Raw genomic sequence first — 144179 nt, 5'->3', positions numbered from 1 at the left:
CACAATAGGCAGAGCTGATGCTAGCACTAGATTGGAGGCGCAGCTGGATGAGATAGTCCCTAGTGGCTGGATCAAACAGAGCATATTCGTACTCAATGTGTACAGCCCTCCGACAGATCAGAGGCAGAGTTTTCGCGGACTCCTAGGCAGAGCAGTCGCCATAGCGGGTGACAGCCCTCTGATAGTGGCAGGGGACTTCAATGCCCCGCACATGGCTTGGGGTTATAGTAGACAAATGGCGAAGGGAGTGAAGTTAGTGAGCACGGCAGAAGACTGCGCGTTCACCCTAGTGGCAGACCTCCGCTTTCCCACGAGGATAGGCACATCGGTCTCGAGGGACATGATGCCAGATCTGGCTTTTGTTAGAAGCACTGACGCAGCCTGGACTAACTAGCAAGAAAATTTAGGGGCGACCATCACATTGCAGCGTTATCAACCAGGATCAGAGCGGCCGTGCTTAGGATATTTAAGTACGTTGATTGGTATCTCTTCCGAAAGATACGGGACGAGGTTGAGTCGGAGTACGGTGCACTGGAGGATCCACTCGCGCAGGTCAAGAGAGACGTTGAAAGAGCCAACAAGGAAATATCCACGGATCTTAAGACCCCCAGGATGGACGAGCGCCTGGCGCATCTCGCTGATGCCAAGAGGTCTGAACTGGAGACGTGGAAAACCCGAAGGCTAAACCGCAGGCTGAGAAAGAAGATCGCGGAGCCTAATCGCAGCATAGAGGCACACTGTCTGGAGCGCAACAAACAACAATGGAACGAAGCCTGCTCGGCAGCAGACGGGCGAATGTGCACGGGGGAAAATGGAACCTTCTTAAGCACCTGCTCGATGATAAACAGACCAAGGGTAATCAGAGACTTGCTGTAGATAGACTTGTGCATAAGCAAAAACAGGGGAGTCATTGCGATACGTCCCTTCTCCGAGACCCCGCAAGGAAGTATCTTTCGGTAGGGAAGGATGAACTACGGGAAGGCCCTCAATACGTGCGGCAGAACGCCCCAAAGCTCGATGATCCGTTTTCTGAGGCAGATATCAGGGAGGTGCTCCACAATCTCAATGGCGGGTCAGCCCCTGGGCTGGATGGCATAACCAACCGGGTTTGGAGGAACCTGGACGACCGGTCCATTAGCACAATTGCAAAAAGAAATCAACAAGGTATGGGAGGAAGGTAGTGTTCCGCACTCGTGGAAGCAGGCGACGGTGGCACTGATTCCTCAGCCTGGAAAGCCCCCAAACCTGGACAACCTCCGGCCCATTTCACTCACGTCATGTTTAGGTAAGTTTGCCGAGCACGTTATACAAAACAGGATCTGAAAACACATAGAGCACGTGGGGTTGTTCTCGTACAATATGGTAGTGTTTAGACCATCTCTTTCCACGCAGGGCGTCATGCTACTGCTAAAAAGACAAGTTATTGACAACAGGACTAGATACTTCAGGAGCATCCTTACACTAGACTTGTCGAAGGCCTTCGACACCGTGTCGGACGACTTCATCTTAAATGAGATTTCGGCATTGAACTTGGGAGGTAGATTTTTCGCGTTCGTGGAGTCCTTCCTAAGAGGCAGGACGGGGGTCGTCAAGGTGGGGCAGACCAAATCAGAACCATTCTCGCTGGGAAAGAGAGGCACGCCACAAGGGGCGGTGATCTCACCCCTCCTGTTTAACATTGCAATGCACGACTCTCGAAGCGGCTGGCCACCGTACCAAACGTGGCACACGCGGTGTACGCCGACGACATTACGATCTGGTGTCCGGGAGGCTCGGAGGCGGCTGTGGAACAGGCGCTCCAGAAGGCCTTGGATGGGACCCAGTCCTTCCTGGAGGGCACCGCTCTCCAACTCTCCACGATCAAGTCAGAACTCATGTTATACAGACCGGCAAGGAAGGGGGTTCAGGGGCTCGTGCCACTCGAGCAGATTCCCATAGATGTATACACGCGGGACGGCCAGATCCTCACGGTGAATTGGAATAAAGTTCTGGGATTGTTGCTCGATGCCAAGGGCTGTAATGCCAAAAACACTGCGCATCTGACCGCCAAAGCCGAGAATTTTCTCAGATTATTCATGAGAGTCTCCCATTAGAAGGGGGGCCTAGTTGAGGCCAACCTACTTAGGTTGCATCACGCTTTTCTTATGAGCTACATCAACTATGTGGTCTCGGCCCTGCACTGGACTAAGACTGAAAGGGACAAGCTTGACACGTTGATGCGGAAAAGCGTCAAGAACGTACTGGGTATTCCGATTACGGCGAGCACGGACAGGCTAATCCAGCTCAGCGTTAATAACACCACCCTCGAACTCATATAGGCGCAACGAGCGGCGCAGATCATGAGGCTTTCGGGCTCGAGCGCCGGTAGGCGCCTCGTGGAGGCGGCGGGCTTGCAGCCGCGTTACAGTCACATCGAGGCGGTTCAGCTGGACGAGAACTACAGAGGGACCTACTTCGTCGGTCCCTTCCCTAGAAACGTTCACTCACAGCATAATGCGGGCAGGCGAGCAGCTCGTGCCAGGGCGATATTGAAGAAAACGGTCGGCATGGAAGCCTTCGTGGACGCAGCTCAATATGGGCGCTCCGGTAAATTCACGGTCACGGCGGTCAGCGAAGACGGCGAGCTCCTATCTGCGGCCTCGGTAGGCGCTGTGAGGACCGACGTTGCAGAACAGGTGGCGGTTGCGCTGGCGATGCAGGATTCAAAAAGGCCGTATACCTACACTGACTCAGGCGCGGCCGTCAGGGCTTTCGCTTCGGGAATGGTTGCGAGACAGGTGGAGGCGATTCGGAAAAGCATGTCCACAACTAATTGTGACCCCGTGAACTATAGTATACGGTTCCCCGCTCACATGGGCGTAATGGTGCTGCCGGGCCGCCCGAACCCCAATGAGATTGCTCACCGCCGTGCGCGAGAATTAACGCGCCGCGACGGCGGTGGGGCTGCATTGGATCCGGAGGAGCTCAGCCACAGCAACCCCTTATTAACCTTTCATGAGATCGTCTCCCACTATAAAGAGGAACGCAGGCGCTTCCCACCTCCACACCCGAATCTATGCAGATCTCAATCGCTCACGCTCAGGATGCTTCAGACGAGGTTTCTTAAGCAGGATTTACCCAGAAATTGGCCCACAGTGCCCGGATTGTGGGGAGGAGGTTAGCACTCTGTCTCGTATGCTGTGGCAGTGTCCTGCGTTACGGTATACGTCCTTCACCAGTGAACGGGACTGGGACGAGGCCACATCTAGTACGGAACTCAAGCTCCAGTCCATGGCCGTCCAGAGGGCCCGCGAAAGAGCGGAGAGCCTTGGTCTCCTGATTCCGACATGGGAGCAGCCAGCGGCGAGCCGGGGGCCCCAACGGGTCTCCGCGTGCTAGTCCCTCAGGACCTCAATAAAAGTTCATTGTCTGTCTGTCGTCATGCCTGATACTTGTAGCGTTCCTAACTAGAACGGCAACAGAAATGACATAATCTAAGTGAGACGGGTGTCGTCCGCCATTTTATTCCAACTTCTTCCTTCTCACTTCTCCCCTAGCACCTTCCTTCGTCTTCTTTCATGCGTCCAGCGTAGACCGGTTCACTCTTCCTGATTTCTTTTAATTACACCTCCTGGGGTAATACTTGAATACGTTTCCAATAGCGGCGCACTCCGTTTGGCCCGAGGCTCCGGCGTACCAGACATTCTTCAATATTCCATGCTGGCATGCAGTCTTAATAACTTGAAATGGTCCGCAATATTTTGAATTTGAGGGCACAGCTCCTTTCCTTACAAGGACATAGTCTCCAGGCTGTATGTCCGGTATCTCGCTACTGTGCCTTTTATCAAAGTTTCGCTTCATGCGGCGCTTGTAGATCTCCTGTTCTTTGACAGTTTTTCTTACTTCCGCAAGTTCGAGGTTCTCTAGGATACCTAGCTCACGATCTGCAGGAAGTATGGGCGCTGTACCTGAAGTTACAAAATGAGGGCTGCAGCCTAAACTCGTGGTGTATGATCTGTTGTGATGCTTCACAGCGGCCTCGAGACAGCACTTCCAGCCACCGGCAAAGTCTGGATACATCTTCAGATACTGTTTGATGTCTCGTATGGCACGTTCCGCTAGGCCGTTTGCTGCCGGGTGGTATGGAGAAGAATACTTTATCATGATGCCGTGCTCCTGGGCCCACTCTGATAATTTGGCACTCCGAAAAGCCGGCCCGTTGTCGCAGACGAGTGTCTTTGTGTGTTTAAAACACTCAGCTTTGAGGAGGTCTATTACGCTGTTTGCGTCTTCTTTGCCAGCTTTAGCCGCAATCGTCCGTGTGCACTCATCTATGGAGAGCAAGAAAGCTTGCGTTCGCTTGACTCCTTCCCCCTTCTTTTTGAGCTCCGCGAAGTCCAAATGAATTACTTCGAACGGGATGCTTGAATATTCAGGGTTTGTCTTAACGTCTGTCGATAGCTTGAATTTAACTTTGTTCACCTGGCAGAGGTGGCATGTGCGGATGTAATGGCTGATGTCGTTTTTCATGCCCGGCCATGTGAATCTCATGAGCAATTTCTTATAAGTGCGCCAGAAGCCATCATGTCCACCCGATTCAGGGGTGTCGTGGTATAGATGAAGAATCCTTGGAATCATAGTTGGTGGTACGTGATACCTTCCATTGATAAACTGGAGCTCTTCTGTACCTTCCCATAGCTTAATATGATTGATTGTATCTGGATTATTGCTTGATTCCTGTACAAGTAATCTTGATAGTGCGTCAGCGTCAGTGAGGAGTGGGCCAGGACGGTGTGAAATTACGAAATCAAATTGTTGCAGATAGTTCACCCATCTAGCAATGCGGCCTCTTGGCTGGGCCATGCTCAGAAGTTGAGTCAATGCTTGATGGTCCGTGAAAAGTATGAATTTGGCACCTTCCAGGTAAGTACGAAAGTACTGCACAGCTTTTAAGACGGCCAGAGCTTCCTTTTCTGTGGTACAGTAATTGATTTCGGCGGGTTTCAGAGTATAGCTGTAGTACCCCACGACGTAGTGTTTGGTTTGATCAGCTTGTTTGGATGGCTTCTGGTATAGAACTGCACCGGTAGCATAATGTGATGCGTCCGTGTTCAGCACGAAAGGCAAGGAAAAATCCGGTATTCGCAAGATGGGGTCCGACGATATTAGTTTTACAAGCTCACGATAGACAGCTTCGCACTTCTCGTCCCAATGAAAAGGCACGTCTTTCTGAGTTAAACGTGTGAGGCACCTTGTTCTCAGTGCGTAGTCTTTGATAAACGCCCGGAAGTGTCCTGCAAGGCCAAGAAAAACGCGCAGGGAGTGCACATCATAAGGCTTTACCAGCTTGGAGATTCTCTCTACCGATTCTTGCTTGGTGCTTTTAGTCTGTCCATCAAACACCCTGCCAAGAAATACTACGGTATCTTGAAAGAACGCACTTTTCTTGAAGTTGACTTTGAGTTGGGCAAGACTGAGGGCATGAAGAACTTTTGAAAGATGACTACGGTGTTCGTCCTTTGTCTTTGAGTAGATGATGATGTCGTCGATGTACACATTGCAAAATGTGCCCAGGTAAGGTTTCAGAATGTCCGTCATAATCTTCTGAAACCACGCAGGGGAGTTTTTCCAACCAAATGGTAGGCGGTTGTACTCAAACAAGTCAAATGGGGTTATGAACGCGGTGTACTTCTTCGTTTCTTCACTTAGTGGAATCTGCCAAAAGCCCTTGCAGAGATCTATTCGTGAAAACCAATGGCAACCACCGGTTTCGTCAATGATGTCGTCGATTCTCGGCATTGGATAAGGTATCAATTCAGTTTGACGATTGAGAGCCCGGTAGTCTGTGCAGAGGCGGAATGTCCCGTCTTCTTTAGGTGCAATAGTGATAGGAGAAGCAAATGGGGATACAGAAGGCCGGATGATACCTGCGTCTAACATTTCTTGCAACTCCTTTTTCAGCCACACCTTTTTATCTCTGGACATATTATAGGGGGTTCTACGAACCACTGTTTTATCTGCGAGCTCGAAAGAAACGACATGGGATTTCATTGCTGGAGGATAGCTTCCTATGCATATAAGCTCTGGGTACTTAGTCTTTTATTTAAGTCTTGATGTCTTCGTGGTGAAAAATTAGCCTTGATACACTAGGTTCTTCAACAGGGTCTTCTGTTCTTATCGTGTCTTCGGCCATTACCTTGTCATCCCAATAGAGGTTCATCTTAAGTTTTTTCATGTCTGGACGGGACAAAAGAAAATCGTAGGTGACATTGGGAATGGCCAATACGTCACTGGTAATAGCATTTCCTTGAAATTCAATAGCCAGGGTTACCCATTCGCTATGCATGGTCACTGACCCATCGTAGGCTTGGACACGCAATGTTCTACCAGCGTGCAGACGACTGGCATCCACTCGAGTCTTGTTGATAATAGATACCGAAGCTCCACTGTCAACGAGAGCCTTCACTTCAATGCCATCTACCTTAATGGGGGCGTACAATAAGCTTGACGACACCAAATATACTGTCTCACTGAAGCTCTTTTTCTGGGGCTTGTGATGCACGGTAGACAGATTATGTGGAAGTAGGTTGCCGTGAACTGCGGTAATTGGTTCTTCACCATCCTCACAGTCATGATTTACGCTTCCCAGAGATTTGTTTATGAAGCTGTGTTCACATTCAGTTGACGGCAATGACTCTAGATTGGAATCAACTTGCTCTGTTCTACCATCTGGCTGTCTTCTCGATGTAATTCTTGGCACTGAGGTCTGTAGAAAGTTCAGAAGGTCATCAAACGTTCTTGGACCTTTGAGCTGGACATGACTACGGATCTCGATACACAACCCTTGCGTTATCAAAGCTACAACAGCAGAAGACGACAGCTTCGGTTCTGCAGAATACAACAGGCGACGCTTCTCAAGACAGTACTCAAGCAGAGAGCCACCTGTATAACTGAACCGCAGTGCCGCATCCCATCTTTCTACTGCGTTGCCTTCGAAAGCCCCTAAAAAGTTGCTTTTCCACAGTTCCCAACATGTTGTTCCATAATCCATGAGTTGCACGTCATACCATTTTCTGGCTATACCGCCCAAATAGCGGCGCATATGCAAAATCTTTGTGTCGTCGGAGTGCCACAGATTCTTGTCACAGGCGTACTCGAAAAAACACAGCCAGTAGTGTGCATTTTGCGATTTTCTTTCAAAAACATCTGGTTCAACAATACTTCGTGCTGACTGCTCTCGACTAAGCGCTTGGGCGAAAGTTCTCATTATTTCGATCTGTTGTATAATGTTCCTTTGCAGTTCCATAACACTCAAGTCTAGGCTCACCTTCCCGGCAGGCGTTTCCTCTTTGAGGGTGCCACGTCGTATGGGTTCCAGAACGAGTTCGCTCAGTGTCTGCAGTTGTAGATTCACTGTCACCGACCCTGTTTGCACGAGGGCTTGGCGGCTGATTGCAGCTTGTTGCAGCACCACGTTGATCAGCGCGGTAGAACTAACTTCAAGAGGAAGGTCCGTCGCTGGCTCACCGTGCACTTGGTATCGGGTGAACACAACAGACTCTGATGACGCCTGGTCGACGAAAAACGTCACCCGCATCGCTGGTCTTCGAAAACTGTCGGCTGCGCCAAAATGTAGCGTTCCTAAGTAGAACGGCAACAGAAATGACATAATCTAAGTGAGACGGGTGTCGTCCGCCATTTTATTCCAACTTCTTCCTTCTCACTTCTCCCCTAGCACCTTCCTTCGTCTTCTTTCATGCGTCCAGCGCAGACCGCTTCAATACTAAATGCACTCTCCGCAGCTCTAGGCTATACAGCTGCCCTGGTTTACACAGAACACATTCTTCACCTCGTCATGGCCCAGGGGGCGATTCAGGTTGTGATGAGAAGGTACATGATTGTATGAGAAGGCACATACCGCTTCATTTATTTGCAAAATATTGCATTCCAATTGGGTCATATCAGATAAATTATTTGCAGAGCAAAAATCTTGCCCTAAATGTATTACAACTGTGCATCAGTAAACTGGCAGCAGCTTACAGTAACGGCAGCTTGTGAAAAAAGAATTGTAACTGCCATAATATATGTAACTGCTAGCGCAGAGGCGTCGGCCACAGCAATGGTTAGGGTGCACTTGTTTCTTCCACTCTGGAGTATGCATCATTCACCAGGAAATAAAGTTCTGCCTCCTCCTCCTTTACCAGATTGGAATGTGAAGTGGGGTGTAATTTGTAGGATATACTCTTGCATAGAATTCATAAGCATTCCTCCTTGTCTGCGCCACAGATAATTGTTACTACGACTGTAAAAGCAGGGTGCCTGTTTACAGCACCCATAACGACAGTCTGTGAACCTATAACTAGTGTAGCGAAGAGAGACGGCTAGTGGGTTCAGCGCTACTGGCTCTAAACAGTAGTGGGTCGAGCGCTCCTGCTCAGCAACGGCTCTCGTGCTTGGAAGTTGTGACTGCCCTGCCCGTCGACGTTGCGCTGCTCTGAGCTCTGCCTAATAAACACCTTTAGAATTGGTGGATTGTGCGGGGTACCCTCAGACGATCATCCTGTAACTCCGGTCTCGTACCCTACCATCTACCATGCCCCAGGACGCCTCCCAACAAACGCCTCCTCCTGCACCCACTGCGTGTCCCGGGGTGCCTCGTCATCGCGACCCTCCTATCTACACTGGGGCGGACAACACTGACGTGGACGAATGGCTCACGGCATACGACAGGGTAGGCGACCATAACAAGTCGGACGAAGCGGCCAAACTGAGTCATGTTCTGTTCTACCTCGCTGGAGTTGCCAGCCTGTGGTATAACAACCATCAAGCAGAGTTCCAGACATGGTCGGAATTTAAGACTTCCCTCGCCGATGTATTTGGTCGCGCTGCTGTTCGCAAGCTGCGTGCCGAGCAACGTTTGCGAGAACGAGCTCAACAGCCAGGCGAAACGGTCACGAGCTATATCGAAGATGTACTGGACCTATGCAGGAAAGTCGATTCGACCATGGCGGAGTCTGATCGAATCTGAAACATCCTGAAGGGCATAGAGGACGACGCCTTTAACATGTTGCTGGCCAAAAGTCCACGCTCTGTGGCTGAAATTGTCACACTATGTCAGAGCTATGAAGAACTCCGCAGGCAGCGGTCACTGACCTGTCGATCTCTACCGCGTGACGAACACCTCGCTGGTTTGGCTGCCATGTCCAACCAGGCAGCGTTGCTCGCAGAAATGAAGGCGTTCGTCCGCGAGGCAGTTGCCCGGCAACTCTCGTTGAGGGATTTTGCACAGCCGCAGTCGGTACACGCGCCTACGCCAAGTTTTGCGCCTCCACTTCGCCGTGTCATAGCGCAAGAACTGCACGAGGTCTTGCCTGAGCACCACCAGCGTGTTCCTGTGGCTCCGCCTCACAGCTACGCCGAAGTCATGGCCAGGCCCCAACAGATCCCGACAGCTGTGCCACTCAGCTACGCGGAAGTCGTCACCCAGCCTCAATAACTCCCCCAGCGGGGACATCTCACGTACTCCGAAGTCCTCGCTATGCCCCGACAACAGCCTGCTATGCAATCGATTCACCAGCCGCCACGTCCAACGCGTCCTTCCACATGGATGGGACCTGCCGCAACGACTCGGTGGCGTACAGCGGACAATCGACCGATATGTTGTGCGTGAGGCTACGCAGGCCACGTCGCACGCTACTGTAGTCGCGTGCAGTCGCCTAGCGCTACACCATATGGGCCAAGTTCAATGGTGGGTTCTCCGCGCCCTTATTACGACGACGAACCTCGGGCTGCGTCACCACCATTCCGCCGGTCCGCCAACATCCGCCGCTCAACTTCTCCACGCCGACGCTCCCCATCACCGATGCGGCCTCGGCCCGAAGCTCGGGATGAGGAAAACTAATCGTCGCAGTCCATGAGGCAAGGACTGCGACCACATCGAAACGCGGAAGTCCTCAACGTAGCCCGACCAATGTGATAGACGTGTTAGTTGACGCTGTGCGCACATATGCCCTCGTGGATACCGGAGCCGCTGTATCAGTTATGGACGCAAAGCTTTGTCGCTTCCTTCGAAAGGTTACGACGCCCATTGCTGGACTCGCCCTCCGAACAGCAGGCGCACAGCGTATTCACCCGATTGCGGCGTGCACCGCTCGTGTTCTCATCGAGGACGTTGTATACGCCGTCGAATTTATTGTGATTTCCTCGTGCTCCCACGAAGTTATTCTGGGGTGGGACTTTCTCGCCCGCCACGGCGCCGTCATTCGTTGCGCACGGGCCGAACTATAACTGTCGCCGATCGCAGATATGACGCTTGCCGATAATGCCCCTTTTGCGAACAAACTACTCGTCAGGCACGACACAAACGTTCCTGCCAACTCGTCAGTGATTGTGTCAATGCAGTGCAGCAGCCTCTCTGACGCCATCGCACTACTTTCTCCGTCGGGCCACTTTTATACCCGAAAAGGTCTACTGCTGCCTTTTGCGACTGTGAACGTCAAACAGGGCTCCACAGCTATTTTTGTCTGTAACCCCTTCCCATACCCTGTGATGCTGCTTCAAGGCGAATGTCTTGGCCACGTGGAAGTGATTGACGCCGTACAAATTACGGATGTTCCCGAAGACACGTCCTGCGCCAGTTACAACATGCTCGGTTCTCTCTCGACGTCGGACCCTTTGCCCACAGGTGTGTTCGATTCATCTATTGCCGATGGCCTCACCCCACCTCAGCGTTCACAGCTTCTGCACATCTTAGAAGAATTTCGTTCTTCTTTTGATGTCGGGCAACCTTCCCTTGGCCGGGCGTCTGCTGTCACGCACCATATTGACACTGGCTCCCAACCGCCATTGCGGCAACGACCATACCGCGTCTCTGCCACAGAACGTCGTGTGATTAATGAGCAAGTGGACGATATGCTTCGCCGCGAAGTGATCCGACCCTCGAACAGTCCCTGGGCATCTCCTGTCGTCCTTGCTACGAAAAAAGACGGCTCGGTACGGTTCTGTGTAGACTACCGGCGCCTGAACAAGATCACTCGCAAAGATGTATACCCGCTGCCACGAATCGATGACGCCATCGATAGCCTACAGGGAGCAGAATTCTTTTCATCTCTAGATTTACGCTCCGGCTATTGGCAAGTACCCATGGCTGACGTCGATAGGCCGAAGACAGCCTTTGTCACACCGGACGGCTTATACGAATTTAACGTCATGCCGTTTGGACTTTGTAATGCGCCAGCAACCTTTGAACGCATGATGGACACAGTTCTCCGCGGTTTGAAGTGGCACACGTGCTTATGTTATCTTGACGACGTTGTTGTTTTTGCCTCTGACTTCACCACGCACCTTCAACGCCTACGGCGTGTTTTGACATGCTTAGCAAACGCTGGCCTCCAACTGAGCCTAAAGAAGTGCCGATTTGCAGCGCGGCAGCTCACGATACTAGGTTACGTCGTCTCGAAGGATGGAATCCTCCCCGATCCAGACAAACTTCGTGCCGTAGCTGAATTTCCTAAACCGACGTCCGTCAAAGAACTGCGCAGTTTTGTAGGTTTGTGTTCCTACTTCAGGCGCTTCATTCGCAATTTCGCCGCCGTCATATCGCCCCTGACGAAGCTCCTTGGCAGCAACGGACCTCTCCATTCGTGGTCGTCCGAGTGCGACGAGGCGTTCACTAAGCTCCGTCGTGTGCTGACGTCTCCTCCCATTTTGCGCCACTACGACCCAACGGCACCGATTGAGGTACACACAGATGCCAGCGGTGTTGGCCTCGGCGCTGTCCTAGCGCAGCGCAAAGAAGGGTTTCCCGAATATGTTGTGGCATATGCAAGCCGTATGCTTACTAAAGCCGAGACCAATTACACCGTCACGGAAACAAAATGCCTGGCGATCATCTGGGCGCTTACCAAGTTCCGGCCCTATTTGTATGGTCTACAATTTGATGTCGTCACGGACCACCATGCACTGTGCTGGCTGTCGTCATTGAAGGATCCCTCAGGCCGTCTCGCCCGCTGGGCGCTTCGCTTACAGGATTACGATATCCGCGTACTGTACCGGAACGGACGCCAGCACGCTGATGCTGACGCCCTCTCACGTTCTCCCTTGCCAGTCGACAATCCCTGCTGCGCAATATCCCAGCTTGACGTTTCTTCCGTCGACATTGGGACCATCGCTTCTGAGCAGCGCAAGGACCCCAGGATTGCCTCCATCATAGACTGCCTTGCTGATCCGTCATCGCAGCCAACCACTCGTGCATTGCGCCGTCAAGCTCGCCATTTCACCATTCGAGACGACCTGCTTCACCGGCGCAATTACACATCTGACGGCCGCCAGTGGTTATTAGTTGTACCTCGAAGCCTGCGTTCTGAAATCTGCGCATCGTTCCACTCTGATCCACAGTGTGCTCACTCGGGACTTTTCAAAACCTACCAGCGCCTCCGACGACGCTACTACTGGCGGGGAATGTACAACTACATTCAAAAGTTCGTTCGCTCATGCCCCGACTGCCAGCGCCGAAAATCTTCACCCCACCACTCGCCATCTGGTCTGCAGCCTCTACCCTGCCCTATGCGGCCATTCGGGCGCGTTGGCATCGATTTGTATGGGCCACTTCCCCTGACGTCGTCTGGTAACCGCTGGGCCATTGTGGCAGTAGATCACCTTACACGATACGCCGAAACCGCCGCTCTCCCAGCAGCTACAGCGCGTGATGTTGCATCATTCCTGCTACGCCGATTCATCCTGCGGCATGGTCCACCTCAAGAACTGCTCAGCGATCGCGGACGCGTCTTTCTGTCGGAAGTCGTTGAAGCGATCCTCAAAGAGTGCCACGTTGTTCATCGTACGACTACAGCGTACCACCCTCAAACGAATGGCCTCACAGAACGCTTCAACCGTACGCTCGGCGACATGCTTTCAATGTACGTTGCCTCCGACCACACGAACTGGGACGCCGTTCTGCCATTCGTCACCTACGCGTATAATACCGCTACGCAGAGCACCACTGGATTTTCACCCTATTTCTTGCTGTATGGTCGACACCCTTCGCAAACCATTGACACCATTCTGCCGTACCGGCCGGATGCATCCGAGTGCGTGCCTATTTCTGCCACGGTCAGACATGCAGAAGAGTGCCGCGACCTGGCACGGGCATTTACTTCCGCTGATCAAGAGCGCCAGAGGAGCACTCGCGGTGACGCCACTGCCACGGTCACCTTCGATCCGGGAGCCCTCGTGTGGCTCTCAGTTCCTCTAACTGCCCCTGGCCTCTCATCAAAACTGGTCCCTAAGTATGACGGCCCTTATCGTGTTCTCGAACGTGCATCTCCTGTGAATTATGTCATCGAACCAGTTGAGCCATCTTCAGACATGCGCCGCCGTGGAAGAGACATTGTCCATGTCGACCGTTTAAAGCCTTACTACGACCCGCTCATCGTGACGAGTTGTTAGGTCGCCGGACGGCTCCCTTCTCGCTCTCGGGGGGGTGATTGTAGCGAAGAGAGACGGCTAGTGGGTTCAGCGCTACTGGCTCTAAACAGTAGTGGGTCGAGCGCTCCTGCTCAGCAACGGCTCTCGTGCTTGGAAGTTGTGACTGCCAAGCACGAGCAGTCGCGAGCAGTCGCGAGCACGAGCAGCACGAGCAGCACGAGCAGCGCAACGTCGACTTGCGTCGACGTTGCGCTGCTCCGAGCTCTGCCTAATAAACACCTTCAGACTAGCAGTAAACATTAAAACTCGCATTATTTTTAGTAACTTTCAACAAATTTACCACGCTTTGCCTTACACTGTAGGGTTTTTCAAAGAATAAGGTTGGCACGTTTGCCCAAAGTTTGGCTGTAGGATGTAATTTTGCATGGGAGTACACTTGTGCGCATGACATCTTATTGGCAACATTCTGCTGCAAAGAATTTCATGAGCTCTCGTATGCATTGGTCACCATATCACAAACCGGCTGCATCTTTGTTAGTTGGAATATAGCATTATTGTAAAGCACCTTTGATGTTATAAAGAAAGAAATTGTACCCTCTGATCTCCTAATACTGCTAACTTGATGCCTAGTCTTATATTAGCGTAATCGACACCAGGAAAGTCAGTGTCGTGTATAATTATGTGTTTGGTAGGGGGGGGGGGGGTAGGGGTAGAATAATTTTACGAACTTTTCCGGATTACTTGAGTCAGTATGGTCGAACACTGTTTGTTCCTTTCACTCATCGTCACCAAACTTCACTTTAATTGTGGCAAGCATAATTACACTCCTACTATAATGCGGAAAAGACGATCGACAAAGACTAGACAGGAGATGCGCTTTCAACACAGCGTTTATTGTGGAACAGGAGTATATATACGCAACTGGTTCTGCTGAGGGAAAGAAGGACAAAAAAAGCTGGACACAATCGCCACATACCACCACGCAATGAACTCAATCTCTGTAGTTGATAATGCCAGAGCCGGATAATGCCAATACCTGACGCATAGAGCCCCTGCCCGTGCAATCTCGGATGCTTCCGCGATTTGCCTTGTCAGATCATTGGGGTGCCGGTACAAAACGACCATCTTATAGCTCAAGGGATGGCAAGGTAGTTGTGCAGCACAATTTTTACAATGGGCTGCCAGATGACCGTCTGTGGAAATATTGTCCAATTTTTTACTGTGCTCTTGGAGACCCACATTCAAATATCTGCCGGTTTGGCCAGTGTAGTACCTTCCACACGAGAGTGGAATTTCGTACACGGCACCCTTCCTACAAGGCACGTAGGCATCTCTGTGTTTATTTGTTCGTTGAGGCTTCCGCGTTCGAGTAGGGCAGCTCTTTTTCCAGACACTCAACAGCTTTTTCGCACCGTGAAAACCACTTTCACACCAGAACGTTGCCCCACCTTCCTCAGGTTGTGAGGCACCTTATGCAGGTAAGGTACCACTGCAACTTTTTCATTCTTCCTTTTTTCTTCCATTTTCGTTTTCTTATCCGCTCTCTGCTCGTCATTCATGCATGATGTAATTTTCTTTCTGCGACGCAAACCTTCCGCGACGGAAAGAATGGTATGTTTGGGATAACACGCCTACGTGCCTTGCAGGGCAAAGCCGTCTTTGGCGTTATCAACTACAGAGCTTGAGTTCATCGCATGAAGGCATGTGGGGTTTTGTCAAGCTTTTATGCCCTTTTGTCCCTTAGCAGAAGAAGCTGCGTATATATGCTCCTGTTCCGCAATAAACGCTGTGTTGTAAGTTAGCGATTGTCCTGTATAGTCTGTGTCGATCGTCCTTTCCACGCTAGGCTACCAGTCTAACTATTGACACGTGTACTTATCTTTATCGGGCAACCACGTTTCGCCGCCTAACAAATGTAATCGCACAGCGTGGAACGCCCCTGCATGTATCCGAAGTTTCTGGAAAGTTATCGATACTTCTATCCGATGTCTGTTGTCGCCGAACCTTATGTTATCTGATTTCGTCACCTGACGCGAATGGTGTAGAACTTTGTGGAAAGCACGCGGGTGCGAACGATTAGTCTGGAACATTCGACGACTGCTCCATAAAAGCCGACGCGCTTGACCCGCTGATCAGATTTTCGACGATCGCCGAGCGTGTTCGCCGCTATCGTTATGCTATAAGCGTAGCCTGTTTTGTGGGCACAAGTTCGCCCAATAAAAGTTAGTTTTGTCGTTCACAGTATTGCTACTGTGTTCCTTGACGTCACGACCACGTGACACTATATATTACCAGCCAGCCCAAGCCTCTACTCTTAACAAGTATAATGTAGTTTGCTAGCACTCCTGTCAACGTATATAATGTGTAGGCGTGTGTGTTAAATAAAGGCCAGCTAATGGTTTTCCAGGAGTTAAGGTCCATTTAGACCATTAACTTTTGAACTTACACCTGTGGCTATTGCTTCTTCACAATTGCCTACCCAAGAATGCTGTCAATAGCATCTTCTTCCATGATAACAACGCTGATGCTTTGAACAGCTTTTGAACTTAGATTTGTTTAAAAAATGACATTTCCTTGTTCAAGTGAGACAAACGTTATAAAGGAAGACAGAACCTAATACCATCAACAGCGGCATAAATATAAGCAGCGCTCAACGTTTCGCAATCTTGCACCTGGCAATGACACTTCCCATTGCATTTGATGCTAACAGTCTCTTCCTTACTGTTTTATGATCATACCCAGTTTAATCTTGATGTCCTCATTTTTTAATATTCGGTCAATATATTTTTTCTTCTTCGGCTCTCGACAAAATGTGAAATAATAATATGCTTTCTATTACGATTTACGTTGACCTTAAGCAGATGAATCCGGCGACAAAATTTATTTTCACAATGAGTGGGAGTGGGAGGACAGAATGACAACATATAATGACATTACGAAACATTATAGGTTACTGAGGTCCATATTCCCCCGACCTCACGCAAAGCTGACAAAAAAGCAGTCCGTCGCATGGCGGCAGTTACAGACTAGGACGTATCCGAATCCTGCGCTCTCACACATCATATATCCGAATGTATATCCTAAGGACAAAGGCAAAATATGTGAATCCAGAGCCACTCTGGAGCATATATTATAAGAATATCGAGGGATAAATAACAATAAAGAAAACGCGGCCAGCCGCAGCCTTCGCACGCGCAGGGAAGCCGCGCTGCTCAGCCCCGCCCTCGAGGATCAACTAAGGGCCGTCCAGCGGGCTGAGGGTGCCGCCAGGACCCACGAACTCCTGGCCGTCACCTAGGCGGGGGGGCCTTTGGTCCTCAACACCAACTCGCAGGGCACACAATAAAGCTCCTTCCTCCTCCTAATTCTTCGTTGCTTTTTTCCATATGTGCAAACAGTTTATCTTAATTCCTATTTCGACTTCTTGGAGAACTATGTCTATTGGAATAATGATTGCTTACATGTGTGTACATCGTTTTCTGCTTTGGTCACCCTTACTTTTTGCAAGAACTGACAGCAGTGCAGCTACCCACTCGATCGCGATCTCCACTCCCTGTATTCATTTCAACACTTTGGCTTCTCTTGAAATACTTTATGCACCAGCTTCTCCCCCAATGACTGTAGGGGCCAGTGAGCTATGAGCGAAAAAATAGCTGCCAAGGACAACATTTGCCACCCTGAGGACAAGCACCTTTGTTGAAATTTCGGCTACGGTAACATTTCTTTCCACAGTGTTGCTCTACGTACATGTTTTGCTAACACACAACTTACTGCTTTGTTGTGTTCTGTGATTATCCTTTCTTGCCGCTTTCTTTGGGATGGAAATTCACGTATACTATTTGTTTCTTCTAACAGCAGTAAGTTTATGCTTGCAAGGCGTTTGGGTTCAAAAGCAACCTTCACCAGCAAAAAGAGCAAGACGAGTGATTAAGGAAAATAATGTTGCTTTTGTGATTTAAATAACTTGACTGAAATTTAGCACCTTTTTATATATACCATGCAATGCATTCATAACAGAAAGTACAAAGTGTTTTATCTTTTCAGCTATGTCGGTGTGTTGACAAGACAATTGTTTCACTGGTGACCTGCGGCTTCAGGCATGCGCTGCCTTCATGACATTTCCAATAAAGGAGACGTACTATCGTGGAACAGAGCCCTTGCAGTGCAAGCGTCGACCAAGGGCGCTATAACGTAAATCTATTCCAAACTTTTCTATTCCAATTATGTAATGAGCCCTTCGCGATTGGTCAAAAACTTTTTTGGACCACCCCCACTTCACCTGTCTGTCACGCGACGTCACGAAAACCGCGATAGCTCCCCATCTGATATGACGTGTACACACTAATTATGCATGATTTGACCAAAAAAAAGGTATTTCAACTTTGACGCCTTTTCGCTATTAGCCCTCAGCTATTGGTGAAAAGTTTTCGGGCTGCACTCACTTCTCCTGCTTGTCACGAGACGTCACAAAACCGCAAAAACTCACCGCCTCAAAGTGACGTGTAGGCATTAAAAGTTTATTATTAGGCCGTACAAAACTGCATTTTCTTCAGAATAGCCGCAGGCTGCCCCGTTCCGAAAGCAATAAAGGATGGCTGCCACCGATCGCTCAGGCGCTGGGTACACGCACGTGGCGGAGAGCATGGGCTTATTTGCGTATAATAAAGCTTTTTGGGTGGCCATGTAACGTTTTTGAGCACTTTCGGCACGTTTACGACCTAATTCTCGCACCTCTTCTTTTCTGAGGATCCGTTTTAGCGTCATTCTTAAGCTTCCGTTGCATGCCACCGCCATTTTTGACCAGCCACCACAAGCTAAGTAGGGGAAAGCGGACCAATCGCAGACGCTGGCACCACCTTCTTCATCCGGTTTTCGACGTTCAAAGCAGTGGCTCGGCCTTATCAAATCCCTCTACACTTGACCGTGCTCCTCACCTCTTGTCAGCCAGTTAGATAGGACAAGCTGCTGAGTGTAAGCAATGGTATTCGTTTTTCAAACAAACAAAACTGACCTTCTATCAACGAGCAGGGCGTTTGATTGCTCTGTTCAGACAACCTTGCGGGTTACCGGCTGGTGCTTGCTTCGGCGGTTACGCAAGTTTGACCTCAGGTGATTGGGATAAAAACATATTAGAATAGTTTTACCTTATAGGGCCCCAAATTGCGTCTCTGCGCCTAAGACCTCTGGAAATAGTGGGTCACGTAGGCACATGCCGAACGCAGATATTAGTGCGGCTGATCCCACGAGACAGTGCACCAATAAAATTTGGTCGACACTCGCGCGTCCTGGGTGGTATTGCCCTCGATGGTAAGTTCCCGAAACAATGAATATGCTCTGTAAGATGAAATACGGGAAGCACCTGTACATGAACGGTTGTAGTACAGATTCAGCATACATTCTTCTCTTTTCTAAATACGAAAGTACTCGTATTTTGTATTACAGTGTCTATTTTACGGCTGTCTGTTCTATGGAAATGGCCGTTTTACATTTGCAGAAAAACGATCGGTCAGACATTACCAGCACATTTGCTGTAAGGTAACGCAATTTTTTTTTCAGTGTAGGGAACAAATGATGAATGTCATATATTACTAATTATCAATACAAAACATTAAGCGACGATTACGATACGATTACGATTCAGCGCAGTTGTGTAGGAGTTTTGAATTGACAATATATACCTAAGGCAAACGATTTAAATCTGAACCGCAGCGTCTGAGGTTCTGCTCCAGCAGCTCGTTTAGCAGCATTGACAGAGGAAACGCTTACATTGGTTGCGTTTCAGAAAGAAAGCGTTAACATAGAAATGCGCGGCTCACGTGCAGCGCGTACTCTAGCGGCGGTGTTGCAGTCGAAGTGGCGCATGCGCAGTGAGTCCGAAGCCCAAGCCAGCGCTTTGTTTCCCTACATGCAGGAAGGACACTAAGGAGAGGCCCTACCCCCTCCGCGCGCTAGGAGAAAAGTTTGGATGAAATGACGTAGGAAGTTCTCCTTTGTTTTGCTGTTTTTTTTATTTCTTTGATGTAGTGGCCCCGCCTTTCGGGCCACAATGGCGGCTTTGTTATTGTTCTGTGCGCTCACACGTGTTGCTCCGTAGGTTAAGTACCGTGGCAAAGGCGCCGTGCGGGCGGGTTTGCGTTGGTCTCCGTGTTTTCTTACGCTGCGTTATCTGGGCCGTGCTCTACTGGATGTTGCTGGGCCAGGTGGGACAGGAGGAACTAAAATTCGTGAAATGAACGCAGATGCAATGCTGTACGCAATGTACCGCACCACGGCAATGGCTACGGACGAAGGTATATCCGCGGGAAATGTTACCCTCTTTGGCGGAATCATGCTAACGTGCTAACGATTGTTTAGTATTGCTGCGGAGCGCGCGGGCCCGAGCAGCACGGTTGCGCGCAGCGCGGCGTGGTTTCGCGAGAAATGTAAACAAGAGAGGAGAGCTGGCCCGATAGGCGAAGCAACGCCAACTTCCGGCTTCACTTTCGCTTCACAAAGAGTGACGTCAGGGCCTCTCCTGAGTTTCCTTCCTCAGTGTTTCCCTATATGATTTTGGTGGACGCACTCGCCGCAAGCCTTTGCGATGACGTCTGCGGCGATGAGCTGAGAACTCCTTCTCGCAGTGACTTGCTCCCGGGGAGCACGCATTTTCCTCCTCTCCCCTTCGTTAAACTGCTCTCCTCCGCTTTTATCCTTGTACTCTTTCGCTATCGTCATCTTTCAACCTCCGCTGCACTCCACGTTCGCTTTTTTTGATCCTTCGGAAGGCTCGCTCGTTCTGCCGGATATGCCGAGGCCGAGGCCAGCGCTCAACGCAGGAACGGGTGCATAAGAGCCACGCTCTAAAACTGGTGATTGTGCTGCGAAGCGCGAGGGATTGGCATGAAATTCCCGCCATGGCGGTGGAATTTCGATAGGGACAGAATGTAAAATCTCAAGGCACCCTGCATTGCTTGCACGGCATGTGCACCGAATGCCCCTACTACGGTGTGCCTCCAATACTAGTGTCACGGTGAAACGCGGACAGAACAGAGGGAGACGTTCTTGAAGAACAGGCAACCTTGTCTTGTCTTGTGTCCCAGACAGTGGCGCGTACCCACTATGGGGGATTGGCCAAGAAGGAGGCGGTTTTTCGCATGGTTAGAAGTAGAGAGAAACTAGATTTTTATGTTGGTGCGTGGGATGAGAGTACTGTAATTTAGAAGGGTAATAAATATTGTTAGGAATTATAATAAAATAAGCACACGTAAAGAAATGAAAGATTTTAAATTATGGATAATTTTAGAAATTCCGCGAGGTACTCTTTTTGTGTCTCTAATGAAATTGTAAACTGCCAGAAAAGCATCGCTGTGGCTGGATCCCAGCGAAGTCGCCCCAAAAGAACGAATGCTTCGCGAGGTTAGCGAGAGGTCAAGTTTGGTAAATGAGTATTCTAACAGTTTTCTTTGTCTTAGAAAGGGGCGGCATGAGAGAAAGTAATGTTCGATAGTTTCAGGTTCACTGCAAAAAGAACATAGAGGGAAACTGCGAGACCAGACCTGTGTAAGTAAAAATTTAGAGGAGGTATGCGACCTCTCAATTTTGTAAAACACACTTCCAATTGCCTTGAAAGACACCAATTAGTATTCCATGGGAAGCTAAGATGGTGGAAATCAGAGGACGGTGTTAGTTTTGAGATATAGTGAAATTTCTGTACCTAGCCGCTGTGACATAACCTGATGTTGGCAAAACAGATATGATAAGGCCGTTCAGGGAAGCTCGTGCGAGTGAATCAGCCATTTAATTCAAGTGCAACCCATGATGTCCCGGTACCCAAAGCAAACGTACTTTTCGTGAGTACGGAGGCACCATCGAACGAAATGTTCTTAGAATTGCCGAATTTAAAGATGCAGTTAGTGCTGTGCATACAGGTAGAGAGTCGGTCACAATAACAGCCATATAATGGCGCATTTTGGGGCAGTTTTCGTAATGCTAATATGATCGCTAATAATTCTGCCTGCAATATAGGTGTGAAGTCGGGAAGGCGAAGGGAGTAAGACCACTGAAGAGATTCAGAGAAGATCCCCACTCCTGCCTTCTCATTGCACACAGAAGCGTCCGTAGCTATTACATTGTCAGTGGTTAGCTGGTGTAGGTGGCCGTTTAAGATATTAATTAAATCTCGCCTTGGTAATAGTTTAGCATGATTTGGAAATATGTCATCGAACTGAATTTTGAGGTCGGGAAGGCATTATTTCAATGGTGCACATGGCGTAGGGACAGATCCAATTTTTGTAACTGTTCTTGTATGAATATTACCTGAGGACTGTGGAATCTCGACCACGATACTTGGAAAAACTCAGACGGTTTAAAGATGAATATATATTGCGTACGCCTTTTTAAATAGTCATAAATTTTTTAAAATGTCTTAACCGTAAGTATGCGGAATCTGCAATCTAGGGTGGGTATATTAGCTTCCTGATAAAGAACAACTTTGGCAATAAATCTAGGGTAGTCCAAGGCATGACCGTAAAGTTTCTCTTTCTAAGAGTTTCAGAGGTTTAATTTTGGAGGCGGGACCACCGGAAAATATTACGCAGCCGAATTCTAATATGGACCGAAGATACATTTTATAGATCATCAGTAAGGTATCTCTGCGTAGTCCAGAGCGTCGTTGGCTGAGCCGGCGGAGCATAGCTACGACTCGTTCTGCTTTTGTTTTAATATGGTCAATGTGACTGCGCCAGGTGAGTTTGCATACGTAGATGACACCAAGGTACTTGAATTCGTCAACTTGGGGAATGATTTCCTCTCGGTATTGCAAAGATATATGTACCTGTGCAGTTATTGGGAACACTAATACCGCACTTTTGCTAATATTTAACGACATACATAATCCCTCTAGCCATGTCTCCAGCATTCTTAAGTAATTCTGCAACGACTGTTGTAGTAATTGTATATTATTTGCGGACGTAAAAAATGCGATATCGTCCGCATAAACATAAATACCTACTTCCGGAGTCACAGGAATTGTGCTTAGTAAATCCTAAATAACATAGGGGAAAGTACGGAACCCTGTTGTACACCTCTTGTCTGCTTGTGTTTGGAAGTCGAAATACCATGTTGGTAACAATAAAACTCTCTATCTCTTATAAATTCTTAGATCCACGCGGTTATATATTTAGAGAAATTCGTAGACTGAAGTTTATCGACTAGAATACCATGTTCTACAGAGTCGTATGCTTTTGATACATCTAGCGTCACCAAAGCTGCGTACTTTCGTTTGCGGCGAGCAAGTTTAATGCGGCTCTCTAAATCTACATGGGCGCACCATATGGAGTGCCCGGGACGAAATCCAATCTGGCAAGGACTGAGAAGGGTATCATCCCGCATACAATTTGTTATGTGGCCGTGAAGAACTCTTTCTATTAATTCGACGACATTGGAAGTAAGAGAAATCGGTCTTACGTTGTCTAAGTCAAGTGCAGCTGATTTTTTCTTAAATAATGGAATCATTTTAGTTATTCTCCACTCTCTTGGAGCCCATGCGTTTTTGAGAGAGAAATTTATAATGTTTAGGAGCTCCTCAGGCGCATAATCAAATAAAATTTTTAGCATTCCTGTTGTATTTCCATCTGGACCGGGGGCTGACGTCGGTAATGAACTAATAATGCCTTGAAGCTCTGTCGCTGTTACTGTTTCAAAGCTGTCTCTCACGGGAGGTTTCTGTAGGCCTAACGGAGATTTATATTTGAAACGTTGCGCATGTCTTTGAGCAATTTTTTCAAGTGATTCCGATACTTCTTTTGTTGTTAAAACGACAGAAGCGACATTCACGGGCGCCGGTATAACTTTATGAGATCGAAGAAATTTAAACAGGGCCTTTTTATTGCAAGATTTCGAAAGGTATGTGTAGTGCTTGGAATCATAATCCTTCTTAGCCTTTGAGACTGTTTGTTTAAATGTAGTAGCTATATATGTGTAATGAGCCCAAATAATAGGACTTTGGTTGTATAAAAGCTTTTTCCACGCAGCTTTTCTAAGTCTAAAATGTCGCTCGCAGTCCGAATTCCACCAGGGACAATATGATCCAGGCTTATTAGATTGCACAATAAACTGAGCTTTTTTGATGACTGCTTTAGAATTGAACATAGGCTAATTGCTTTAATATCCATCTCCATGCCCTCCTGAGCGTGTATAGCTGATTTTAACGCATTTAAAAATTTTTCATAATTAACAAAAGTGCGCACATTACTATGTAAACTAGTCAACGGGGCAAGCAGTTCAAAAATTATAAGGAGGTGATCACTGTTAGTTCCGGAGTCTACAGTCTTCCAGGAGATGACAAACATGCTCGAGGTAGCGAAGGTAAGATCTAGGGCAGATCGCGACTGACCCCGTACGAAAGTATGTGCTCTCGAATTTAGGCAAGAGAAATTATTCGTTAAGATCCAGTCCCAGAAGCGTTTTCCACAAGTGTCCGTTCGGACACCCCACGACACCTGATGAGAATTAAAATCTCCCACCAGTATGACGTTCTTCTGACTGCGAGCAACAGAAATATCCAGATAGCGGGTATTTTGCACTCCAGCGGGGAAGTACGTGCTCACTATAGAAAAAGGTGTGCAGCCAGGAAGTATTATATCCAGTGCTTAGATTTCACAGTCTGGAGACATTATCTGGTATGCTATAGTAGCTCTATGACAGATTTTTGATAAGACGAACAAAACTAAACCACCGCCTCGGGATAGGCGATCTAATCGAAAACATCGGAAATTTTTGAGATGAAATGTCTGAACAGCAACAAGCCAAGTTTCCTGTAAAATAATAATATCTGGAGAATATTTAGAAATAAGATATAATAAATTTGTAGCAGCGGAAAGTATGGAACGACAGTTCCACTGAATTACTGTGAAATTCCTATTGTGAATAAATCCGAGCATCAGAAACTGCTTGGTCTAAAACGCTCTCTTTTAAGAAGCCCTTCTTAGTCGGAATCTCTCTAACGTGCTTTTTTGCCTTGGAGTTGGTGGGAGAGCTAGGTTTTTTCCCTGTCGGTGACCTTGTTCGTTTGAAAGATCGGGGGTCGATATCTACATCTTGATTTTCCATCTTATCTGTGTCGGAGAGACAGATTTGGTCGACTCTCTCAGAAGTTGATGGCTTTGATGAATCGGTATTTGTGACTGACTGCGCGGTCGATATTTCAATTGGTGGAGTCCGCGGTAGACCCGACACCAGATCCTCAATATTGGCTTTAATATTTAGTTGAAGCCACGGAGCTAGTTGTGAGGACAGCACCTGAACAAGGGAGTCGGTGAGATTTGTCATAATGCGCTCCATTGCTTTCTCCAGCGCCTTTTCTATGGAAGCTGCTACAGCCTCAGAGATTGAGTTTTCCGTACGCAGCGTTTGACGGGCCGTTACACCAGCATACCCCTGAGTCCTGCTCTGAATTTTCCCAATGGCCTCACGACGAGAACATCGACGTCTATCAATTATTTCAAGGATTTGTATTTCTTTAGACCTTAAAGGGCAGTTAGGTTCATCTCCGGAGTGGGGATCACTGCAAAGGCAGCAGGACTCCTTTCGGCAAGAACAGTCGTTTTAATCATGGCCTTCTCTACACAATCGGCATCGTGTGTTTGACCTGCAGCCTCTTATGGAGTGTCCGAACCGCCAGCACTTTAGACACTGAAGGACACGAGGTGATAGAGGCTCAACTCGGTATATAAGTGGCCATGCCTTAATTTCCGATGGGCGGTTCATTCCAGCAAACGTAGCAATGACTGTTTCTGTGGGTATGCGCTTATTGTCAACGACACGGCTAAAACGATACACAGAAATCACGCCTGCCACTGAAAACATTTCCAAAATTTCTGCCGGACATAGACTTATGTTGACACCGCGAACTAGGCCTTTAGTTCACCGCGAACTAGGAATGAAATGGCTCACCGGACGTGTCGCAAAAACATCGCGCTTCAGTAAGTCTTGAACACAAGCCTGGTCTGACGAGCAGCAAAGAATGCCCCCTCGGCCAAACTGTCGAACCTCGGTGATTTGTTGAAAATTGGCCGATGCCATTCGGAGTTCGGTTTGAATTGCTTTGGGAATCTTCATGCGAATCACTGCGCCATCACTCGGAAGCAAAGCCACTGGAACGCTGCTCATTCCACTGCGTAAGAAAAGCTCCACCGGCAAGTCAGAGTTAGGAACAGAAGCCGACCAGGAGGAAGCCTCCTGGCCTGGCGATGAGAGTGACATTGCAAAGAAACAGGTAATTACTCTGGAAGGTTAGCAGATATTGAAACAAAAGGTCAAAAACAGTTACGTAAGAGAGACAGATTGAAAGAAAACCGCCAGCTACTTGACCAGAACCAGTTCCACGACGTCCCGAACCGCAGACTTCTTCTACGCAGAACGCAGCGAGCCATCTGCTCAACCTGCTCAAAAACCAACAGAGCAGAGACATGCCTTCGTCGTCATCGCTCAATCTCAATGACCCACTAGACGGAACCCGTTAATGCCCCCATCGTCATTGTCGTCTGCATAGAATACACGCGTCATTTCTCCCTCCTTACGAAAATCTCGCCCCGATGCTAGACCCGATATGCCACTTGCGGATGTGGAGGGACGCTGGCATAGTTATTCGCGCTCATACGGCTTCATGCTGACAACGTGCACAAGTTCAGAACGGTGCGTGCGGTGCCGCATGCAGTTAGGACTGCGCGGAACGACCGCGTATATGATATCACTCAGTCGCCGCAATACTCGATAGGGTCCGAAGTATCGCATTAACAGTTTCTCGGAGAGGCCTTGTCTCCATATGGTTTTGCAAACGCACACTCTGTTGCCGACTTCATAGGTCACCATTCTACCATTCTACGGTGAAGCTCATAGCGCCCTGCATTGTAGTATTGCTGCCGGCAGATCCGCAAGCGCTCGAGCCGCCGAGCTTCTTCTGCGCGTTGCGTATACACATCGGCGTCCGTGTCAGTGTCGTCAAAGTCGTGTGGAAGTATTGCATCCAACATCATTTGTGAATCCCGTCAGTGAACAAGTCATCTCTTATTTCATCGTGCTATAGGCAAAGCTGGTATAAGCTAGGATGTCCTCCCAATTTTTATGTTCAACATCCACGTACATTGATAGCATGACTTCAATGCTTTTGTTTAGGCGCTCTATTCATCCATTGGTTTGTCGATGGTAGGTGGTTGACTTCCTATGAGCCAATCCACTTAGTAGCAAGACGTGATCTAAAAGTTCTGCAGGGAATGCGGTTCCTCGGTCTGGGATGACGAGGGTTGGTACGCAGTGTCGCAACACGACATGCTCAATGAAAAAAGCGCGTAACCTCGGCTGTGGTGCTTCTCTAGATTGCCTTTGTTTGAGCGTAGTGTGTGATAGATGGTTGCGACGATAACAAAGCGATTCCCTGGACTATAAGTAGGAAGTGGGCCCTATATATTCATTTCGATTTAATCAAATGGTCTTCGAGGAACCTGGACGGGTTGTTGGAGGCCGGCTTGTTTCGTCGGAGGCGACTTGCGCCTCTGGCAGTCGGGACAAATGCGAATGTGCTGTTTCACGGCGGTGGTAAATCTCGGCCAGGAGTACCTTTGCTCCGCTCTGGCCAATTTTCGCGTGTAGCCTAGGTGACCAGAAGTCGCCTTGTCATGGCAGGCTTGAAATACTTCCGCTGTAGCAGCTCCAGGAATGACGAGCAGATAAGGGGAGCCAGTCGTAGAAAAGTTTGTTTTGTAAAGGACTTTGGCCCGTAAACAAAATAATAACAGCCTTCTTGCGAAAGCTCTAGGCGGTTTCACAGACCCTCCCTCTAAGTACTGGATTAGTTCAAGCTGCTAAGTGTCTTCCCGTTGCTTTTGCGTGATGGCGGATGTGTCCGAAGCACAAAGAAGTGCTGAGCCTTCTTCGAGCGCAGCAGGCGACTCTATCAGTGATCAAGACAGGCAGTAAGCATACATATGTCATTTCCTCACCTTGCGATTGACAGTCATGTCCAACTCTTGCAGACTTAGGCTCCAATGCGCCAGTGGTGCAGAATGAGCTTTCATGTTTCTCAGCCAACATAGTTAATGGTGGAGGCCGATAGCCTTGATGTGGTGGCCATACAAATATTGGCGAAATTTCATACCCTCCCATACAACCGCGAGGCATTCATTTTCAGGTGTGGAGTAATTAGCCTCTGTGTGTGAGAGTGTTCTACTTGCATAGACAAGTACTCTTTCTGTGCCTTCCTGCCGCTGCTAAAGAACAGCTCCCAAGCCAACATTGCTGGCATCAGTGCGGATCAATGCAGGAGTGGTCTCTTAAAGGTGAGCAAACACTGGAGATGTCAGCAGACGCTGCCGCAAGTCGTCGAATGCACCTTGCTCTTCGTCGTGACCGCAGCCAAGTGATCGCTTACGTCAGATGCGATTTCACATAACGTTTACACCCAGGGGCACCTGATGACGACAATCGGTGCGTATGTTTGACTGTAAAAAGCAGGAATGTTTCACTCATGGTGGTCATCATCATCATCAGCCTTGTTACGCCCACTGCAGGGCAAATGCCTCTCCCATGCTTCTCCAACAACTCCGGTCATGTAATAATTGTGGCCATGTCGTCCCTGCAAACTTCTTAATCTCATCCGCCCACCTAACTTTCTGCCGCCCTCTGCTACGCTTCCCTTCCCTTGGCATCCAGTCCGTAACCCTTAATGACCATCGGCTATCTTCCTTCCTCATTACAAGTCCTGCCCATGCCCAATTCTGCTGCTTGACTTCAGCTAAGATGTCATTAACTTGCGTTTGTTCCCTCACCCAATCTGCTCTTTTCTTATCCCTTAACGTTACACCCATCATTCTTCTTTCCATAGCTCGTTGCGTCGTCCTCAATTTCAGCAGAACCCTTTTCGTAAGCCTCCAGGTTTCTGCCCCATATGTGAGTACTGGTAACACACAGCTGGTATACACTTTTCTCTTGAGGGATAGTGACAACCTGCTATTCATGATCTGAGAATGCCTACGAAAAGCACCCAGGCCATTCTTATTCTTCTGATTATTTCTGTCTTATGATCCGGATCTGCCGTCACTACCTGCCCTAAGTAGATGTATTCCCTTGCCACTTCCAGGGCCTTGCTACCTATTGTAAATTGCTGTTCTCTTCCGAGACTGTTCAACATTACATTAGTTTTCTGCAGATTAATTTTTAGACCCACACTTCTGCTTTGCCTCTCCAGGTCAGTGAGCATGCATTGCAATTGGCCCCCTGAGTTACTAAGCAAGACAATATCATCAGCGAATCGCAAGCTACTAAGGTATTCTCCATTACCTTTTATCCCCAATTCTTATCAATCCAGGTCTCTGAATACCTCCAGCAAACACGCTGTGAATGGCATTGGAGCGATCGTAGCTCTCTGCCTGACGCCTTTCTTTATTGGGATTTTGTTGCTTCCTTTATGGAGGACTACGGTGGCTGTTGAGCCCCTATAGATATCTTTCCGTATTTTTACATACGGCTCGTGTACACGCTGATTCCGTAATGCCTCCATGACTGCTGAGGTTTCAACTAAATCAAACGCTTTCTCGTAATCAATGAAAGCTATATATAAGGGTTGGTTATATTCCGCACATTTCTTTATCACCTGATTGATAGTGTGAATATGGTCTATTGTTGAGTAACTCATGGTGGTAGGTGCCTACATTTCACCTTCGAGTCATTTGGCAACGCAAGACTAAGTACAATTTTAACAGCGTCACCTAGACCATGGATTCTTACCGGCGATATCAATGCGCATCACCCGCTTTGGGGAAGCTTGAAGATGAATTGTCAATGAAGACGTACTATCCTTCGCGTCGGACCATGAACTCTGCTGCCTAAATCATGGCAGTCCCACTTTTCTGCTGTGATTGACATATAGGAGCTGCCTGGACTTAACTTTGTGTTTCGAGATGCCTCAGTGCCAGTGCGATATGGTTTCCGGACAACAAAACCCATGGTAGTGACCACGTTCCAACATATGTTAATATCAATGGCATACGCAAGTCAAACTCTACCACACTTCTTCAACGCATCGACTGGTCTAAATACACGTTGCTCAAAGATTGGAATTGTCGAAAGATCCAACACTGCCCACCTGGTGACATCCAGGAGCGCATTATTGACGCAGCTCGAGAAGCCACAATGCTTTTAGGCCTATTCCTAAACTTTCTGAATTATAAGTAGAATTGGAGCGGCTTCGAGCAATTCGCCGTCGCGCGGAACGAAGGTACAGGCGCACCAAGTCCATTTACAACCTAAGGGAGGTGAGACGCATACAGAAGAAAATCTGGCGTAGGATCAACTCCCTGCAGTCTATAAGATGGAAGACTTGTTGTGATTACCTTCATCCACATAAACCCCTATCTCATATATGGACAACGGTGCAGGGTCTTCGAACACCACCACATCAATGCCACCCCTTCAAATGCCTGGCTCTCTGTCAAGGTCGCCGAGATATCGACGTAGCTGAGCAGTTATGTTTAAGGGCTGCTGTTCTACCGTCCTCGTGCCCCGTACATGACCTCCTTGACGTTCCAATCTCGCGGGATTTACGTATGGACAATCTGTTTTCCATCGAGGAGTTACAAGTGGCATTGGCAGCCTGTAGATTTTCCTCATCGCCTGGGCCTGACGGGATGGCATACGTAGCTCATGGCAACCTCGGTCGAACGGCCAGGCATGCTGTTCTAGAGGTGTACAACAATTCATGGTGTGAACGAGTGGTTCCAGCCGCATGGAATTCCCACCGCCTTGTGCTGATCTCAAACCAGGTAAATCCCCCCTAAACGTGGCGTCTTATTGTCCCATTTCTCTGGCCAGCTGTCTAGGAAAGGTGATGGAGAGGATGGTGCTGACACTAGAATGGTATCTAGAACACTGCAACATTACCCTGACGCTATGGCAGGCTTCCGACGTGGACGCTCTTCTGTAGGCGATGTCATATATCTCGTCTCGTCTGTTCAGCACAAAAAAGCCTAAGGAGACTGTCAGCGGCAATGTTACAGGACGTTAGAGGGGCTTATGACAACGTGACACATCGAGCCATCCTCGACGCCTTAGGCGATGTCTGACTTAGGTGGAGTTGTGTTTTGATGGATATTCAGCTGCTTGAAGAACAGGCTATTCTATATCTTAACAGAGTATTGTGCGCCATCACAACACAACACCTACCGTTGAGTACCACAAGGCAGAGACTTGAGCCCCACTCTATTTAACCTCGTGTTCATCGACCTGGTTCATACCCTTCAACAATCCGTCCATGTGTCGGTATATGCAGACGTTATATGCATTTGGTTATCAGGAGCGACTCATCTACAGTGGCGCGCCAGACTCCAAAAAGCGGCCGCACTATCATCAAGCTATCTTCCAGCACGAGGTTTGGCTGGTGTCCTCCGAGAAGTGCTGTATGGTCGCTTTCACGCGGAAGGGAATGAGATCATACGTTAGAATTAATGGGAGCCTATTGCCCGTGAGAAGACGCATCGTTTTGTAGGACTGATAATTGATCGAGACTTCTCCTGGAGTCCTCACGTACGTTACCTAAAAAGGAAACTAGTGATGAAACAGAGGTGCTCAGATTTCTTGCAGGAAAGACATGGGGCGTGTATGTGAGTACAATTCTCCAACTCTATAACGCACTGTTCGGGGGTCTCCTACGCTACAGCTTACCTGAACTAGGTGGTGCGGTAAGACCAACGTCCGAGCCCTCCAGTCTGTACAAGCTCAAGCTCTACGAATTTGCCTAGGCCTTCCCAGGTGTGCATCAACGACAGCAACAATAGCCATCGCGCATGGCCACCCCATGAATGCATATATTCATGTCGACTCTTTAAGGATGCACGTCAGGCACTTTGCCCGACTTCCATCACATCATCTCGCCTTCCTTCCTGCCGCTGGACCACGTTCAGCGTTTAGCAGAATTATTGCCGCCAAACATGCTTCCATGCTTCCATGGTTTACCGCCAAACTTCACATCACCAGCAGGACCATCTCAACCGCTGTGGTGCCTGCATCCAGTCCAGGCCCTTCTTGTCATTCCCGGTATCAATAACAAAACGCAGGTGTCATCTTTCGCCGTCAAACAAACCGTGCTTTCTTTCCTACGTCACAAACACAACGAACGCACCCACATTTAAATGGACGGTTCTATCTCCTCTAAAAGTTCAGCTGGAGCACTGATAATTCCCGCTAAATCAGTCGCCGTCAAATTTAAGACGTGTCACGTTACATCATCGATGACTGCAGAACTCGCAGCTATCCTTGCTGTTCTGGAGTTTATTGGTCCCAAATCACCACATTCATAGTCCATCTCTTGTGATTCAAACGCAGCTCTCCAGTGTCTGCTGTCCCCTTTCAACCACGGTCCTAATGTGCAAGTAGTCGCAGACATTCGACTACTTCATGGTAACGCAATCGACAAGGGACACATCATCTACGAGTGGATACCGGGTCACTGCGGAATTTCGGGAAATCACAGTGCGGATGACGCGGCCCGGTCCGGCCACGATGGTGCCCAGATTATACCCATACCGCTGTCAAGAACAGATGCACACATAAGTCTTCACTCCCTCGCACACGAGCTTACGCAAACTCTGTGGAACAGCAGTGAATTCTCGCACGCACGTCTTCACAGTTTGGATCCAAGTTTGCAACTCCGTGTTCCACCAGGGTTGCCACTAGCACAAGCAACACTTCTGTGCCACCTATGGCTGGGCGTGCCATTCACGAACTCCTATTCCTTCCCCATTAGAATGGCCGACAGCCCTGCTTGCGACACCTGCGGCTGCGAGAAGACGATCGCACACCTCCGACGTTACATTATGCCAAGAAAAGTGTTCCTGACCGCACTCGAAAAACTGGACAATCATCCCTTGATAGAAGAGAAAGTACTAAGACACTTGTCCAGTCGGGTTTCGGCACTCAAGACCTTAAGGGCGCTGCTGAAATTTTTAAGGGCCTGTGAATTGCGCGACCACCTTTGACTACTGCGGCGCGCAACATCTCGTTACTGCGCCAATTTTGCTTTGGTATTTTTCGCTCTTCTTTCTTATTTTATTCCCTCTACCCCTTTCCCCAGCGAAGGGTAGCCAGCTGGTATGTACACTCGCTAACCTCCCTGTCTTTCCTTCCTTTTTCACTCTCTCTTGCTCTTCGTCGCCCCATACAGAAGCGACCTAAAGTCAGGCGAGTTAACGGTGACGCAATGCGAGCAAAGTCTGCAAATCTAAAATTATGAGGTTTTACGTGCCAAAACCACTTTCCGATTATGAGGCACGCCGTAGTGGAGAACTCCGGAAATTTCGACCACCTCGGGTTCTTTAACGTGCACCTAAATCTAAGCGCACGGGTGTTTTCGCATTTTGTCCCCATTGAAATGTGGCTGCTGTGGCCGGGATTCGATCCCGCGACCTTGTGCTCAGCAGCCCAACACCATAGCCACTGAGCAACCACGGCGGGTCAGAGTCTGCAATAGACTGCCCGTAATAGGCAGAGGCGAAGGAAGCGCCAGGCAGCCTTTTTATTGTATGGTACGGGAGACTGTGCGGCGGCAGCAATCCTTTGAGGATGCGGGCGGACACCTGCGTGGCTGACGACGTGACCAAGGAACTATAGTTCCGCAAAGACAAAAATGCACTTCTCCGATTTCAGGGTGAGGCAGGCGGACCATATGGAGTGCAGAATCGCCTTCTTCGTCATGGCCCAACCTCACTCACCCACTAGACGGAATCCGTTAATGGCTCCATCGTGGTTGTCGTTTGCATACCATACACGCGTCTTTATTGTAGTTTGAATGCATAAAATCGAAAGACTTCTTTAAAGGCAAGTCAACTCCAGCTGTCATCGAAGGAATACAAGGTTTTCTTGGGTTCAATAGTGTACCATGTATTTTTCTGTTCAGACGGCACCATGTTCGTGAGCGGCACAAATATTTGTTTGCCTAAAGTCATACTTACGGTTCTGGTTTTAGGCACGCGCAGTGTGAATAGGCGCGCCCGAGTTTTACTTCGGCAGTTTTTGCGCCAATTGCGCATTATTACTACTACCACCTGTTATAGCTTAATGCAACCTAGATATGCATTTTTCCTTTCGAACTTCACTTTGACGCCTCTTTTTCTTGTCCGACGTGTACTAGAACACATCAAATTATGTATTGCGACATTCTTACGTGCGTACGCGGTTTACGCCTCAACAGTACGGGGGAAGGAGGAAGATGACGTGTGGCTGGCTAGGCTACACAAAAGGCCGACGACGTTCCGCGTCGGCGTCCCAGCAAGCGTTCAACGCTCACGGCTCTGGGTGCATCGTTGGAACGAAGCCTCTCGGCAACTCTCGCCGGTTTCGTTTACCTGCAGCGGTGTTTTGGCTGAGTATCGTGTGGTTTCAGGTGTCTCACTTCCGTTATTTATTCCCTGGTTTATTAAAATTTTTTGCGCTAGTGTCTTGGGCTGATGTCGACCAATTCTGGCGAGGCGCAATCTACCTGGTCAGCATCCCTGCCTTCTAATGAATTGCCTCTAGATTTATTTTTTCGCAGTGGCGTGAGCACCATGCTTGTTGCGCTTGTGCCTACCAATGGAGGTTCCATCAGGATCACGAATCCACAAGCCGTCCAGAAGGTCCATGTCCTACCATGTCCTACCACCTCCAGACCATCATGACGTTTGAGCGTTCGGACAGGGACGTATAAGGTGTCGGTCACCCAACCAGACCTGTGTTGTAGACTTCTTGAAATGCAATTCATTCGCTTCCACACCAGTGAGTCCTTTTATCATGCCTCACCTTGCGTGCACCAAGGGTCTCCTACGGTGGGTATAATCCCGATTAGGTCCAACTGAAGCCCTAGATAAGCTCTCTGCAGCAGGCGTCATTGCTATTTACCGTTGCCATCGACTGGTAAATAACGAGAGTGTTCCAACGGAATCAGTAGTTGCAGCGTTGGTGGGCACATCACGTCCGTCAGAAATAAAGGCGTGGCCTTTTGTGTTCCGTGTAGAACCACTTGCGTGACGTCAAATCCAGTGTCACAATTGTTGGAGATTCAGGATCTAAGTCTAGCTTGTGTTGCCGCATCTTTCGAGATGGTCATTCTTCAAGTGAATGCTCTGCAGAATCTAAAAATCCCTCCCTCTCTGGGGTAACACACCCAGCAGATTATTCGAACTACTGAGCTCGCGCTCAAGAAATACAAATCCTTGAAATAATCGACCACCGTCACTGCTCCCGAAGAGATGCAATTGCAGTTATTAAATACAGGGCCTTCGGATACTCTGGGGTTACAGCGCGCAACACCCCAAGCATGGACCTTAATTTCTCGGAAGCAATTGACTCTGCTGTAGAAAATGCAATCGCTAGAGTTATGCGTAAATTGGTGTCCAGTCTATCTGTTTGCTTAGCGCAAATCATTTACAGTTAGATCATGGAAGTAATGCAGACCACTAAGACACCGCTGCAGTCGCCAGTATCAAAAGCTACACCTCCAATGCCTAGCAATGAAGTAGAGACGCCTTCTACGTTTGTAGAGCATTCGACAGACACTACTCCACTAGTCCAACCAGGCGAGGATGAGCCCTCTTATTCAGACACTGTTAGTGTCGCAGATATGGAACTTGACCCTCGAACTCGCAAACGCATGGAATCCGCAATTCCTACAATTATGAAACCAAAGTCAGAGTCAACCATCTCCCATGATTAAATCACACATTCTAAACGCGGCAATTGCCGCTGCTGCGCGTTCAACACTATAAGACAGTTAAAAATACTGCAGTGAAACTATCGCTCCATATTTTCAGCTTTAACAGATCTATGTTGCCTATCTAGTCAACTTAATCCAGATATCATACTTCTTCAACAAACTTGGCTTTCACCAGTAAAAAATTTTCATTTCGAAGGTTTTCGGTCTTTCCGATTACATCGACAGTCACAAGGTGGAGGATTACTGATACTTCTTTCCAGTATAATTTGTCACAAGGCAAAAGTTTCTTTCTAAATTATGCACTCCGATATCGAAATTTTGGCCACATATTTATGTATCCCATGGTATCATCCATATTCAATTATATATTCTTATTTCAGCACATGTGTGCAATATACGCGTCAACTTAGTGCTGTGGCTGCTTGTAGAAAAGAAATTTGTCTGCAGGGGATTATAATTCGCATCACATGTCATGGGGGCTAAAAACATATCTGCGTGCTAAGGGACTATGGGAGTGGACCCTTCATAGTCACCTTTCATGTCAGAACACAGGACAAGTAAGGTTTGCTAGAGGTCCCATTCGGTCGGCGTTAGATTTACCATCTTGTACCGCCTGGCATCAAGGTTTCGACGTGGGTAGCGGTTGACGCAGCAACAACAGTGATCACCTTCCTTTGTCATTCGAAACCGCTTGTCCAGTAACAATATTAAAATACCAGGCACGTACATTTGTGAACCACACGAAATTTAGGACTTCCTTGCATTCAGCCGTTCTGAACCTTGCCAATGCCAATGATATGAAACTCGCTTTAACCATTTGCTCAATTCTAGAGGGTTCCGGGAAGCAAGCTCAATTTCAGTCTGTCTTAAATCTGTCTCGCTAGGGTGTAAGTATTTTGCCATCCGCGCTACCGTGATAAATTGGTTTGCTGTCCAAATGAACACCTATCCCGAGTGTTCATGTCGGTATTTTGCACCTAAGACACAAATTACATGCACACTGAGAAGTTTACAAAGCTAAAGAGAGGTATGTGGAAATTAGCAGTAAGAGCCCTTACAGCGTCTCAGGTCAGGCTTATCTACTTCTGAATTTCTTAACTGAGATAGATATCGTAAAGCAAGATCAATGTTCCAGTACCTTACAGAGCACCTCAGATAATAGCACTGTTTTTCTCTTCTAGAGAAATGAGTCCACAGTTTACATTGCTAAGTGAAAACGCACCTTCACTATCAACGTACAAATGTAAGTGGCAGCATAAAGAGAGATTCTTACTGTTAACAATCGTTAAAATGTATGTGTACAACCGCGATCGGCATTGACCAGTGGTTAGTGAATTCAAGGGGGTTAGGTGGTAAGTGACGTTGGAAGGTTTTTTTATGCTGTTTTGTTTTTCTCCGATTGACACTTTCTTCCTTTATTTTTCACTGGCAAACTTATATTGTCTCATATCTTCACTGTCAACTTTTTCAATCAATAATTATCACGAACTATTGAACGTCAGAATACAGGCGTCAGACAACAGGACGTGTGAGTACAAAGCATCCCAAAATAGTGCAAACGCCAAATAAATTTTCTTTAACTGCATTTGGCAGTGCGAACAATACGCGCTTGAGTCTTAAGCGTTAGGCTACATTTTAGTACGCAACCGCTCCACAGAGTGCCGTTATGTTCGCATTTCGTTCTCTTCAGCATTACTATTCAGCCTAATAAAAGTCTCCATATAAACATACACAGACCTGATCCAACAGGCCTAAGTGCGTGTGAACGCCTCAGTCACTCTCAGAAAAGATGCGAATAGAGAAGCCCGTCCTGTGCTACAGTGAACATAGCGTATAGAAAAACACAGGCTTAGAAAAACAACAGGCCGTAAAAGCTAGCACTAAGCAGAAGAAAATACCACACGAGCCCTGAGGTACTGTGAAATAGAAATAAAGATGCCCTTCCGATAATTTAATAAAACTTACAAAGGGTTCGCGAAACTGACTCGATCAATAAAAAAGCGTGCGCCAAGAGAGGGCGAATGTTTCGCTTGATACGTGCCGAACAGCCATGGATGAGGCTTAGGCTAAGAAGCAGGCCAGAAACCGTAGCCAATGACAACTGCGGGATAGGTGAGCGAGCTCTGTGTGGTTTTTGCCACCTCACAAAGAACAGTGTGCTTCAACGAAAAATGGAGTGGCGCTTTGGCGAACTCACGCCGCGCATATATAATTGCTTCGTGTGCACCAATCTTCGGGCGCCACTCTAAAAGGGCGAGCGATGGCTGACCCCCTCTGGCCGCTCGAGCGGAATCTCTCGGAGCTTGTCACTTTCGATTCTGTGCACTTTGAGATGTCATTGCTGAAATTTGTCTTGCTTCCTGGCTTGCTTTCTTGCTTCCCTATTTAAATTTACTTGCGAAATATTGTTAGGTGTTTTTTTTTCATTTTTAGGGCGTTTTCGTATGAAGCTTACGTGAGCTGCATAAGCTTTTGTGAAATGGATCGCGCGCTGAGCCGATATTTACTTTTATATACTCTTCGCCACCTCTTGCTGCTTTCCAAGTTACTGGTTTACTTTATTTTAGAAAAGAATCGCCTGATTGAATGTATCAAGTCGCTCATATTTTTTGTATTTTTAGCTTCCTTAAGAATGCTGCGTCAGCGACAGGTCTGCTTGGCAAGTAAGATCACATTTCAACATGGAAACCGTAAGATTTGCAGACCGTATTTACACAGGAAGATTAGGAAAGGCCGCTCGATGAGCGATTCTTGTTGATTCAGTGACACCAGTGCAAGTTCACTTTCGCACTGTGCACTTGCTCTTACGTTTTATGTGCGAGAATGATTGTTTGAGATTCACTCTCTTGCTCACTGGTTCGTATAGCCGCACCTGATGGCAGAGACTATTTTCTATAATAAATGACAAAACCAAAGAGTCATTCGAAAATGTTTTCTTCAGGTGCGAAAATCAGAAGAAACATATATTTTCTTCAGCAATCCTGTGCAAGCATTTACGACGATTTTTTTAAAATGAAACTGAACGCGGGAGAGTGTAAGACAGCCGGTAACTTTATTTTATTTGTTCAGATAATAATTTTGTAAGCCCCACTGGCAGATATCACAAGGCAATGTTTATATTCTAAAAGTCTAACGTGTACTTCTGAAGGTCAGTTTCAGTACATTCAACGAAATAACTCGTGTTCAGTTTTAACTACACTTTTATTGGTTCTTGGCTCTCGTGAATAAACCACGATGAAAGAATAAACAGGTCTGGTAACAGTGCCGTCTCTCTGGAAAGTCAGCTGACTACGACTCTGTTTGCGCTTCCTTCCTTCGGCGAGAGGAGTACACAGTGTTGGGGTTATTTTCTGTTGTGTACTGGAGGAATGATGCCATGCGCTTACGTATTTCGCTACAAAATAGCCTTTTACTGCGCGGTGTTAATTAGAATAGCAATTAACACTTGAGGTGATAACAGCGTCGTCCAACGGCGATAACAGCGTCGCTGCGCGCCATAAGATTCATGTGTGAATGAAAGTGCGCGAGGGGAGCCGACGGTTGTGCCTCAACACGCCTGCGTGAAAATTAGGAAAGTGGGGAGGGAGCGCGCCATCTTCTGTCGTGCGGTGGGCCACCCAGCGTTGCGAGGTACCGAGGAGAGTGGAAGTATGGGCGGCGTTCTACTCAGGCTGCAACTGCGTATGCGGTGGCTGCGTGGTCTCGCGGCCGTATCTTGAGTGATCGGTGTTCGGGGCAGGGCCTAGGTGCGCCGACGGCTCGTAGAATTGTGCGTACTGTGTGTTCTCGGCGCCCAGGTTGCGTGCAAGCGAGAGACAGCACGAAGGTCAATTCGCTCGCTGCTGCTTCTATGCTTCCTGACGCTTGCGTTTTGACAGCGTGTCTGTGGTCATTGAGTGCGATGGGTTCATATTTGCTGCCTACGCTGACACTATCCTTGTTAATTTAGTAAGCAAGCGAAAATTTACAAATTGATAAGGCCTATCAAATTACGATCCTTACTTCATATGGCTGTCCGCTAATTTGCTATTGCAAATAATGCTTCTTCTTTCGGGCGAAACTGGGACTGCTTTTTTTATGCGGCAGTAGTAGCTTTTGCCCATTCTCTATTTGCCCATTCTCTTTTGCTAACAAAACATTAAATATGCTACTGGAAACCACCTACCGAACTTGCCCTCGGACCTTGAATTTCAGTGTGATAATGCATCATCGAACAGCGTCTTAGTTGGTGCTTTTCAGCTTTGCTTTTCCAGCAGTTGGTGCTTTTCTAGATGTGCAGGTGCTCTCTGTCTTAGGCGAAAATTGCTCAGCCGTATACGTTAGCGTGCAAGGCGGCGATGGAGATGTACAGAGCGGTCCCCGGTGTTTGAATGTACGAGAACACTCGAATTTTTTAACGTGTGAGCACAGCTGTTTTTTACATATTATTTGGTTACAATTATTCTAGCATTATTCAAGCTATCTCGTGTATCATTGCAGACATAAATATATTTTACGCTCGTAAAGGTCTGCACAGCTGCGTACATGTGTACTCGGGTCTTTCTTTTTTTTTTATTTTGCCTCCATTGTGCCATATTCGCACTCTAAAATACGAGGATAGTAATCGTCGTAAATAAAGAATTTGAATAGAGTAACTATGAAGGTACTTAAATTTGAATAACTAATAGCAAACGTAAATTGCGTGGTCAGAATGTATATTAACCCCGCAGATTGCTGCTTTCCATAAACCACAGTTCCTCTCCTTCTGCTCACAAGTTAAAGAAAAGTACACTTGCTCTTTTATTGCTGCACTCCTTGTATTCCGAAAAATCTGAGCAGTTTACTAGGCCCAAACAATGAAACGTTCCTTTCCTTCGAGCGCTTCCTAACCTTACGTGAGGCCTCCTTACAGCGAAGGAGCAATGGAGGAATCAAGCGTACTCTGAAAGCTCCCTTCGCCCATCCTCAGGTAAGGAGCGGTTGCCGCATGCCTGGGTTCGAGATTATCGCTTAAAAGCTTTACGCTAACACCATTATTCAATAAAGAAATGTTGTATCGTCGCACAATTTTTAAATTGAAGAGCTAATATAGAGATGCGTGGATGCTTTTTTCTAGTTTTGTTCACTAAACGCAAAAATGTACCACATCACCGTGCAAAACTTGATGTGCTCCAGCCACGCTGGCAAGCCGGCGTCGCGCAACGCCTAGCAGCGCTATCATGCTACACGCATAACTGAAACGAAGATGCCTGCCAAGACGTACCGTGCTCGCGCTTCTCCGTAGGTGAGCAACAGCACGCATGCGCAAGTAAGCGTCACGTAGCTAAGCAGTGAGGTGGAGCACTCGTTCAGGGCCAGAAGCAGCGTGAGGACGCATTTCTTGATGTTGTGGCTAATCCTCTGAAGGTACGTGACCACTTGTGCCTTTTTTCGAGCTCTACGCTCGACCTCATTGTCCTCCTTAGGCTTTTTGTTGCCAGTCAGCGGCAACACCCTTCTTCTAGCTAAACGCTGCTTTTCACTCATGACAGGCCGCACTGGCGCATTCTTGAAGAGGTTCGAGGCATTATTGCTGCTGAAGGCGGGCTCCTGGAGCGCATATGCGTACACCTGGACGGCGGTGTCATCCACAAGCCGTCAACCAGCGGCAGGCTGGGGCGCGATCACCTTGACTGATGATCACATGGTGCTTTCCGCCATCTACATAGAGCCCGGCTTTCTCAAAAAACGTTGCAGTCAGCGGGAAACCACTTCTTCAAGCTAAACACTGTTTTTGCTTTTGGCACGTTAGTTTTATGCGAATATGAATCATTCATATTTAGTGCGTTCAGCCGCTGACTGCAACAATGTCTTCTACTTGTTCTGCCTCTAGCTATATTTTGGAGGGAAGGTTTTTGTCTTGCTCTAATTGCGTGGGGAACTATCACCTTAAAAAAAACTGTTTGTCAGTTACTGAGAGCGCATACACCTAGATGTCAGTTGCGAAGCGCGAGACTTGGATTTGCCAACCTTGCAAACGTATCGAAAAGAGTCCGCCACCCAACGGTTCAAATTGTGGGGAAGGTGCCTCCGCCAATCACTCTTATGTAGTGAACGATAAACTCGATCATGATCATGAGCATGATCGAGTTTATCGAGACATCTGATAATGATGATGATCATTATCATCATCATCATTATCAGCCTGGCTCAGCCCTCTGAAGGGAAAGACTTCTGCCATACTGGTCATATTGTGCAAGCAAACTTGTTGATCCCATCAGCCCACCTAACTTTCTGCCACCCCCTGCTACGCTTCCCTCCTCTTGGAATTCAGTCCGCAACCCTTAATGACCATCGGTCATCTTCTTCCTCACTACATGCTCTGCCCAAGCCCATTTCGTCTTCTGGATTTCAACTAAGATGTGAATAACTCGCGTTTGTTCCCGCACCGAATCTGCTCTGTTCTTATCCCTTAACGTTACACCCATCATACTTCTTTCCATAGCTTGTTGTGTCGTCCTCAATTTCAGTAAAACCCTTTCCGTAAGCCTTCAGGTTTCTGTCCCGAGGGTGAGTACTGGTAAGACAGAGCTGTTATACACTTTCCTTTGAGGGATAATGACAACCTGCTGTTCATGAACTGAGAATGCCAAACGCACCCCAGCCCATTCTTATCCTTCTGATTATTTCAATCTCATGACCCGGATTCGCGGTCGCTACCTGCCCTAAGTAGATGAGCACTTCATTAGGGGCGCTACGCCAGACTGGTCTGGCGACCTGTGTACTATGCCACAGCGCCAGAACTGCGGGACGTCGGTGATAATCTGGTGGTGAGGAGTAACAGCGCGCTATTGCCCTTCGATTGCTTTGGGGATATAAAGTCTTATAGAACCATTACCAGAGGGCACCAGCGCGATGGGAATACCGCTCCTGCCGCAGCGGAGAAAAGTTTCCAATGGTAATTCATCCGGTTTGAGAGAAGCTGTCCAGGAGGAGTCCCTTATCACTTCCTGTGCCTCGCTACCTATCGTAAACTGTTGTTCTCGCCCGAGTCTGTCAAACATTACTTTAGTTTTCTGCAGATAAATGTTTAGACCCACCCTTCCGCTTTGCCTGCCTAGGTCAGTAAGCAGGCATTCCAATTGGTCCCCTGAGTTACTGAGCAATGCAATATCATCAGCGAATGGCAAGTTACTAAGGTATTTAGTAAGTACTGGAAATAGTACTGGAAATTTCCCCGAGCGGATGAAGCTCTCTAAAGTAATTGTTATTCACAAAGGAGGGGATAAAAACCAGTTTTCTAACTATCGCCCTATTTCCATTCTTCCAGTGTTCTCAAAAGCACTAGAAAAAATAATACATGGTAGTATCGAAAATTTCGCCTCTAACTTCAACTTAATAACTAACGCTCAATACGGCTTTCGCAAGGGCAGATCAGCAGAACTCGCTTTATTAAACCAAAAGGAAATAATTTTAAAAGCTTTTGAAGAGAAGGAATTTATAGCTGGTATATATATAGATTTTTCAAAGGCCTTCGATCGCCTGAACCACATAACGTTGCTAAAAAAACTCGAGCTGTATGGTATACGAGGCACACCCCTACGACTACTAACCTCTTACCTAAAATTTCGTAAGCAAGCCGTAGTGATAGGTGATTCTCTTTCCTCATTTAAAAATGTGAATGCTGGTGTTCCCCAAGGGAGCATCCTTGGTCCCCTTCTATTTAACTTTTACATTAACGACATAATTAAGATAAGCTCGAAACCGACATTTGTTATTTATGCGGATGACACGACACTACTGTTCCGAAAGTCTAACACTACGACACTTCACCTCGATATAAACGATTGCCTTGACAAATTGAACTCCTGGAGCAAGCTAAATTCATTGGAGATAAACGTTAATAAAACAAAGGCAATCCTGTTTTCACCCAAACAATCACGTGCTGTGCTAGAAGGTAATCTTCTCGGTAATGACATTGTAGAAGTTGTCGACTCTGTTAAGGCACTTGGTGTCCATTTTCATAAAAACATGTCCTGGGATCTGCACATCAATCACGTTATTACCCGTATTGCAAAGTCTGTTGGTATTTTAGCAAAGTTTCGATTCTTTTTACCACAAGAGGTTAAACTAAAAATTTACAATGCTCTGTTCCTTTCTCATCTTAATTACTGTATCCTTGTCTGGGGGAAAACCACAACAACGAACTTAAATCGCATATTCGTACTCCAAAAGAAAGCTCTTCGACATATAGCCAATGCAGATCACCACGCTCATACTAAACCACTTTTTCATCGTTTTAATTTAGTTTCTACTCACAATCTTTACTCGTATCATCTGGCGATAAGATATAAACAAAGCATCAACAATCCTGGAAATTTATTAGCTTCCCTTGCAGACCTGACAATTCGAACGCCGATACATGACACTCGTAGCACGGAACCCTGGCAAATACCATTTGCGAGAACATCCTATGGGGAGCAAATGCTTCGCTGTTCTCTTGCTATGCTAATAAATTATCTACACAAACAGACATTAACGATAAAAAATACTAACAGAACAAGGCTCCGCAACTTTTTTGTGTATGTCGAATAACAACTTTATAAGAAAATGTAAAATCCACTTATATGTTGATCAGATTGTTTTCTTTTCATTTGTACGCCTGTGCTATTGCCTGTGCGCCTGTGCTGTAAACTGGTTATTATCTTATTATGTATAATTGATTATATTGTTTATTTGTCAACTTGTCACCTTCGCTGTGCCTTGTAAAAGGGGGCCCGAACCCCCGTCAAGTGGACTAGCTTCCACTTTTTGTTCGGGCCTCCTTCCAAAGTTCTTTGGAAAAATAAACATGATTTTGATTTTGATTTTGATTTTGCATTAACTCGTGTCTCCAGTTCTTCCCAATCCAGATCTCTGAATACCACCTGCAAACACACTGTGAATAGCATGGAAAAGATCGTATCTCCCTGCCAGACGCGCTTCTTTATTGGGATTCTGTTGCTTTCTTTATGGAGGACTACGGTGACTGTGGAGCCACTATAGACATTTTTCAGTATTTTTACATACGGCTCGTCTCCTCCCTGATTCCGTAATGCCTGCATGACTGCTGAGGTGTCGACTGAATCAAAGCCTTTCTCGTAATCAATGAAGGCTATATATAAGGGTTGGTTATATTCCGCATATTTCCCTATCACCTGATTGATAGTGTGAATATGGCCTATTGTTGAGTAGCCTTTACGGAATCTTGCCTTGTCCTTTGGTTGACAGAAGTCTAAGGTGTTCATAATTCTATTTGCCATCATTGTAGTCAATACTTTGTAGGCAACGAACAGTAAGCTGAACGGTATATAATTTTTCAGGTCTGGCGTCCCCTTTCTTTTGGATTAAGATTATGTTGGCGTTCTTCCAAGTTTCCGGTACGCACGAGGTCATGAGGCATTGCGTATACAGGGTGGCCAGTTTTTCAAGTACAGCCTGACCACCATCCTTCAACAAATCTGCTGTTACCTTATCTTCCCCAGCTGCCTTCCCGCTTTGCAAAGCTCCCAAGGGTTTCTTTACTTCTTCCGGTAGATGCAATTTGAATATTTCTTCAATCTTTTCTTCAATTTAATCTATGTCAAGTAAGTAGGCGACAGTGATTTTCACTATTGAGGGTAACTAAGCGGAGCTGATCCATCTACGCACTGAAGTGGCGTCATTGTACTGAACCGTTGTAGCTCAGAATGAGTTGCTGGACAGAGTAAATCCCGAAGTAAATGATCTAGAACAGTACAGTAGGAAGCCTATTATTGAAGTCCGCGGTCTACCGATCAGGCCTAATGAGAATTTGTGGTCTTTCATTGGAGAGTTGGCTCAGCATTTAAAGTTATCAGATCTTTTGAACCCAGTGTGATTACTACTATGCATCGCCTGCCCAGCAGGACTAATTCCATACCGCCCATACTGGTTCAGACTTACGTTGTTGCAAGAAAACTGGCTTGGCACATGGAGGGGTTTCTCCGGTTTGTACCAAGCAGGGTAATTCCCCTGTTTTTATTTAAATGAAAATTTGAGGCACCACAAGAAGGATCTGTTCAGACTGGCTCGTCTGAGGGTGTGGGAAAAGGGTTTCAAGTTGGTGGGGACAAGGAATGGCAAAATTATCGCCAAGAAATGTGAAGGTGCATCCCTCATCCGTGTAGAAAGGCAGTCGGACTTCAGTAAGATATGCCAAGATGGCCAATGCGAACTCACTGACTTGCACTAATTTTGTCTAGGTTTCGATGTTTTTCAGTACTTACAGAGGTGATAATTTTCGTGCCACACATGTTAACAATCGTAGCCTACGAAAACAATGGGACCAATTTTGTAAAATCACGTCATCTACTTGTTCCGAATACAATGTGTTTGTATTACCAAAATGTCACAGCAGACTGCCTGAGCCATTACTAATTACCATGTTACAGGTTATTTTCTTGCATGCGTAAAGTGAAGCGGAGTGGAGGAGTGGCAGCATTTGTTGGATATAGACTAATCGCAACACGGCTAAGTTTTAGCTTTCACCAGGCTGAAGTTATTGCCCTCACACTAAAGACGCTTACCTTGACGTTGGTTTTGTTTGCTGCTTATCGGCCTCCTTGTTTCAACGGCAGAGTACTCCTAGCCGAACTCGACCATTTAGTCTCGGCTCCGTCACATGAGGATTACGTTTGCTTGCTAGGCGATAATAATCTGGACATCTTGCGTCCAGCCGTTGGTTTAGTTGCAGATTACCTTGATAAGTTGTCGAGTTGGGGTCTGCAGACTACTATTCAAAAAGCAACAAGGAAAGAATACTTATCTGGCCGGCTTACCGCTTGCTGGATTTAGCACATAAATATTCCTGCTCAAATTTCGATCTTGCAAACTTCCGTCGTGGAAACGACTTTCTGATCATTACTTTGTTCTTCGCTTGTTCACTCGACAATCTAGCACATCTGTCCCCTAGGTGGCGTCCAATTAGAAACAAGTTTCTATCTGGGAATCGAAAACCTCTTACACGGTAGTATAGAGCTATGAATGGAACGCTTTCTTAACAAATGTCGCACCCACCGACAGGCTTGTTGGTGTATTACCCGAGCTTATGAAGGCGGCCACACGCACCGCACTCGTCAAACAGCATAACAAGGGCAACAAATGAATGACATCAGAAATTCTGGCTGCTATAAAAGAAAAGGACCTTCCTTGGGAACAAATTAAACGTTATCAGGCTTCTGAGACGACGCGTTCTCGATTCCAAGAAGCGAGAAATAAGGCGAATGCGGTGATTCGTCGCGCTAAGCGAATGTATTTGCGGTATGAATTTCAACCCGCTAGGGCAGATACTTGGAAAATATGGTCTTTAATTATTAACCTCCGAGGCACTGGCAAGCATGGTAATCGCGACCGTCATTTCACTACTTTTCGTACAAATGATCATGCTCTTGCTAACGATTTTAATAGTTTATTTTCTCGAGTGTCGGATAATGCATCGCCACTTCCATCATCGTGTACTTTGCATAACTGTACGTTAGAAACTGCGCATCTGCCTCTGCAGGCCGAAGATTAACTTAGGTGACTTATCTTTAGTCTAAAGTGTAACAAATCACCAGGTATTGATGGTATGTATATAAATGACATGGTGTCATTTTTGGTGTCATGAAAAATGTGTTGCTATCGCTCTTCAATAATATTATTTCCAGTGGTACACTCCCTTTAAATATGAAAACTGCTTTACTAATAATAAATTTCAACATTGCCATTTGTTGGGCGTGTTAGTAAATTGAAAGCATATTTAGCGCCAGCAAACAAGGACGGAAGGGAGACGACGCATTGTGGCGTCGCCTCCCTTCCGTCCTTGTTTGCTGGCGCTAAATATGCTTTGCTAATTCCGCTTTTTAAGGGAGGAACCCATAATAGAACAGAAGACTGCCGTCTAATTTCTGTGTTGCCCTCCTTATCCCAAGTATTGGAAAAGCATTTCTTGCTGAAAATTACAAGCTTATTGGGTAAACGCAGAATTCTATCCCTTTCCCAGTATGCTTTCATTCCAGGTATAGGTACGCAAGCGCTCCTGGACGATATGTCTGTCGTGTTAAACTTGTCTTTCGAACGTAATCAGATTGTTTGCGTAATCTTTGTTGACGTCAGCAAGGCATTCGATAGCGTGCGTCATGGCATCTTGTTAACCAAGCTTCTATGTTAACTTATCGTGCCACATTCTTGACGCTCCTGAAAATCCTTCTGCATCACAGGCGCCAGCAGCTTTTACTCGGACAGGCGAAGAGTGATTTCTTAATAAATCCGGCGTCCCATAAAGCAGTATACTAAGTCTAGTGTTATATAATATTTATGTGAATGACCTTGCTAGTGTTGTCCCTGTTGTACTCTATCAGTACGCTAATGATACTCTCATTATAACTCAGCCAGTACACTATATGTATGCTATTACTTCCTTGCAAGCAGTGGCGATGAAGGCTATGGACTGCTTCTCTGCTAATTTAATCAATATTATTGCGCCTAGGGCAAAACTTATTTGTCATCACAGTTGTCTGAAAACGCGAAACATCTATTGTCCCTTTGTGCTACACAATTCAAAGTATTCACCATGTCTGTGGAAACCTTTAACTTCTGTGATTGGTGTCAAACTTCTGTTAGGCTTTATGATTCAGAAATCAGATTGATAAGCATATAAAATGGATAGCAATGCCTTCGGTTGGCGGACGTCCTTTGCTTGTTTTATTCGTTCCCGCATGTAAATTTTTCTGTATCTATGGTATTCTCTGTTTTTCGTAATAAAGAGTTGTAAGTGTAGCGCTCGTGTCTCGTTTCCTTTAGCCTTTCACTGTTTGTTTTTGTGTTTTGGGTGCTAAAACACCTACTCGCGCAACAAGAAGTTATTCTCAATGTCGCAAAGCTTTTTGGGCAGTAAGCGTTCGCGACCGGACCGATAGAGCAGCGAGAGGTAGTACAGCCGATCGAGCACCGAAACAAAGTTTTTCTCTTTCGTAGTCGTTCACTCTCGCCTAGCCACAGCCCCACTGCTCCTTATATTACAGTACAGCTATCTTCCCCGCGGAAAAGGAAGCCGTCCCGGCGACTTACGGGTAGGACAACACTGGCGGATCATAGTACGACCTGAGACGCTGGACATGCACACTTTCACGTCCTCGACGGCGATGATCCAAAAATAGCTCGAGGTATTCCAAGGTATAGTTGACTGGAGAGGTTTGGTTGATCACGCAATATGGGCCCTAGTAGTTCTACGCGAGTTTCGGTGACAGTCCAGGGGTAGGGGCTAGAACCCAAAGCCACGCTTGTCAGCCAGGAGGAGAGGATACAGGAATATGGGAAGTTTCTCTATGGTTCGTCTCGCGTTGCTGGTTTTCTGACGTAAATATACGGGATAGCTTGCGACACTCTACTGCGTGTGCAGCAGCTTCGGATAAGGTAGGGGTTTCCGCGGTGTCAGGGCTGTACGGAGGAGTGTTATCCATTGTAGAAATAGGTGCGCGTCCACACAGGAGAAAGAAGGGCGAAAATCCCGTGCTAGCCTGCGTGATGGTATTGTAGGCGGAGGTAAGGAATGGTATAACATGTTGCCATTTTCTTTGGTCAAATGCAGCGTACATGGCCAGCATGTCACCAAGAGTGTGGTTAAAGCGCTCGGTCATGCCACTAGCTTGCGGATGATATGCAGTAGTGGTGCTATGAACTCTGCGGCATTCTTTGAGAAGATACTCGATGACGGCGGAGAGGAAGATGTGGCCTCTGTCACTGTGTAATTCCCTGGGAGCTCCGGGGCGAAGGACGATGTGGCGCAGGATAAACCGGGCTGGGTGACATGCAGAAGCCCTCGACAAAGGGGAAGTTTCGGCATAGCGCGTAATATTGCCAACTGCCACGATTACTCAGCGATTGCCGTCCATGTGGTTGGTAGAGGTCCATAAATGTCGATGCCTACTCGATCAAAAGCACGTGCTGGGCAAGGCAAAGGCTGTAATGGAGCGGTTGAACGACGAGGGGGATCTTTGCGGCTTTGGTAAACGAGACAGGAGTGGACATATTGACGGATGAATCGATACAACCCCCGCCGGTATTAACGAAGGCGTAGACGCGCGTATGCCTTCAGTACATCTGCATGCGCGCGCGCGAGGTCGTCGTGGAACCCTGCGCAAATATCGGAAGGCAGATCCCGAGGGATGACAAGCAACCATTTCAGGCCGTCCGGGAGGTAGTTACGACCGTACAAGAGCCCGTCACATATGGACAAGTGATGTGCTTGGCGACGTAATGTGCGTTTAGTCGTAGGTGTCGATGGGGTAGACAAGAAACTCAGCATGGGTCCAAGTCATGGGTATTTCTTCTGCTCAAGAAGAATGACCGTGGCAGCCGGGAAAGACTCGGATAATGAGGCCTTCGGGGAGGTAACCTCGTCTGTTAGTGGCGAACGAGTAAAGGCATCCACATCCGAGTGTTTTCGACCAGAACGGTACAACACTCGAATGTCGCACTTCTGCAGTCGAAAGGCCCATCGAGCAAGACGACCGGATGTTTCTTTTATCGACGACAGGTGGCACAGCGAAGGGTTATTACTTATCACGTCAAATGGGCGGCCGTAGAAATACGGACGGAATTTGGTCATGGCGCAAATTATAACCAGCGTTCTTTGCCTGTTACAGAATAGTTCGGTTGAGGTTTAGTGAGCACACAACTGGCGGAGCGATGATGTACACATCGAAGCCAGCCTTTCTCTGCGCGAGAACGGCACCGAGGCCGCCGCCACTGGCTACGTGTGTATTTTAGTATGAGCGTTTGGGTTGAAATGGCGTAGCATTGGTGGTGACGTTAAGAGACGACGAAGTTTTGTGAATTCGGCATCGCACTCGGGTGACCAGGTCGAAAGGTTGTGGCCACCCCGAAGAGGCTGCGTTAAGGGTGCTACTATAGCGGGGAAATTGTGGATGAAACGGCGGAAGTATCACGATAAGGAAATGAAGCTGCGCAGTTCTTTCAAGGCTGTTGATCGCGGAAAGTGTGCAACAGCTTGTACTTTCGCCGGATGAGGGAGTAGACCTTCTTTCGACATGCCATGGCCGAGGATGACCAGCTTCGGGGCTGCAAAGAGACATTTGAGCGGGAGGCCAGGATCACCGATGCACTGGAGGACGCGTTCAAGTCGAAGTAAGTGTGAATGAAAGTCCGGTGAAAAGATAACGATGTCTTCCAGATAACACAGGCATATCTGCCATATGAACCCACGCAAGATGTTGTCCATCATTCTTTAAAATGTGGCAGGCGCGTTACACAATTCCAATGACGTCATGGTGAATTCAATTAAACCATCAGGTCTGATGAAGGCCGTTTTTGGACGGTTTGACTCCACCACTGGCAGTTACCAGTAGTCGGATCGTAAGTCAAAAGATGGGGAGAATTCGGCGCCTTGGAGGCAGTCTAGCGCGTCGCAATACGGGGTAGTGGATAAACGTGTTTGTGGATGGTATTATTGAGTCGCCGGTAGTCCACGCAAAAGCGAATTGTGCCAATTTTACTTTCGACCAGCACTACTGGAGAAGCCCAGGAACTGTGCGAAAGTTGCATGACACCGCGTTGGAGCATGCGTTCAAATTGCTCAGCGATGATGCCACGCTCCGTGGTGGTTACGCGATACGGCCTGTGGCGTAAAGGCGCATGGTTACCGGAGTCGATGCGATGCACAAAGTGGAAGTACGACTTAAGCGAGATTGTTGTAGGTCGAATGACGTGCGAACGTGGTCAAGGAGATCGACGATCTGGGCGTGCTGACCTGGAGTGAGGTTGAGATCAATACATTGGGAAAATGTTTGCTCACACGGCGGCGTGGGAGGAGAAGCTTTAAGGGCTATAGCATCAACCGGAGGAGGAGCTGGGTCGTCAGGCACATCGTAAAGGAAGTTTGGTTCAATTTCGTCAACATAACCAAGACACTCATCGTGGATCAGGCTATCAGGGCAATGAAACAGGTTTGATACATCAAGTGCGCTGGAATCTTGTCGAATGGCAAGAAAGGCAAAATGAAGCAAGAGCGGATGACGGCGAGCAACAAGCTTAGACGGCGTGAAAAGAACTGTGGAGTCGGAAAACCAAGCGCAGGAAACGGGTACAAGTGCGGCAGAGTATAAAGGAATCTCGGTGTCGGCGGTGACGAACACACGTCGGTAGCTTCAAAAACGTTATTGTCGATTGGCAACAGCGCGTATTCAGCACGGACACAATCTATAACTGCATGATGAGAGGATAGAAAGTCCCATCCTAAAATCATGGCATGGGAGCAGCCCGCCAGAACAACGAACTCAAAATGGTATAGAGTGCCGCTTATAAAAACACGCACGGTACACTTACCTCAGGGTTCATTGGGCGCAGCGCTTGCTTTCCTAAGGTTTAGACGAAGCTGGTCAGAAATTACTAATATTGCTGCTCCCGTATCTACAAACGCATGGACGGCAATGTCTTAAGCATAAATTTCAAGGACGTTCACAGTAAATAAATGAGATCTTGATGAGTTCATTGAGATCACAGTTCTTGCCTTCAGAACTGCTGTCCTTAGTTTTCCTCTTGGATATCTTCAGGGCGACAGATAAGCGGCGACAGAGAACGCCGATGGTGAGACGGAGACCGACAGATAATGAAGGTTCGAGAAGCGCGGAGACGAGCCTTCGAAGTGCTGAGTAGCAGTAGCGGAAGGGGAAGGAGATTTGAAACCGTTGCTTTGTACCCCCTGAGAATCTGACGGATACCATCAACGCCGGCAGCAGAGCCGTGCTACATGCCAAGGTAGGCCGCACGAACAACAGATAGGACGGTTGTCATGGTTGCGCCATGGATTGAGCACAGCGGGCGGAGACGGATGGAAATATTGGCGAGGTGGGCGCACGGGCTGTTGTGATGGCCAGTAGGTGCATATGTGGCAGCTGCTTGAGGAGGTGAGGGAGCGGCAGCGTACGTAAGTCGAACAGGCCGTAGGAGGCGGTTGATGAGCAAGTGATACGGCATAAGCAGCTTGTTCTTGTATCACCTGACGGAGATCGGGAGACAAGGGTGACTATGACGCTGGACTGACTAGCAGAAGAGAGAGTTGGCGTGCCACTTCTTCTTGTACAAATTGCTTGATTAGGAGTAGCACTTACACCATCACTCAGAGCTGAAAGCGCAACCTCCCGAGCGGGAGTTTGGCGCGTAGAAAGCCGTTGTTTGCGTAGCTCCTCATAGCTCAGGGAAAGTAGTATAGGGTCGTTGACCATCTGAGGATTCTTTGCCGAGAGCATTTGGAAGGCGTCATCTTCTATGCCTTTCAAGATGTTCTTGACCTTGTCATCTTCGGTCATATTCCGGTTGATACGCCGGCAAACCTCAACTACATCTTCAAGGTAGCTGGTAAAGGTTTCGCCCTTTTGTTGAGCACGACAGGGAAACTGTTGTTCAGCCCGAAGTTTCCGCTCAGCAGGGTGACCAAATACTTCTTCAAATGTCGTTCGGAACGCTGCCCAAGTAGAAAAGTAAGCCTCATGGTTTCGCAACCAAAGATGGGCGACCCCGGAAAAGTAGATGGTGCGTAACCAAGCTTGTCAGCTTCAGTAAATTTGTTGTGGGCACTCGCTCGGTAGTACGATGATAGCTAGTCCTCTACGTCATGACCGTCAGTGCAATTGAATATGGGAGGATCCCGTTGGCGTGGCGCAGCAGGACAGACGACCGGAGATGGTGCCTGGGGTGGATCGGTAGGACTAGTCTCCTCAGGCATGGGAGATGTGACAGGGATCGTTCGGCTTCGGAGTTCCAAGTTTGCAAAAGGTCCAGCACCTTCCACCAAATGTCGCCAAGCACATTGGGCAGTAAGCGTTGGCGACTAGCACGATAGAGCGACGAGTGGTACTACAGCCGATCGAACACAGAAACTAGCTTTTTCTCTCTCGTCTTCGTTCTTTTTCTCTTAGCCGCAGCCCCACTGCTCCTTATTGTACAGTACATCAAGTAGATTTCGTATACTGTGGGCCTCCCTTTTCTATACTCTAAGTCTATTCGCTATCCTAATGCGCAAACGCTTTTCACGCTCATTGTGGCGTCAGCTTGCCGCTCAAAACTATGAGCTTCTGCGTTCGCAAAGGCTTATCACCTTAGCACGTCCTCAACTTTTTCGTACCGGTACAACCTTCGTGGCAACACATCAAATGGGTGAGCAAAATCATTCGTTTGGCACTCTAGTGAAAGATTCAACTTTACCAAGATTGGCTACGGATATTGTGCTTGAGGCAAGAACCAGAGTGGCTGGCTGCTAAAAAGTTGAAACACATTCGACGCCTCATCAACCAAAATGTAGAAGTGACGTGGAAAAGCATCCATGCGTGACTCCTAGGACTGCTCAGTAATACCAAAGTGGAAAATTAGCAAGAAATCAGGCTATACGCAGTTTATGACGCCGACATCCTGTTAGAACATTGACAGTGCGCTTAGAAAAGGTTCCCAATATGGACTCAAACCGAAAACAACAGCACATGAATTAGCTGCAGTGAATAGAAGTATGGCGGCAATAGCGGAAGTGGAACAGCGTGAAAATGTTTATTTACTTGAGGGTGCCGCTTTTTTCTAGAAAGGTACTGCGGATCGCAATTGTGGGGATCAAATTGCTCAATTCAGCGTATTGTAACCTACTTCAAGCAGAAAGACATGTGCCTGTTGCAAGCATAAAAAGATGGTGGCTTCCTTGTTTTGTCTAAAGGTACTATAAAGAAAAGGCGGTCGTTGCCATTAACAAGAATTTTGTAGTATAGTGTCGCCCCCTGTCAGATATCTGTGTCATCGCACATGTATGTTTTGTAGTTGTTTAGCTAGATGCCGCACCCCCCCTTCTGTCATGTGGTGAGCATTGGACCAATCGGGAGGTGTCATCTGGCGTGTGAAGCCTTTATTCGCAATAAACGGCCGAGGGTGGCCGAGTCTTAGTTCCGGTTTTCATCGGGAGCAGTTCGCTCCGAGTCTCCTTCACTGCGCCGGCGCTAGCCGCGCGTTCGCTGGTTGGTGACCCTCGCTTGTCTGCCACTGCCGACACAACATCTTTTGGCGACGAAGATGGGATTCCCGCTGCGGTTCCGACAGAAGCCCCGGTAAACAAACGAGCTTCGTACGTGAAGCGTCCCTTCCGTGTCTGCACGGCCGGCAAACGCCGCCGACGCACTTGGCGCCGTGAGGCTTCCGAGCCTAGGCCTACTCGCCCCCTTGTTCTTCCGTGCCCCATTTCTGCGGTGAGCTCCGGCTTGCCTCCTGCACTGGCTCCTGCACGCTACCCGGCATGGCTTTTACGGCGAACCTTCCCGTTTTTCTTGAAGTGCCCGGCCCACCGCTAATTCCCTGGTATCGCTGGAAAAAAATTTTTCAGGCCCACCTCGAAGCGGCCGGTGGTGGCGACTGGACGGACGCGCGACGAGCGTCCCCGCTCGTCAGCGCTCTCGGGCGTGAGGGACAAGCGAAGCACTTTGCAGCCGAGGAGCAGGAAGAAGCAAGGCAGTTAACCAGCGCAGCGTCAGCTTCAAGCGAAGCAGCAAGGCAGCCGACCGGCGCAGCGTCAACATCAAGTGATGCGGTCCCGCCAGCGTCAGAGTTTCCGAGACTCTTGCAGCGGCTTGACCGGCTGTTCGCCACGTCAACAAATGTCCTGGCGGAACGGACATTGCCCCCGGAGAAGAGGGCACCATCCTTGCCTCTCAAGGGTAGGACCGGACGACTGGGTCGTGCTAAGGCTTGAGCAGCTGCACGTGCACCGTCTCACATCCACGGCGCCTTATGTCAGCGGACACAGGCTCGACGAGGTAATTCACAGGAGACATCTGTTTGACGACGCGGTAGGGACCGTAGTACTTGGCTAGGAGTTTAGAGCAAAGCTTGGGGATGGGGGAGAGTATCCAGAGCCAGACTAAAGAGTCCGGCTGATATGCGCTGGTCTATCGGTCGTCATCGCAGCGGAACTTTTGCTGCCATTGGTCTTCATTCGCAAAAGAGCGGGCTAGGTGGCGGGATTTCTTGGCGTATCTGGAAACTTCAGACAGTCGTGTGCACTTCGATGAGTCAGGTCGGTAGGGGATGAGGGTGGCGAAGGTGCAGGAATGTTCACGGCCATATAGTAGAAATAATGGGGAAAAGCCTGTCGTGACCTGTGACGCGGTGTTGTATGCGTAGGCCACATATGGTAAGACGAGATCCCACATGATGTGGTCTGACGCAATGTACTTGGATAGCACATCGTCCAAAGTGCGATTGAATTTTTCAGTCTTGCCGTTAGTGTGCTAGTTAGAGGTAGTAGTGGTGCGATGTACGGTACGGCATGCATTAAGGAGCGCGTTAACTACCTCGGACACGTCCTCTGTCACAGAAATTCCCGGGGCGCACCATGGTGAAGTACGAAGTGTTGCAAGAGGAAGGAAGCAACGTTGCTGGCAGTGGCGGCTATGTAGGGCAGCTGTTTTTGCATAACGCGTAAAGTGAGATACGGCAACAAAAATTCGGCGATTCTAAGCAGGTGTGTAGGGTAAAGAGCTGTAGAGGTCGATGCCGACGCGTTCGAATGGTCGGGAGGGGCACGGGATTGGCTGCAAGGGGCCACAAGGACTGCGAGCAACAGTCTTGCGGCGTTGGCATTCTGAACATGAGCGGATGTATTTCTGCAGAAAACTGTACATCGCACGCCAATACAAGCTCAAGTGGCGCATGGTATACGTTTTGCAGAGGCCAGCATGGGCGCATGGTGGATCTGCATGGAAACTGGAGCACTCATCTCCACGGAGGTGGCCACGGATGACGAACAACCACTTGCGACCATTCGAAGCATAGTTGCAGAGAAGGGTTTCTTGTGGGGAAGGACGAAAGAAAAACTAGCGCTATCTTCTGCAACCCATGCGGGAACACGGCTCAGTGCCAGCAGGGTCGCGAAGATGGGACTAAACGAGAGAGGGAGAAAGTTAGAGGGTCGTTCCAGCAGCATCAGGCTGTCGTGGGTTCGACCGGAGGAATAGGCTGGAGGTAGACCATATACGAGGTGGTGTGATGGCCCATTAGGAAATTTCCTATAGTCTCATATAGTCATATAGTCAGTAGAAATTTCCTATAGTCTCACCGAGAGCCCCGGCGAGTCGAGGTACTCGACGACACTTAGGAATGCTGGTAGCTGATTATCCTTGTATCATCGTTGTGTATCCCAAGGATGATACATCACGTCAGAGAGCCCTTCCCGTGCTCTCTGACGTGATGCTTCTCACTTTAGGGTACGGGATGAACGGCTCTACTGCCGCAACTGCTCTGCTCACCTGCAGCACCACGGCCGACTTCTGCAGGAGTTTCACCACCTGGGACTCCCTTGTTTACATCAGGAAGATATCCTCTTTCCCTGAGTTGCCAGAGAGTCAGATAAGCAATCCAAAAGAGCTGCAATGCATCGATGAGGGCGCATCGAAGATGGTCGTAGAGTCGATGCGCTCAAGACGTCCAAGGCACTCACCGCGACGCAATGTGAGGGCCGAGGCATAATCATTGAAGGCAAGCACATGACTGAGGCTTCCGTTTACAGTGTGGACAGCGAAGGTAAGAGAACATCGTCGATGAATAAATATATGCGTTGATGTAAAAAGAGCAGTGGTATCTGTAAAACCATTGCAGCTGGCAGTTGCAATCACGGATGATTGCGGATGTATCGTAGTGTCGTGAGAACGAGTAACTTGGCGTGGGAATGTCAGCATCATCAAGTTGGGCGTCAGAAGCGGCGAAAACTCGACTTAGGCGTGAGAGCAGTCAATGACGGTGTTGTGAACTGGAAGTCCCACCCACAGAAGATGTCGTATGAGCATGAAGAAAGAAAAACAAATTCGACTGTGCACGTATGTCCTTCAATGGTGATTCCGGTAGTGCATGCAGCAGGAGGGATACTTTGCTGTGCGCTTGCTGTACGGGGCGACAAGGCAGGCAAGGGTATTATTATTTTCTGAGCGAGCGCCGAAGTAATTGGTAATTACAGAAATGGCGGCTCCTCTGTCGACTAGCGCAAGTGCAACGATTCCACCTGGAGACACTTCAATAACGTTCGTCGGAGAATAGCGAGGCCTTGAGCTGTTCTACACCGACGCAGTTCTTGCCTCGGGAACTGCGGCGACTAGTTTCCCAGTTCGGTAGGAGTCGGACGATGACGCAATGGCCCAGCGAAATGCTGCGAGAAGGTGGCAAGCGGTGCTCGTGGGCAGGGCTGGCGGTGCGTTCACAAATCGGACGTGGTTGACGAGGCGACGAGAAGAACGGAACTGGTGGGGCGTATGATGGCGCAGGTTGGTCAGATCGGGGAAGCCATGCGCGATGGCCACAGCACCGTGTTGCATGATCAGGGATGCCGCAGTAGAAGCATATTGGGTGGTTGTCAGACGTGCGCCATGTTCTAGTGTTGGCTGCTATCCTGGTGGGAAAAGCAGGTGAACGTGATAGTACAGCGTGCTTTGGCGGCCACAACGTCGGTGGCACTGTGCGCAGAACTTCAGCCTATGTTATAGGCGCCAGCGGCGATGCCCACGGGGATGGAATAGCCTCGGACACTTGTTCCTGCATCATTTGTCGCAGGTTTGGAGCCAAAGATGGTGCTGACCTTGAAACGGCTGTGAGTAGAGAAAGCTGCGGAGTGACGCCAGCATGGATGAACTCTTTGATCTCATAGAGCAGGGGGCCGTGGTCGGGAACTTCAGATAAGCTCGAAAAAGGGACATACTGCGTGGGAGAACTCCGGGTGAGGACATGTCGTCTGTGGAGTTCATCATACCTCTGACAAACATCAGCGACTTCGACGATGGTGTGCGAGTTTTTCGAAAGGAGAATTTGAAAGGCGTCGTGTTCAATGCCCTTCAAAATTTGACGCATCTTAACGGATTCAGTCATTGATGCATTGGCGTGCTTGCAAAGGTCGATGCCATCTTCTGTGTAGTTAGTCGTGCCACTCCATTGCGGACCGTTCGCAACGTCCGTGAGGTAGAAGACCGCGTTGTTCAACTTGTGAGCATCGTCCCATTTGTTCTGGCCACTCACGCATTCAGAGGATGAGAGCCAGTCTTCGACGTCATTTTCTTCGGAACCCTGAAGATGGCTGGATCCCGTTTACGCAGCGAGCCGGAACAGAGAAGGTTGGACGAGGCTTATGGGGGTGCTTGGCTTGCGTCTGCTAGCCTCCAGATGAGAGCTGTAAGCAGGAGTGGGTGACATGAAAAAAAGATAACAAAGTGTTCATGCATGAAAGAAATCAATAGACAGCAAGCGTGTTACACAAAACAACAATAAGTTAAGAAACGCACTCATGTAAACATCTGCTACACCGTTTTGTCGAAAAATAAAAACAATCAACAAAAAAAAGAACAACTCAAGCACACGCGCAGCGCTTACCGCACTGGCGACTGCAACTGATAGTAAAAAAAATGTTTACAACAGAAGGGCTTATAGGCACGTATATGTAGTTGGGCATTCCAAAATTCTGGCTGGTAGTTGGTTCCATTGACGAATGTCTTGGCAAAGAAAGAATTTGCGAATGACTTAGTAAAGCCAAAATATTCCTTTATTTTTATTATGATGGGACTGGGTGGGTCGTCGGGACACTGGCTCTATGCAGTCGTGTTTGTCTATAGCAGGTGTATCGTGAATAGCAAGTGCATATACTTTAATCGGTCACATTGATGCCAGTTTTGAAAACGATCTAGACCTGGTATTTTTTTTTTTTGGCCAGACCACTCGCAGAAGTACGCCAAAGATTTCAATGGTAAACAAACCTAATCGCTTTCTTTCGGACCGATTCCAGCTTGTCTATGTTGCCTCAAGCGTACGGGTAGCAAACAGTTCATCCATATGGTATTGCAGCGTGAACTAAAGTTTAATATGCTCACAATTTAACCTCATGTGTGCACTATCCAGCGTTCTTGTTAAGTAACCAAGTTTCCGCATAGTTCGCTTCACAACCTCCGATATGTGCTCATTCCACCTTAGATTCGATGTTGTAGTTACAGCCAGATATTTATAGCTGTTTACTAGTGCGAGAGGGTTGCTACCTATGCGGTATAAGAAACTAAACGGTTCTGGCGTCCGTGTTATGGCCATCGCAACTGATTTTTTTTATGTTCATCATTTGGCAATCTGGGCAGCATGTTGCAATTTTCTCTGAAGCATTATTAATTAAATGATGCAATGGCAAGCTTATGGCACAATTGCCATAATACACGCGAAATAATTGAGACCTCACATATCAAAACATTAGCAGAGACTTCTGTTCACCAGGTATCAATATCACTGTTAGGCAGTGAATTACGATACCTTTTCAGCATGCGCATCCTACACAAGTAGTGTCTTTCTTGTTTATTTTTTATGGCTTTTCTTGTTACGGAAATGTTTATCTGTTTACTGATATTATTTAGACTATGTGATGTTTCTTTGCTTAGCATTTTTGCAATCACCTATGCAAGTAGATCGTTTCAATAAAGATTTAGTTGAGAGTTAGCGCTCATCCTGTATTCTTCTAATCTTCGTCTGCGTCCCTTTCGAGCTATAAACTAAAGGTAGATTATATTAAATTGCCATACAGTTTTATTTATACTTTATGTCACTAAAGGGAACTCAAGCCTGCTCTGCTATTAGAGATTACCCGAGAAAACTGTAGTTTTGTAAGCATCGAGCTGCGTAAGACGAAAAGCGAAAGAACGGCAACACAGCGCTTGTGTTGTCGTTCTTTCACTTGTCTTCGTCTGACGCGCTGTTTACCCCATCTTAATATGCAACACCAACTAGCCCAACGTCCATCCCTCATACTGAGCTTAGAATTTTTAAGCGCGAGTTCCCATCACACTTTCCCGATGAGTCCGTACACGAAAACGGACTTATTTACAAATCAAAAGTAATCAAGCTTACTAAGCGCTGCATACCACTATACAGAATAGAAAAAAACAATCACGCACCATGATTTACACCATCGTGGAAAGGCTTGCGCAATAAACAAAGCGTCGCTATAAAAAGACCACGTTATCACTTGCCCCACTACAGGGGGCAGTATTTTACGCTGATGCAAGTGAGCACGCACCTGCTCCGTTACCTGCTGATCATACACTCTAAGAACAGTTTACACCCTTTGGCATGCCCCTTCTGCCACACAAAAATAATCGTCATCTGCCTTGATGCGTTCCCTTTCTTTATCGCTGCAAGCCCGGAACTTTCCAGTGACGAACGGCACGCGCGTTATCAGAAGAAGCACTCCAAAGGGTGTAAACTGTTCTATGCTGATAACGCGCGTGCCGTTCGTTACTGGAAAGTTCCGGGCTCGCAGCGATAAAGAAAGGAAACGCATCAAGGCAGATGACGATTATTTTTGTGTCGCAGAAGGGGCAAGCCAAAGGGTGTAAACTGTTCTTAGAGTGTAACAATTTTCAAACAGTGCTTCCGCTTCTGTTTTTATTACACGCGCAAAAATGTTGGCACGTGGCAAACAGTGATACTAAAAAAGCTGTTGAAGGAACCACTGCCAACGGTGTTCTTCCTAGAGATGTGTGTTGCCCTGTACTCAGCGCTGTATTTTCGCTGTCCTTTGTTAATACTCCAGTAGTTTCCTAAAGTTGCTACATATGATTTTTCATGTAGTAACAAGCCAACAAACACTGACGCCGAGGACAACATAGGTGAAATCGCTTGTGCTTAATAAATGAAATGAAGAAACGATAAATTAATGGAAATGAAAGTGGATGAAAAAACAACTTACCGCAGGTGGGGAACGATCCCACAACCTTCGCATTTCGCGTGCGATGCTCTACCAATTGAGCTACCGCGTCGCCGTTTCCCCATCCACTTTCTTGGGTATTTATGTGTCCTAGTAGAACCCTGAGAGTGCTAGCCAGCGCCACCACCCACAGACCTCAGCGGCGGACGTGGAACGTCCTTTCTGCCCCAGGCTTCACGAGAACGCGATCTTTTTGGGTGAAGGCAACTGGTCAGCATACGTCAGCACATATGTGGTCAGCATATATGAGCATATGTGGAATGACGCAGACTGCAGTGGAAGCATATGGTGTGACAGAGCCATAAATATAAGTTGAACAAATATATTTTCCGGTACTGAATAACTTTCGTAGTGGTAACAAAAACACACAAAAAATGCTGCTGCAGCATAGGTGCCTAGGCGTCGCGCTCCGCTTCGAAGCAGAGCCATCTTTGTGCGGTCGCCGCACGCAAGCAAAAGCTCACGATCTCTCATCGTGACGTCAGCACTGCCATGAATGGCAGGACGGCCGCGGGTGGTGCGGCTTGCGCCAATGGGCGGCTGGGGCATAACGAGGTCTCTACCGTCTTGCCAATGTGTTCACGTCCGCCATGTGCAGAACCCCTACTAGATAGTTATATAGGCGATGCATGCGCTCACGTCCGCATGGAAGGTTGGATCGATATTATGAGCGTCCGCTTGGAACGGCGTGATCGGTTACTCCACCAACCTCTTTCTATTATACGGCCTAAAGTCCTACCTAGGTTAAAAAAGAAAAAAAGAAAAAAAAGAACAATGATGAATTTCCCCAACAATTTTTTCTCACCCCCTATTGCGAACTTTGCTTTAGTGCAGCTCCCTGTTTTGTCGTTTCATTCCCATCGCCTCTTACTGATCTCTATTGCGGACATGTTTACTCTCCCTCTGCTCTCGCTGAGCCGAAGGGCTTCAAGGACGCCATTGTTGCTAAATCGACCGCTGGGCAGATGTCTTCACATTATAATAAAACAGGCTGCATCGTTTCCCTAGCTTTACCGCAGCAAGCACATGCTTCTTCTTCCTTCTTATATATCGGTTTATGAGTTGCGTGTTTTAAGGCACCCTGATCTCGCTTCGAAAAGTAATGAGCTTCTCTTTGAGTCACCATAACTTATTTCTTTCCTTCTTTCGTTTTATACTCTTGAGTAGTTAATCATGCCACGTTTCTTTTTCATTGCCGCCACCCATGAGATTATTTCAGCCTCTCTGACTTTCTGCTTAACGTTTTTTGTTGCTGTATTGCACACCCTACAGGCCGCATACTTGCTGGTAAGCTTCCTAGTTCTTTTACTCTACTGCGAATAAATGTTTTTCCAATACAGATACCTCAACACTCTCCCAGCCCATTTAATTTCTTCCATATTTCTCAGTCATTCTTCAAATTTAATTCTACTGTGAGCTTCCCTCACTTCAAAACTAGTCGAGCCCATATCACCTTGCAGAGCTTCATTTGTGGTATTCCCGTGAGCGCCCAATACGAGGCGTCCCACTGAGCTTTGGTTCCCATCGAGTCCTGATTGTACCCCTGAATTCAAGCAAACAACCGCATTTCCAAAAGTAAGTCCCGGAACCATTACACCTTTCCACATACCTCGGAGCACCTCGTACCTATTGTATCCCCATAGCACTCTGTGGTTCATCATGGCTGCCATTTCTCTTCCCCTTCACTGATATTGTTTTTTCCTATGTTTCCATATGTATGTTGCCTTCGCGTATCCATATAGGGAGGTATTTATATTCTGTTACCGAAGGTATTTCCTGGCCCTCGATCACCACTGTCGGTTCACTGTTTTCAATAAATACCATAACAACTGATATTCTAACACTAAATTGCACACTTAAATTGTTGCCTTCCTGTCCACAGATGGTAGCCAGAGGTTGTAATCACTTTCCTTGTTAGCTGGCAGCACAATGTTGTCCGCATAAAATAAACCTAGAAGCTGCTGCTCTAATACTGTACCCGCCTGCTTGTATGAGAGATTAAACAGATATTACTTCCTTCTAGCGCCCTCTCCATCCTCACCATGCACATCATAAACAGCAGTGGGGATAAAGGGCACCCTTGCCTCTGTCTCTTGTAGTTATGAAGCATAGCTTTTTGGCGTGTTGTTGCATGATATGTACTGCAATGACTTGTCCCGTTGTCTCCGTGCTATTAGTTGCTATTAAAATCTGTGATATCCTGCGTTTGTTTAAAGGTTAGCGCTTTACCGAGCAGATGTATCGCTGTATCGCTTTCCGGCGACGCGGTCGGCAAGCAGTGTGAATGTCATGAATTTCGGCCTATGGAAAATTCTGTTCGCTGTAAACGCCGCATTCCCCAGTGTGAACGCTCCGAAGGAGCTGCGCTCTAAAAAGCACGTGACGTCGCCGGTTGCGCGAGCGCAATCAATACAATTTGATGCGCAACGTAAGAAGAAACCGCACAGGCCCGTGCCTTAAAAGCGACAGGGCAGAGGCGCAAGCGTTTATTGTGCGATTTACGGCCGTGATGTGCTTCCTGCGTGGCGATTCAATATTGTGAAAAGCAGGTCAGGCAACACATCTGGCTAAAGCTACTGTTCATACGCGGCAAGTTTAAGAGCACTGCAATCGCCGTGCTTAAGTGGTCATGTCGCATGCTTTTTATTGCGATATCAATTTTAGGGACACTCCAGCAGGATTTCCGCCATAATCGTAGCCGTCGTTTGGATGTTCTGTATAAAGTCCATGTGCGACAAGATCACGTCCCGTTCGCCGTATGTTGTCAGTGCGAGGGAAAGCGAGACAGAGGGTGAGCCGGTGCTAAGGGGGTGGGTGGAGAGACGAGATAGTGGGGATCACAAGTCCTAGCGCGGTTGTGGCTATGCTTGGAGTGACTGGGCGGGTGCGCCCTGTCCTAGAGGCAATCTGCGGTGGGTACAAATGTTCGCAAGGAATATGGCTTTTGGCAACTGGTGCGCTGGGTTATCGTAGGCCTAGTGTCGGAGGCCCCTTATTCTCAAGTTTCTGAGATGCGTTGAAGCTATAGGCAGCACGAAGTGTTCACTCGCTGCTGCGTCCGCTCTTCATCAGGTTAGATTTCTGACAGCTAGTATCCGCTCCTATCTATTGAGATCAGTTTTTGCTTGCGTCTGCGAGCGTGACGCTGTACTTCTGAATTCGGTTCGTAAGCGAATGTTTACTATAATTTACACGGCTGACAGAAATATGAACTTTACCTCGTATACATGAGCAAAGCTTGTTCTTTCTGCTTAGAGTTGATTAAGTCAGTTAAGGTGAGAATCGGCAGTGATGAAGCAGGAGGCAGGTTGGCGGTAACAAACTTGAAATATATTGCAGCGAAAATACACAGTCAAATGCAGAGTTTGTAGAAGAACACTGATGATAAAGGCACAACAGCGTCCTACTGTTATACTTTTTCCTAAATGAAAGCCTAGGACACCATTGATCAACCGAGCCTCACTGTTCTAGCGCTGCATCGTATCGAGTCGTTTCTGATCTATCATTGAGTGATTACAGCCTAGACCGAAAGCAATGATTTTCAGAGAGTCTTTAAGTACGCTTTAGCAAACAATAAAAACGGAAGGTCGCAACTTCATGCCTGCCTCAATGTTCCCCTAGCCAATGCGGTTTTAAACAGTTTAAAACGCCTATTGGTTTGTGCCTAATCTCAATGTCAGAAATAAGTGTTACTCTTTTGGAAAACGTTTGGCACCCTTTCTCATGATGGCTTTCCCTCTTAATCCCACGCTCTTTGCGGTTCCACGCTGTGTGGGTGCTTCCAATTTTTGTGATCACCATTTTTCGTTATTTATCCAAAAGGTCGCTCTGATGGAATACCAGAAGTGACAGGCGCACCGGCGATTAGCAAGCACTCCGTCCAAAGAGTGTTTTTGTCGAATCCTACGTGGTCCTTACGCTGGCCCCTATGAGCTTCTGACGACTGCGCTGTTCTCCAATTGGGGAATTACTACAACCGTATCCGCGCTCGTCGTAGACCGCGTAATGTGTGCTTTTCATTGTGAATCCTTTGTAGCGGGAATTTAGACCTACAAAGGGCGTCCAATATCATTCCCGTACCTTTAGTGATGGTGCCCACGCTCCCACATTCATGGGTATGGATAAGTAATTACCGCTGCAGGCACGTACTCAGGAGGGGGCTTCGTCCCCGCCTACGCCAGCACTTCTTTCACACATTCCTAAAGCACCACCAAATCAATGTTGAAACTTTACAGCTATTCGGTGGTCAACATTTTGCTGCCTTTTTCACTCCTGTTGGATGGCGGTAGTTATCGGCATCCCCTGGCGTGTGAAGGCCAGTTTCCACATCGTTTCGGTGCCCAGGCGGTTAACTCGATATGCATTCCGTTGTGACTGTCTTTTCGATGGTTGCGCGAATTGCTGCTGCTTCGTTAGTTCAACCTTGTTTGCTTAGGCTTATCCAGGGACCAGGAAAGAGATTGGGTTCGTAGTCAGCTGGTCTGTATGCACCTGGAACGAGTTGCGGCCAGAAAAAACGCCAATTACGTTTACCTTTTCCTGTTGCTTCATTATTTTCTCGAGTTACGGCTCACTGTGATGCTGACGGAGTCTCGGAACCACATACCCGCGATATGGATTAGATAAGGTGGAAAGTAAAATAATACGAGAAAGCGTTCATCATCAAACCTTGCAATATCCCTTAAACTCATAAACCATACGACTGTCACCCGTTAGCTCGTCTGGAGTTTTCTAATTGTAGAGCTCTTTCTGTGCAAAATTGTCGACTGCAAACAGTAGATCGCCCTATTTCTGAAATCCTTGCGATTCCTAAGGGAGACAGGCAAGGCAACAGACAAACAGGAAGGGAAAGCGATAAATTAGCTAATATAACCGTTGTTTATGAAAACATGCATGGATCAACATGTTTTTATTTAAAAAGGAAGTAGAAAAGAAAACGGAAGTGGAGAACAGTTCGATGTGTTCTGAATAACGCTTCTACAATTATCATACGCGCCGCCCAACGTAGTCACTTCTCTGCTGTACTTATGTAGGTGTTTTTCTAACCACCCGCAGTGGGCATAGTACGTCTAGAACCACAGCGTCCTCCCCCTACGCGGTTGTACGGGACTGGCAGCCACGCATCATTATGTAACTTTCCAAATAACAATGCAAGTCGGTTGTGGCACTTCACTTCGTAGAGTATAAATGATGAATCCAAAAGAACTGTGATGGTTCCCCAAATATATATTTCTCTATAATTCTTCCAGAGCTAAATAAAGAAAACGCTACTATAGTCGGATACAATTTAAGTCTGCAGAGTAGCCCCGCCCATGCCCTCGTAACCGCCAGCCACTGTTCCTCCGCGAGGGTGCAAATAATTGCTATTTCAAACTTTTCATGTTACCCAAATAAGGCGGTAACCATCGAGATAAAATTATTAGCGCGTAATTTTATACCGTTTGCCTCGCCTATTATAGTGAAATGGCCAAAGGATAAATCTTAATCGAACTGAAATAATATGCTTGCTTGCTGCAACTATTTATTATCAGGTTTCATTCACTTCAGTTGGCAGTGAAGTTTCATCAGTAAACGGGTTTATTAGTGAAATGAATGGAACCATAAACTTTTGACGAGTGAAATGCTCAGGCTCCGTACACTTTGTCTGCGTGTGTTGCACACCTGATTGCGTCCGCCAATGAAAAGACTCCTCAAGAATAGCAGACACTCCGGAGGTATCAAGTAGAACGCCACATTGAAAAGGCCTCATGAGGACGATTTTGTTTTGTTTGGCTGTCGACGTAACACAACTACGCGTGGTTTATGTGCCTTGCTTGCCAACAGCAGTTTTTTTTTAATTTGCTATTCTACTAATCTTTATTTTACCCTTTCGCTTGTTTACTTGTTCTTGGCAGTGTTGTTCCTGCGATTCTTTCTGCGCAAGTCCATTTGACGTACTTCTTTGTTTGCCAACTAAAGGAAAGGTGTATAGCACGGCGTACCTGTAAAAATACACCTTACTTATTTTCTCTTTTGTGGGTTTCCACGTGTTTATACTGAATGGTGGACGTTATTCACAATTGGACTAGTAAACTACCCCCCCCCCCCTCATTTGCAAAGAAATTACTTTGGGTCCCCCCCCCCCCCCCGAAAACAAATCCTGGGTACGTGCCTGTACGCTGTATTCGAGCGCTTCACGCACAGTCAATTACTCTGCAGGGAGAAAGCAGAAAGATTGCTTGTACACGTATTGCGGCACGCCACCTATCTTCATGTTTGAGAAATTAGCGGCCTAACAAGGGGCCTAATATTTTCCTGTCGCAATCGATGCCTCGCCATTAGGGCGAAACAGACTTTTTTTTAATATTTCGAAAACATTATTCGTAATAATGAACAACCCTACTAGAAAATCCTATTTGTTTTCAAACGGGTTTCATCAAAGAGGGTTATGGAACGGGACCCCGTTTGATCCTGTTCAGTCCTGACCTGTTTAAATCCCGTTTGTTCCTGTTTAAACCTGACCCGTTTAAATCCTGTTTAAACCTGACCCGTTTAAATCCCGTTTAATCCTGACCCGTTTAAATCCTGTTTAATCCTGACCCGTTTAATCCCGTCCTATCTAACCCAGACCTGTTTGCCCCTGTTCAGACCTATTTTTTGCTACATTCATACCAGGTCCTTTCAGAATGGATTGATGTTGCTTAATATAATTTACTCTTTACACATATTTTGTGCACTTGTGTATTTGCGATCAGCATTGAAGAGAAGTAGATCTGCATTAGGTTCGCAACAAGAAGCCACTTTCATATGGAGGTTTGCCTGGTACATTGCTTGATACGAAGATGAACGCAATTTTCGGCATAAATTGATTAGCACTACCAACACTGATGTGATACATTATGAACAAGTTTTGTATGACCCACGAGTACGTTCTCTATGTATGACCTACAAGAAAATGCACCCTGAAGAAGATTGTACCTCCTTTTCATATTTATACTACAAGTATGCAAATGTAATTCTTGCTAGTTTAGTATATGTTCGATTACTTGTACTCGTCTTAATGCAGTGCTTCTTGCTGTAATGGTTTGTACACAAATCCACAGTAAAGTGTAATTTTGGGGTGAAAAATGTCAGGCAAAGTATTGGCATGTACTTGTAAGTGAAAAAGACAAGTATACTTTACGTAGGTATTTCTGTACACCCACTTGAGCTTTCATTAAGCCTGAAGTCCTCCGGCCTAAATAAAAGCATGTCATAAATGTCTCAAGCACTGTTTATTGGACCTTCTAACGGTATTTCGATGCATCCAGTCTGCCGAGAGAAGACCGCTGGAGTGGGTAACTTGGGTGAGAGCAAGCAGGGCACCTGAAAAAGTAAAGCCAATAATTTATCTTGACTCATGCAACAGGTTAGCACATAGGCAAATTTGCCTATGTTCTCACAGATAAGAAACGTTCAGCATTCCGGTCATAGAAGATAACGAATACATCTTACTGAAAAATATGTGGTTTCATGCACTGCCTATGTTTCAAGGGAACATGGATTACTGTGGGAGAATAAGCTGTCATAATTAGCAGGCGATTGAAGCAAGTCTTATAGGAAAAAGATGGACACATCGTTTGATTAACAATAATTACTAGTATTGAAGCAACAGAATACAAACATGAAATACCTTTAAAAACAACACCGACAGGTTGAGATAATAAATTATTCAGAAACTAAACCCGTCTGCCAGCAAAATACCGTAGTGTACTGACCTTGACATTGCGCTGCTCAGGCAGAGGGCATGGGATTGAATCCCAGCCACAATGGATGCATTTAGATGGCAGGGAAATGCCAAAACCCCTATGTAAGGTCTATTGGGTACACGTTAAAGGAGACTAGGGATCCCGCCAACTTGAAGTTATAAAAACCGGGGTAAATTTCGAGATAAGTAAACTCACAAAAGTAGAAGGCCCTGGCCATGCGAAGACCATATAAAGCCTTTTAAGGTAGGTGCCAGCAGCCGCTAAATTTCTTGCAAAAGCGAAATATAGCAGAAGCGGTATTTTTCCGTAGATCACTTTTGCAAGGTATTTTACAATTTGACACCCGACATGTTGGGCATCTACGGGCAACAGCAATTCTGGCAGAGATCATAGCAAACACTGTTGCACCTAGGTATACATAGACACATAGGTATAGGTACAGTCGCCGACTGATTTTCCGGACATGATTACTCGGTCTGCTTCACGGCACCGCCATTCTCCCCATGGACCATAACATATAACAACTTCCGAAAATTCGGACGCCTTGCAACCTCTCGTCTGATTTTTCGGACACTCCTTGAGCCAACTTGATCGAGAGCACCATGCACCGACTCTCACCGTGGCATGGTTCTACTTGCTGAACGCCATTTTTGTTTTGAACGAAGCCTCCTTGGTGCCCCACGAAGTGGCGCTACTACAAATCCCTGCTCATCATCATCGTTTCTGCCTGGTTTGTAGCTACAGCAGTTCCGGTCTCAGCTTAGTATGCGATGCCAAGACAATCCAGCAGCTGATTTGTTTGTTTCTTCGTGCACGACGCTGCAAGTAGGACAGGTTTTTTGTTTGTGCAACTGATGTCGGCGTGACGATGTTTGACGAAGCAAGATGGGCCAATTCATTTCACTAATATTTAGAATAGCTACCTGTAAGCACCACCTACCTTTCAACATTTGCAAAGCAAAAAACCTCATCCTGAAAATCTGCACACGAAGACATCGGTAGCATCATCAGCGTGGGGCCTCAAGATAATTCGGCAAGCCAAGAAATTACTGACAGCACGAGTGCAATCATGGCAACAGGAAATCTGTGGCTGCATAATGCACCTTCTACCACTTGGCAGACAGTGCATTTTCGCAAGGCCCTAACTACGGCAGATCATTGTTAAGGAGTTCCCGAATGCACAACTCTATGCCATTTTCCCGCTGACTCTAGGGAAGCACCTCTGCACAGTTGCAAGAAAAAAAGCTAGATGCCCCAAGAGAAATGAGCCCACTCAAGCCATGGAAGTTATGTTTACCTTGTCTTCCTACAACTACTCTAAACCTAGGACTGCTGTTTTGCACAAGGGAAGAAACGTCAACATTGGTGCCTCGCCCAACACAAGTGGTCTGCGCCGTAGAAGGTGCCATCAGTCAGCCCACAGATGAGGCCCACACCAGTGCTGTCAGTGTGCTGTACAAATTGCAGAAGCACAGCCTACAAGCTTGTGTGCCTTAGTGTGATCGCAATAATGAACGAAAACCAACGAATCAAGTTTGTTTCGTGCTGAGAACAGTTGCCTCATGCTGGATTTTCCTACAATTCTTTCTAAGCACAGATAATGCTTCGTTTGTTGTGTAGGCATGTAAATAATGAAAAGGCCTGCATCACTATCTCTGAAAAAAATAATGTAAGAAAGCACGTACAGTACACAGGTGCAGTGTCTATCACATACCATTTCGTGCAGCAGAGGCTACATCGGATAAACCGGCAAATGTATAAATGACTGGCAGCGTGACCAAGCAAACTTGATGTGTGGGTCAGTTAGCAGTGGTAGTGCACTACTCTCGGTGCACATGCACCTATGTTTAAAAGCTGCTTGATCGTGACAAAATAAAAAGACAAAAGCGCTGGAGAGATATCTGAAACTTTTCTTATATGTATGACGAGGAACCTAGCACTAGCTCCCCATGCAGAGAATTACTAGACAGTGAGACTGCTTCTTATCATTGTAAAACAAATGTCACACTCACCATGTGATGCATCCTTTTCGTTTCTGTGCGAACAATATGTATTCAGATCTATTCTCCCCCTTTCACCTTTTGCACAATATTACTGTGCGAGCTATAATACTGAACTGTTAGTAGCACTCTGTCCTGTTGCCTCCTTTCTTTCCTTGTGAATTGTGTGCTAAATACGGCTTTTTTTGGTGAAAGAGTGCTAGTTTAACGCATAAACTAGCGCCGTGGCACTTTGCAATAAAGGACTGTTATAATTCTCTAAAAATATGTCCATGCAGAACAGTGTCAAAAGAACACCTTAAGAAAGAACATGAGTGTATCTATCATAAAGACCAATCCTTGTCTTTTTTCCTTGACATAATTTTCAATACCGATATTGAAGTACAAGCTCACCATATTATATCACCTTGTCAATGAAGCAAGGCACAATGGCGCCCAACTGTCACGGGACCAACTTGGATGTGGAGATCAGCGCAGATCAGCAACATAGCATGGTCTGCTTACACTTCTTCTCCAGGTCCAGCCATACCTATAGCAGCTATAAAACAAGTGAGCTTAGAATAACAAGCGAAACAATATAAAAAGTGGCAGTGAACAAAGCAACTTTCGGTAGGCATAAATAGGATCGCATTGCTGACATTATGCACATGAGTAACTTCATTTTGAGCAACAAAGCATCCAATTTAAGAAACATTATATGCATGAGCTATCTATGTGAGAAAGATTAATCGAACGCCCTCTATTTGCTACACCCCTCCCCTTATGCATGGATGTCTCCCTGACTGAGTGAGCTGGGCTGATCCCAGGTATAGTGTAAGTAAAGGGTGTCACTTGGTGGGCCAATCTCGATACCATTGCATGACTTGTACAATAATTTTAATGTGTATTGTAATGCTGGCCATCCTGCAGGCACTGCAACATTATAGCACCCATAAGGCTAACGGTATTACCTGATAAGGTTAACTAATAAGTGTCCCCAGAAGCATAACTCGGCATGTATACTCGGAGGCCATTATTGTAAGAGAAGCAATAGCAGAGGCGAAGCTCTATCCTGTGCCATATGCAAAATGGCCGAGCACGCCCAGCTTTTGGTTACATTCTCACTTGTGACCACTGCAACAGGCTGACTGACATGCGTAACCAGCAGTTTGTAGGACCACATTTTCATAACCTGCATTTTTTTTTTACATCTGAAGAGATCAGCCTCAAGCTCCATGCTGTGCTGCACTCGAGAAGCATTATAAACTGGCAACATTTAAATGCTATGCTGCATGGTTTGTTGCATGCTTTAGGAATTTACTTATTTATTGTACACATAGCTCATAGTCTACAGTTGGAGTATTGCATGAGGTGGCAAGAAAACAAATTCTGAACTAACAAGGAGAACATTCAACAAAACAAGTCAGACCAAAGAAAAAAAAAATAACATACTCTCATAATGGGACTATGTATCTGGCAGCTAGCTTATAAAAAAGACAGTTAGGAATGTTTTACTACTGATAGCGCTTTAGGGGATGGAATGTAGAATTCCAAGCATCATACACTTTTAAGCCACCTTTCGTGGTTTTTTATTTTGAAGTCCTATTCTCTGTACTATTATAGAAATGAATAGCCCCTCCAAAATAAAACAAAGAAAACATGTAATGCACAGTAATGTAACACAATAATGTAATGCACAACAGTGAATACTATGTGGGCACAGATGTTAGATGTCTACATGAAAGCATAATAATAAAGGTGGGCAGAGCATTTATGCTATTGTCGGGCAACCTGCTGCAAGACATACAGGTAAAAGGATATGCATGCCTCACAACACAGTCCCTAAAAATATATGTCACAATACAGTGAGTAGGTATATCATGCTTATCTACAATAGCTCCTAATTATATTTATTTCAGAGGGGGCTACCTATGAACCTTGATCAAACTGAAGGTGGGCCACATTCTAAATATACGATTCAAGTAGACAGAAAAGGGACGTTATGAATATGGCATGTAACGCAAAAGTGTTGTACATTATTGTTGTACATTATGTCATACCTGCCAACCTGTGAACATAATATTTTGTAAAAATGCTGCAGACACTAAATTCTTTGTTGGGGACATAACACACACTATTTTTAAGCTTGCTCTCAGCACCCCCATTGTTGCATACACACACACATTATTAATAAAGGGAAAATCGCACATCCACCCACTCGTAGCAATTGCTACAAAAGAAACCCGTACGGATTCCTCGAAAGGAAAGCCTCATAGTTGAAAAAAAGAAACCGTCCAGGTCCGGGACTCAAACCCGGGACCACCGTCTTTCCGGGACAGCCGCTTTACAATCCAAGATAACCAGGCGGCTAGCAGATGGCCGGGCGAATTCGAATTTGTCGACAACATGAAGCAAAGGCAAGGGTGTGACGTAATAGTTCTGCGGAAACGCGCAAGGTGTAGAGAGGTAATTAATAAAGGGGAAAAAAATATTACGTCAAACCCTTGCCTTTGCTTCGTGTTGTCAACTGATTCGACTTCGCCCTGCCATGTGCTAGCCACCTGGTTATCTCAGATGGTACAGTGGCTGCCTCGGAAAGGTGGTAATCCCGGGTTCGAGTCCCGGACCAGGACGAATTTTTCTTCAACTGTGCGGCTTTCCTTTTGAGGAACACATACGGGTTTCCTTTGTAGCAAATGCTACGATGTCTGATTTTCCCTTTAATAATTACTTCTCTCCACCTCGTGTGTTTGCGCAGAACTATTACGTCACACACACATTATCAACCATTATTTAACTTGTCGTGCAGCACAAAAAGCAGCAGCGAACTTGAAACCAGTAACTGACAACTTTGTTTTTTCTTTAGATTACAGAGCTTTTACAGCGTGTTTGCTGCTGCCGCTTTACGCTGCTTCATGAATTTATCTGACCAAACTTCCCTAAAGCAAGTGCCCCTCTGATGTTCTCGTTAGAGATATTGCATCGCTAATAATAAACCATTACAAGTACCATTACAATTAATTTTTACGTGCATTTTAACAATGTCATGCCCTTAATCTCTCAACAGCTTTAAAATATCTTAACCAACACAACTTCATTGTCTTTCTAAAGTGACATCCATAAAATTGTAAAATGAGCCCACATTTGTAAACCCACGGAAAATTCAGGAGAGTTTCCAAACATGGATGATACCAACAAAATCTGCAGCTCGTGTAAGTGGCAGCAACTGCTTTGCACACACCTTGTCACAGCATGCACATCAGGTACTTTGCCGTGCTGTTGAGGCTGCAGAAGTGCCGCAGGTGCATATCTGGAGGTGCCTCTGGTTCACAAAATCTTGCCATCCCTAAACAATAATAAATGCTTAATTTATTGTAATCTCTGCTGAAACTGCAAACTTGTGATATAAAAAGATCACGTCATATTTTGAAAAAAGTCTCATACAACCAGTTACATGAAGCTGCAACTGGTTGTGCAAATATCTGACCGTAACATCACAGGCGGTTAAATAACACGTAAATCGAACTGTAGCAAACATGAATCTACTATGAAAAGGTTCACACAAACGTACAGCTGTATAACGTGAAATGTGAATTGTACTATCAAAAAATTCCTTAGGACATGAAAAGCGTTCCAAACCTAATTTGTTTATGCGGCGCAACAAAGCACTGCTCCCAAAGGACGATGCGCTCAAAATTTCAACAGACCACCTCTTTTTCTGGAGAGACAATAGAGAAAAGAGAAAGATTTTTCGAATAAAAAGAAACATTGCTTTTGTAATTTCGGCTTCTCTGCAAGATCGGAACCCTTTACAAGTACACGAAAACACACAGGACACTAATACACGTCATCTGACGACACTCTATAAACAGACGAATTTCCATACAAGCTGAAAATCTGGCCATGCGTCGACGAAGAAATCGGGTGCTATCTCGCGCAGCTGTTAGCTGTGAAGACGACACATCGACGTACTACTTCTGGAAATGCCTATACCATTTCTCAATGAAAAATTATGTACACAAGCAGTAACTTTCTTTGCTTGAATTTTTGTGCCCATTTAGATCAAAGAACCACCTGCGCTAGCGTGCTTCATAGGTGAAAGTAAATAAACCACAGATAGAGCTGTTGGTAACATGAATACGTTTTAGGGCAATTTCCATGGAACTTTTTGCTAAATGTGCACTGCGACATGAAGAACAACCATTTGAAAAGCACATTTATAATTCTTGCTGCTTTACTCATTCGGATTCGGTTGTTGTACGGATCTTGCGATACGTACAAGAACGCACACTTCACGAACCATAGACAGGAAGAATGCGCGCAAGCGCCGGACTTACCTTTCTAGGCGTACTCGGAAAACGCTCCTTTTAGCGTCACAGGTGCCGCGGCATCGACTGCACCAACGGTCCTTCCGGCGCACACACTGTTGAATTGCGGATCAACTACAGGACGTAAGCGCACAATTTTCACCAAATTCTTCCGTACAGTGTGACACGATGCGAGAGTGCCAGAGGAGGAGATCCTTTTCGTGAGCCCAGAACAAAGAAAGTGGCGAAGGCTCATACCTTCGACATCGGCGCACCGCACGAAGGATACTGCGGGCTACATTACGCGATCCCAGGGGTTTTGTGTATCTCAATGAATACAAAATGCACCACAATTACTCTCGGCACAGCGTACACACGATTAAACAGCTGCATCGGACGGCGTCAATGCAGCGCGCACTCACATGTAGCTAAGGCTGAAGACAGCAAAATAATATCACCTGTAACTTTACCGGCGCTACCTGTGCTGCCATCTGTAGGCCGCCACCGAAAGCGACCGTGCTTTCGGTGATCTCATGGATGGTGACGGCGTTGTATTTCGATGTTATGCGAGTCGTACAGCGTCTTGTACGACGTGTTTCAGCAACGTTGCTGTTAATGAAGAGGACGGCAATGTGCGTATACGCCTTATAGACGTCTCACCCACTTGAATAACACAACAGGAAATTTTCAGTCTGTCGTATTTTGGGACGTTGTGACTGTCGTTCTGTTCTCTGTTGTGTGACGTCTTGTAGTCGAAAATTCTGTAGCTTCTGATCAATATATTTGATTAAAAATTGACAGACACCTCTTTAAGGATAAGAAAAATTATTAATACAAAAAAAAATGAAAGTAGAAAAAAAAAAAGCTTTCGCTCAGGATTTGAACCGCGGACCTCACGATTCCGAGACAAGCATCTTAGCACCGCGATCCAGGATGGCGGCCAGCCACGCAGACATTGATGCCAGGCCCATAAGACAGTATTTTTGTGAATCTGTTAGCAGAGCTATTGAAGGCTACAAGATACAAGACCCAGTGCCTGAGTGGCTTCCAAGAATGGAAGCTTTGCTACACATGCGTGAATTTTAATCTCATCACGTAACCCCAAGTGAGGGTGACGTTTTTTTTTTAACATACGTGTTGTGTTCTTCGCGCGGACTGATTTGTAAACTGACGTGTTGAAGTCGGCAATAAAGAAAAAAAAAAACCCACCGCACCACGCCAAACACGCCCATACCTCGACTAGGCCAGCAATATAAATCTTTCTCTGGGTTGCTGTTTACATTTACATTTTAAAAGTCAAGATGCGCTTTCACTTCACCGCGTCAACTGCCGCATCTCTATATGCGCAAAAGTGTTGTTACCATCGACAGGTACATCGTGGAATGCTAGAACATCAATTTTGCTGTAACGATATCCCTATTTAATAAGAAATTCAAAAATAGACAACGGTGACCGGGGACACTGCAGGTTGTTACTGCTAATTTCGACAGTTGTCTCTTGCTCTTTACAGTTTTGAGCTCGCATATAATTCGTGCGTTCAATGCAAAATAGCTACATAAACACTCGTGGGTGAGTCTTGATCCGGACAGTATACTGGCTTCACACGGCAGCGCTGTACCAGATTAATGAGACCCGAGCGAGAAAGCTTTTCACGCAACTTTGTGGAACAATCCAAAACTTCTTTTCCGCTTCGCATAAGCTTGTGCAATATTTCTGGGAAATTAACTAATGTGTCAGTGTAACCGCACATGTAAGTCCACAGGACTGTGTGCCCCATCTTACCAAATAAAACAAAGCGGATACGCAGCCATTCCCGCAGATGGTATGATTTTGATCAGCGGCCGATTTTGAGGAGGCCGGTAGCGCGTTGCTGGTGCCGCGTCGTCACGGCACAATTACAACAATTGGCCACGTCGACTTTAATACCGGTGTCGATGCTATCAGTATTGCCGGCTTCAGAGAAGCACGATTGAATACCGCGCAAGAGAAAAGTACAGTGTACACCACCGATGCGAAGCTGACATTTTAAAGGGCCGCGACGGAAAGTGCTTCTGTTGCGACTTCAGGACTCTTGGCCGTCGCGACCGAATGTTTCTGTTGCGACGTCAGAAATGTCTGTCGCAGCTACAGAAACGTTAGGAACTTCTGTCGTACAACAGAAATTTCTGTATTTGCAGCAGGAATTCCTGTTGTCTTTTTCAACTGGGCAGGACCGGGAATCGGTTTGAAATTCGCAGCTAGCATATCGCAGTTTGGTCTGTGAATGTTCCGAGGTGTTCACGCAACTTCTGCAGAGCTTGATAATGTGCCAATTTAGCACTAGGGGTTAAATTGTCAGGATGTCGAACAATAAAAAAGCTCCTCCCCAGTTATATTCAAGCATTAAACTGGTATGCATGATGCCATCCAGTATAGTTGCCAGAAAGCTCCAGATTAAACCAGCTTTTGTGACAAACAGGCGACCCTATATGGTGCCACTGCGTCCAGTATAAGCCAGTTTAGTTGCAAACAGGGCCCCTGTTAAGACCCATTTCTGCGTGAACTGGTCATGCCTATACCTGCTTGCATGCCAAACGGGACCCCGTTCAGACCTGTTCGTGTGTGAACTGGTCCTGTTTATACCTCTTTGCATGCCAAACGGGACCCCGTTCAGACCTGTTCGTGTGTAAACTGGTCCAGTTTATACCTGTTTGCATGCCAAACGGGACCCCGTTCAAACCTGTTCATGTGTAAACTGGTCCAGTTTATACCTGTTTGCATGCCGAACGGGACCCCGTTCAAACCTGTTCATGTGTAAACTGGTCCTGTTTATACCTGTTTGTTGCTAAACAGGTCCCTGTTAGAACCAGTTTAAACCTGTATAACCCAGTTTGAATTTAAATAGGATTTTCCAATAGGGAAGTGTTCTGTAACAATTAGGAAGATAAAATCTTGTGAGTTTGATCTTTCCAATCGTGCTCTAGAACTTTATCGAGGAATGTTTTGCCTACACTGAATACTTTAGGCACTCGAGCCCGAATGGCGTGAACTTTTTAAGTCACTAACAGCTTCTTTGCGCAAGCTGCAGGAGGCTGCCAGCCACGGTCGGAAATTTCGATGATAGGGGCCGTTAGACACCAAAAATATGTTCGTGACATAATCGGCCGTCCTTGGCTAACGAGAATGAAACATCCATAGTAGAGAGACAGAATGAATTGGAAAATCGCCGCAAATCCCACGAGTGTTCCATGTGACAAACTAGCCAATTCCCGTCGTGCTAGAAGGATATCGTTGAAGATCTACACTTTAATGGTGGTAACGCATACATAGGGCAAGCGGGCCATTGCCTAGATTAGTGGCTGAGGGAGGACAACAGTTCACTTATAGGAACACTGATACTAATTCTTCCCGCTCATTTCCAAAAGCGTGTCAGCACGCAAAATTTTTAGTCAGAGACGCGTTACAGCCATTGTGATCATCTGGGAAACGAGATTGCAGAAGCCTATTGGATCTCACAAAAGAGAAGGCGTGTACGAAAGCCGTACTTATTCTTTCTAAAGATTGAACTCACTTTCACTGACTGATGGTTCACCAGAAGATAGGTAATATTGCAGAGCTGTAGGCAGCAGATGTAGGGGCATGCCTTTTCAATCGCCCAGTAGGCGTGTGGCTTTCATGTCTTTATTGAGAGAGCGTATATAAGTTAATTTCTGTGAACCAAGAACCATGTAAGCTCATTTGTAATCTCCCTTCAATGCAAGCTGGTCCTTGCGCAACTACCATTTATGAACGCATATAAGCTAGCCAAATTCGTATGATGAAGTTCATCGCTATACGTCAATCATGAAGTCCTAGTCGCATATTACTGCTGTGCTGGGGTATTACTGCCACTGTGTTGCTGCTTGTTCTCTAACAGAGTTCAGTTAGGAAAGAAGACGTAACAGACATGGCATCATCGGAAGAACGCGCAATCACTCCCTAGGTGTGGCTTTGACAGCTTTGTAGGGGGGGAGAGTTTTCGGTGGATTTGCACAGAACACACACTAAACGCTCTCGCAAATGCCAAAAGGTTCACATTTGGAATGAGGGCAGATATGACGGCAGAAGAAGACACGATACTTCCGGGAATCACCTTCCTGGAGGACCGGAAAGCTTCACGACTCAGAGCGCGGCGTCGTCCGCACCGTCCACTAACGCATGGTATGTGAACGGTATTTACGGTGGGCTATGAACGGGAAGATTCCAGATTGCTCGCGTTGTTCATATGGAAGAGCGTGCATTCGTTTAGCGTAACGCGGTATGTGTGCGAGGTATGCGTTGTAGCATGGCTTCCATTGGCGAAACGATAGTGACACTTTATGCGCTGGATTGTCTCAAGAATGCGCTTGTCTTGGCCAGGTCATGAAGCAGCAGAGCGAAAAATATCAGCATTGTGTCTCGAAATAAAGAAACAGCTTCCCTCTACGTGACTTACTTTTAAAAGACAAATACCATTTGTTTTTAAATTAAGTCTCAATATTCATTCAACGCAAGCCTCACGATATTCCCCTCCTTTATGAGCCCACTCCATAATTATGAGTATCTAACCAGGGAAATGTCCAACTACTTCGTTTAGGTTAGTATTTTTGAATGTTATGAAACTATAGTTTTCACGTACAAATCTCGTTACCTACCTTGAAGCTATATCTTTCACGCCCATATTAAGCTTTTATGGCGATGTGATGATGGTAATTTATTGGCATCCCCATTGTAACGGACACGTACCAAGACGTGCCAACTAGCCACGTACTAAGTACGCGTAACTAGCACACGTACTAACCTAGACAAGTACCTACTAGACAAGTACAAACTACACATGTACCAACTATCGCCCCAAGCGGCTGCGACGCGAAGCTAGCGCACTGTCGTTGGAACGAATGGGGTTTTCCCTAATATAGAAACGTAAAAGTCAATTACTTCAAAAATGAGGTCACACAGAAGTTCTAGAAAACAAGCTACACGAGAGAAACCCAGTGATTATGCTTTAAAAAGCTGGAATTTTGTCGCCAGAGAGCTTAAAGATTCAGCAGAAACAAAAGAAACCCCTAAAGAAACAACAAAATGCCAACTCGATTTTTGAATGGAAAATGACCACTGAGTAAAGCTACGGCGGTCATTATTACAGCCGGTACAGTATATGCAGACGGAAGAGTCGGCTTTTGATTGATACCTGTCCACGCTATCCACATATGGTGTAACACTGTTACTAAAAGCGATTTTTGAAATACAGTCGTGCAAATTCTCGTGACATTTTGATAAACCCAAGCGAATCATTGCTCAATCCTCGGAAGCAGTGGCCGAGTGGTTTATTCGAACGCACATGTCACCGTAAGTTATGCTGACGCCGACTGACATTTATTTGGTATTTTTTTGAAACCAGATAGGACTTAGTTCCAGTCTCCCTCGATACAGCAGAAACTGAAAAGTCGAGGTTTGGTTTTGGTTTTGTATTTAGGTAGTGTTCTTCGATAATTATATGTTGTATTTTTTTCTTCCCGAAATGTCGGAATGTGTTGCTCATTTATTAGGTCTTCGCTTTTATAGTAAGGTTTCATTCATTTGATATCTTAAGTACAAGAAGGGGCGTGTCCGTACTACGTAAAAAAAGACAACTTACGTGCCTTATAGCATGGAATACACCTAAAACGCGCAGCTTCGGAAAGTCCCTGTCAGAAACTGTATATAATTTTCATTTTTTTCCTTTTCATTTTATTGCTACTCTTGCCATACAAATTATCAAAACACTGACTGAACCCACAGCCAGAGGCTTGTGTGGGGTTCAGAAAGAAAAATTCACCATAGAAAATGACACAGCACTTGTGTAAAATGAAAAGCCCGAAATCACGGCGAAATACCAAAGTACAGCATACAATGAGGAGGAAATAAAATAATGTGCATTTTGCAGCAGAATGAATAAAGATCTGTCATGAACAACACGGTACAGCAAACACAAACCGAAAATGATCGTCACATAGATCAAATACGGCCCATAAAGTATTTTCCTAATGTTTTAGTTGTACATGGTGATGATCACATGGTGATGATCACGATGATGATGATGATGAAGCCTCAATATATGGCACAAACCCGCTACGGGGGATAGGCCAGGAATGGCCTATCCCCCAGGGATAGGTCAACTAGGCCAGGAATGGCCTAGTTGTTTATCTTTATCGGGTGGCCATGTTTAACCACCTAACAAATGTAATCGCACAGCGTGGGACGCGCCTGTATGTATCCGAAGTTTCTGGAAAGCTATCGATGCTTCTATCCGCTGTCTGTTGTCGCCGAACGTTATGTTATCTGATTTGATCACCTGACGCGAATGGTGTAGAACTTTGTGGAAGGCACGCGGGTCCGAACGATTAGTCTGAACATTCGATGACTGCTCTATAAAGGCCGACACGCTTGACCCGCTGATCAGATTTTCGACGATCGCCGAGCGTGTTCGCCGCTATCGTTGTGCTATAAGTGTAGCCTGTTTTGTGGGCACAGGTTCGCCCAATAAAAGTTAGTTTTCTTGTTCACAGTACTGCTACTGTGTTATTCAATGTCACCACCACGTGACATTTGTGGGACGCCCCCGCGAAGCCGCGATCCAAGCCCGAAGCCCGAAGAAAAAAACGACATGGCCCAAGACCAGCGTGCTAGCCGCAGACTGCAAAGACTGCCCCCAGAGCACGGACTTCTGCCTGAAACGACAAAGAAGATAGTGGTCAAGACAACCCAAATGGCTGCCCCAGTGTCTCCCGTTATCCTACAGCAACCTCGGGACCCACCAACCTTCCATGGAGCAGCAACTGAAGACCCGGAATCCTGGCTGGGGACGTACGAGCGAATCGCGACTTTCAACAACTGGGACTCAGACGACAAGTTGCGGCATGTATACTTCGCCCTAGAAGACGCCACCAGAAGGTGGTTCGAGAACAGGGAGTCGACATTGACAACATGGGACCTGTTCCGTACCGGCTTCCTGCGCACCTTTACAAGGGTCGTGCGCAAGGAAAGGGCCGAAGCTACGCTGGACGCCCGATTACAGCTACCTAACGAGAACGTTGCCATCTTTACGGAAGAAATGAGCTGTCTCTTCCGCCACGCCGAACCGAATATGCCCGAGGAGAAGAAAGTCCGGCTACTTATGCATGGTGTGAAGGAAGAACTTTTCGGCGCAATGATACGAAGCCCACCGACGACCGTAGAATTCCTTCGCGAGGCCACCAGCATCGAGAAGACACTCGAAATGCGGAACCAGCAATTCAACCGCCGCACGAGCTCTACAAACTGCGCAGGAGTTCAGTCACTGGCCGCCAACGACCTGCGCGAGACTATCCGAGCGGTCGTGCGCGAGGAGCTGCAGAAGCTGTTCCCGTCATCACAGCCTCAAGTGACTTTGATTGCCGACGCCGTGCGTGAGTAGCTCCAATACCAACTTGGAGTAGTCCCTGAATCGCCGCAACCGCAGCCGCGAGCGATGACATACGCCGCTGTAGCCCGCCGTCACGTTCCCCCTCCGCGCCCACGGCTGGACCCAGTGACGACACAGTTCCGTCGTCCACCACCACCCCCGCCGCCAGCACGCCATCCCGTCAAGCCACGTGGCATTCCAAGGAAGACTGACGTTTGGCGCGCCCCCGACCACCGCCCGCTCTGCTACCACTGCGGAGAAGCCGGCCACGTGTACCGCCGATGCCCATACCGAGAGATCGGACTGCGAGGTTTCGCCGTTAACGCGCCGCCGCCACAGATGGGTGAACGACCTCGCGATATCGCCGACTACCTCGCCGCCACTCAATGAAGCTCTCGACGACCTTCCCGTTCACCATCACCAGGCCGCTACCTGTCGCCGCAGTGCCGACCATACACTGGCCCAGCCCGGGGCCGGTCCGTCAGCCCATATCCGGAAAGCTAAAAGCAGCAACTGATGGAGGTGCGGTTGCTGTTCGTCGAACTGACGAAGATCCTCCGCCGCCGACGAAGACGCCGAATAGACTACTTCGACAACACAACGACACGCCGCCGTTCCGACGAAATGTGGAAGCAAAGAGTACGACGACGAAAGGCAACTTTCAACACGACGCAGCCGTGATCCGACCAAGACCTAATTGCAATGCCAGAAAAAGAACCACCGACCTCGATGTGCTTCTCGACGGCCACGCAGTCACCGCTTTAGTGGACACAGGAACCGATTACTCCGTCATGAGTTGACCCATCGCCGCTCAGTTGAAGAAAGTTAAAACTTCATGGGAAGGCCCTCAAATTCGGACCGCTGGAGGAAACCTCATCACGCCGACTGGAATCTGCACGGCAAGAATAACCATTCATGACCGGACTTACCCTGCTACCTTCATATTGATACTTTTTGTGCGCAAACAAACAGGGACGAAGAATAGGGGCAACACAAGGACGAGCGCTTTCTAACAACTGGTTTTATTTTTGCAGAACTACTTACTTAAATACCCACAGAACTGCGCGACACATGTGTGTTGGTCGACAGACATGTGTTGGTCAACACATGTGTGTTGGACACACACATGTGTCCTACCGGCACATGTGTGTTGGTCTTTCTCACCCCGAGCTGGAAAACCGCTAACCAACTATGCCTCAAACCATTCCAGGCTTGTGAAGAATGGAATAGTCATTTCGTGTTTCCGGTCAGCGTTGATGAAGTCATGCCACCACACTGTAAGGATTGCATTTTTTGAGCAAGTTGACAGGTTGAGAAAGGCTGGGTACCCGCTCGCTGTGATGCTGGCGACGTGTGCTAGATTAATGAAAGAACTTAACAAGGATAAAGGACAATGCACAAAGAATCAAAGGCAGAAGGATGGAGGTTCCAATGTTTCAGTGATTCCGTATGTGCACGGCCTTTCACACAGACTTAAAAAGGTGGCTGGTAGTTATGAAGTAAAAGTAGTATTTTCGGCAAGAAACAAAATAGGTAGTGTTTCTTCCAAGGTTAAAAAGAAGTTTGAAAGTAAGGGTGATGTACAGAAAGAACGCACTGTCAAACATCCGCGCAAGAACCAATTTGTTGCTTGCGCGAAGAACGTTGTTTACCAGATTCCTATGACGTGTGGTCATGTGTACGTAGGGCAGACTGGGAGATGCATTAAGACTAGCTTAGGGGAGCACTTGTCTAGCCTTAAAGGTCGCCCTAGTACGCATTTGGCAATGCATTGCCAAGAACATGGTTGCTCCCCTTGTCTTACTAGCACAGACATTTTGTACAGGCATAAGAATCAAACCGCTAGGGAAATCGTGGAAACATACTGGATTGAAAAACAAAAAGAAAAATGCATCAGCCATCCTTCTGTTTCATTGTTAGATAAAGAGAATTTGCTTCTATCATCACATCTTTAACGCATTTTATTGTAAGTGGTTGTTTTTAAGCATTTTGCTGTTTTTAGTATGACCGGGTGGCTTTTGTCCACGTCTGTTTTATCACAAGTGTTATATGTAATATTGACGTTGCTCTTTTGACTTGATGGCGCAGATCAGCGGGTATCATATGCGCGGTAGGGTGCTCTGTTCACTAGATCGCGCAGTTCTGTGGGTATTTAAGTAAGTAGTTCTTCAAAAATAAAACCAGTTGTTAGAAAGCGCTCGTCCTTGTGTTGCCCCTATTCTTCGTCCTCGTTTGTTTGCGCACAAAAAGTATCAATATGAATATGTTCCAACTAGGCCGACTCGCAGTTATGCTTCTGCTACCTTCGTTATCCTCCAACAGTGTTCACGAGACGTCGTGCTCGGTACGGACTTTCTGAACCAACACGGCGCAATCATCGACCTGAAGTCGAAGTCAATAACGCTGTCGGAAGATAAAGCGATACCGCCGGGGAACCTTCGTAGTCACCACACCTTGAGTGTGCTCGAAGATCAAGTAAGCATCCCGCCTCGCTCCAGCATTGTTATTTCGGTCGGCACCGAAATACCCGCTGACGTACAAGGTGTCATCGAAGGCGACCAACGTCTACTGGTAGACCGTGAAATTTGCGTCGCAAGAGGGATCGCTCGACTGCATGGAGGGGAAACTGAAGTGTTGCTGAAACACTTCAGCCAGGAGTTCAAGCACATCAACAAGGACATGACGATCGCGTACATCGAGGAAATTCTGAAAACCAGTAATGCGTTTGTCCTCTCGGACTCCGCCGCATCTACCCCGACGATCATGGCTCCCGAACCAGACTACGACATTAATCCAAGTCTCCCCGTGATTAAGCAGCAGCAGCTCAGAAGTCTGCTCCGACGATACAAAGGCTCCTTTTCGACGTCATCGAGGATTCGACAAAGCATCGCATAATCACCGAGGAGGACGCTCGACCACACCGCCAGAGCCCTTACCGAGTTTCTCCGCGAGAACGCGAAGCTATAAGACAACAAGTCGACGAAATGCTGCGCGACGACATCATCCAGCCGTCGAAAAGCCCGTGGGCATCCCCTGTTGTCCTCGTGAAGAAAAAGGATGGAACCCTACGTTTCCGCGTCGATTATCGTCGTCTGAACAAGATCACGAAGAAGGACGTATACCCCCTCCCACGGATAGACGACGCATTGGATCGGCTCTGCAACGCTAAATACTTCTCCTCGAAGGACCTCAAGTCTGGCTATTGGCAAATAGAAGTCGACGAAAGAAACCGCGAAAAGACCGCCTTCATCAACCCAGACGACCTCTACGAGTTAAAGGTTATGCCATTTGGACTGTTCTCGGTGCCTGCAACGTTCCAGCGCGTGATGGATACGGTTTTAGCAGGATTGAAGTGGCAGTCCTGTCTCGTTTACTTGGATGACGTCGTTGTATTCGCCGGAAATTTCGATGACCACCTTCGGCGGCTTGCCACAGTACTAGAGGCTATCAAGTCATCAGGGCTCACTCTGTAGCCAGAAAAGTGCCGCTTCGCTTACGATGAGCTTCTCTTCCAAGGCCACGTCATCAGCAAGTCTGGAGTCCGCCCTGACCCGCAGAAGACAGCTGCCATCGCAAAGTTCCCGCAGCCCACCGACAAGAAGGCAGTGCGTAGGTTTCTTGGCATGTGTGCCTACCACAGGCGATTTCTCAAGGACTTTTCGCGCATCGCTGAGCCGCTGACACAGCTAACTAAATGTGACGTCGAGTTCAAGTGGGAAACGCCGCAGGCCGACGCATTTCAAGAACTAAAACGACGTATGCAGTCGCCGCCCGTTCTAGCACACTTCGACGAGCACGCCGATACCGAAATACACACTGACGCCAGTAGCCCAGGCCTCGGCGCCTTCCTAGTCCAGAGAAAAGATGGACATGAACACGTGATAGCTTACGCTAGCCGGTCGTTGTCAAAAGCGGAAGGCAATTACTCTACAACCGAAAAGGAATGCCTCGCCATCGTTTGGGCTACAGCGAAATTTCGCCCTTACCTATATGGCAGGCCAATCAAAGTGGTCAGCGACCATCACGCGTTGTATTGGCTGGCTAACTTAAAGGGCCCTTCAGGACGGCTGGCACGGTGGAGCCTCAGACTGCAAGAATACGAGATCACTGTAACATACAAGTCTGGACGAAAACACTCAGATGCTGATTGCCTATCGCGCGTCCCCATTGACCCGCCGCCGCAAGATGACGAGGATGACGACGCCTTCCTTGGAATAATAAGCGCGGAAGACTTCGCCGAACAGCAGCGAGGAGAGCCGGAGCTAAAAGCCCTAGTCGAGTATTTGGAAGGGCACACAGACGTTGTCCCTAGGACATTTAAGCGTGGATTTTCTTTGTTCACGCTACAAAACAACCTGCTCGTGAAGAAGAACTTCTCACCAGTCCGCGCCAGCTACCTTCTTATTGTACCGTCAGCGCTGCGTCCAGAAATACTGCACGCCCTACACGACAATCCAACCGCTGGGCACCTCGGATTCTCCCGGACGCTGTCGAGAATACAGGAAAGGTATTACTGGCTGCGTCTGACCGCCGACGTCGCCCATTACGTCAAGACATGCCGAGAGTGTCAGCGACGCAAGACACCACCGACAAGGCCAGCAGGATTATTACAGCCGATCGAACCTCCTCGCCGACCATTCCAGCAGATTCGGATGGATTTGTTGGGGCCGTTTCCGATGTCAACATCCGGGATTAAGTGGATCGTCGTGGCGACGGACTATCTCACCCGCTCTGCTGAAACTAAAGCTCTACCAAAAGGCAGCGCAGCCGAAGTGGCGAAATTTTTCGTCGAGAACATCCTGCTGCGACATGGGGCCCCAGAAGTTCTCATCACCGACAGAGGAACGGCTTTTACAGCAGAGCTCGTCCAAGCCATTCTGCAGTACAGCTAGACAAGCCACAGGAGGAGAACTGCCTACCATCCGCAGACGAATGGTCTCACGGAGCGGCTGAATAAGACCCTCGCCGGCATGCTAGCGATGTACGTGGACGTCGAGCACAAGGCGTGGGATGCGGTCCTGCCGTATTTAACCTTCGCTTACAACACGGCGGTGCAAAAAACAACACGGATCACGCCGTTTAAACTGGTTTACGGCAGGAACCCGACGACGACGCTCGACGCCATTCTGCCCCACGTCACTGACGAAGAGAATGTTGACGTCGCTAGCTATCTCCAGCGCGCCGAAGAAGCCCGACAGCTCGCCCGCCTACGGATAAAGACCGACAGCCGACACTACAACCTCCGACGACGCTTCGTCGAGTACCAGCCCGGCGACCATGTTTGGGTTTGGACACCGATACGCCGACGAGGACTGAGTGAGAAACTATTGCGCCGCTATTTCGGACCCTACAAGGTCATCTGACGTATTGGCGCGCTGGACTATGAGGTCGTGCCAGACGGCATTACGCTATCACAGCGGCGCCGCTCATGACCTGAAATAGTCCACGTTGTGTGACTCAAGCCATACTACCAGCGTTAATGAACTTTGGTGCGTCGCGCAACTGACCTTTGGACTTTGGTTCTCTTCGTTGTTTTGTTAAATATGTTTAATAATTGTCCTTTTGTGTTTCGCTCTTATATTTGTAGCATCGGGACGATGCTTTTTAAGAGGGGGGTATTGACACGTGTACTTATCTTTATCGGGCAACCACGTTTCACAGCCTAACAAATGTAATCGCACAGCGTGGGACGCGCCTGTATGTATCTGAAGTTTCTGGAAAGTTATCGATGCTTCTATCCGCTGTCTGTTGTCGCCGAACGCTATGTTATCTGATTTGATCACCTGACGCGAATGGTGTAGAACTTTCTGGAAGGCACGCGGGTCCGAACGATTAGTCTGGAACATTCGATGACTGCTCTATAAAAGCCGACACGCTTGACCCGCTGATCAGATTTTCGACGATCGCCGAGCGTGTTCGCCATTATCGTTGTGCTATAATTGTAGCCTGTTGTGTGGGCACAGGTTCGCCCAATAAAGGTTAGTTTTCTTTTTCACAGTATTGCTACTGTGTTATTCAACGTCACCACCACGTGACAATATTAATGATTTACCCCAACACGTATCATGTAAGATACGAATTTTCGCTGATGACTGCGTGATTTTCCCTCAAGTTTCTAATGCTACCGACTAAAATACCTTACGACAAATTCTTAACAACGTGCAGACTTGGAGTGAAGAGTTTCTGATGATTCTTAATCCCAACAAATGTAAACATATATATTTTACCCGCCACCGTAACCCTTTCCTATCCTCTTATACAATAGTAAGCGTTCCCTTAGAATCAGTAGAAGCATTTAAGTACTTGGGCGCCACACTTTTTCGTGATCTTAGTTGGGGTACGCATATTTCCAACATAATTTCATCAGCAAACCGAACTTCTGACTTCATGAAACGGCATTTGCGTGACGCCCCGGAGTACGTAAAACTCCTAGCTTTCAAATTCCTTATCAGACCGAAAGTTGAATACGCATCACCCATAAGGAATCCATATCAAGTCTATCTAGTAAACGAGTTCGAGTACTTTTAAAACCGCGTCGTCAGATACATCCACTCATCCTACTCATACGACGTAAGCGTATCATCCTTAAGAGCGAAATCTGAACCACAGCCCCTTGCACGTCACCGCACTACTGCCAACCTTTGCCTCTTTCATAAGTTCTTTTACAGTTCCTTATTTCACGAGCCTTATATCACACCGGAGAAGAAGAAGAAGACGGACGCAAGCGCTAGGGTTCCATCTCGGCTCCTGCTCTCTTGAATGATTTCGACGAGATTTTCGCTTCTAATCTCCATCATGTTGTTACCAACGCACGTCTAAAGGGAAGAGGATCACATCAATATCGGGCATTTTTAGATGGGTGGCCTCTTTTCCATTTTATGAACGTTTTTGTGCTCGGACCACGCCGCCGCCTTTCTGGCCCTAACGACAAGCCTAGCCCGGCGTAGCGCCGATCGGCGCCATCAAGTGTAGCTGGACCAACAATTCTGAGATCTCAGTGACTATGCAGATGACGGTTGAAGGGGAGGATCTTCCTCCTGAAGAATTTTCAGCAGAATTTGGATGGCAGTTGGTAGTGTCGAAGCGTATGTCCGTCAAGGCGGACTCTGCCAAGCGCCCTAGCGGCGGCATATGGGGGAATAAACCTAACACCGGTGCATCATTCAGCACTCAGGAAAATGGAAATGAGCTCAAGAGCACAATTATCAGGGCATCACGGATGCCTCCCATGCCTAAGGAACATGCCAAAATTATCATACGACCCCACGGAGGGCTGAATATTGCCAAGACAGGACCAACCGTGATCGGTAAGGCGATCGTGGAAGCGGCGGGTCTTACCCCTACGCACATAAGCTCGGACATCATTTGTTCTAACATACAACAAAACATTCTGGTGGCCAGCACACCCAACCGAGACAACGTTTTAATATACGCAAGAATCAGAGCAATTCATGTGGCTGGAAGAACGTTTGAAGTCAGTGCATACGAGGCCGCCCCCCACACCACGTGTAAAGGGGTAATCAGACACATCGACCTCAACGACAGTCCATCGGACCTGGAACGTAACATCGTCAACGAGAGAAACCCACTGGCCTTGGCGGTCAAGAGAATTAAGAACACAGGCACAATCATCATTGTTTTCAACGGACTCAAGGTACCGAACATCGTACGCTATGGCCCAGCTATTGTGAAATACTTTCTTTATCGCAAACAAGTCGATATTTGCTACGCGTGCGGCAAACTCGGCCATCGTGCCGGTGTTTGCCTTGCTCCCGAAGAGTCCACCTGCAGAGGATGTGGGGCAGTCAACCCGGACGATCAACACCAGTCCACGCCAAAGTGTGCGTTGTGCGGGGGCCCACACCCTACGGCGGACAAAACGTGCAAGGAGAGATTCCAAATCCCGTACGTCATCAGAAGGAGACGATGGGAGAGTGCGACGGTGGAAGCTTCGACAAATGGGGCTTCGTCAACACTACATAGCAGCGACAGCAAGAAACACTTCAAACAACCTCCACCGCAAGAGCCTAGGGGGCGCTCCCGATCCAGGGGACGCTCTCGCTCCAGAGGGAGCCCCCGTAGTCGCTCTCGATCCAGAGGGCGCTCTTGTTCCAGACCCAGGACCAGATCACGCTCCAGGGGTCGCTCCAGATCCCGGCGCCGAGGCAGACAAGTCCGCTTGAATTCCTGCTCGAGGTCCTGCTCCAGTGATCGCCGACCCGAGTGCTACCCGACCTGGGCCGACCGACTTCGTGGAACGCCGGAAAAGGTAACGCGGTGCTCACCGCCAGAGCATGATAGAGGTAACAGACTAGCACAAGTTGAGCACGAAAACGAGATGATGAAGAACACAAGGGACCCTATGCCCCTGACTCACTAGTCTGGCTTTGGGTTCCCGCTACCAGCCCTGAACTTTCACCCAAGCTTGTGTCCAAGCATCACGGTCCCTACCATGTCGTTACTCAAACGTCTCCTGCAAACTATTTGGTAGAACCCATTGAGCCACCTTCCGATAAGCGCCGTCGAGGGCGCGAAATCGTGCACGTTCAGCGGCTCAAGTCGTACTTTGATCCACCTGTACTATCTTGCCTGTAGGTCGCCGAGACGGCTCGTCTTCTCCGGGGAGGCAATTGTAGTGGAGAAGAACGAGCAGCAGGCACTGCTTCGAGAAAGACGACGACGACGAGTGGTCGGAAGCCTTGTGCCTATGTTGCCGAATCTCTGTGTCCTCTCGCTTCGGCGCTCTGCTATCTGCGCGTTTGATCCATTGAACTATAACGCCTCTTGACAATATATATATATATATATACATATATTCGCGTTTTTCATGTCAACGTATCTTCATTTGGTTGATGAGCACATGTATATTCACTGTAGTGCCACCATGCATTGTATTCTAATGAAGGCCGGACACCAGCCGAAGTGTCAATAAACCGCTTCATACGCGCGTCTACTTCACTGTGAAGATTTACCCGGACCCACAACTGTTTTTTTTTTCTGGTATATATATATATATATATTGTCACGTGGTAGTGACGTTAAAGAACTGAGTAGCAGTACTGTGAAAGACAAAACTATCTTTTATTGGGCGAACCTGTGCCCACAACACAGGCTACACTTAGAGCACAACGATAGCGGCGAATACAGTCGGCGATTGTCGAAAATCAGATCAGCGGGTCAAGCGCGTCGGCTTTTATACAGAAACGTCGAATGTTCCAGACTAATCGTTCGCACCCGCGTGCCTGCCACAAAGTTCTACACCATTCGCGTCAGGCGAATAAATCAGGTAACACAAGGTTCGGCGACAACAGACTGCGGATAGAATCATCGATAACTTTCCAGAAACTTCGGATACATACATATATATATATATATATATATATATATATATATATATATATATATATATATATATATATATGTATATATATATATGTATATATATATATGTATATATATATATATACATGAAAGGCCACATATTATTGCAGTGTGGCAACCCATGCTCACACCAGCATTCGTTGCAGAACTGTGGCGCTCTGGTGTCTGGGTAGCAGCTGTGCGCAGGGTTGTGAGGGTTTGCATGTCAGCCTCGGATGTCCAAGGAAGGCTGCACTCATCCTGTGCCATCTGGGTGCTAGCTGTGCATCGCCGCGGTGCTCCGCTACATGTGCGCGTCTCGCCCTGCAAAGATGTTGACAGCACTATAATCAGTCATTGCATTAAGATATTACGTGACAATTACTGTTTGTGATTCTTCAGGAGCCCTGCTCCATGGTGCAGGCACAGGCTGAAAAGGCAGCAAGTAGAATATAAACGGTGCAAGAAGTGCATTGTTGCTCCACTTAACACTGAACACATTGCTACAGTTGTGGCACAATCCGCCTAGGTGCAATATATATGTAAATATTTTTATTCCCCATATGCCTTCGTGAAAATTCCAATGAACAAGTTGACTTCTTTAATCCCTCATTTCGGTGTGAGTATGCCATTGGTATCTTGCATTCATTGAGGTAACAAAATTTACGGCACTTCAAGTGCAGTGGATGGCGGAACAGTTTAATATTGGTTAAATCGACATATTTCCTGTTGCCTGAATAAATGAAATAAAAAAACTGGGCGCATGACACGGCTAGTAGGGCAGTTGCAAAAGTTATTCGTTTAGCTCATTCGCTAAACATAAGAAATGGGTGGTACTTGAATAACATCGCAGGCCATACAGTTTCATGTTGTGTGAATCCACATATCTTTACTGGTGGCTGAATTAACCAATGAGATAAAAATATATACCGCGCATGAGGCAACCGATACTGCAAAGCATGTGGAACTCGATTAACACATTCACTACTATAGCGGCCAAAAATTTCAAGTTGACCACGAAACTGCAGCCCTTATCACCCTGTTTGGAACGAAGAGCCTTGGTATTGGACCCGGGTGCAGGTCAGGCCTAAGCACAATGCTCATTTCCTGTTGCACCCACGGGTCGTGGATATAATCCTGTGGCCCGAATCGGCTACGACAAACGCGCGCCTACTTGTGTGCGCGCAGACCTTTTTTCGGTGCGTAGCGGTGTATTTCATTGCAAACACGACCGTTAGCGCGCATTGCATTCTATGCGCTTGAGAGCTCAAATTGGCCAGACCTTGTGAGGGGCCCTCTAACGCCTGCTTTAGCTCCGCTGCATGTCGGCCCGATATTGTACTTTTTTTCGGGATCGGCCCACGTATGGGCCGATCCGTGCCGATGAAGCATACGTGGATCGGCCCACGTATGCTTCATGCTTGCTTCACGTCCGCCGCAGATCAGCCGACGTATGGGCAGTGCTTAACGCCTACTTCAGCTGCGCCTCGGATCGGCCTGCCTTTGCGCTTTCTTCGGATTCAGCCCACGTATGGAGAGTGCTCCACGCCTGCTTCGCCTGCTTGACTACTTCACCTGCGCCACGGGGTGGCCTGCCATTGCACTATCTTTGTGATCAGCACACGTATAGGTAGTGCTTAACGCGTGCTTCACCTCTCAGCTATGCTTGCGTTCATAAACCTCTCAGACTCAGCTTCGCCCACGTTCATAAATAGTTTTCCTTGCGGAGCGCTTCCAAGTGCTTTGCCTTGAGGATTTTTTTATTCACATCGCATTTGCACATCTTTATAACCAATAGCCGTTAAGTATTCGAAGGTTGAAGACGTAAATGTAAGGCGCCGGGAACATGTCCCAAGTTGCCCAATACAATCATATTTAAGATGCCGTGTGTATGTTTAAAACACGCACCATTTTTTTGCGCTTTGTTGCTTGGTATATAAGGTTTGCGACTCTTTGTGTGTGGAAGTTGGTGTTTTTTTTTCGCTGTTGTATTTTGGTTTACACGTAACCACTCCTTTACCGTAGCCAGCCACTCGCGCACGACAGTTAGTTTCATTTCCGTTGAGCATGCTCTTTGCGTTCGTTGCGAATATGTGACAATATATACGCGCAATTTTTCTTTTTTGCCTACAAAACTGTGTGCTGACAGGATTAAGCTGGTTTAAAATAACTGCGATGTGAACGTAAGGTATAATTACTGCTGTAGAGAAACATGTAATGTAACTTGTCAATGTCAATCTTGCGTATTACACAAGAAAAACGAAATGGTGCACAATATACATTTACTAATGTCTAGTACAGTCAATCATGAAAGAGATATGTAAATGAACAATCATATACAGAGTGGCAGCTCAAGGTTATGTTGAAAGACGAGATAGAAAAAAAATCGTAAGGTAGGCTCGACGCACAGAATGCGGGATAGGGATAGTTATTTTTATATCCGTTACATTTGGGGAGGCGCATTTCAAGTGAGTACATTAAGCTTATTACAAAAAATATAAATCGAAAACAAGAATACCAAAAAACAAACGCAACCACAGGTAATATTCATCAAGCTATCCAGCCAGAATACACGAGAAACCATCCAATACATTACATCAGCGAAACACATCGACAGCGAGTACAGAACAACTTATTAAATGGCCATTAGAACACTGATGTTAACTAAACTGAACAAATAAACAACCCTGCAACATACGGCATAGGAAAACAAGAAATGAAAATAAGGTAGTCAAATACATTTTGGCAACTTTCTTCACTTCGAAAATAGTCCATGATGATGTAGAGAGAATAAACGGATCCTTTGGCCAGCACCGGACTCAAACATGCTGATGGCGACGATAATGTGTAGTGTGCTGTAACCTGCAAAGCAAGTCACCTTACGGCAAGTTGACACCAGCCACAGTCTTACTGCCATAACCACCGTCAGAGTCATCAGGCTCATTTCGCCAGCTCAGGTAGATACGCAGTCGCATGACGACAAACCGGCACATCAATTTTCGCATTACGCTTGGGTGGTCAGTGCACTCACTAGGTGGTAGAGAAACCGATCGCTCGATAAGGCTCGTAAAGGCCTTGATTGTGCAACTCAAGCGACAAATCTCCTCATCCTCTGAAAATATCTTGAACAGACCTTCGCAGGAAGAAACAAAGTGCAGTACTGTACGGCTCACATATACCAGATTTCTGGAGCCTTGCTTGTACTCCTTCAGTTCTACGTGAGTACGCTCATCAGAAGGCTCGTCAGGGTTTGTATGCCACTTGAGAAGGCGTCGCTTGCAGAGATGAAGGGCCTCTTCAAATAGCCTGCCAAGTGGACAATGATGTCACTTTCTACTGGATACAATGGCTTGGCCTTTGTACAGTAATATGCGCATGAGGGATCTCTGAATGCTACCCTCACTTCCTGTAGCTCTGTGGAAAAGAAGTCCACCAAGTAGTTGCTGCCGTCAGCTTCATAACCTGAGTTTTTACGTACTTTGAGGAACTGGCTAACTGATATGATTCTGAGTGCATTTTTGACATCACATGCACTAGGCACGGGAGAGATCATTCCCATCACGGAAAACAAGTTTGCGAGGCAATCTTGCGTCTACCTTCATGCTAAGAAGAATGTGTAACTACGGTTCTTGAGCAGACAGTCATGCAGTTCAAGCACGACAGCAATGGACATTGGCACCCCTGCCTGTCATGGCTTCCACACCTTTTTGATGCCAGTGCCTAAGCTCTCAACGACTTCAACCGCAAGTTTCACCATTGAAATGGCCTCTTCATATTTAATTTTATTTAACAAACTCCGAGCAACAACATGATGCCGCGTAGTCGTGATTGCGCACCACTTGAAAATTGTTTCAAAAAACCAAGCTACTGTTCCAGCTTCGGGGAGGGAGCTTTTTCCTTTCCGCAGTGTGCCTGATAGCTGCAGGTGCTTCACGGAAGAGCTGAACTGCAACCCCTACTTTACTTTTTGTGAAGTGGCCGTTCGAAACATGCAGGGTACTCAGATCGGGAGCAACTTTTAACTGCTCCGTGTCTAACTTTAGCACTGCTTCGACGTACTCAATCTACACATCTCTGCTTGGTAAATTGTATTCGGCCACTATTTCTTCGCTGACTTGCATCGGATGTTTCCGTACGAGGTGGCCTCTGACATTTTTTTAGAAAGTGTGAATGATCTGGCATAAAGAAAAGCGACATAGCGCTGTCACATGGATTGGGAACAGCACACGTAGTGACAGAATAGCGGGAACGTGACAAATTTAGGCTTCCCTACTTTGCACGGTTGAAACTCTCCATGTCGCATGTCACGCAAAGCACGCATAATGAAATATCTGCACAAAGCCTAACTAATTGGAAAAGTCTCTAAACTTAACTCCATTCACGAAAGCGCCATTCAAGTGATAAGCGATTACCTGCTTCCAGCGCTTGTTTAGACCACCAACCTTGAAGACCAGTACGTGGTTTGCTGCTTGGTGAGTGTCAGGGAGCGTCGCCTTGCCAAGCAAGCCACCACCACTTCGGTCTAGTTCGCCATCCTTATGAATCTCCATTTCGTCCAGGAATAAAACACAATCTTTTTCGTTGTCAGACATCGCAGCCGCTTTTACTTTCATCATGCTTATTACCTCAGTCAAGCCACGAGGCTTAAATAACAGGTGCTGTAATCGTCTGCAAAGCGTTCTGCGTGATGAAAGAGGGCTGCCGTTTTCCAAAAGCAAGTGATGTCCAGCAGAGCCACAGGTAAACTTCAGCTTCAATGCTTTCTTTATAGTTTCGGCGCTCCATTCTTTGCCTTTTCGGCTTTTTCTTTCCAAGGCTGCCTAGTGATCCTCGTTCAAAAACTTTAGGCTTTCGGTCAGCGTAGCAAGACTTTTTTTTAGTCGCTTTGTCTTTCTGGTAGTTGTGTTCAACTTCTTTTTCACTGACAACAAGCTTTCATGCAATTGAATGTTTTTCGTTTTCATGTCTTGCAAAGTATTTCGTAGCTCACGTGTCGAACGCGATATGCCTTCATTGCACTCACACACAGCTGCAGTTTCTTCCAAAGAGGAGACACTATCTCGACTAACTGCTGTGGTGTCGTCAAGGTCAACTTGTGGAGCAATACTTGAGGAAGGGTTGTTTTCCGTACCAGCAAGAACTCATGAGGCAGGCCGCTTCGCAGGAGGTCTTCTTCGCTTAAGCCGAGCTGAAATGAAAATAAAAATAAAACATTCGTTGTGTTGCGTCCACTAAAGATTGCGGATATAATATACCCCAATACAATTATTACTCACGTCGAAAGTGAAACAGCGTAGGCCCGGATGGTGTCTTTACCAGACGGCGCCATCCTGTCGCTTTCTCTCCTACTGCTCCTCTTCAAAATGTTTCTAAGTACAAGTAAAACAACAAAATTGATAATCGACATTTAAATTGATATAAAAACATGCCTTATAAATAAATAGAACACATTGGAGTGCCTAAAAATAAATTTTCGCTGATGTAATGCTGTATTACGTTGCTTCACACGTTTCGAAGAAACGCACAGGCTGCAACAGACACCATGCCCGAAAGCGCCGAAATATTCTGGTCTCATGATGCCCCTTAACTCTACTAAACTGGGGAATACCGTGCACAGGCATTTAAAGACCGTTACAGCACCCACTGCGACCGGGTATGAGCAGGAATGGTCATCGGCTTACAAGCTTCACGCTATAAAAATATACAAGTCTAAAAAATCGGCTATCCGCAAGATATCTGCTGAGAAATCAGAGAAACTCACAATGCTTCGCTTGCCACGTACACAACAGGCGCTCTCCCAAGGTGATGCACTGCGTTCTTTAGTACCAAATAACCATTACCGAATAAAGAAGAAAAAAAACGAGAGACACATGAGATGTGTGCTTCCCGTGAAAAAGTAAAATAGGTTGTCTGCGTTATGATTCGTAGCTAATGTAAGAATATTTCGCGGCTAGGCATCTTCGTCAGTCCTGCGCCGATCAAAACGAAAAAAAGCCTATGTGACGCGCGCTCGCAAACAATACGCTACTCAGACAGCATCGGTGCAGTGCTTACTTCGTGAGCGAACGTAGGCACGTGATCGAGGACCAGAGAATACTTTCTTATTTAATTGAAAAACACGTTGCGGTAGGCTAAACTATCTCGACACTTACCTCGCAAAATCTAAGAGCTACCCATTGCTTTCCAGTGATCCCCTTTACTTGGGCTTCCCATCTCTTCTTACTCTCTGTGTCCCGGAGGAAGCGAAAACAAGAAAACCCTTTACGCGTTTATCCAGCGCACTTGGGAACAGCCCGTAATGTCGATTCGATTCACTTGACAAGCTTCTCAGTCATGCGGCTAAACACTGTCCTGCAAGTACAAGCGTCAGGGAAGCATCCGCGCTCACTGTGCCTCGAACTAAACACTGCCACCAAGCAATCGCAACCGCTCGCCATGATTCAAGATGGCGTCGCAGCGGGAAAGCGGTGGCGTAGGGGCGGTCAATGGATGGCACCACCCTGAACGGCGGCGCTTGCACCGAGGCACTCTAGCGCGCCACTGATATACTTTCGGGATCAGCCTACGCATGGGTAGTGCTTTAACGCCTACTTCACCATCGCCGCGGGTCGACCCACCGCGGGACCCGCCTCCGCCTCGGGTCCACATGGCCTTGCGCTATCTCCGGTATCGGCGCATGTATACACCAGAACACGATAGCCTCGCACCCACACTAACCGAACCCATACTCTCGCACCCGAGTTGCCCGGTCGACCAGCGCCATTTCATACTGGGCTGCCGAAGTATGTTCGTCGGCGACTAGTAAACATAGCAAACGCCAGCTCTAGGACTCCAGAGCGCGAAAATGTGCCCGTTCACGCTGATCCAAAGTGCAAGAAGCCATCTGGGCGGCATTGTGTCGTCTTTGGGTGCCAAAACAACCAGCGGAGAAGGAGCAGGTTACTCACCGCTGTTAGCAAAGAGCACAACACACGTAGGGAATCATGCCGGTGCGGTGTTTTCAGCTTGCACCGTTTTCCATCCACAATTAAGAATGCCAAGCTGCGCCACCGGTGGATAGCTGCAGTGAATAGGAAGAACTACCAACCCAGTAAAAATGCAGAAGCGAGTATCGCAGGTGATGAAGATGAAATGATGATGCAGGTGATGCAGGTGATGCTCGGCAACTGCATGCTTTCAAAACATTTGAACTCAAAGTGGACCATTAAAAATACCTTTGAAAAGTCGCGGAAAGCACAAAACAAAAAGAGCGGCACGAGCCAAGTTACTGTTCCAGGAGAGCAGGCCCTATCTCTACAACGGCCCCTACCGCTCCCCCGGGAAAATCAGTGATGCTATTTTGCAGGTAGAGCGCCGGAAGGCGCGACAATGGTATAATCTGGCATGACTGATACACCACGAGCGCCGCAGGCGCGATAAACTCTGTCTGATGTACCGCGCCCATGCGTGGAAAACAGATGACGCCAACGAGGAATTCGCCGCGTGCTTCTGAGCACTTATGGGAGAAACACCGCTTTCCGCGAAACTCATTGCAAAGCGTACGCCCAGGCAAAATTTTGCCGCGGGATGCATGTTGAAAAGTAGAATTTTCATAAAGCTTTATCGCACAACCTCGAATAATATATGGCACCTTCACAGTTCTGTATATTCCTTCACAAGTTACGTGCCAAAAATAGGGAGATATTACAGCTCACACGTGTTCTAGCATATAGGCCGAGGTTTTTACTAACGAAATAGCGTACTTGCCCGATGTGTTCGCTTGTGCAGTCTGCACAGCAATCAGTCTGGCCATTTCAGACTTGCATGAGGTCTTGAAGTTTGATTGAATTGATACATCGAAAATGACAGGTTAGAAAGAAACGCAAAACTCGCCTTCCGCCCAGCTAAAACGCCCAAGTTCCGCTCTTGCGCAGGGTCGCATCTCCCGGTGTGGCAGCCCAGGCCCGCTACATCGCGGCATTTGGGATAGACAGCGCGACCGGCGCTGACCAATATGGCTGCGCGCTTTGAATTCACGATGTTCTGGTGTATAGGTAAGGCCTAAATTCCCTCACCATGTCTGGCCATGTTGCACTGACAAGTGCACAGCATACAATGCGCGCTAATTATCGTGTTTGCGGAGTATTAAATCGCTACGCGCCGCGGAAAGGTCTGAAGTTTCAATCCTAACGCTGTTTTCCCTTTCCTTCGCGGCGACCACGCTCGAATGCGGATGGTGATGTAGTCGTGTGCCTGCGACTACGTAGTCGTCTCTGCAGTGTGATGTCACTCGTGGTGACACGTGACTTCGAGAATTATTCAAGCCGAGATTGGTTATTTGTTTCATCTATTGCTTGAATTGACGTTTAGAGGAGCGCCAAAACATACAAACGAAATGTATACGTGTTTCTTGTTTTACTTCGCACCAAAGATAGAGAGATATGCTGCCGCATCGTCTGACGCTTCTACGGTCGTGCAGTCACTTTGACAGATACCGAAACTATGCCATTTTCTACCGTGTTCCAGCGCGCGATCAAGCTCTGCGATCGACTTGACTGGCCTCAGTATTCGTGTGGCACTGAATTATACCGATAGTCATGTGTCCTTGTGCATAGCGTGCAAAATCGTGTGCAGCGGGAAGAGAGACATCACAAGAGCTTGCGCGTAACGCCGTCAGCGGTAGCGGGCAACGCCGGAAAGAACAAAAAGCGAGGAGAAAACAATGAATGCAAGACCCGTGACGTACGCGTAACGCGACCTCCGAAGTTCGGCATGGGAGAACGCAGGGAAGGAATTGGGCTTAAGATGCTTGATGGGGCTATTGGCGAGAGTGTCTCGCTATGCAGTGCAGCTCGCCTTCTGATAGCATGGGTTTGCGGCACTGTAATATTTCCATCTCGGCTATTGTTGAGCCGATTTGAAAACGTTTTGCGGCAGAACCCTCCTTAGACTAATAATATGTGTGCACTAATAACTAATAAGTGTGCACTAATAACTAATATGTGTACACATAATACGTGTCCGTGTATATAGCTACACGTACACGTAACTTACAGCGTATACCCAAAATTTACTATTTGGCCTGGTGAGGGGCCCTTTATCGCTTACTTTACCTACGCCACAGGTCGGGTGGATTGCACTACGTTGCGGATGGACCCACCTATCGGTAGTATTTAACGCACCCTTCACTTCCGCCGCTGATCAGCCCTGCATTGCACTTTCTTATGGATCGGCGCACGTACGAGGAGTGAATCATGTCTGCTTCACCACCACAGCCGGGTCGGCCCGATAATTCACTTTCTTCGAGACCTGTCCACATATTGGGAGCCCTTCATGCCTGCTTCACCTCCGCCGTGGGTCGGTCCGGAATTGCACCTTCTTCAGGTCCCGCCAATGTACGCGGGTGTTAACGTTTGCGTCACTTCCGCCGCGCGTCAGCCCGGTATTTCACTACGTTAGGGATAGGCCCACGTATAGGGAGTGCTTAACGCCTGTTTCATTTCCGCCGCGGGTCATCCTGGCATTTCACTATCTTCGGGATTGGCCCACGTATGAGAGCTTGTGTCTACACGGACACAATCATGGGGCAACTAGCCCTCTACAGCTTCGCTGCAATTCGCTGTTAATTTAGTTGCCTTTTGTGTTTCTTAAATAATTAATGATGTCGGCGAATGCGGGTGCAGTGGCACACGCACGTTCGCGCAATAGTGCCGAGGGGCGCCAACGAGCCAGCTGTGTAAGGCCACGACGCTGGAGCCATTACGAATGAGAATAGTGCTGTGTCTACACAGCTTCGCTGTAAGAGGAGATATTTCGAGCACTAATTCGTTCACTTGATTCCACCCCTATCCCTATAGTAATATATATGCCTCCTAAAAACTAATTGCAAAGCGGAGTGAACCGGTAGTGCGCTCCGTCGAAGAGGCTGCCGGTTGCTGTTAAAGCAACGAAATAGCTTTCCATGTAAAATTAACGTTGTTAAGAATGGTAGAGGTTTCAGTCACCTGGTGAAATTAGCAGGCAATGGAGGATTAGGTTGACATAAAGCTGGTGAAAATGAAAATCATAGTACGAGGCTTGCGTGCTGCAATGCCATGAATTGATTGAAATATATAATGATTCTGCGTCCCCTACAAAACAGCACACCAATCTCTATCGTTATCAAAACCGACTATGGTATTCGCACTACCGCAAACATGGCTAGCAAAAGAAAGATGACATAAAGTGAGGAACCTCGTACGTTTCATCTCTCTTGCTGTTATATATATCTATTTCAGGACGCTAGATCAAAGCGGGGTTCAAGAGCTCTTGAAAGAACTCTTTTAGAAACTGCAGTATTTTCGACGAGCACTCTTGCTGCACTCCTCTTATTGATCGTGTCTTACACTCAGGTCACTCTGGTGTAGCAAGCTGCAATAGTTCACAACATCCATAAAATAATCTTCAGTTGGGTTTAGGAAATAGGCATGCCTTTCAGTTGGTTCTTCGGGAGAGCATGGAGGATAAACGCCGTTACATCTTTGCTTTCTCGGCCAGAAATTGTGACCAGCAGAACATTTGTTTGCGCACGTTGTATGGTTGCACTGCCGTAACAAACGAATAATGCGTGACTGTATATACTGTTATTTGGCAGGCTTGTTTCATTATCACCACTGCATGGTTTCACAGCCACTTAAGCAGTACGCGAGAATTTCAAAGTACGGTTTATTATTAGCGTGCCTTGTAGTATCACACCGCTAATAATGAGATGGCGAAGGGCGATTGTTGCAATATGTGCCGATTCTTCCCTGCGTATAGTAGATTGTGGATTTATAACACTCTGAGGTCTTTGTTCTTATAGTTCCCTCGTTATAGTTTTGCGTCGGCAGCATCTATTGAAACTTTCACGCAGAGTTGATAAAGTAAAGATGGAACTACAAACCTGGAACACAAGTGTACATTTTTAGGAACAGATAGACCTTAATTTCGGTAATTTACCTACCACGTCAGGAAACGCTGTAAAACAAAGAGGGACTCTTCCGTTTAGTTCTCCCGCTAAGTCGCAAATGCATTTTCCACAATAGCACAAAAGCAAAAAGCAAAACAACAGAGCTACTGAGATTCTGTGAACAGTCTGCATGAGCGTAAGCACTGTTTGGCTAAGGTCTGACTTTATTTTAGCTTAGTTTTGTTCACTCGCTTTTCCTAGCTTATGCGCGTCTACGTATAGCCTATCCGGTGGCAAAAAAATGACTGTGGCTTAACTCAGTTTTGTCTGGGTGTGCGTAGCGAAAGGTAGGCGTCGCACTTGAACATTCAGCCAGCCGAATCACATGGTCCGTCTCACGGTGACCCTTCACGTCCTCCAACTGCGTTGTATCGGCAGCTAGGCGTTGTTACGACTTTGCACCGCTGCACCACTATTACGACTTTGTGGTCCCGTAGCGTTCGTCACCCATTTTGTGACAGAGCGTTGGTAGCGAAGACTCCGAGCCAGGCGTCGATGAGAATAACGAAATGAATTTTATACATTATATACAGGTCATTGTACAGGACAAGATCGGATCGGCACTGGGGCCGAGAGCTCACACAAACGCGACTGTTCCCGCACGGCGACGTCCGGCGAAAACGCGTGACACATCTCACCCCAGTCGGGAGCGACACTGTCTCCCGGTGGGTCGGCGGATCCTGTTTTTCAGGCAGCGCGTCGCGTATTTTATAATCCCCGAGAACCACTGTCACTCAAACGGCCCAATACAAAGTCAGCACTGGACGGTCGTCCGAGGGGTCCAACCAGCGACCGCGCTGGCCACCCGGTTCAAAGTTCGCGCGCGCGGTGACCTCTATGCAAAAGGAGGTGCGGCGCCGGGCTGTCTGGCACTCGCTGACACGTCTAAAATGCTGCTCGCCGAGGCTTCTCCCGCAGGAGACCGCTGCCCGACGGCTCAGCATCTTGACTTTTCAAGGGAGAATTTGGGCGCTCGCAGGATAAATTCTGCATCTTGCAGATTCGGAATCCGGGCTTGTGGTAATGGCACAACAGCGTGCCGCTCTCCAAGCGGAATCACTCTGCCGACTTAGTTCGATACGCCAAGCACGTTCTCCTTCTGTCCCCGCAGCTCGTTGCCTCCTTCTGGCTTTATTCCGTCGTTGATCCGCGGCCCTGGCACGAGATGCCGAACTAGGTGACGAACCATTCTCATCTGATGAAAAATAACGTACAGCGCGAAGGACAAGGACTGCGAGAGACGACATACACAGCGCTACGACATACACAGTCCCGGTATCCATTGCCGGGACTGCGCTAGCGTGCCCCTCTTTGAAGACACGGAAGTTTTACTGAGACACAGCTCACAGCTCACCCAGTAAATTGTGGAAGCTGATTTCATCAAAAAACTGGGTAGTATGTACGTTAGTGTCGCCTCTATCGCGCTGACTCCTAGTGAAGTCACGTATCTAAGCAGATAGAAATCATAATGTTCATTTTTTTTTTCAAGAAGCCATGTTCGTTGTACATACAATGATGTTGTTAGAACAACCCTTGCGACTGCCTTTTATTTTCTGGGCATGCCCCCTCCTTTATATATACACACGCTCTGGCAACGCAATAAATTATTGTTGGAAGTCAGAGCTGTGTATCCAGTCCCTCGCTGTCCTTGTCCTTTGCCCTGTGCGTTATTTTTGATCATGAATTACCAACTAGCCCAAGCAACCACCCTTATCCTCATCTGAATCTACTCGCATGGCCGCTTCGTACTTACGACGCTTCTCGAGGCGTGCAGCTCGTTCTTCCTCCGTCTCTTCGGCTCGCTGCCACCTCTTGGCTTCGTTCTGACGACGAGGCCTGGCTTCCTTTCAGTCTTTCTGGCTCACTTTTCATATCTGCCTATGTATCTGCCGACGAATCCCAACGAGCCCCTTCTATATATACGACGCAACACCGGCTCCTCCTCTGTTGCATCCAGTCTTCGGTGTCGAGCACTACTCCTCAAGGATGACAGCGAAGACTGGATCCTATACACGGACGCCTCTCCAAATAATCAAGGCTTATGCACAGGGGTGGCGACCGACTCTACACCTTTATCATGGAACCTACACTGCAATATTACATCACAACATCAAGCGGAACTTACAGCTGTCGTGGAAGCCACGACCATGCCAAATCCACTCGAACAAAATCTGCTCATTCGAACAGATAGCCAGGCTGCATGCAGGGCACTCGCAGCCAGAAACGTTTCCGCGGCGCTACACTCAGCATTAACAACGCACCTCAACGCGCACCCTAACATTAGAGTGTGGATTCAGTGGATTCCGAGTCACACAGGGATGAGAGGGAACGAAGTGGCACATGCCATATCCCGCGCAAATCTCCCGGGTCCTCCTCTGTAGTGGTCGGACCCACTGAGTCTGAAAGAGCTATATGCCTTCGCGCGGGCGGAAAGGCGCGAAAAACTTGACGATTTACGGAACCACTCCATAAAGTATCCACAAGCAAACACACACTTGAAGCAAAGAGAGGCGTTGCTATGGAGGCGTGCACAGACGCATTCTCTCTTGTCCCCGCACTTCCAACACTACATACAAGTTTTGCCCGGTAAACCTGCTTGCGTGGCATGTGGCGGCTTCCCGGAAAATGCTCACATTCTGTGGGATTATCCTGGAAGCCGTCTGGTGGGAAAGCGTAACCTGCGATGTTTGCCGTGCTGCTGGTGAGGAGTCATGCGTCTACGCGCTGCTCCCAAGCGAGATAGAGGACGATCTCGTCGAGGCGTCAGCCCCATATCGCTGTCCGCCTTCATGGCGCGTCGCGACCCGGCTGTCCGTGCCGATCACGATGCTTCGCTCGCGTAGATCGTTTCTCCCTCCGATACACCGAGTTCTTTGGTTCGTTCCGCTTGCTCAGGTTCGCGTTTCGTCTTTGTGTGATTCAAGAGCATGCCGAGCGAATGAGTGGGCGGTACGAACGGGGTGCCATAACGCTGTCCCGTTCCACTCTTGAAGGCAAAGCTTAAGCGTCCTCCATGTTTTCGTAGGCAATTGTAAGACTTTCTCACCACATCGAGCCTCTTCAGTGCAATCATACCAATAGGCTGGAACACCGGGCACGAACGCGCCTTGATGGAGCAGAGCGGTCGAAAGGGAACAACAGCTGTCGCTGTACCGCGTGAGGCGTTGAGTGAGAGAGTGCGTCGCAGCCAAGCCAAATCACCTTCGGTGTTGCTCTCACATGCCTGTGTTCTCCACACAGGCTCTCGCTTGCGATCTGACTACACTTCGGTAAGGCCCAATGAATACGCGCCCGCGAGGTGTTCATAACAGGGAGGACGTTCATTAGCGTAGAATTGGACATTGGCTCACCCGAAAAATTCAAATTTCAGACCCAGATTAGGGACAGAAAGAATAAACTTTGTTCAAGAACCCCCATCCGGGCTCCCCTACTTTGTTCGAGTTGTCTGCCAAGCCGAGTGTCATTATGAGCTCTATCGTGGCTTGTACGCAGTCGGAGAAGTCCGCCAGCCACTCCCCAAGGCTCGCAGGTCTACGGGTGGGTGAGAATTTGGCAAGGCTAGCCTCAATGGCGTGACGGCTTCCGGGACAATTCCACAAAATGCGAGCATTATTCGGGAATGCGGCACATGTCATGTAAGCAGGTTTACTAAGAAAACCTTGTATGTAGTGTTGGAAGTGCGGGGACAAGAGAGATTGCGTCTGTGCACCCCTCTCTAGTACCGCCACTGTTCGCTTCATGTGTGTGACTGCTTGTGGACACTTCACGCAATTGTGTCGTAAATCGTCAAGATTTTGCTTCTTTCCGACCGCGCGAAAGCATGCGCTCATTCAGGCTCAGTGGGTCCGGCCATCGCAGAGGAGAGCCCGGGATTTTTGCGCGGAATTCGGCATGTTCCCTTCATTCCCTCAGATCCCTGTATAATTTGTAATCCACTGAATCCGTACTCTAATATTAGGGCGTGCGTTGAGGTGCGCTGTTAATGCTGATTGTGGTGCCGCGGAAACGTTTACGGCTTCTATTGCCCTGCATGCAGCCTGGCTATCTGTTCTAATGAGCAGATTTCGTTCGTGTGAATTCGACATGGTCGCGCCCTCCACGATAGCTGAAAGTTCCACTTGATGTTGTCATGTAGTATTGCAGGGAAGGTCCCATGCTATAGGTTTAGATTCGGTTGCCACCCCTGTTCAGCAGCCTTGATTATATAGAGAGGCATCCGTGTATAGTATCGCTTCCTCGATGTCGTCCCTGAGGTTTAGTGCTCGTCTTTGCTGTCTTTCTGTTGGTGTGTCCGCCCCCATATTTTTAGGTATTTGGTCGACGGTAATACAGTCTAGCGTGTCCCACGGGGGATATTGTTGTTTCCAGTCTGGGCATTGTGGGACATGGTAGCCTAGATCACGCAAGTATGCCCGTCCCTGTCTAGAAACTGGGCGACTAAATTGTGCCTCTTGGTGGAATTGTTTCAGCTCGTGCAGTTTAGGCAGCATTGCTGTCTCATTGACTCGGTAGGATCGCGAGTATGAGGGGTTCTCAGTAGAATTCTCGTTATCTCCCGAGCATTCTAGGATTTCGCGTTTGTGTTTGTTAACTTGAAAATATGGATATTGGTACATTATTCAAGGTATAGAAAGGGCCATAGTGCGCCTTCTGAGTTGCTGCTCTTTGATACATCTCACCCTTTGTGTTGTTCTTGTAAGCAGTCTCTTGACTTCATGGAGTTGCATAATTGTTTGATATACCCACACGTCCACCTTACTATTGTCCTGCAGCTAAAAGCCGAGGTCCTTAACAGTCGTTTTTCTCACGATGATATCTTAGTTCACTTGTAGGGTTATTTGTTTTCGTTCCCCTTCTGCCTGCTGCTCTATTTAGTTGATTGCCACTATGTGCTCTCACTTGGTACTGGGCAATGCGAAGCCCCTTTCGTGGAGGTATAGCACCATGACATTATTACCTGTTTGTAGACATTAATACCTGTTTGTAGCACCTCTTGAAATTCAGCTGGAGATTCTCTGCTGGCCCAGGGCGTGATATCGTCTGTATATATTTTGAAGCCTCAAGGGAGTTGGCAGCTTGCTGAGTGCTAGGGAGAATAGTATGGGTGAGAGAATCGACCCGTGGGGTACACCTCTTGGCAAGGTCCCTTTTTCGGGATCTCCTTTGTTCACCTTCACGGTACATGTGCGGTTTGTAAGAAACCCTATTACGTAGTTGTAAAGTTTTTGACGTGGTTGCACGGTTTGCATACCTTCGAATACCGCTTGCTGCGTAACGTTATGAAATACTGCTTTGATATTGAACCTCACTATGGCTCTGAGTTCGCTGTAGCTCTTTCCTCTATATATTTCTTGCATGACAAGCATCGCATCCTGTATGCACATGTGATTTCGAAAACCAACGACCCGAGGATCAACAGAAGTTTAAGATTCCTGCTACCATAGGAGTCGCGTAAGGGCCATTCATTCTGCAATATTTCCCAGCCATGATGTGAAACAAATGGGTCGTGGGTGGCAAACGGCACTTGGGGTCTCTTTGGGTTATGTTAATGGGATAAAAGTAGCCATTTCCCAGGTCTCCGCTATGTCACCGCTTTACCACGCTTCTAGATTCTAACAACGTCTTTCACTACAGCCAGCATGGCTTTCGGAAATGGTTCTCTTGCGAAACAAAACTAGTAATCTTTCTTCGGGACCTGCATGCTAACCTTGGCAAATTACAAACTGACGCCATCCTTTTAGATTACGCAAAGGCATTCGAAACAGATCTCCACCAAACACGTATGCTAAAATTATCGCAGTGAAACTTGGACCTTAACGTACTAAAATGGATCGAAGCATTTATAGCTAACCGTTTTCAATTAGTGCATGTCAATAACAAATCTTCCAATCGTCGCAAAGTAACATCAGGTGTGCCTCAAGGCTCAGTCCTCGGCCCCCTTTATTCCTAATTTACATCAACAATTTACCCCTTAGTGTATCTTGCAAAATCCGAATGCTTGCTGATGACTGCGTAATCTACCGAACAATAAATATCACCTACGACCAAGTAACCTTACAGCAAGACCTTAACCACATTCAAGAATGGTGTGACAAATGGCTTCTATCTTTTAACCCGAACAAATGCAAGCTTTTTTCCTTTTTCCGCTGTAAATGCCCCTTAATTTTTTCGAGCAATATCGCAAACGTCCCTGTAGAGCCAGTATCATCGTTCAAATACCTAGCTGTCACAATCTCTAATGATCTCTCTTGGAATGCGCATATAACTAACATCATTTCCTCCGCTAACAAAACACTGGGCTTTCTAAAACGTCACCTGCGTTATGCGCCCCGTCACGTAAAGATTGCTCGCGTACCAGTCACTCATCAGATCGAAACTCACATATGCCTCCGCCGTATGGAATCCGCCCCAAACATATCTCACAAACGATCTACACTTAGCGCGAAATCGCGCCACCCGCTTCATTCACTCCCTATACTCATACGGTATCAGCATTTCATCCTTAAAAGCAGAATTAGGGTTATAACCGGTTTCTGTTCGCCATCGTATCGCCACCATTTCCCTCTTCCATAAAATTTGTCATTCTTCACTCAACTCAGCGCCTTTCATCATCGCCTCGAACTACATTTCACACCGCTCCTGCCTTACTCTTCAAATGTCCCGTTTTCTCACCAGAACAGTCACTTATCCCGCCCATATTTTCCCCCGTGCAGCAAACGAATGGAACGCCCCTCCCAGCTCTATCGGTTCCATCATCTGCCCAACAACTTTCATTGAGAACTTAACAAATCACCTCTGTTCTTAAAACGAATGTGTCCAAATGTACTTTTTTTACGTACCAACCACGCCTTATGTGATGCCCCCAGTGGGGTTTTTAAGGGAATAAAACTGAAATGAAATGAAATCAAAAGTCGTAATGGACCTTCCTTCGCTAAAACATATAAAAAACTGAAAATTCACGTGTTTAGTGGTTATATCCATAATTATTAAATGGCAGTTATCGCACTACCCTTCTCAAACCCTTCTCACCCACATAAGAGGCGAGGACTAAATAAGATAGGCTGAAACATATTTACCTTCCTAATAATGGTCAATTGACCTAATATACGCCGACTGTTTAGAACTTGTCAGTGAGAGCTCTAGGCACCACCATTGTATGTTTCTTAGTACTCATCCTGTTCGTACTGACTGCTTACGGTACAGCTTCTTTCAAATAACCATCAGCGATTGCAATTCGCTATCCCAGGACGTCATTCCATGCTCATCAGCTGTTTCACTCGTGAAACACATCGCTGACACTGGGCGCCACCTGCTGCCGTAGTGACTGGCCGCACTCTGTATGGGCTCCGCATTTCGAACCATCAACGAGTGGTTCCCCTGCCTTCTCACCACTGAAAATACCACCAACCGCCGCAGCTCGGCGAGCGGCATCGATCGAGCCCAATTTCTCCAAGATCTGTTGAGATCCTCACATTTTATTGGCTTTGGAAGTTCTGGACCACCGACGCCGCCGCGCTGGGCCTTACCTGCGTTCACCTCGCCAGCCTAGACGCGGGCGCGCGTCCTTTCCAACGCCAGTTTACTCCGCTCAGATGGAGACCGACGACACCCGCTCCCCTGACACGATAGACGCCGTCGCTTCGTCCGGTCAGGCCGAGGAAGACACCAACTGGTTTCTCGTCGCTCGGAAAAAGAAACGCTTAGCAGAAGCTACTGCGAACTTGCCACCTCCTCCCACACCCGAAGCACCGCGCAAGAGGTACGCGCCACTTCTGCCACTGCCTGTCGACGACTACAAGATTGTGTTCCGCCCGAGAGACGGCCTGAACCTCGATGCGTGGCCTCATACTTCTGTGGCCCGAGCCATCGGCAAAGCAGCGGGGCTGGACAGCGCCGTGCTCAATGAGCTGATCATTCGTATCCGCACTGAACAAAACCTTGCGGTGCTCAGCACACCGGACGAGAACCTCGCGGCACGGCTGCAGAAAGTTCGATTCATCTCCATGGGCGTCACTCAACACGCCGTCCAAGCGTACGTAGCCGCCCTAGACAACTCCTGCAAGGGTGTAGTCTCAGGCCTTGAGCCCAACACCACTACGACGACGCTTCTAGAAAACCTCCGCTGCTCAGAAGCCCCTGTCTTACACGCTCGCATGATGGGACCTACGAACTCGGCCCTGATCACATTCTCCGGCACCCACGTACCGCGCTACGTCCGCATGTACGGAGCGGAACTCCGCTGTCGCGTATACCGACCGCGCCAACAGGTGTGTAGCTTGTGCTTGTCGATGGGCCATCGGGCGGACGTCTGTCCCACGCCCGACAAACCCCGTTGCCCGGCTTGTGGCATCTCAAACCCACCGAAGGAACATGAGTGCACACCTAAATGTATTCACTGCAACGGCGCTCATCCCGCTACTCACCCTCGCTGTCCATCGCGTCAACTGCCGCAACGCAACAAATCGCGTGTGCTTCGTGAAAAAAACACACATAAGGACGAGCGCCCCCCGCCCGGATCAGCGCAAGGCCAGCCTGGGACGACGACTCGGCAGAGCGCTCAGGAAACTATGACCCAAGTAGCAACGACACCGGGGAACTCGGCGGAGAACCCTTGGACTAGAGGACGCAACCGCAGTCGCGGATCACCCGGGGATCGCCGCCAGACTGACCGGAGTCGCTCCAAGGGCCACTCCAAGGGCCGGACTTCCAGTACCAGCCGTTCGAGGGACCGCGGCCATAAAGGAGATGGATCTGCCAAGAAGGAGCAAGCGGTAAGCTGGGCAGCGCAGTTCCCACCTCTGTCTCCCTCTCCACATCTCCACACCCCTTCAGTCACACAACACGTTAAACCTAAACCCACGCCGCAACCCATGGTGACCGACAATGAGCCGCATCTTAATGACTCTGCACAAACCTCTCGCACCAACTACTGTACACAACAAGCACTGAACGACATAGCCGTCTCTCTAAAGACAGAATTGGTTGCCATAATGCAGGCAGAAATGCAAAAAATGAAGCAGCTCATTATGGCTGAAGTCACAGCGCCGCTTCAACAGCTAATACAACAGGCCCTGCAACCTGCTGTGCAGCAGATCGTGGCCGATATTTAACAACAAATAGCGGCTTCACTTGGCCAACTTTCGATCCCTCAGCCTTTATCCAAACGCTCCCTGTCCCCTTCACGTGAAACACAAAGACCACATCCTTACTTTCGTCCTGCCCGATTACCGTCACCGGACCGAAAACCCGCCTCACAGGGCCCGGAACACTCACTTCCCGGCACCTCCCAGGACGATGAGCCACCACCCGGACAATCCCCGGGTATAAAACACAAACAAATAATACTTGATCATGGCCAGCAATCGTAAAGGGACACGCGCTACCCCCCCAACCCCTAAGCGTGTGGCAATCGAATTGCAGGGGCTACCGCCGGAAACGCGGAACCCTTACGCAATTCATTGCCACACAGCCCCATCCCCCCGGTGTAATAGCGTTGCAGGAAGTGCATTGTACTCCTACACTTCCCGGCTACAACACACACACAGACACAATAAATAGCAACACACCACACCTCACAGCCACTTTAGTGTCCAAACATTTGACCGTTATTGAACACACCCTCGAAACCTCACCCATACCGCATGTACTTCTCGAATTGGTCCCGTGCTCTCGCTCCCATAGCAGCCTGTTTGTGCTTAATATCTACAGCGCGCCTAATGCGAGGAAGCATGAGTTCGGACATCTTTTTGCACATCTTTGCAAGGTGGCTAAACAGATGGTCATTGTAGGCGACTTCAATGCCCCGCACCCGGCCTGGGGTTACCAGACAGAAACACCGAAAGGACGCCGGCTTGCTCAAGTTCTTGCGTTACATCGCATGACTCTGCTTACAGAACCAGATCAGCCTACACGATTAGCAACAGTGTAAGCAGAGACACGTGCCCTGATCTCACCATGGTCAGAGGGGTAGGTCAACACTCTTGGCGCAATCTCGTGGAGAACTTGGGCAGCGACCATTACATTCTAGCTACTGAACTGCAGGTACTACCAACACGCACTCCTGAACGTACTGTTAAGCTAATCAATTGGGATAAATTTAGGCGTAATCGGTCCTCCGTAGCTCATCAGGACACCCTCTCCCTTCAGGAGTGGATCAAACAACTCCAAACTGATCTAAAAATAGGCTGTGGCTTAGCTAAGGTTAAGCCCAGGATGCGAAGCATACTAGCCTTTATTTTAGTTGTTGAACCACTGTTTAGCCTGGTGAACTGCTGTTGCTTGGTTATATTTGGTGCGGCTAGACGAAGAAACAACTCATGCGTTACTCTGCTTCGCCTTCAAGAGTGGAACGCGACAGCGTTCCCGTCGACCCGCCAAGGGGTGGAAGACAATGGCCTACGGCGCAGCGACTACGCGCCCCGCATTGGACGCGGTGAGCGTCGGGCAACGCAGCGTTCGGCGCGGCAACTAAATGTGCGCCTGAGCAAGCGACGCACTCATGAGCCTTAGAAACAGCTCGTTTCTAAGGCAACACCACATTCACTAGAGGCGCTTTTGTACCGCTTTGAAGCATCGTACTCGTGGCTCAGTGGTAGCGTCTCCGTCTCACACTCCGGAGACCCTGGTTCGATTCCCACCCAGCCCATCTTGCAAGAGTTGAGCCAAAGCCACCTAGAAAATCAGTCTCTGTAGCACGCCGCAACCTTCGCTTCTCATTCCAATGAGCAGCTGCCTCCAGGAGGCATCTCACCTCGTGAGTGTCTAGCAGAGGCAAGCGCAGCTGCTTATATACCGCCGCGACGCCGCGAGCGACGGCGCGAGTTGGAGCCCCGTTTCTCCTCCGTCGTGACGTCACGGTGTCACATGGTATTGAAGGCGACACCGCCGCGCCTGAGGAGCTGGGTTGAGCTCTCGTAATATGCTTCGCATAAAAGGGCAACTCAAGACATCACTGCGACAACACAGACACCCGATGTGGATCTCCATTTGCTCCATCTCTGGGAGGCCCGTAGAGGCCTGACCCGGCGGTGGCGCCAGCAAAAACATAATCGGAAACTTCGTCCGCGTATTGCCCGCCTAACTACGGAGGCAGATGACTACGCGAACACCCTCACTAATCACAATTGGCATAGCCTTTGCGATCGCCTCAGCGGCACGCTAAGCACACCTCGGACATGGTCGCTACTCCGTGCATTATTAAACCCTACGCAAACCAAAATACACACTAGGAACAGAGTCCGAACCATCCTCCACAAATCAGGCCTCGATGACACTACTCTACTTCACACTCTACAGCAACGCTACATTGCTACAGGCACCCGCCCCACCTACAGAGACTACCCACACATAGACGCCACCTCCCTAGACGACGATATTACAGAAGCCGAGGTTAGGGCGGCCTTACAGGGTATTAGGTGCAACACTGCACCCGAGGCTGATGGGATTCCATACACACTCCTACGCAACCTAGATGATGGGGCCATTAAAGACTTAACTGCATTCTACAATGACCACTGGAGGAATGGCATGCTTCCACAGAAATGGCGCCATGCGCACATCATGCTAATTCCTAAGCAAGGCAAGCCACTGTCCCTCCAGAATCTCCGGCCTCTATCCTTAACTTCATGTTTAGGTAAACTCTTCGAGCGCGTTGTACTTTCGCGGCTACAACCCTTCCTCGAAGACAGCCAATTCTTTCCGGATACACTCTGCGGCTACCGCCCTAACCTCCCTGCGCAAGACATTTTGCTGCAGCTTAAGGAGGACGTTGTGGATGGGCCCACTACGGCACAAACAAGAGCTATTCTGGCCCTGGACCTCAAAGGGGCTTTCGACAACGTCTCCCACGATCTAATTCTCGACAATCTGGCTTCTTCCCAATGCGGCACACGTACCTATAACTATGTCAGAGCTTTCCTGTCGGACCGCACAGCCACTATTGGCACAGGAGAGCTCCGGTCGGACGTCATCGCACTGACAGGTAGAGGAACGCCACAAGGCTCAATCTTATCGCCCACCCTCTTCAACGTGGCTATGGCTAAGCTGCCCCCCTTACTAGACCAGATACCCACCATCCGGCACGCTCTCTATGCCGACGACGTTACGATCTGGGCAACCCAGGGATCCGACGGGGCCATCCAGGACGCTCTCCAGGAAGCTGTACGTGTCGTGCAGAACTATGCAGCCACGGGAGGCCTTTCCTGTGCAGCCGAAAAGTCCGAATTGCTCCTCGTGCACAGGCGGCGCCGCAGAACCGACAAATCCCCTAATATCTCCCTGTTCTTACACGGCAGCCCCATCCCTCAAGTAGCTAGGCTCCGCATCTTGGGCCTCCACATTCAGTCGGATGGCAAAGCCTCGCACACTACGCACCTTTTGAGTCAGCAGATAGCACAAGTCACACATATGATAAACCGCATTACTAATCGTAGAAGAGGCCTTCGCGAGGAAGACGTCCTACACAGCGTACAGGCTCTGATAATTAGCCGGCTCACATACCACCTCCCCTATCACAATCTCACCCTCACTCAAACTCAGAAGATGGACGCCCTTCTGCGGAAGGCAGTGAAAGCGGCTCTTGGGCTGCCTCCACATGCTTCCACAAAACGGCTTCTTCAGCTTGGCGTTCACAACACCGTAGGCGAGCTTTTGGAGGCTCATCACAATGGTCAGCTACAACGTCTCAGACGCAGCCGTCAGGCCTGCGCTATACTTTCTCGCCTTGGCTACCCTGTCTCTGAGACACCCACACACGTCCCACAATATCGCCTCGCTCCTGCTCTACGCGCTAGCATACAAGTAGCTCCAATTCCCCGCAATATGCATCCCGAGCGACACGCCGGCCGTAGACGCGCCCGAACTCAGGCCCTGGCACGCATTTTTAGAGACCGCACCGCAATTACACCGGTTTTGTACACGGACGCGGCCCGCTACCCAGAGAGGCGGGCCATGTGTTTAGCTGTAACTGACAATACAGACGCGCTTAGGGTGTGTGCCACAGTTCTAACAACGCACAGCTGCTCAGCAGAGGAAGGGGCAATAGCCCTGGCCATTGTCCATGCCTCGACCCTCTCCGCACAAGACACCCCCATCACCACAGTGACAGACTCGCAGGCTGCCTGCCGGGCCTTCGCGCAAGGACTCGTGACTGCACACACAGATCGAATTCTCTCCTCTGTCCCCCCTCCCACGTTACACAGGGTGCGTATCGTCTGGACTCCTGGACACGCCTCTCTCCATGGTAATGAACGCGTTAATGCGGTAGCCCGAGGTCTGCCACGCCGGGCACCATCGGAAGAGCTGTCCAACCCAGACGACGCACCACCAGAGCCCCTACAGTACACTGAGACGCTCGAGTACTACCGACAAAGTCACCATAACTATCCATAACTGCTAATCAAACTTTCTTCCCCGTATGTGACTTCATGCTTTTATTTGCTTGTAATTGGCGGATGTGTTATGTGGTGCTAATAATTTGTGTCTTAACGTGCTAGATTAACTTTCAATTGTATCTGATTTTTCTTTTCCATTATGTTAACAGTTATACATTTCCTTTTGTTTGGCTCCTTTACTAGCCCTGGGTAAGGGCTGACAGTATCCGTAAATAACTAAATGAATAAAAATAAATAAAGAAATAAATAGGTACATCAATATATATATAAATAAATATATAAATAGATCGCCCATTTACCAATCAGCACCCTTAATTGATTCATCAACATTACTACATTAAGCCAACGTTTACGCGTTGAAATTACACGTGAGACTTGAGGCAGTGGGAGCAGACATAACTTAATACTACACCGAGCGATTGTTTCTGTTAAAGGAACTGATTAAAATGGCAACATTCATTTCACTCATGAACCTTCTCCTCTGAAAAAAAACGAGAAAGGAAATAAAACTATACAGCGAGTCAATGGTCACGGCGCACGCTCACAAGGAGCCCAAGCGAACCTCATTGTTGGTTCGTTGAGTAACCCGGCAACCTTCAAATGCGAAGAGATCGATAGAGCTACGCTTTCTGTTTACTAGCGGCTGGGCGCCTGAGGTAACAAGAATACTTCCATGTTATTGGAAGGCGCAGGTGGTGGATAAATTCAGAGTTGGGTTGCCCAGCGAAGCAACTGAATATTTCCTAAACGCAGCGGGAATCAATTTGAGTACGAGCTTTTGAAGTGTACTTCGCTGCCTTCAAAGCGATTCAGAACCAAGAAATGTTGATGCAGAAAGAGCACTACGCTAATCGGGAGCAATATTTCTCTTCAAATGTTAAAACGTTTTTGCATCACTATGTAACTAATAGTGTGGTTATTATTTGGCTCAGGCAAACTCACTAATCTAAAATGAAGGGTGCTCAAAAAAATGAAAGATAAGAGTAGACATGTGGCATTGTGACCAAGATAAACTCGTACAGAAATTGACAAGTATACTTATCTTTACCGGGCGACCACGTTTCGCCGCTTAACTACTGTAAGCGCACAGCGCGGGACCCGCCTGCATGTATCCGAAGTTTCTGGAAAGTTATCGAAGCTTCTACCCGGCTGTCTGTTGTCGCCGAACCTTGTGTTATCTGATTTCATCACGTGACGCGAATGGTGTAGAACTTTGTGCAAGGCACGCGGGCTCGAACGATTAGTCTGGAACATTCGACGACTGCTGCAAAAAAGCGAAAAGCGACTCCGGCAGCAGTGTACGAAGCGAGTGGGCGACTAAAAGTACATGTGCAATCCTTTGCAGTGCACCGGCAACTGGCGCCTCATCACAGCTCGATTGATCACCGGAACAGATGTCCCGGAGTCGGCGCAGAAGGTTGGCTGCTGATTCATGGCTGGCTTTATAAGCGCTGGAATTCTGGTCTTCTGTGCAATCCGGCAGCAATGTACGAAGCGAGTGGGCGACTAAAGGTACATCTGCAATCCTTTGCAGGTAAGCAAAACATATCCCTGTGCTACTTTCCTTCCTTTCTTACACTGCTACCGGACAAGTGGCTTGACTTTACTTTGAAACTTGTTGCCTGAAGTTTCTTGCCATGAGTAAGGACGACAAGAAAGATATTTCGACACTAATATCTGATTTTCAACGGGAAATACGAGCTGAGCTATGGTCGCTGAAAGAAAGCTCAAAATTCTGCAGTGATACATGTGATGATGTGAAAGAAATAGGAACCGACATTACGGCACTCAGAGCGGAAATAAAAACACTAGTTTCCCGGAACGAAACACTAAAGACCGAGAACCAACGGCTGGAAAATAAAACTAAAGAACTTGAGCAATATCAAAGAAGTAACAATCTTGAAATAAAAGGTGCACCCGAGCAGCTTGACTAAACTGTCGTGGTAAAAAGATAGGTGAGCTCGTAGGTGAGCCAAACTGTGATAGTGATATTGACATCTGCCACAGGGTATCCACGGCAAAAAAGAATGAACGAAACATTGTTGTCCGGTTCATTTCACGCACAAAACGCAATGCGCTACTCGCGAAATCAAAGAAACAGAAGATGGTTTCGACTGACCTAGGCCACAAGGGCACAGAGAGTGCTATCTATGTCAACGAGCACCTGACACGACAGAACAAGCAGCTCTTTGGTGCAGCCATAGCAAAAAAGAAATGCGCAACATGGAAATATGTATGGAGGAGTGGAGGAAAAATTCTGGCTCGCAAAGATGAAACTTCAGATGTAATCCGCATAACAAGTACTGCTGACTTAGATCTCATCAAGTGAAAAATGGGAGGACAAAATGGACAAAATTTTTTTTTCCTTGTCAATGCGAAAAACAGCGCTGATGAGTAGTGATGCTTGTTCTAGATCTGGTTTTACCTTAATACATCAAAATATAAGAAGTCTTAAGGATAAGAAGGAAGCATTTGACATATTTTTGCGTTCTCTTCATGCTGACCCTGATGCAATACTGTTCACAGAGACATGGCTGTGTAATATTGACATGTCTCCTGAATTCCCCAATTATTCTGCAGTGCGATTGGATCGCGCTGGAAGAGGTGGAGGGTTAGCTATATACATGTAGCAGCAATATTCCTTTCAAGTACTTGATGGTCTTTCTATGAGTAGTGGTGACATAGAATGTCTAGCAATAGAAACGAACTCGTTTCTATTGGATACAATACAATACTGGATACAAGCGCCGTTTTCTAAGCCATTTAGAACATTTTATGCATTGTTTTAATGACATAAAAACCATATTTCATCTTGGGTGATGTGAACATTAATATGATGAGTCAAGATTTGTATGCGCTTGATCTGATGAACCTTATAGCATCCTGGGGATGTGAAAATGCTATTTTAGAGCCTACCCGTCTTACTCACAACAGCTCCACATGTATCGATGTCTGTATAACAAGCGTAAATAAAAACGAATACAACGCAGGCATATTGTGCTCAGGCCTTAGTGATAACCCACCTATTTATATTTGTACACATAACTTATTCATTGACGACAAATATCCAAATCTCCCGCGATATAGAAGTGTTAATGACAAAACTCTTCTTAAGTTTAGCGAAATAATTAAACGAGCTGACTGGTCACGTGTGTATGTGCAAGAAAATCCAGATAAAGCATATGACACTTTTTTAGAAATATTCGTTCAATGTTACAACACTGCTTTGCCGCTACAACGGTTCAAAATAAGAAAGGGTAAAAATAGAAAGCCATGGATAAATAGTGACCTTTTTAAAAGAATCAAGCAAAAGAACGCACGTTTTCACAGATTTCTAGCTACCAGAGATATTACAATATTGCGAGAGTTCAAACATTTTTTTTTTCTTTTTTTCCTTTTTTTGTGCGTTCCGACCGTATTGTTGCGTGAAATGTTAGATGCCATGTTTTGGAACTTCTGAAGGTGCTTTTTGTTCTTTTTTTGGAATTTGCTACATGTGCAATTTTCCAGTTCCTGTTCCTAGCCATTGTTTCTTTCTTAATAACTTGTACCTGGCTTCTTAACTCGTTTATTTCTGTATTCAGCCATTTATAACCTGTGTTGTATATTTATAAGTTTTCTTTGATGAATCCCCGCCTATGTAATGCCCGCATTGGGTCTTTAGGGTATTGAAATAAATAAATAAATAAATAAATAAATAAATAAATAAATAAGTAAATAAATAAATAAATAAATAAAAAGTAAACAAATAAATAAAATTTCGCAACAGGTTAAACAGGGACACTAGAAAAGCAAAAATAGCCTATTATGAAGTAACGTTCTCACGCATAAAGTCAGATCCTGCAAAAGTATGGAAGCAAGTTAATTCTTTAACTGGGAAAACAGTGTCGTGCATTACACCCAAAGAAATAAAAGTTAATGACATTATTTTAGAAGGCAGGGAGCTTGCGAATGCAATTATTCATTACTTTGTGAATGTGGCTGTTAGCGATGAGGATACAATTCAACATGAAATTGAACTAGGTAACAAAGTGAATTCTCTCGTGTTGAACGAGGTATCACCAGAAGAAGTCCACAGATACATAGCAGAACTAAGGACCAACATTTCAAATGGTTACGATGACGTAAGAGTAGCTCCAGTTAAGGCTGTTGCATATATATTTAGCCCGGTATTAGCATATCTTATAAATTTTTCGTTTCTGGAGGGAACTTTCCCAACAAAACTTATAGTGGCTAAAGTTACTCCTATCAATAAAGGTGGCATTACTTCTGAATTAACAAATTATCGACCGATATCCGTGCAACCAGTCTTCTCGAAAATATATGAAAAATGCGTAAACAACCGTCTTACGAAATATGTCGACAAACACAGCCTATTATCGCCATATCAACATGGTTTTCGAAAAAAACAAAACGACGGAAGAGGCTCTAATAAGTGTAAAAAACCACATAATCGAAAATATTTAAAATAAGATGTTCACTTTGGGTGTCTTCCTTGATCAGCGTAAAGCTTTCGATTCAGTTGACCATCATACCCTATTGCTGAAATTAGGCCGCTATGGAATTCGTGGTGTTGTCCTGGACTTATTTAAAAGCTAGTTATCATCAAGATATCAATTTGTTCGCATAGACAATGTAGAGTCCCAGTACTTAAACGTAATAAAAGGAGTTCCGCAGGGATATTTATTAGGTCCTGTGCTTTTCCTTCTAAATATCAATGATATTACGGATGTTCAATATACACCGGAAATTACAATGTTTGCTGACGACACTAGCCTGTTCTTCACAGGATCTACTATTCATGAAGTAGAAGCTTCAGCCTCACTAAACTTTCAGGTTGGCTGACAAAAAATAAACTAAAACTAAACACACAAAAACCATAAATTTGTTATGTTCAGCACATCCGCGGCAATGTAATAATTTATTATAATGACCAACGCATCAAAGAAGTAAACACACAGAAATTCCTAGGAGTCTGGTTCCATGAACACCTGTCATTGAAACCACACGTGCAACCTCTCTAAACTGATCTGGCTCGCTCTGTAGGATGTCTCAGTAAAATTGCTTCTCTTCTACCTTCGTGGTTAACTAAATCACTCTACTATACGTTATTTTACTCGAAACTACTATACGGAATGCTGGTGTGGGGAACAACAACTAAAACAAATTATGATAGGTTAATAATCCTGCAGAAGCGCATGCTTCGTATTCTGGAAAAATATAAAGGTCATGCAAAGGACCTAGCCACTGAACCACTTTTTCTCAAACATGAAATCCTATTCGCAAAAAATTATGTAATCTAAAGTTGATGCAACACATACATAAACACAGATTACAGGATACCTTCCGAAGAACTGTATCCACGAAATATGGGTTCAGAAGCTCCAGCCGAAAAACTGAAAAAATGTGCATGAGCTATGAACATGAACAGGCCATTGAATATAAAGCAGTGCCATTATTAAACCTCCATGAATCGAATATAGACCTTACATTACAAGCCGAGAAGCTCAAGTGCAATTACAGATCATTCCTTCTGACTACTAACCTCATGGTCGATCTATAAATGTTGTCAAATTATGTTTTGCATAATTTGAGATGAATTTTTTTTATTTTTTTTTGCTGGAAATCGCGAAAATTTAAACAAAATTGTTAGATTCCATTTCAATGTATCTTTCTTAAATGTATAATGTATTGCGGTGCGTGTTGCATATATATGTATAAACAAATACGTATGTGATCCGATGTAGAGAAGCAGATGCATTGTACTTAATGAATCGTATATTGAGTCGTGTCAATCGCTGTAGACTGTCTTGTTCATCAGGGGGCCAAGACCTCGTCAGGCTTTCTCGCCTGTAGTCTTTGCCTCCCGCAGGGAAATTTTGTATTCTTCCTGCAAAATAAACGTGTTTGATTTGATTTGTAAAAAAGCCGACGAGCTTGACCCGCTGATCAGATTTTCGACAATCGCCGACCGTGTTCGCCGCTATCGTTGTGCTGTAAGTGTAGCCTCTCTTTGGGGGCACAGGCTCGCCCAATAAACGTTAGTTTTGTCTTTCACAGTATTTGCTACTGTTTTCTTCAACGTCACCACCACGTGACAATATTTAGGAGAGAAGTGACCACTTCCACCATTATTTTGCCCCTACTCATTTTAAGTGCTCTCCGAGGCCGTCAGAAGGCCTGTATAATTTGCCAAGCCGAGTTTACGGCCGCCTGCGCACATCAAATTCCGGAACTACAAGGTCAGAACCGTTTAGAAATCCTTCTATATTGAGACATATATCGCGGATAAACCAAGGAAGTTTTTCAGCATGTAGGGTCATTCGGGCTGTACTTGTCAGCAATAAGGTAGCCTCACCGCCTACGGAATTATCCTATCGAGCTAGGTCTAATACTCGGTTGCGATAGTTGGAAGTTCGAAACCCTCCGTAAATGCTTTTTTTCTTCTTTTTCCTGACGATAGTGAGCTTGAATTTGACCTCTTCCAGTGCACTACATCTGCAGGCTTGAATGGACGCCTGACACCGGCTAAAGATGTCGAGAGTATGAGGGGCTATACTAATCCAGGTAGAGCCAAATTATGAAGGCCCACTATTCTTGAACAAAGGCAATCCCTCTTACTAGAAAAGGAACTCGCCTCTCTGGTGCTGTATTCTGTCACTACCTTCCCGATGATTCCTGCAATTAACCCATGGCCATCAGTCCCTAACAGCTGCTGAGCACCTGACCAAGGCGGCGGTCAGACCTGCAACGCAGCAGAGGGTGCTAAGAATATCTGGGTCCCGACAGTGCGCCAATGGAAACTGACCCTGCCAACCTTTAACAGCGGAACTCTGTCGAGTGAGGCAAGCTTAGGACGACCCTTTTAGGAACTAGAAGACATTGTTTGGGATACTATTGTCCTCATTGAGGTTAGAAGAGCTGGTGAGGCTTATACGTTGCTGAATAACGGCCACGTCTTCTGCTATAGAGGTCTCCCAGATAAGAAGCAGCATGGGTTACACTGTAAAATAATTTACACCCTCAAGGAATTTTTTGAGTGACTATAAGTAACCCCTTAGAACACTTCAAAATGTTGAATTTTATAGGAAATTACACCCTTATATTGGTTATTCTATTTTCCAATAACACCCTTTTTCTCTTCTCTTCTCTAAGATTCTTCTCTAACATTTTCCAGAGTACCCTGTCTAAGGGCTGTTTTGAACGCATATTACCCTTTGACCCACCGGGTATAAGGGTGTGATCAAGCATGTATTACCCCTTCACCTATCGGGTGTCATGAGCAATAAATATCCCCTGATATAAGGGTGTTGAAGCACGGAATTTTGCATCGGGTACATATGCACTTCATTATGTGTTTCGTTAATCTACAGTCAGGCTAGCACACAGAAATGTCATGTATGGTGTGCAAACAATAGGTAATTTGTTTCCAAATGCACTGCGTAGCAACTTTGAGAGAAGACGCATAATCACATGTCGGTATTCTGCGGGAAATGGTCCCATTTACTACAGATACAGAAAAAGTGGCTGCATGGAAGGTCATTTATTCTAGCCTCCTGTAAAATATTTAGAGCTTGCACTAAGCCTTGTATGTGGTGACAAATCTTCTGGCCGTTCTACATTGAAGAACCGCCTCATTCAAACCAATGTTCCAGGGCACAGTCGAGGCTGGTGTTGCCTTTGTGTAGCTTCATTCCAATGTCCAAAGGCGAGCCATCATAGCTGAAGCCATTTCTTCGTTTATCGCTGTAGCCGTCTGCTTCTTTTCTACCTGCAAAATGATTTGTTGCAGTTTACTGCCAGGAAAAGTACACGAAACATGACAGGCAGCGCTTCCCTGCATCATTCACTTTGTAATGAAGAAGAGCACAAGGACAAGGCCAGCCAGATCATCTGTTCCATGCCTCAAACGCTACCAGTGGGCCAGCCGGATCGCCAGTGCTTAGCACTAGTGTGGGCCGTTTGGGCAATTAGCTGTTTCTGTGCTGCTTCACCTACCTTCTCAGTTACGAACTGACGCTACCATCCGAACTGTTCAATACACCCCATTACAATCGGTAGAAGGTGCGAGGTATTCAAGAACATCTACAGCATGGAACTCCGGTCTCGGACTCTGCCTCCCGCCATGCCTGACTCTCCCAAGTCGACGTCGCCGCCACCCTCCGTTGCCTGCTCTGGTGCTATTCCGCAACGCTATCCAGCGGTTTTCAGCGGTACGGATGAGCAGGACGTCAATGACTGGTTGTCTACATAGGAACGGGTGAGCTTGAACGATCGATGGGAGGATACCGCCAAGTTTAATGCCCTCATATTCTACCTTGCGGGAGAGGCTCACCTGTGGTGTAAAATTCACGAAGCCGACTTTCACTCGTGGTCCGCGTTCTAGAACAGTTTCGCTGGAGTTTTCGGTCGCCCCGCCATCCACAAGTTGCGCGCTGAGCAGTGGTTACGAGAGCGAGCGCAACAACCCGGTGAAACATTCACCTGTTATATCGAAGAGGTTCTCAACCTATGCAAACGTGTGGATGTGTCTATGCCCGAAAATGACACATTGAGGCATATTTTGAAGGGAATCGCCGATGGCATTTTCCAAATGTTGATCGCCAAGAGTCCGGGCGCCGTAGCAGAGCTCATTAACTTGTGACAAAGCTACGACAAGTTGTGGAGGCAGCGCGATTTGACCAGGTGCCCCTCAGTGGCTGACGAGGCCCTCTTTTCCATGACATTCTTCTCTGATCGCTCCCCCCTGCTCACGCAAATCCAAGCTTTCGCGCGGGAGGAAGCTGCACGTCAGCTTTCTCGATTACCCTTCGCTTAGCTACCCCAACAGCAGCCGCTGCCGCAACAGCCTCCTACACAGCTCGCCCCTACGCTCCGGTGGGTTATTGAAGACCAAGTTGCTGAGGCTCTACCAACGCAGCATCAGGAGTACCCTGTCGTCGGGCCATTTACGTATCCATCACCGCGCAGCCTCCTCGTTAACCACTCGTTGCACTACATCCACGGCCGCTACCACCTTTCATCATCCCGTTCATCGATCTGCTCATGCCTTTGCTAATCCTTGGCGCACCCAAGACAACAGGCCCATATGTTATGCCTGCGGTATTTCCGGCCATGTTGCACTAATCTGCCACCGCCGCATGCTGTACTCTGATGGGTTTGTGCAGTCGCTTCCCTACGCCAACGTCCAGCCTTTCCACGACACTCATTTTAGTCGGCAGTCGAACAGGCCACCAGCCTAGTGCCCGGTCCTTACACGTAGTTCACCTTTCCCGCGTCGCCACTCGTTGTCCCACATGCGTCGGTGCCTTTCGCACACGCAACATGAAAACCAAGCGCCGCAGTTCAGGAGGCAGGAACTTCGTCGCCAAATATCTGTACAAGTGCTCCATTGTCACCTTCGAACGTCGCCGACCTTATTATTGCAGGCGTCCCTACCGTTGCGCTAATTGATACTGGAGCAGCCGTGTTTGTGCTAAACGAACACCTCTCTCGCGCTTTACAAAAAGTAACGACGCCACTCTCTAGGTTTTCCCTTCGCACAGCAAGCGTCCAGCCAGTTCAGCCTTCAGCAGCATGCACAGCTAGAGTTCTTATTCAGGGCGTTCTCTATATTGTGGAGTTTCTGGTTCTGCAGGCCTGCTCTCACGACGTGATACTAGGGTGGGATTTGCTTTCGTGAAAAAACACCGTCATCTATTGTGCATGTGCTGAAGTCGAATTATCGCCTCTGTGTGAGTGGCCCTCGATCGTCGGCGCCACTTCTCTACCCGCTAAGCTAGTCCTTCGGGTAGACATCGCCATACCATCTGCCTCGTCGGCCGTTGTTCCCGTCTTCTGCGGCGCTCTCTCTGAAGGCGCTGTCTTCTTCACTCCTTCGGAACTCTTCATAACCTGCAAAAATGTTCCCCTCCCTTTCGCCACGCTTGACATTTCAACCGGTTTCAGCTCCATCGTTGTCCGGAATTCGCTTCCTACAGCCCTGAAGGCTCTTTTTGGCGGAACACTTGGCCGTGTTCAGCCTCTTCACGACATGTTTATAAGTGACGTGCCGGATGCTTCGTATGCAGAACTCACTGCCTTCTGTGGACTTTCCACTTCTGCTCCGCCATCATCTGACTTATTCACACCTTTCATTGCCGATGATTTCACTTCCGAGCAGTGCTCCGAGATTCTTCACCTGCTTGCCTTGTTCCGTTCTTGTTTTGATGTCGCCCAGACTACTCTGGGTAGCACCTCAACCGTCAGCCACCGCATCAATTCAACGCGCCATTGTGGCAGCGCCCATACCGCTTCTCCGCGAAGCAGTGCCAGGTGATCCGTGAGCACGTGGATGACATGCTTCAGCGCGGCGTCATTCGACCTTCCCCTAGCCCGTGCGCATCACCAGTGGTTCTCGTCACAAAAAAAGATGATTCCATTCGGTTCTGCATCAATTATCGCTGTCCTAATAAGGTAACGCCAAAAGACGTCGAACCTCTACACCCCGCATTGACGGCGCACTAGACAGCTTGCAAGGCGCTAAATTCTTCCCTTCGTTGGGTTTACGCTCGGGCTACTGGCACATCCCGATGTGAACAGTTGATCGTCCTAAAACTGCATTCATTACTCTAGATGGTTACCAGTTCGCCGGTCCAGAAGTGCCAGTTCACCGTGTGCAAGCTCATGATTCGAGCTCACGTGGTATCACAAGACGGCATTTGCCACGACCCATCAAAACTTCGCACTGTGGGAGAGTTTCCTAAATCTAAGACACTCAAAGAGCTACGCGCCTTCATCTGCCTCTGTTCTTATTTGAGAGGATTTGTTCACAATTTTTCCTCAATTAGATAAGCTCTTACACAACTATTAAGTGGTGCCAATGGCCTATCCTCCTGGTCTCCCGCATGCGACACAAAGTTCGTGAGCTTACGCCATCTTCTAACGTCTCCGCCTATACTGCGACACTACGACCCCATTGCCACTACTGAAGTCAGAATCAGAATCAGAATCCACTTTATTTCCAACACACTAGTTGGGGGCCCCCAGGCAAAAAGCTGTCGCAGACAGCTTGACGGGACCTGGGGGCCTACAGAGAGCAGCAGGCAGTGGATTTCACAAATTCGAATAATTGTAAATACATACAGACATTATGAAGAAGAAATAAACTTGTTTCATACAGATGCAGCATACAGATACAGACATTATGAAGAAGAAAAAATGAACTTATTTCATACAGATGCAGCATACAAGGTGGACACCATCACAGTATGCATAAACAGTGCAGGAAATGTAGCAGCCAGGGGAAAAGAAAAAAAAGTTCATTGCTTCAGGTAATCACGCACCTCCGATTTAAACGTGTCGAATGGGGCACTGAAATTAATGTGATTTTTTAAGAGGTTGTATAGTGTTGGTATACAGTAATCCAGCCTAGATCTACCGTGATTTGTACGTGTACGCGGCACTGGTATTAGCCTGTTACGTATGCTGTAGTCATACGGGGAATGTTCTGTATAGTGTGGGAGTTTATTTTTATACATATAGAGAGATAGTTTATAGTCATACAACTTAGACGCTTTAAGCATATTATGTTTAATGAACAGGGGACCAGTGGGTAATAGGCTGGGGTGTTCATTAAAGTTCTCAAAGATTCTTAATAACTTATTTTGGAGCCGCTCCAGTTTGTTATAGTTGGTGGTTGTTGTAGTGCCCCAAACTAAAGTGCAATGTGAAAGACGTGAGTAAAAATTAGCATAATATATTGCATTCTTTAGTCTAATTGGAATTAGTTCCCTCAGTCTGTAGAGGCAACCAACTGCTTTGCCTAATTCAATCGTGAGCTTAGTAACGTGCATGTTCCAAGACATTGTTTCTTCGAACCAAACCCCCAAAAACGTTTCAGATGCAACGCGTTGTAGGGCCATTCCTTGAAAGTTTAGGGTGAGTTCGAAATCGCTTTGTTTGTTGAGAGGTTTAAAAATAATATATTTAGTTTTTTTAATATTTAAGGTTAATCTGTTAGAGTTAAACCACTGTTCACGGTTAATTAGATAATTGTGTATTGTTGTGTTTAGGTGGGCTAAAGTTGATGCGGAAAGAAAATATTAGTATCATCAGCATACATGACCAGTTTGGGAGAATTAGGCACATCACATAAGTCATTGATATAAAGTATAAACAATAAGGGCCCTAGAATCGACCCCTGAGGCACTCCATGTTCTACTACAGTAGTCGGTGATGACAAGCCATCGACTTTCACACACTGCTTTCTATTGTAAAGATAGTTCTTTACGAGATCATGGGTGACGCCACGTATGCCGTAGTCATGCAGTTTTGACAGCAGAATATTATGATTTACACAATCAAATGCTTTCTTTAAATCAATGAACATTCCCACAGTAAAAAAGTCTGTTTTCTATGTTGCTAAGAATTTCATTCTTGATTAGTAATAGCGCCATTTAGGTAGATTTCCCTTTCTGGAAGCCGTATTGTGAATCATTCACAACGCGGTATTTAATGAGAAAGTTTTCGAGCCGTGTATGAATGACATTCTGAAAAACTTTGGACAAGATGGGCAGAATAGATATTGGTCGGTAGGTTGCTATATCACTGACGGCTCCACCATTGTGAACAGGGGTTATACGTGCCAGTTTAAGGTCAGAGGGAAATATACCAGTCTCTAACAATTGATTAATTATGAATGTCAGCGGTAAGGCTATAACAGACGCCACATGCTTAATAGGGACAGCACTCAGGCCATCCAACCCGGCGGCAACATTGTTTTTAATTCTGGAAATGAAATTTGTGACTTCTTGTGCAGTAACCGGTGAAAGAATAATTGAATTAGCCAGTATTGTACGTGCAAACTGTGGCGTTTTAGTACAATCACTATGGCTATTCGGAGACACGTAGTCGCCAACGTTGGAAAAAAAAATTCGTTCATTTCTGTTAAGTGCATACCGATGCCAGTGATATTGGCCTTGGCGCTGTCCTTCCGCAGCGCAAGCATGGCTACTCCGAGTACGTCGTTGCTTACGCCAGTCGTGCGCTGACCAAAGTCGAACGCATTTACAGCGTCACAGAAAAAGAATGCCTGGCCATTGTTTTTGCACTCGGGAAGTTTCGTCCTTATTTATACGGCACACCTTTCAATGTGGTTACTGACCATCACCCGCTTTGTTGGTTATCCTCTTTAAGAGACCCGTCTGGACACCTTGCCCGCTCGGCTCTGCGCATTGAAGAATACGAAATTCACGTCATCTACCACTATGGTCGGAAGCACACTGACGCTGACGCTCTGTCCCGCTCTCCGCTGCCAGCCGACAGGGCCTCCCTCTCCACCACTGACGTGGTATCCTCGGTCGACATCGGCATCTTCGCATCAGAACAGCGCAAGGATCATTGGGTGGCCCCTCTTTTGGATCTCCTTTCTTACTCGCCTGCATCTCCCATATCTTGCTCCTGCGTTGCCAGGCTGCCCATTTTGCTGTCCGGAATAACCTCTTGTATCGATGCAACTTACAGCCCGATGGGCGCAAGTGGACCCACGACGGATACACAATGCGCACACGCAGGCGTTTTGAAGACGTATGAGCACCTGCGACAACGCTACTACCGGCGAGGAATGTTTACTTTTGTCCAAAAGTTTGTCCGCTCGTGCCCGCAATGCCAACGCCGCAAATCTCCACCTCATTCGGCCCACGGTATATTACAGCCGCTTCCGTGCCCTGCTCGTGCCTTCGGTTGTGTGGGAAGTGACCTGTACGGGCCGCTACCGCTAATACCCACTGGTAAATGATAGATTATTGTCGCAGTCGATCACCTTACAAGCTGAGATGAAAGCGCTGCTCTACCTGCAGCGACTGCCAGTGACGTTGCATCCTTTCTGCTCCATCGTTTCATTCTTCGCCATGGTCCACCTCAGGATCTGCTGAGTGATAGAGTCAGTGTATTTCTTTTTGTCGCAGGTGCGTGAAGCTCTGCTTACTCAATGCTGCATAGTTCACCGGACCACCACGGCGTACCATCCTCAAACTAACGGACATACAGAGCGTTTCAATCGCTCCCTTGGTGATATGCTCACCATGTACGTTTCATCGGAGCATGCAAACTGGGACATCATCCTCCCATTTATCACGTACGCATATAATACGGCTACACAATGTATTACAGTATTTTCTCCATACTTTATTCCCTACTGTCTCAATCTTTCCCATACCATCGATACGGTTTTGCCTTATAAACCAGACACGTCAGAGTTTGCTCCCGTTTCCGCCATTCCCCGATACACCGAGTTCACCTCCGCCGACCAACAACGACAAAAAGCCAATCGTGATGGCGATGCTACGAATCCAAACTTCACTCCCGGCACACTTGTTTGTTGTCCGTGACTTCTACCACGCCTGCACTTTCGACAAAACTTCTCTCGCAGTATGCTGGACCATACCGCATCGTCTAACGCACCACTCCGGTCAACCATATCATGGAGGCGCTTACACCGACATCCGACAAGCGCTGCCATGGACGTGATGTTGTTCACGCTCACCGCCTGAAACAATTCTATGACCCGCTCGTCTCCACGTCGTAAGTCGCCACGATTGCTACGCTTTTGGACCGGGGTTAATTGTAATGAAAAAGAAGAGCACAAGGTCAAGGCCAGCCAGATCGTCTGTTACATGCTTGCAGCGCCACCAGTGGGCCAGCCAGATCGCCAGTACTTAGCTCGAGTGTGAGCGGTTCGGGCAACCAGCTCTACCTGCTCTGCGTCACCAGCATTATCGCTTATGAACAGACGCTACCATCTGAACCATTCAATACACCCCACAACAACTTCAATATTTCAAGATCCCATGAAGACCAGGATAAAGAAAACACAAACACAGATAGTGCTTACTTCCAAGAAATTGTTATTTCGCAAGAATATGGCATTTAATACTGCCACATAGTAAACGTACGAGATACAGGCTGCAGAATATTAGGGCTTCAGAAAGTAATGCCTGCAAACCTACTATTTTGCCAATATTACTGCAAACATTTTGAATTCTTTATCGTTAATGCACTGATGTATAAGCTATCGAGTGTCACTTGCTTCACCTTCCTATCTTTTCTCTTTCCAGAGTAAGTGAGCAATGCAAGGCATCTAGTGGTGACGTCCAGTTGAAACGGCAGGCTGTATTTGAATTTCTGAGTGCGGAAGGTTGTGCGCATGTCAGCATTCATCGCCATTTGACTCCACTTTATGGGGATGCCTGTGTTTATGTCATTACTGTGCGGAGGTGGGCAAGGACTGTGAAAGGCCAAAATCCTGCCGCATCAAATCTCCAGGATCAGCACCGAAGTTGACAGCTCACAATAGCTTCTGATGCGGGTCATGAACATCAGTCTGATAAGTTGACTCGGGGCAGTCGCAGGATCAAGCAACACCACATTGCAACAACACTCGCCACTTCTAGTGGCTGAGTGAACCACATCATTAAAGACCTGTATTGCCAGAAAACTTGCGCTGGTTGGTGGGTACCACGGCAACTAACGAGTGACAGAAGAAGTCAAAGCATAGCCAACAAGTTCAAATTTTCTTGTAACCCAGGAGGTACTTATTCATGTGGTTCACTGAACCAATGGAAAGGCGAGTTTTGATGCAATCTGGTTTTGTTGCAACGCGCCGCAGAAATAGCTGAAATTTGAAACCAAACGCCGTTTTCTCTTCCTCTCGCGGCCGCAGCACTTCAAGCCAACGGATGACATACGCACGCTAGCGCACCTACGTGCACATGTTTGCACTAGGACGTCACTCGCGGTGACACGAGACTTCGAAAATTATTCAAGGCAACATCTGTTGCTTGTGTAATATGTTGCTTGAATATACGAACTAATGCTTAGAGAAATAATAAAACACAAATTCAATGTCTGCATGTGTTTGTTCTACATTGCACCGCTGCAAGAGAGATCTGCTTCCGTTTCGTCTGCTTGCTCCCAAGCTGTGCAGTCGCGCCTGCAGACACAAAAACTATGCCATTTTCTACCATGTTCATGTGCGGGATCAAGCATTGTTATCCGCTTGTGTCTGCCTCAGTATTCGTGTAGTACTCACATATCCATCGTCAGGTGTCCTCGTGCACAGCATGCAAAATGGTGTGCTGCGCGAAACGAGACAATCACAACAGCTTGCGCGGGACGCCGTCAGCAGATGTGCGCAACGCCACGAAAAAGCGAGCAAAGAAAATGAAGGCGGGGCTTGTGGCATTTGCATCACGCGATCCTCAAGGTCCGCTATGGGAGAATGCAGGGAAGGAATTTCGCTTGAGGAGGCTAGACGAGGTGAATGGAGAGAGTGTCTCGCTTGGCAGTGGTGCTCGCCTCCAGAAATCATGGGTTTGCGGCACTGAAATACTTGTACTTCAGTTATAAATGAGCGTATTTGAAAAACGATTGTGGCAGAACGCTCCGCTCCCTAGAGCACACGTAACAACTTCCAGCGTATAACAAAAATTTGCTAAGGGGCCTGGTAAGGGGCCCTTCAAGCATCTACACTGCGATAAAATTTTGCTTATTCAGCTTAACCCAACGGACACAATAGCATGCTGCTTTTAACCGACAATTTTTATTGGGAACAATGCCATGTTCTGAGGTCATATTTAGAAAACAATTGTGCAAATTTCACACACTGTGGAAATCCTTGTTATCCTGAAATCCTTTTCAGGTAGTTGGCTATCCATTATTGTTCAGGGTTCCATAAAAGTTTACCAGGCAGACCAATTTGTCAAGCATTATCTTCCAGAATAATCAATGCATAAATGAAGAAAAGAGTTGACAAATGAAATAGCACACTGTGGTATAAAGTTTGTGAACAGAGATAAGGTGCCTTAGAACGGCTGGCCAACGTTTCCATAGGAGGACCTATCTTAGTCAAAGGTGGCTCCGTCATCCTCGGCATGTTAGTTTTAAAGGGTCAGTGCCAGTGTCGTCACGTGCGTTCTTCATCGGTGGCGGCTGGTTACTAAGAGAGAGACTTCGGAGGTAATTAGCGCTGTCGTCCGACATCTGTGAGCGCCGTTCCGAAGGCGAGGGGACAAGATCGGGGGAGTGGGACGGCGGGGAAAAAAGAAAAGGAAGAAAAGGAGAGAGAAAAAACAACCGGGGGGGACGCCAAGAGGGAAAAAAACGGGGAGAAAGAGCAAGAAAGAAAAAAAAAGGAAGAGGCTTAGGAGGTCGTTGGCGAAGCGAGAGGATTGGGTGCCTTCAGTGGTGTCGTTGGTGGCATGTTTTTGTGGCATTATAAGAGCCGGTTAGGCGGTCAGTGCGCGAGTAACACAATAGGCAAAAAAAAACGAAAACTCTGAGTTTAAAGCGTGAATTTAGTAGCATAGCAGCAATGCGTCGAGTAATTTTAAAGTAGTTAAGATGGCGACAAGGAGTCTGGGATGCAATGTATGGCGCATCTGGAAGGCAGCGGCATGGTCTTTTAGAAGCCGTTAGCTCCAGTAGCTCAACGTATTTGTCGTTACGGCTGTATACAGAAATGGCGGTATACAGAAATGGCGGTGTGTGGCTCAGGCGCGGAAAAAGGTATAATGACGTCAGGGACTTGTGAATGTGTTAGCGAGGGTGTTTAAAAATATATATAATTGAAAACAGGCAACAAAAAGTAGGAGGGGGGAACCGAAACCGGAATAACCAATATGAGGGTGACGTGCTGAGAAGCAGGCGGGGGCCGGTGTAGATGTGACAAGGGTGTTGTACAGTTGGTATCAAAGTAAAAACATGAAAGATTATATTAGTTTGAGTAGTAGGCAGGAAAAAAAACTTCGAAATGGAGGAATAGCTAAGGTTAAGAATTAGGGTTAGCTGGCGGCATAATGTGTTTTCTGTCTTGGTTGATGACATGAGAGTTTCAGATTTAAGTTCCAGCTTTTAAAGATTCTAAGTTGACACATCTCAAATTAATTCTTGTCGGGTGTAGGCAGTTGAACTTGTGTACGAGGTATGATTCCGTATATTTCCTTTCGCGATGTGAAAGGAAATTTGTTTGTAATACATAGAACCTTGCTTTGTCAAATATATAACCATGTTCATTAAGGTGGCTGGCTACTGCTTTAGGTAAACTGTGTTTTCTGTTTGCGCGGTGCCGTTGAGTCCTGTGGGAATTTGTTGTCCATTGTCACCTATGCATTGTTTGCTCCAAGTGGCACATTCTAGACAATAGGCTAAGTTGCTTGATGTGCAGGTGAAAGCCGAAGTTACCTATTGTGTGTAATTTGATGCTGCACTTTTTACTGTAGTACTAGATTGAATATCTTTGCATGTAGAGCACCTGGGGCAGCCACAAGGACTGGTTCCCAGCTTCATCTTTGTTTTTAGTTTGGCATGCACAAGAACGTATTTAAACTTAGTGTTGCGTCTGTAGGCTACTCTGGGCGGGTCGGGAGTTTCTGGTTGCTGGTGAGAATTGGGCAGTATTTACTGAGGATGCTATTCACGTTTGGGAGCGCGTTTGAGAATTTAGTAGTAAGAAGAGGCGTTGTTGTTCTTGCGATCCTCGGGCGAGGCTTGAGGAACTCGGATCGATCAAGTTTGGCTGCAGCGGTGTAGGCTTTTTGAAGGTCACTGTTTGGGTGGTTCCTGTTTTACAGGGTTTCTTTAAGGTGATCGAGTCCATGTATTCTTTGTATTCAATGCAAATGCGATGTAGTCGTGTTGCTTGGCCTCTAAAGATGCCTTGTTTGCAATGTCTAGGATTGTGGCTCGTATGTTCTAGGTACTGTTGTTTGTCGAAAGGTTTCCTACACAGCGCCCCATTATCAATGTATATTGTTGCGCCCAGAAAGTTAATGCGCTCAGTTGAGGATTATGAGGTGAATTTTATTGTTGGATGAAAAGAGTTTAGAAATGCTACATATTTATCTAGGCTGTCTTGAACTTGTGCCTATATTATGAATATGTAGTCTATGTATCGTAGGTATGTGTGGGGTTTGTCAGTGCAGCGCTATAGGAGATATATGTCTAGAATACCCATAAATATGTTCGCGTAGGTTGACAAAAAAGGCGTACCTATGTTTGTAGCGTGTATCTCTAGGTAGTGACTCTCCTCAAATTCGAAGTAGTTATGTGTTAGAACTAATTCAAGCAGAGACAAGTAGACAGAAAAGATTTTGCGCCAAAAAACAACACACACAAGAAAGACGACGACACCACGCGACATGTGTGTGTTGTTTTTTGGCGCAAAATCTTTTTAGTATGCAAGATCACCAACTAGCCCAGCAGTTAACTCTTCTAAAGACAAGTAGACTTCAGCAGAGTGTTGTGCACAGCGTTTATTTATTGAAAATAAACCATCAGAGATTGGAATGTTGGTGTGACGTCTAGTGTTGCGAGAATTAAGTTGTGGGGCAGTGTGCCTTTAGTATTATAGTCCTCTATAATTCTCAGCAGATGGGGCGTATTTTGTACAAATGACGGAAGTGTTTTTGGCAAGTAACCAATGAGGTGGTTAAGGAATGTAGAGATGCCCTCTGTCGATACTATCGGGTTACCTGGGATAATACTGGTGTATAGTTCAGTAGATGGAATTTTATGAATTTTTGGGAGGAAGTAGAAACGTCCAGCAGTTTTTTTGCTTGGTTTAAGAAATTTGTATTCTGACGGTGTTATCAATAATTCAGCCAAAAGGTATTTTAGCCTGTTGGTAATAGTCACTGTGTAGGATAATGTCGGATCGTTATCTAGCTTACGGTAATGTTCTGGGTTGTTTAGTCGTCCGTAAGCCTCGTGCTTGTATTTTTCTACTAGTCGAATAACTATACTTCCACCCTTATCTGCTTCCTTAATAACAATGTGATTACGGCAACTAAGATTTGAAATTATCTGAGTCTCCAACGCAGTTATGTTTTTAGGTCACTTAATGTCTTGGATTGGCTTACAACTTCTTTAGTGACAGTTTTAAGGTATATATCACGCTCTTTGGCTTGTTCTGGTTCGGGAGTCCAAGTGGATTGGGCTTTAAGCGGCGTCGTCCCGGTGTCTGGTTTGTCTGCGAAGAAGTGTCCGATCCACAATCGTTGGGCAATGTCTGAGAGGTCCTTGAGAAACTCGAATTCATTTATTGTGTTGTTTGTAGGACAAAAGTGCAGGCCCTTGCTAAGCACGCGTATTTCTTTTTTACCTAATGTTTTATGTGTCTACAACATTGCAGCGGTTTAATTTTGTGGTAGTTTCCGTCACGTCTGGTACTCCTAAACTCGAGGTACGTCTTGTCGGCGTGTGGTGATTGTTTCCCTGGAAGGTTATTTTTTTATTAAGTTTGCTTTTTTCCTTTGTTTTTTAACCAATTTTCGAGACTGTTTTTCGTCGTGATTCTCTAAATCTTTCTTCACATCTGGTGTCAGAGCTATGTTCAGAAGTCTGTGGCTAAATCTATCGATTTGTTCTTCGCAGTGTTCCTTAAGGATATTCAAAAGTGAAAGTGAGGCATTGTGCAATGTTGTTTGCCAGTTTGCACGATGGTGTGGGGGGAGTGTTCCTAGAGCTGGTATCTTTCTGAGGCACCTATCCCTGTTTACCAACGTTATAACACTATGCATAAATGAGCACTTCAAGGACAATCGTGGTCATTATTGACCATAACTAGCTCCTAACTTCCTCGCCACAGCAAAACGGAGTATGATAAAGCAGTTTTCTAGGAAACTAACACAATAAAATGGGGCCTTTGGCACTACTGTTTATAGAATGCAAGAAGCTACACAAGACGATAGGGCTTAGACTGCCATTGCTGTTTTTGTTACCGTCGGCTTTAATGATCTTAGACTTCTAAATTCACCTCACTGGTGTGATCTCGATCACTTGGCTGTAATGGTAGTTGCTCAGCAAATGATTATCGAACAAGGTTCCTGTAAAATATTCTACACAATTATTTGTGTAACATATTCAAATAACATTTAAAAATTTTAGTTGAAAGCATTACCGGTTCCGTTTTTCTGTTCTTTTTATGCTTACCATCCTTAAGCTGACCTTTATTATTTTCTTAATCTCTGACCTACACAGTGGCTGATAACAACCCCTCTGTCAGAACTATTTGGCACCTCTACTGCAACGAAGCCCTACCTACACCTTCTGACAACATCTTAGACATCCACACTAAGCAAGCACATATTCCTGCTGGTATTTTTATTTCTGAGGATTTCACGAAAGATCTTCCAAGCAAGAAGTTCTTGGCATCTGATCATTTGGATGTTTTTAAGTGGAACAACATGATAAATGAATCCTGCTTAACAGAAGTTTAGCAATTTTAATCAAAGCACAGTTAAAGACTTTGATGTATGAAGTTTGTCATCTGCTTTCACTTGTCTTGCTGGTTATCTGACTGTGAGGTATGCTTAGATCAAACATGCTAATGGTAAACATCTTTCACTTGTGCAGCGCAGAAAGCTTTAGTGCACTGGCTAGTGTAGTTACTGCATTATTAAATGTGATGATTAAGCTGCTGGCTGTTTAGCACTGTAGGAGGATTGTACAGGGCGATAATTTCTTTATTTATTTTTTTAAAATCTCTTGTAGCAGATGGCATAATTCTTGTCCTTAATTTAGACTATTTGAAGAGGCGGACATTACTAGCATGAGAAATCGAAACACATATCCCGCTAATTAACCAAATTTTGTTAATAGACTTCGACATTACTTATTTTACTTAACGTATTGCAATTTATGAATTGTAGCCAGTGAGCTTGGAAGATATATGCACTTGAACTTCCAGGATGACACCAGTATAGAAATATTTTTCTGTGTATAGACAATATACAAGGGTGTTCCAGTTACTTTTGTGCATCAGTGCATAAAGTAAGTTTTGTTAAAAAGTAATTGGAACAACAGGGCATTTTTACAGCAAGTTTGACGGTGCAGTTCTCCAAACTGGCATCATTATGGAAATCAATTCCAACTGGACACACCTTGGAATCTCACTGGCTGATTTATAAATTACAATATGTGCCTCGTATATGTGGTGGCGCTGGCTAACGCTCCCAGGGTTCTACTAGGAAACATAAATACCCAAGAAAGTGGATGGGGCAACGGTGCCGCGGCGGCTCAATCGGTAAAGCATTGCACGCGTAATGCGAAGACGGGGGTTCGCTCCCCACCTGCGGCAAGTTGTTTTTTCATCCACTTCATTTTCCAATAATTTATCATTTTTTTTATTTCATTTAATATTCACAAGTAATTTCCCCTTTGTTGTCCTTGGTGTCAGTGTTCGTTGGCTTTGTAGGATACGATGAATAAAAATCGGGCCCCTTGCTTAACCCCCTCCTTTCTCGTTTATATGTGCCGTAAAGTAATTCATTCAAAACATAATTAATAAATATTACGTAATCAGTTGAACATATTTTCTATTTCTCGTGTAGGATATGTCTGCCTGTTTGAATATTCCTGCTCAAGAGCTAGAATTATGCTATTTTGCAACAGGCTATATGTAGGAATTCCACAAAACTTAACATCATCCCCCTGTATAAAGACACTGTGAATTTAAAGACAAGCTTCAGTGAACCTTATTAAGTCAGCAAGTGGCCAGTGTAACTAGCGTGATCATCCGGAAAATCCTTTGTAGCTTATAAGCATATTGCATTTCAATTCCGAATTTAGGAGCGCAAATTTTTCTTGAAGTAAGCCCTTTCTTTTTAACAGCTAGCATCCCTGCCAGTTTGCTTAAGCATAATGTTGCACGACTTCAATAGCACTGCACAATAAGACTTTTTTTCTGCTCGCAGTGTCTACTGATGTGACTTCAGCAATGTCTTTAGCAGCTGATATTTACTTGCATGTTCATGCAAGTAAATATCAGAAAACATTGGGATAACTGCCAAGAAAGTGCAATCCTGTGTTTTGTTTACAATAGAGCATGTGCTCTACCTTCTGCCAGGGCTGTTCTCCATGTCAGACCAGCACGGAACTTGCAAAATAGGCACCTTTTGCATCCATGAAAATATTTTAAGCGGCCATGGTTTTGTCAAAACATAACATCAATCATAACGTTTTGAACTATTTTATCAAACACTTATTTGTACAAAGATAGAAAACGCACCAATTTTGAATTTATGACGTTCGGTTTACAGTACCATAGCAGCAATGGCTCAATTAGTACAGGTATGCAAATGGGCTAGTTGGTATTGATGGATGACATTCGAGAATGTGAACTCGACAAAGGATGGAGACAGAGGCGATAGCGTTTGTCTTCATTTCTTGTCACTTTTGCCATCCTTAATAGAAGTCTATGCTGTAGAACATCATGGATCAAGTAGTATAGCCTGAAAAAAATTTTCATGAAAGAAAACTTGGCTTTCAACCTCAAAACAATTCTGCGTGTCAGGTATTATGGCTACTTCAGAACTTATTTCTTTATACAAAGTCAGATTCATTAAGTGGAGCTTACTGAGAAAGAAATGAACAACATCAACACCTGTAAGGCACATGCATCAAAGGAGTCAGAGTATCATACACATTACCTTTTAGTGAGAGTATTGTTTTTCTTAAGCAAACGGCCTTTACAGTTTCTTAAAGCCTATATATTTATTTATCACAGCTATGGGAAAATGAGAAGATGGAAAAAGATGTGTTTGAGCAATTTCAACTATTATGTACAACAAAAGATGAAGTATAGGAAGTCTCACTGCTCCTCTGTCTAAATGACATTCAGTTTCATTTGTCACCTCCACTCCCATCCCGATGGCAGCAGAAACAGAAAGACAGCAGCGTGGTTCAGACAGCAAACGAAGGAGCTGATATCCTAGCTGACATAAAGAGTAAAAAAAAAGGTGAGGCCATGTAATGCCGACTTGAGACATCATTAACTATTGTGAAAAAGACAACGGACGACAGCTAGAAGCACACAGGATGGAACTCTAGGCTTCAACTGAAATTTTGCCTAAACAGAAACATAGGATTCGGGGGATGCGTACCCCGACGCATGGAAGCAACAGTCAGCTTTCCTTTTCCGTGTATGACACAGGAGGTGTCGGAGCAAATCGATGGACACGTTAATTTCGAGATACGAACACTTATTTTGTGAGAACTAGGGAAGGGTTGCTTACACATCTATCACCCTCTATTTTATGCAAAGTGCGTCGAATATTTTCCTGTCGACCTGCCTCTAGAGCCGCCTGAGCATATGAGTGCTTTGAAACTGCTCAGTGCATGAGCACCTACGGCAATGGTTGGCCAGATGGACACCAGCCACTGACAGCTGCCCTGTCTATGTTCATTCAAGCGGTCCATTAAACACCGACCTGTTTGGCTTGAGGGAACATAGGGCAGCTTTCAGTGCCTCAGTAGCTGGTGGCCACCTGGCCATTCACCGCCCTAGGTGTTCGTGCACCGCGCCGTTTCAAAGCAATCGGAACACATCCCATATCCTCTGGTGCTGTGGACCACCCCCACCTCCCCTTCCTGCCCCCACAAATCTTTCCTCTAAACCCCATGCCGGGTTGCTGACAGAAGCAGCCAGCGCCGACGACCAACGGTACCTTGCGGCGTTTATCAGTGCTGCACTGAAGAATGCCGCAAGCGAGGCTCTGGACTGAGGGCCTTTCCACGTTACCACCGAACATTAAAATAAAGTTTTTTTCTCTCTCTCTCTCTCTCTGTACACAGGCGGCTCCAGAAGCAGGTTCATAAGGAAATATACGAACCACCTTGCATCAAAAAAGCGGAGAATAGATGTGTAAGCACCCGTCTCTGGCTCTTACCAAGAGTGCTCGTATGTGAAGTCAACCTGTTCATCAATTTGTTCCAATAGCTCTTGTGTTGTTTCCGTCCGTTCACATTCTGCATATCCCACATTTATGTGTAGCGAAAAATTTCATTTGAAGTCTAGAGTTCTGTCTTATGTGCTTTTTGATGTTGTCTGTTGTCTGTTTTGCGCTAGTTAATGATGTCTCAAGTCTGTAATGAGCACCAACTTGCCCAAGTGCCTTCTTCAACAATGTGATGCAGTTCACCGCTGGCACATTCGAGTGACAGAATGGATGCCAAGGGAAGAGAAGGGTAGTCGAAGATGGTAAAGAAGTAGAATAGGATGAAGTCAGCAAATTTGCAGGCTTCACTTCGAATCAGCTGGTGCAAGACAGAGGTAATTGGGGATCACTGGGAGAGGTATTCATCCTCCTTTGGAAAAACTATGTGGGCCAATTGTGATGAAATAAAGTATACCTGTCGGCTCAGACGTCTTCACTGTCTTTCAAGCAATGTGTAGGCCCAAGACAGTCAGTGTGTTCCCATGCAATTGCTTTATGCTGACTGTAACTGCATGACTGTAACTCACCGTCAATACCACCCGAGACTGACCACTTCATAAAAGAAGCTCCCAAAACTCCAATTGCAATTCAGCATTTACCAGTTTATTACATACATATATAAAGGCCAAGAATAGTTACAATAACCATAAGCATTATAACCAGACATAAGAATAAGGTACTGAAATTAATAATAGCCGTTGGACGTTCAGTGAGATTAATTTCAGAAATACTGTCGACCACTGACCACTGCTTTAGGCAGGGTTCAGTTATACAACAAGAAAGCATAAATAATAGTAGCAATAAGCATGCCTGCGTGAAACCAAGAAACGAATTGAAGGATGCGAAAAAATTTATTAGGCTCGGTGCACTTATTTATACAGAAAGGTGAATTTATAAATAAATCACATAACCGCGCGTTCATCCGTAACACCACGATAGCTTCAGAACAAACGAGCACAACTGAAAACGAAGGATAAGTACATAGCCAGGATGGTCGTGATTCTTTTGTTTTGTATTAGTTCTAGCGATGAAAGCACAAGCATTGCAAGCTACCTGCGCCATTACCTCCTACGTGACTTGCGACAAAAAAAAAAACAAAAAAACAATTGAGTGCAAGTACACAAGCGAAATTTAATACGGTTGTCACACTGCACACTTGTGGCCGCGATCGATCCTGACTGGGATCGAATTTCTCGTCGCGTTTGGCTTCCTTACTGAATCTGCGAACGCGAGCCAATAGCGGTCGAAAATGTCAATACAGAACGAGCTTAATCGCGATCGAAAGTGACCGTTTGACACCAGTATAAGTCTGCACCCATATTTAGTAATAGAATGAACCAATTAGCCAAGTTAAAGTATTATTTACCTGCCTGCGCCAAATACTGACGCGTAGCAGTACTTAGTTTTCTACAACTCTGTGTGCGGTCACAATTAGTTAGACACGTGAACGATGAAAAATTCAATTTTTTTTTTCACATTCGGTGCCCGTTGCCTCTGCCTGGAGTATACATACGACACTCGCATCAAACACACCATGTGCTGTCCTTTAAAGAAGGCGAAAATTACTGCCGCAGTGACACACCATAAGAACGCGACGCTGAACGTGACTACGTACGTACCTTTTATATGACCAGTTCATGCGCCTTGCAAAGGGCGCTCGGTTTGAAGCCGGAGCGCTGTCACCATGCGTACTCTGGACACGCCATTTCATCTACGTAGTGGATGGACGATGTTGACGATAGATTCCGCCGAAAAACGAAACGACCATTTCGTCACTGTTCAGGCCGAATGGAAAATGTATTCTGCTTTGCCAAGAATCACGGCCGTCGTAGACATAGTAAACACACGGCCATAAAAAAAAAACACACCTATGGTGTAGGCCGCTGCTGCCTTTCTTTCTCCCGCATATTCGCGCCGCCTTCAGCCCGGACGCTCCCTTCGCGTCGATGAGACAAAAAGTGCACGAAAAAAACGAGGTACTGCAACTACAGCAGCAATTACTAATTACTCATAACTTCAAGACAGCCACGGAGAACACACGCATGCACCCGGCGGCCCTCCGCGAGACTCAGCAGCGATAGCGGCGACACCAGTCGGCGGAACTTATTGCAATTTCGGTTTCGTTTGCAAGGCATAAAATCAAATACTCTCTTAAACTACGTGTATAATACTTTCAAAACTATTTATTTTACGTTACCTTTAAGCCATTTTCTGTGTTTATGGGTAGTTTCATTAGAAATTTATTCGAATAAACATTGGCTGATACCAAATTATATAAAATGGCAAGAGCAGGCTGGTGGTAACTGCGTCTAACTGCACGTAGCGGGTAAGTGAATTCATTGTCTGCCTTTTGTTTTTTTCACTTGGACGTTTGTTTGTTAAAGAAGGGTGCCCTTTCTGATTGTACAAGATGCAGAGGTACTTGCATGTGTGTCTTTTCTTTTATCCACAGAGAAATAGAAAAAGGAAAAATGTCTTAATTGGCATTTTCAAGAAGTTCACAATCATCCTATTTCATAAGTTGTGGGCGCACGCAAATTTTAGATAGCTTGGATGAAGCGCATATATAGAAGTACTTACATAATAGCTTTTTAAACGGACAGACGATATCAAAATTTCGCATGCGCGGAATTACACGAAAACCTCAAAATTTCCAAGTACGAAAAGTCTTTCTTTCTTTGCATGGTGTCAGGAGTGTGCAGTCGGAGCAAATCCAGTTCTCCCTTTTTTTTTTTGAGCGGGTGAGCAAGCAGGGCCGATGACCTATCATATGATAGAACAAATATAACACCGACTCCCCTTTGGTGGACAGCACCATGAGGTTTCGTTGCTATAACCTGATGTCGGTCTTTGTCTTACTGCAGTTGCTTTGAATAGCAGTTTGAGGGGTAATGAGGAAGGTACATTCACAATCGAGGTATTTTGTGCAGGCGGTAGAGAAGTCATTTTCAACGCAACTACTCTAGTCATCAAACTACCGCTAGCAGAGCAATTTAGTATTGTTCCCATTGAATAGCTGCGCCTAAACCATCGCCGAACCCCTTTGCTCGGCGAGGGTGCAGCTGTGGTAAATGCTATTGAATGACAACAATTTATTCCTTCTGGGCAAAATGTGGGAACTGTGATGACTGACAGAATGATGCACGAAAAACATTCGTGCTCCCTCTTCATCCCTGGATATGGACAACTTTAAAACTGCAGACCATTCTGACACCTCCAACCAAAAACTCTCGTCCATAGACTGCGTACCTCCTGCGGGCGCGTCCTGCCAAGGAAAGTAGGGTTCTCCTACTTTCCTACAATGCCCCCCCCCCCCCCCGCAACAGGAAGCTTATAAATACCAGTAAAAAATGAATAATAATAATACAGAGAAGCAGGTCCCACGCACTGTGG

General features: G+C 46.8%; 2 long non-coding RNA genes across 2 annotated transcripts; one reads left to right on the top strand and one right to left on the bottom strand.

Annotated features, from left to right (window-relative positions):
* Positions 1–39956: 39956 nt before the first annotated feature.
* LOC139048359 (uncharacterized) lies at positions 39957–131763 on the top strand. The gene is made up of 3 exons (XR_011507633.1): positions 39957–40067; positions 117380–117568; positions 131130–131763. It is a non-coding gene; the product is annotated as an uncharacterized lncRNA (long non-coding RNA).
* On the bottom strand, positions 70988–75180 carry LOC139048358 (uncharacterized). Its single transcript, XR_011507632.1, has 3 exons — positions 74928–75180; positions 73832–73936; positions 70988–71149 (listed from the first exon to the last, which is right to left on the bottom strand). It is a non-coding gene; the product is annotated as an uncharacterized lncRNA (long non-coding RNA).
* Positions 131764–144179: the final 12416 nt, after the last annotated feature.

The sequence above is a fragment of the Dermacentor albipictus genome, chromosome 8 (genome assembly GCF_038994185.2).
Source record: "Dermacentor albipictus isolate Rhodes 1998 colony chromosome 8, USDA_Dalb.pri_finalv2, whole genome shotgun sequence".
NCBI classification, from domain to species: Eukaryota; Metazoa; Arthropoda; class Arachnida; order Ixodida; family Ixodidae; genus Dermacentor; species Dermacentor albipictus.
Note: the sequence above shows the minus strand (reverse complement) of the source record. Positions and strands in the feature narration are given on the sequence as shown.